Raw genomic sequence first — 144,115 nt, forward strand, 5'->3', positions numbered from 1 at the left:
CATCTTTGTTGGAAAATGCAGATGATTAACATTCAACCTGTTGTGACCTTCTTTTGGAGCTGCGTGTAACTTCAGACTTGTAAGTGCTTTTTCATGATGTTGTCACAGGCTGTCCCCTCTACAGCCACGATCCCGGCTCCGCTGGCCCTTTCATTGACATTTTCCATCTGTCCACCAGATGCCCTGAGGATTCCCCTCCTTTCTCCATCACTTGACTGCTCCATCCATCTACACACCCGGGGTATGTTCAATCTGACAAAAGGCGTGCAACATTTTTTGCTACAGTTTCCAGGTTGAGCGTCGTCTTTCCTTTAAAAGAAGAGTGTAAGACTGTGTGCAACACACTTTGAGAAATGTTTTCTCTTGTTTGGTGAGTGTGCGACGTGTTACCCAATCAGCAGCATGGTGTATATATACTCTGCCATGTTAAAAAGGCAGTGCAGTGCGATGGCGCATACAACAGGGTCTTCAGTGCTGAATTTAGAAAAGGAGGTTGTGCTTCAACAATGGAGTTCTCAATAGATCCAAAATCTAGTGAGTGTATTCCAAAAAAACTGAAAAGGTAGCACATCTCAAGTCTTCAAGTCAAGGAGGACAAAATACCCACATTTCACTTATATATTTGGCTGACATCACAATGAACAAATGCTTATGTATTTCAGCTCAAAGCCTTCATGAGAGCATTTCAGGCAAACAATGAAGAATAGGTTTAGGATGACCATGCCTGGGGTTACAATAACTACATTATATTATGTATGTCATGTGATGTCACGTCACTGATGCAACATGCAAAATGAAAGCCACATGACAACAATCACATGTCATTGAAGTGACTTGCAACACATTTCTTTCACACGATACAAACACTGGTCTCTGAGGTTAAAGTCCTGAGGTGTTTACATTGAAGCCATTTGAAAAACCCAGTGGGCCCCAAACAGGTACTGTCCACATCTGTATGAGTCGTCATAGGCCAGTGACAAATCGTCAGTATTTTAAGAATGAGAGTGGAATCCAATGAGTCGACTGTCCTTCTGTCTCTGCTTTGGTCTCCACCAGAAATATATATAGCTGCTAAATATTTCACTAATACAACCTTTCCACTAACTGGAGCTTAGTGCTGGTGCTGGGCTTCAACTAGCAAACCATCTAAGAACTAACTTAAAGCACTTCACACTCTGACACAGTGGGTGACAATAAGGCGTCATAACACTGGTTTTTACTGCTAGTAACTACTATTACCGCCTACTAAATGAATGATTCCGTCTGCCATTACCAGCAAATTGATCACACTAAGTGTACAAGACAAGACTGTATCATGACTGACCATGATCTAACTTGGGATTATTTGATTTATATTTCATAAGACATCAGATTATTTGGCCTGCAGTGATTGAAGATGCACTCACATCGGGCTACAACACAGTTTTATGGATCTATTTAACTTATGTAAATTGATTAAACCTATCAGATACTTTACTTAAGTAAATAATTTGAGAAAAAACTTTCCAAACAGACATTATTTGGATAAACTGATGATGTATCTGTACCATATCCCCACCACAATGGTGGACATTTCCTTTTGGTTGGTCATAACAATCCTGCCTCCAGGCCCAGATTCTTGCTCTTGGCTCACCATAGTCGGTACCCCTCTTTCACCAGTTTTCAGGGCTGAGAGCTGGTTTGTTGGCTGGCCAAATGCATAGAACTGATTGAAAATTAGGCTCCAGCTTCGAACCAGCCCTGGCATAAAAAGGGGTATATGTTCACCAGCTAGTTGCTCCCTCGTCTGTTTGCCATTTGGTACTGGGCAGGTAGTGCGCCATGGTTTTATCAGAGTTTTCTCAACAGAAACAGCTATCCATCAAGTAATGATTCTATTTGGGTTCAAAACTACAAGAAATCTCTTTCGCACTATAGTCATTTGATCTGTTGCAAATATAAAAGTATTAATTAATTAATTCAGCTTTTCTGTTTTGTATTTTCAATAGGAACCAGTGGGTTTGGGCCTGAGTTTCACAGACAGGATGGAGAAGTTGGAAGGCACTAACAAATGGGCCAATGCATCACTGGTTTTGGTCTTTTAATGAGATTTGTTGGCAATAAGAAACACATTGAATGACACCAGCTCTATCCTTTAATGCCTTTGACTGCATTATATTAGTGTCAGATAATGATTATTTCTGTGACAAATAATCCTATTTGGTGTGGGCACTGCTGATATGTGACTTCCCATAATGCTCCTTTGTTTGGGAAAACACAGCTATAGCTTTTGGAATTGCTCACTAAGGTCAGCTTGACCATCTGCTCCTCTATGTCCGAAATGTGTATATTTGCCAACTGAGCAGGGCTGACACTCTACCTCCTGGAGATATTCAAAAACCACCCCCGCCCTATCTACAGTCACTAGCCAGACATATTAACATCCTTATGCAAATACGTTCTCTCTGCCAAGGATATTACCTTGCCGATTCGGCACAGGTTGCAGAGAGCCATTAAACATTCTGCTAGAAACTGTGGTGTAGAAGATGAACAGCTACAGTATCATTAGGTTTGTATTTATAGTGTTACTTTCTTTTCGATGCTGTTTTGGATTGGTTAGCAGCGGTCATATTAGGGGTCACATTAAGATTCATTATGAATCTGTGCTTATCTTGTTTCTATAGCGCCCACATCAGCATTATCTACAACTTTGTAAAAGAAGATTATCTCAACAAAGATGAAAGAGGTGATGATGAAGAGAATATGACAGAGTCGTCTCTTTTCTCTTTCTGTCTCCTGATTTCTCTTAGCTGCAAGAGGAGAGGAACTATCTAACCTCCTTCAAACTCCAATCACCCTGCACATCTCTGCCTGTCTCCTTGATACATCCTCCTGGACTCTATCTTATCCACTTCTATACAACCCTCAGACTTCAGCCTCTTTTATCTCAGCTCTTCTCCCCTGACTCGATCTTTCCTGACTCCTCCAAGTTCAGCCCCCAAATGATAAAAAACAAACCCAACAACCTTGATGTCCTCTCTGCACTCTTCAGCTTGACCATGCTCTTTGTAGTTCACTGAAGGAAAATCGACAAAGTAAGATCAGACGGAGGCAAGGCCTTTGTGGTGTGACAACATTAATTTTGATGAATACCATTCCTGTAAATCCCTTTAAATTGAAATAAGAAGGCTCTGCTGTTGGTAGTTATTGTAAATTCAATGTGTAATTATGATTTATCCATTCACAACTAATGTTGCAACAAAATATTTTATGGCTGTTGAATCAAAGCAAAAGGATTTGCTTCAAGCATTCTGCTCTGAATAAACTGTGAAATTCTTTTTATCCCATCTATCAAGACGCCAAACCATAACCCAAACAGTATCAAGATAAAACCCACAGTTTTTTAAAATGAAAGCATGGGTGCTTTGAAGATTTCGAGTCAGGGTACTTGAGAAATACACTGCAGCGGTTCAACAGCAACAACAACCTTTAATAAAGACTTTATGAGGATGTAAAGTTGTAAAGCCTTTTCTATCATTGAGTAAACTGATGAAACCTATCTAAGTGACATATTTAATGGATATTTCATATATATATATATATATATTCAAGGCATAACAATAACTATAGAGAACAACTGATAAACTGCACAAGTAAAGGCTAATTAATGCTAATTTTTAGATACATGTATTGATACAGATGGAGCCTTCTTTCCATACATTGCGTTCATTTCTTCTGTATTTGTGCACATATTCTGTGTAAAGGAAAAAGCGAGTTTTTCTTCTAAATGGCTGCATAGACCACCTGACTTGAAAGGGACATTATTACAACCTCCACCAGCATCACCATGTTTGCTTTTTGTCGTAACGGTTTGACTGTAATGGCCTTATTTTAAATTTACATTCAAACTTAAAGGACCAGTGTTTAGAATGTTATGATATTTTGCAGATTGCGAACACCTCATCTCACCCTCCCCTTCCAAGCATGTAGGAAAACCTACAGTGGCCCTAACCCATGGAAGAGAACCCACACTTTTTGTTGCTATAAAGGGCTCAGTCTAAGGTAACAAAAAACAATGACTCTTATTTTCAGCCTATCATTATGAAATGAAAACATACTTATGAATAATATATTAAATTCCTGCCATATTCTGTCAATAGATCCCTATAAATCTATAGAGACCCCAATGCCGTTTGGTTTCTAAAGTTGAAGCTACTCATTTTTTGTAAGTAAAGTCACTAAAGTTGCTAAATCTGTTGCTAACACTGGTTGTACTATGCAGACACGCCTGCTTTTTTGCCCCCTAGTTGTTCACACATTTCTGTGATGATGGTGCACTGAAACCTGTCTCCTGTATATACCAGACATTTTCAACCACTGACTATCAGTGAGCACCATCTAATGGGCACCAAAGACAGTGGTAGACTCAGATGGTCAGATCAAAAATTTAAAAGATTTTTAGGGCATTTACAAAACTAGTTATTTTTCTATCCACATGTACCAAAGAATTCAAAGAAATAAAACACGTCCAGTAATTTCAGTAACCATTTAGGTTTTAATATCATCACGCCAGTCAGGACTCATCATCAGGAAGAGACAAGGTGGAGACAAGAATGTTAGCTAGCTATGACAGAAAATGGATCAGTTTTGGTCCTCAGAAGTTCTTTTACATCGGAAGTGGGCCTTAAGTTACAAATGGTTGAGAACCTCTGGTATCGATCATACTATTTGACGATATTAAATACTATAACAATTTGGCTAGACTAGCTGGTTCTCCTTGTTTCCAGTCTTCGCACTGCGCTAAGCTTACTGACGGCTGGCTTACACACTTTGCAGAGTGACAGTAGAGTGGTATCAATCTTGTTATCTTAACTCTCCACCTGAAAAGAAGCTGCTTTTTCCCAAAATCTGCTTTGACACTTGCAGCGTTGGTCAATAACAAAACCATGAAACATTCAAAAGATTGGAATGATGAACACAGCCAAAGCGTTGCTACACTCTGACTGTTCATTGCTAGAATTTTCTTTTTTTTTTTTTTAATTTTGAGTGCTGAATACTGAGCGCAGTGAGAACCACGAGCAGCAGCTTCCTGGGGAAACATTATGTCTGTTCACTCCTCTGGACAGAAAGACACCAATTATTCATTGATCTTTTTCCCTCTCTACATTTTGGGATAGGCAGTTTTGAAGAAATTTTAGAGGAGATGTCTGGCAGAAAAGTAAAACTTTTCAATGTGTTAAAATCCATTTGAGTCCTTCAAGTTTGAATCTGCCCTGAAATGTAGCCTGGTGATTGTGGCACATGGCAAGACTTGACAGATTTTTTTTTCTTTTGTTATGAAGGGAGAGTTGAAACTTTCAAATAAGATAAAGTAACTGTATGATTAAAGATAACAGATAATATCATTCAGACATGTAAATCATAGATAGATATATAGATAGATAGATAGATAGATAGATAGATAGATAGATAGATAGATAGATAGATAGATAGATAGATAGATAGACTTTATTGGGGAAAAGAAAATTTGTCAGAACAGAAACCACAGACCTTGTTGTGAGCAGTTTTATATAGACAACACTAGAGGTAGGAGGTAATTATGTATTTTTGATTTTGGGGTGAACTGGCTTTGTCAAGTTAACTGCTGTATCCAGATTTCCAGCTTCATGCTCTGCAGCAGTCGGTGTGTTGCTGATACTTCTCCACATCAAAGTGGCAGAGTTGGCAGAGTACATTTTATATTCTTTCCAATTCCATCCTTGTATTTGCAGACTTCTGTGGACTGAGAGATCCTGTGTGTCCATGAGACATGACAAATAATTCTGTTGAGATGCTGAGAATATTATTGTTGATGTAACTGTCTGCCTGTAAAAGTCCATGACTTTGGTTAAAGGTACACACTACAGGATATTCATAAAAGACAATGCACAGACTCATAAAAATAATGCCTTTCAGTCATTTCTTATGACTCACTGGAAGTGTTGGTGGTGTCTGTCTCAGCAGAGACTCTGCCCTCTGCCTTTATATTCCTTTTTTTGCTGTGGTCAGGACATTTCTGGGTGTTAAAGGGGTCAAAAATATGAATTTGTCAAAACCTGATATAGCATCTGAGTCAGACTGAAGCTTGTTGTTTTTTCAATCAGCCTAATTTACCCTTACAAAATGGGTAAAAACAATTTTACCCTCCCTTCAAAGCAAAAACTCGTTCGTCACACTACTGTAAGGTCAAAAGTTTAAGATCCAGCCAGCACCTCGTAGTGAAACAATCACCCTTCACTCACTTTCTAGCTCACTCGACCTCTGCTGCTCATGCACTCGCTCACTTGACCCAGAAGGATGCGTCAACTTTGAGTGGTGCGTTTCTAAACAGCACAGCCAATAAATCCTGTATATTATACCCTAGATCAGTGGTTCTCAACCTGAGAGTTGGGACCATAAAGGGATCGCGAGAAAATTTCTTTGGATCGCCAATTGTTTGTGGAGAACAAAATAAAAAGACAGTTAGCAGCAGCATGAAATGAGCCAGAAAGCGGTTCTTAGCAACATTAGCCCCTTAACGACATTCAACATAAGGGACAAGCATTAAAAAGAGGAAAGCTTAAAGTTGGGTAGGAAAAAAATAGAAAAACAAACAGTAGCGACTGCAGCAGGCTGCATGCTGCTCAGCAAGCATGATGGAAGATGACGGCCATAATTTAGACTGAGGAATGGTTTTTACATCACATCGCTTGTATCAGTGATATATTGGGTGTTGGGTAGCTTTCATCATCATTTTACAGTAATCCCTGAGCAGGGGGAAAGGTCACAAACATCAACCTGATTTTTCTGAGGGTTTGTGGCTTGAAAAGGTTGAAAGCCAGTGCCTTAGGTTAATGTGCTCCATGTATTATCCTCATGCACATGTGGCTCAAAGGTCTTTGTGCAATAACTTTGCTTTCAAAATTAAGTAAGCTGTCCGTTTGCTCAGTATTCAGTATTATTCACTTGAATTTATATTTATTTTTTATATGTGACAAATTTGTGTGTTGTTAGGTGGAATTGTAGTAATTTGCCTGATAAGTGTCTGGTGTCAGTTATGATTAAATACACTTCTTGATACCTCAGGTACACTGAGTGCACACGTCAAGATGTATGTCAACAATGTCACTGATTTTGACGGGGTTTGTTCATGCATTCATTACAAAGTTCATGCTGTAGTAGAAGCATGAATTGAGAAAAGTAGTAGGGCTATGAATAATGTTTCCATTTTTATTGTGACTTTGTGAGGAGCATCATTAGATTATCTCTGCATTTAGGAATTGGCAGACATGAGAGACACTGAAGCCTTCCAAGTGCCTTCTCGTCTACATAATTTGACCTTTTCAACGTGTCACCGACGGTCACACTTTGGCTTCTTCGGTTTGGCACCAAATGACAGTGGCGATAACCCTGTTTGCAAATTATTTAGCAGAGACATTTACTATAATGAGACAGTTTTTGTTGTTATCCCCAAAAGGTTTAAGCTAGGAGGTGGATCATGGAATTGCTTCTACATCTACATCTTGTTTGCAGCTAATTTCAAATACTACTTGACAGATCAGCCTAGTTTTTTAGTGTACATCCATGATTGTATGCTGAAAGACCTGTGGGATTCAGAATTCTTGAAATACCTTTAACAAAAACTTTTTTATGACTTTTATGCCTTTATGTTTTTATGGCTGGAGGCTTAATGTCTTCAGGTCATCCCATTCTTGAGAGCGCAATATCTCAAGAACACCTTGAGGGAAGTTCTTCAAACTTTCACTTAGACTCAAAGATGAACTGATTTAATTTTGGTGGTCAGCACTCAAAGGTCACGATTACCTCACTAAACATATTTTTGACCATAGCACAAAATTTAACACGCTAATTATGGCAAAATTAAACACATGTTGTCACCCATATTATATTAAAGGCCACTATCATTTCTTTCATATAAAGTATCAAATACAAAGCATTACAGATGTAAGATATAAGGTATGTGATTTGTCTTTAGCCCTGATGTATGTCTTGACATTACTGCAGCGAGTGTGTCGGCCTTCATCCTGTGATTGGCACTCGCTCCACTGATTCCTTGCCTGTTATTAAAGATAAAAAGATATTACTTTCTTCTTTGAAGCACAATGACCAGCAATCACCTCAGTGTATGTGTCATTAGCCCTCAAATGAATCAGGACATTGGCTGTGTGGAGCGAAAGTGGTGGCGATTTAGGTTCCAGAAGGAAATGCCCTGTCAAATCGATCTGCCTGCTGTGACATGTTAGTATTTAACCTTCCTGCAGTCTCTTTTAGATGGTGCCTGCACATCACATCATTTTGCACACGGTGCTGGCCTGGACATTAATTCCTCCCACTCCTGACCTTTCACCTGCACTGCTGCAAAAAAAAAAAAAAAAAGTGGGGCTTATGAAAACGTATGAATCTCCTCGGTGGATGTCTTGTGTGCATTTTACTGGTATACCATGTAGCTTATGGATTCAAATGAATGGCTTTCCATTAGCTTGCAAGTTCATGCAGAGGTACAAAAGTCACAACAGTTCAGAAGGAGAAGAAAAACCCAGATATGCAGAGAGGGTGACATCTGTTGGACAAATGAAGAACCTCATGCATGAAGTATTTTTAGAACAGAAATACAAAGGATGTTAAAAGGTAGAAAACATCAGCACTATGTATTGTCTGCTCACCTTTCTTTCTAAAAGAAAATAAAGTAGTTCCGGCATATTCTAAATTCTGGTAGATCCTACTGCAGAAAGGAATATCTTGAGTAACCGTATTCATTTTTGGAGAGAGGCAATAGGTTTAAATTTTTCAAATGTATTTTTCTGTTGCCTTGAGCATGACTGTCATTTGGTCCCATTATATTGGAGCAAAGCCAGTATTTCCAAAACAGGCCAGGCAACAATATATATTTTTGATTTTGGGGTGTTTTAAAGAAAATTTAGCTGTTACTACAATTATCAACCTCTGGATGAACATCTGCAGTAATATCTTGTCAGCATCCCATAATTCCAAACTGCAACTTATTCAAAACAAAATTCTGCATTAAGTGCAGCTCAACTGATATAAATCACACAAATGGATCAATGACACCTGCAGACACTGCACTGCACACACACAAAAAAATGTATTGACTGAAAACACAATCTCTTTTTAATCATCACTTATGCCCCTCTAGAAGTGTGTATGGTGGTGTCTGTGCCTCTGCCTCATTATTATTAAAATTATTACTATTTGACATCTATAAGGAATCCCGTCTAAGTTTTAAGTCTTTGGGTTTGAAGATAATAAAGTCTTCTGATTCCATCAATAATCAAACTAGAATCACTATAAATTAACAGCCAACCATATTTCTTTCCTTGTTGTTCCATCTTCATAAAACATGACAAAAGTAAAAAATTATATTTTCCTTTTGCTGGGATGCTACAACCCAATTAAGAATCCCTGTTGGTTCCCAAACCCCAGTTTGAAAAGACAGCCCTCAAACTCTGCCAGGACTCTCATACTACAACAGCTGACACTTCCAAATATCACGTACAAAGCTTCCCTCCTTTCTTATTCCTTCCTCAACACATTGATTAATATTAGTATTTATTAATATTATTTATTTATTTATGTTTTCTGACCATTTCATCTGCATGTCACACTGTTTGTTTGTTTGTCCTTGTGTATTTTGTCCCTTTTGTTTCAATCATTGCAGTATCTGTCAAGTCACTACTATTTTTTCATTTAAAAAAAAATGACATAAAATGAAATGGGGGAAAAAAAGAAAAGCAAATTAAATCAGCATATCTCAAAAAGTTTAACTTCTGTAAAGACATGTCTTCCATCTTCAAACACAGCAGATAGATTTCTGCACACAAAAATTCATTTCCAGACACCTGGGAGATCAAGTTGTGGACAAAAATCCTGTCAAGTTAAATGTAGATGTCAGGAGCTTGATTTGTCCTTGCCTGCTAAAAACAAAGTCACACAAAAGCTCTCACCCGTGTGCCAGCTCTTTTCCAGATCGACTTCCCGTCAGGATGATGACATTATTTAAATGCAGATTTCCTCCTGGTGTTGTGCTGTATTGTTTGACTTTCAGTATGAAGTGATTACCTGCATGGGGGCGCTGCTCCCCCTCCATTTAGATTAGGCTATTACCTTCACTTTAATTTGTCATCCATACCAGAGAGATCAAAATGTTGAAAACAAGACTTTAATAACGGACGTCCAAGGACCAAACATTCAAGGAATCAAGGTAATTTATTTATCATTATACAACACGCAGCAGGCTGCATTTTGCCCCGGTCTGATTTACACTGTGGCAAAATTCTTATTTTTTGTTTTCTGATCATTTATATGACCTTTTCATCTAAATGCACTTGTCCCATACTTTTGTATCCTCACCATGACACTGAACAAATTCCATAGCAAAAGCTTTTTTCAATACCAAACAAGCCTTGTTTCTATGGAAACAGAAATTAGGAGGTAAGCACATTACGAACAGGTGAGGTCCCTCACACTAGGTGACCCTCAAGATCAAGAAAACAAGCAAAGCTAATCTTTTCTTCTGGAGTATTTATCTTGCGTCCTTACCAAACAGCGTGTGTTCTGAACTACCTTTTAAAAGTAAATTTATATGACTGTTATGTCTGTGGAAGATGCTAGAACTCAAAGCTACCATGGCAGACTTTGCTATCTGCTATTTATCTGCAAAATTAGCAAAAAAAAATAAAAGGGTCCTTACTGCAACAGTTTTGGGTGTTGCAATAAAGACCTTTTGTTGTGGTAGAGACAATTTCACAGCAAACAAATAGCAACTTAAGTCATTTTTAGACCTGGAGCTTAATTTACTATGTTTTGGGTCTGAGTAACTAATGGGGACAGTAATTTTGGAAACTGGTCCAGTACTGAGCGAAACTGCAAAGTAATCCAGCTAATGTAAACAGTGCCTTACTGTTAAAGGTTATACTATTACCATTTACCATGAACATTGTGTCCTCAACAACACAACGTGTCTTCATTACTTTATTTTAGTTATAATATGATTTTTATTGGCACACATTATTTTAACACTTCAGTAGAGATGATTTACAGGTTAGAAATGAAATATGTCATAAAAAGCATATTGTCTTTTGGATGTATGAAGACAGTTGACATCTATCTAAGTTTTCCACTGAGTAGAGAAAATCATGAAATCCCCTGTTTTTATCATTTCAATATTTACAATGATGCACAAAGTTTGTTAAAAATAAATTGTTCCACATTATCTTCATGACAATGTTCAGTTTTTGGGGACCTTTTTACATTTATTACAGCCTTTGATTGTTGAAATGAAAATTCATAGAGGTTGATTTAAATATAAATACATAAGCTGCACATTAGGCAGGAGCAGTCTCAAGTCCATGTTAGATTAGCGTGGCTTCTATCCCGGCTCTCCTCTTGGGGTCGTCTAACAAACCTCGGTGGTTGAAAGTGCGTTCTTGATCCTATCACGGTCAGCTGCTCTTTAATCCAAACCTCACGCTTCATTTTCCAGTGCCTCTGACTACATTTCATGATTACATGATTCAGCAATAAAGCTGAAAAAATAACAGATTAAGACCAAAACGTAGCAAAGGTTGAAGGAGCAGCATCTTCATGTACTGCCGTTGCCATGGAGAAAATGTGGGCAATTGTGTTGTAGAACTCTTGACATCTGACAAGGACAAATTTGCAGCTTCACCAAAAGTATATTGACACCTGAACATTACACCCACATGTGAACGATGAATATGTCATTCTCAATCCATGGCCATTCACATTTCACAAGATTTTGGAACCTGGCCGATTAGCTCCCATTCAACCATAAGAGCACATATTTATGACTCAAGAGTTTGAATCTCTGCAGTGCTGCTTCAAACCACATTATAGTTCTGCTGCGTATAAATCTGACAGTTGCTGTTCTTGAGCATTGCAACACTTTGCAATATATTTCTCCTCGATGTGTATGTTTGTGGTCTGGGTTCTGGTCTGTCTGCCACCCACTGTCTCAGAGGGATAACGTCACTTGATATTCCACATGTACTGCAAGGACACGAGGCTCATAAACAACGAGTTTGCAGTAGTTGTGCAAAACTTTTCTCATCGCTGCACTGAATTGTCAATGCTTTGCAATGAAATTTGGCAGTGACTCACCATGGATTCATAAAGGTATTTTAGAAGGTTTTGTTCCCCCCTTTGTTTTCTCATAATTATACCACTATTATTTTCCTACAAAGACAAAACACAGGAACCCTCAAAGTCAAAAGAGTTGAGATGAGATTCTCACGTTTGTTTTACTAATTACAAAAATCACCATGCAGGGCATTTCTGTTCAGAGTTTGCATGTTCTCCTCAAGTCTGCATGGGTTCTTTCCAGCTTCTTCACACAGTCCAAAGACATGCAGAAAAATAGATTAATTGGTAACTCCAAATTGTCCATAGGTGTGAATGTGAGCATGATTAGTTGTCTGTCTCTATATGTCAGCCTTGTGATGAACTGCCAACTTGTCCAGTGTCTACCCCGCTTCTCGCCCAGTGTCAGCTGGGATAGGCTCCAGCCCAGTGCGACCCTTCGAGGATAAGCGGTTACGGTCAGTGAATGAATGAATGAACTGTGCCACATATATAGCATGGCAAAGTTTTGAAATAGGATGACCAAGTGTCCCACATATTGAGACAACGTCCAACATTTTGATTGATTGATTGATTGATTAGAATCTGGCTTTCATGAAGTCGCTGTGCAGAAAGCAGGGAGGGCTGCCATGATATTTGTCTGTTTGTCTGACACCTGACTTATATATATATTTCATATTACAGTCAATGCATAACCATAACAGTACAGAATAACTGGTAATCTGTACAATAGACCTTTTTTCACAGCAGTCATAAAATGAAGTAGCAGTGTCAACACAGGTGTTACCATTGATACTTATTGATTTCATTCCTCTCAGGTCAAACAGAGTCAAGGTGCTGCTATTGTGCATGTAGCTCACTAGAAAGGTTCTGCTACAATGGGAACCTTAATTCATATCATTGGTAACATAAGCTTATAGGCTGTGAATATTGCATCAGAAATTAGTTTTCCAAATTTTAAGGGACTTTTTATGCAAGTTTATCTGTTTTTGGACCATTGTGTAGGATTAGGTGGCATGGGATGAAGTTGCAGAGAGCAGACACCTTGCATGCGTTCCAATACTAAAAGTATGTCCTGATACATAGCTTGTCAAATGCAGTATGCCAACAATACCAACTGTATCCAGCTGAATTTTGCAGTATGCAAGCTTTTCTGGCTATTCTTACTCACAATCTTTTGTGATGGCTGAATGAGCAAGAAGGTCAAAGTTCAAGGAGCCACGTTATGAGGATGTAGTATGTCCCAATTGTATGAATACTGCATGTAACAGTATGTACTTTGACAGAGCAGCTGAGGTTCATACTAAAAGTAAAAAGAAAGTATGTGATTTGGAATGCAGGGCTTGTCTCACTCTCCCCTTGCAAGTGCATAGGAGAACCTACGGTGGTGAACGTCACCTCATCCATGCCTGTGAACAGCTACGCCTGTCGAAGATGTCCCTTTAATACCAAACATGATACTGTCACATTTCACACACTGGTGAATTCAGAGGTGGGGTAGGAGAGGACATTTGGTAGAAAAAACGCTGCAAAAGTACTCTCTTGGTCGCCCCTAAAGTAGATTAAATGTGATAATGTGCCCTTCAGATTCCCTTTGTGTTTTCATTACTAATGTGTAGTTGTTGCATTTTAAGTCATATAATAAAACAATTTTAATCTAACCCATATATTGGAATGGTTTCACCGTAAATGTGTCACTACTTTTGGCATGCTGGTGCCCCACCACATACAGCTGGCGCCCTCTCTATTTGTTTGACTGAGTCCGCCATTGATTTCACAACTCTCCCAGTCTTTTGTTGCCCGTCTCAACTTTTTACTGTAAGCATAAAATTCAGATTGAGTATTTAGACTTTCTTTTAGGAAGCGTCCCACGAGAAATCTGGCTGCCTTCTGTTTTTAATCGCCCTAAACTGCGGAACACCCTCTGTTTAGATCTTAGGATATCATACTCCTTTGGGACGTTTAAAAAGAAGTTAAAGACATATCTTTTTAACCCGGCTTTTAATTTGGGATAACCCTGCCATGTATCATCGCTACATTTTATTGCATTATGACTGTTTCTGGTTGTTTACTTCATCTGTTTGTCTTGTCTGTTTTCTATTACCTATTCATTACTGATATTTTTTTAAACTATGGTTATTGTTTTTATTATTTTTTATCTGATCTTTTGTGAAGAACTTTGGACTGCATCTTTGCATGAAATGTCCTACATTCTGTTTTTATTCATGTTTTACACAGTGTCTCAAATCTTTTGGAACTGGGGTTGTAATTTCTTGTAATTTGCAGGTACACTGCAGAGTTACCCAAAGGTGTTCTGTAATCTATCCAGCATCTATCTGCTGTCTGCCTGCTTGTCCTTTGCAGGCCCACAGGAGGCTGAAGCTTATCCCAGCACTCACTGGGTGAAAGCAGGCTGCACCCTGGGCAGGTCACCAGTCTATCACAGGGCAGACACACACAAGCAATTTTGATACCCCAATTCAGTGAACCACATTTCTTTGAACTGTGGGAGGAAAGCGACTTTTTTATGTGTGAAAGGAAAGGAAACATGTTAAGCCCACACAGAAAGACCCCAGCAGAGGCAACACTTCTACCTGCTGCACCACAATGCTGCTGCCTGCAGTGATTACAACAATGTCATGTTTCATAAGCTGACATATTGTGCGGAGTCTACTTTTATCTTTTTTTTTTCGTTCTTCACACACAATATTCTGTTAGCATGGCTGCCTCTAACCACTCTAGATTGAACTGCTTTTCACACCATGATTATTTTAAAGGCCAGTAGTTCACAGAGAATTTTTATGTGACATTTTCAAAAAAAGTGATTTTTTATTTATTTATTTTTTTTTTGTTACAGCCTTTTATTCCACCCTGTACTGACATTTGATAGTAATAAAATCCTAAGGCTCCAGAGGTGGTTTTGTTTTCTGCCTTTTTCTAGCTCTTAGTATTTTTACCAACTCTGTGTTTGGTTGTAGGTGAGATATGTGCATGTATGCTATGCTGTATGCTTCTTATTAAGGCTTACCTATTAAGTGTTTTTTTTTTTCCTTTTGAAATTTAACACCTTTACCAACTTCAAAATTTTCTGAACAGTGTAATGTTTTTTTTTTAGTTCAGACTAGCATTGTTCTTTTATTATGTCATGTCTGTCTTTTATGCTAATTGCAATCCAAGACCATTTTCTGGAAGGGGAAAAATAACCTTGTACCTTTTGGTATTTGTATGCGTCATGAGGGAAGCATTTATAATGAAAAGAAATAAAACTTTCATCTTGGTGTCATATTACTTGTTTCAGTTTAAAGCCAGGGTAGGCAGTTTATTTTTGCCATCACTGGGCAAAAGGTCCATAATAACTTTTAAGCATGATGTAATTCAAGTAGTCTGAGAGAAAAGGAGACTTCCTTTTGCTCTCTTTTCAGGCTTTAGTAAATCTAGCCCATGACAGCAAACTTTAGCCAATCACAGGTCAGTAAGATAGCCGATTGTTGAGTCTCACTCCCAAAACATCATGACATGACATTTGAGTACATACCTGGGAATGGAACTCAACAATCAACTATATTTCTCCAGAACTGATCTTTAAAACTATATTATGTAAATCACTACATTCTGTAATGAGGAAAAGGAAGAGGAAGAGCAGATGCATTTGTTTTTCAGTTGTCAATATATTGCAAGTTTCTGGACCGATAAATGTAGACCATCAAACATTATTATTGGGAGTTCTGGATAAAAACTAATTGTCTGTATTTTTATTTCATTTTATTTGTTCCTTTTCTTTTGAGTTAAGTTGTAATGTCTTCAAATTGTCATTGCTATGTATGTTATTTGCCCATACTAGGCCTGATTAAATTAAAAACATGTTACATATTTTATTGAGTTGTGCATTACATTATTCCTAATGTTTCCAACAATGTCTAAACCCAGAAATAATTCATTCATGTAATTCATTCAAGGCAACAGTGCATTTTCTAACTAGCCTCTAGTTGCAATAACTTCCAGAAAAACAGGAAATACATTGCAGAGTGAGAAAGGAATCTGGAAAATGTGACTAAACATGTGAATCAAACTTAAATATTGCGATCATGATTTCTGCTTGAGTCATGTAAGTTAGATTTTTATTGGCGGTTGTTAAAAAATTAAGACAACTCCCATGATCCCATGCTTCTTCATGACATCTTCTGTTATTGTTTTAATATGAGCCTTATTTTAATCCCACTAACTCCTGAGAAAAATCTGACTCTTAAGTTGCTAAATGCTTCACCAGCTAGCCACTAACTTCTTGAGCTAAAAGCAGCACAGAATAGACAAACTGAACATGGCTTTTGAGAGGGCCTTTTGTGTTCTGTGCGAGTTTTCCGTCCACTGTAGGTTCTCCCACATGCTTGGAAAGAGAAGAGGAAGACGAGGTATTTGCAATCTGCAAGCTCGCTGCTAGATGTCGCGTAATCCTACACATTTGTCCTTTAAATCACAGGCTGTAAAAGAGGCTAAAAGAGGCTAAATGATCTGTAGAGCTGTGTGGAACTGCAGTAGACAGTCATTTGACCCATCAATATTGATTCATGCAGCTTTGAAATGTATTTAGCACTGTTAAGCATGTTTCGTGTACAAAGTGTAGCTTTGATTATAAGCTGCTCTGCACCAAACTCAACCTGCTTGTGGTTGAGGTGGTTGAGCTTGAGGCACTTTTAGATCATTTTTACAGCCACACAAGAAGCTTAAAATGGATGGTAGTTTGTCACTATTTCCTTCACTGAGACGTTGGCGTCACACATGGCAGGACAGTCGCTTTCGAGGAACACTCCATCTTCCGTCAGCCTCACCTCTCTGTGCTCCAGCTCTGGCCAAAAGGAGGCAGCTGGAGTCAAAATCCTCCAGAGGCTTCCAGCACTAAGAGCTGTTCAACAAGTCTTTTCATCATCGCCCTTGCTATATCATGTGCAGACAGCTGTGGTGATGGCGGCTCATTCTCCGCACTCGGCCTATTTCCACTCTTTATGTAATGCAAGAGAGCAGCTCCTGACCGGTGGACAGAAGTCCTGGGATGCTGAGGGATTCAACATGAGGTTACTGTCCAGAACTGAAGAAGCCTCTTGGATGAAAGGCGAAACATTTTCAAGAACCCAGCCAAGTACAGTTGCCTATGATAACCCATCTATGAATGCCATGACCTAGATAACTGAGAATCTTTACAGAGATCTCTACAAAAAAGGTCAGTCGAGAATTTATTTTAGAATCAATCATGCAAACATTGGTATCATCACTCACATGAATGATTCTGCTTAGTGGGCAGGATCAGTCCGAGCCAAATGTATCTCAACTGTTGGGGCTTTTCCACTGGCATTTTTGATTTTGCTGAGTCAGACCAAAGCTGTGCTGATTTGCATTTCCACTCCTGCTTAAAATACATAAAGCTGTGCTAAGTCACGCCAAAGATGGACCATTGCCGGGGTCAAAGCATTTCCAATCCGTCTCCAAGCAGATTCCAGTGCCATCTTATCCACCATGGGCCAACCCATGATGACCCCCAGACAAGAGCAGAAAGAAGGAAGTGTCTGTTTGTTCAGCTCTCAGTGCTTTTGTAAGTTTCTGTTTATTTTAGTTTAGATCCTCCCCACAATATATTAAAATATCTGTTCTATTTCACTGTTTTGCATTCGCATTCAGCCAGATAGGAAGTTACCACACATGACAACCCAACATTTCCTGATTTTGCTGCTTCATAATAAAAGCTTTTAAATAGCAAAATAACAGGAGTCTTTTATTGTGAACAATTTATAGGAAATTAGGTGTTTGTTTGCTGTTCTACTGCTGCTTGACTTGAGCTCAACTTGTCTTCAGTCAAGCGGGTTAGGGTTAGGGGTCAGTTATTGTAATGGAGATGCAAACCTCTGCCATGCCGAGTCAAGCCGAGTCAAGCCAAGCCAACACGTGAAAACGGGGTATGTGACATTACCCACTGGTTTGCAGACTACCATTTTGACTGTGAGCTACACTGTGTTTGGTTTTGGCTCATCCATTCAGCAGGAAAAAATGGCAGCTTGCCTGGTCACACATTTGAGGTGAGAAATATGCAACCTCCAGCCCAGTTTAATCTGAGTTTTGATAGTCCTGATGTTTGTCAATGACACGGTAGCTGCCCCCTAAATCATATCCTCCTTTATAGTCTGTTTTACTCAAAATGGGACCATAATTTGCAAGAAGAACATTGTGCTGTATTGAAGACTTGAAATTCGCAATTGAGACAATCAAATCATTAGAAACTGTTTACTGAGGTCATACATTAACTGAAAAGTGGGCTCATTTTGTCATATGCTGACAAACAATCAGAGTTCTTTTGAAAACCGTGGAGTCACCCCATGCTGGCCATTAGAAAGAATGCAGGTGAAAGGCACATCAACCTGGAAGTTCTGTCCACTATTTATTATACAGTCAGTGTTCCAAGCTACCAACCCAAAACACTGGTATATGACGACCTCTGAATATTAACCAGTGTATTTAATTTTTCAATAACCATTTATGATTTCAAATTCTCATGCCATGTAAACGTATTTTCTGACATAATAAGCTTGTATAACTGTTCAGTTTATCACTAACAGTTTTTGGCTTTAATTGGCTTTTCATGTCTCGTCTAATTTAAATTGCTGTCTTTAAGCTTATCCTATAAGTACACATGTGGTATCATGCAGCTTTGTCTTTGTCAATATCAAACTTGCTATAATTTGGTGCAGCAGACAGGTACTAAACCATTTCTTACTCAAACCAGATTCAACATGGTGTGTGTGACTTTGGTGTTATAAAGGGTTTGGACTCTCCACAGAACTTCTCCAAACTGGGGCTGTGTCGACTGCCATCTGCTAGGCAGGTAATACGCTGACTATACAACCCAACTTGAAATTATCCAAACAATCCATTCAAAGTGTTGAGCCCTGGTTTGGAGGCCCCTAAATTAGATCTTCAAGCAAGGAAATAAAATGTATATAAAATATTGTTGAACAGAAGAAATTGATTAATGGTGTCTAGGAGAAGTCTGGACTGGCTGAGTAGCCTTTGAACAATTCTTTAAAAAGAAATTAAGTAATTTAAATTCCTCCAGATTTTCTCTATTGTATATACTGCAAAATAATAACATCTCAATTGTTGATGCTATTGAAGTGAGAAGTGAGGACCAGGACTCCAGTACTTAGAAACAAATTTGAGCCTTTATTGGAATGTTGCAAGGCATTAAATACACAAATCCCATTCTTTTAATAATTTGGTATTTAATAATAAAAAAAACTTCTAGTCTAACAATACTGGTCTGACAGTCGTTCTTATTCAGTTTCATCTTTATAACCTCAGTAAGTCCTCTCTCTTTTCTTTCACTGCATCACAGAGGTGGAATCATTTGTCTGAAGTGAAAGCAGAAGTGAATTAAATGTACTGTATAAAGAATTAAAGGGCAGACAGCGATGACACATGTGGGGGATAATAGGAGAGCACCTACTCAAACTCAAGAAAAATACTGCGTATCAAAGCTGCATTGTGGATTAAAACAGTCTCTTGCTCATACTGGTTATCGATGATTTCTTTTTTTTTTTTTTACCCCTGATTTCCCCAAGTTTTACATATAAAAAACTTTTGTATGAAATATAAACAAGCTCTTACCGTGATACACAGACATGTGCATTTGAAGTTGGAAAAAAATAATGCAGAAAATAAAAGGAGACAATAATATGTTCTAAACTTGTCAATGATCTTAAGAGTCATCAGATCTTGCCTGGACTCATGTTTTATAAACATAAATAATACTCTGGTGTCAGGATATTACTATCAATGCTTTTGTCATCATTCTACACTTCCACCAACACCATCTGTATAATCATCATCATAATCTTTATCATCATCATCGTCATCATCATCACTGCATGTTGCTCAACAGATCCAGAAATATTCTTAAAATTGTTTTGGCTTACAAACCATTTTCCCTCATTTTGAAAAGAAAATAACAGAAAGAAAGAAAAAAAAAGTAACATTCATGATAAATTTTCCAGCTGGTCTGTGTTTGGTCTGGTCTCTTTTCTTTATTTTTTTTTTTCTCCTTTTTATATTCTGGATCGCCTTCTCGTCCCACACATCCATAGCTGAACAAGTAATCAAAAAGCACAGAAGCGCCACCATACTCCACCTCCTGAGCCTGTCCTTTACACAACCTAACTTCACCGCCCCACCCCCCCCACTGCAGCCCCCACCCTCTGTTGTTAGACTCTGAGAGGTCCAAAGTTAAGACATGACTCCAAACACAGGGTTGTGGCGACAGATGCTTGGCCCGATCTCTTCGTAGTCCTTTTTGGTGTGGCAGACCTGGTAGAACTCAGGCTGGGGAAGCACAAATGAAGATGAAGGTGAGTACAGACATATAAAAAAAATATAGAAACAGGGAAAAAAAACACATTAACATTCAAAAAGTTGCATATATTTGCATATCTTTTTTCTGCAGGCGGTATTGTTTACTTTGTTCAGGTATGATGGGTATTTTATTTATTTTAAACAAACTGCTTAGGCTGCTGCAGGGAAAAGTAGCACTTTCTTTGCACCAAAGGACCTTTCTCAGACATGCCAGATGGTGGATGTTTTTGGAAGCTTTGAAGTCTAACTAAAATTCTGTCAATTTTATGTTTTTTCCACACTATCATATAGGTCTGCTTTAATTAACATGTTCTGTGCTCTTGTGAAAAGGACAGTACTAAAATGGGAGAAACATGTATAGAATTGTAACGCTGGTTCAAGACCCCCTCAATTCTGTATTGTCAGTAAATGTTTTCTTTGAATGATATAATCAATGTTACTTAACAGAGAAACACAGGACTCTCCTGAATAATGTCATAATCCTGTAGGTTTATGTTTTTACCAGTAGTTTTAATTGTTTCAACTTCAATTCTGAGAAATCGCATTTGTTGCAGCTCAAAAATACTACAGTTCCTTTGAGCCTCTGTCGCAGTTGCCATGGAGATGAAGCCAGGCTGAGGTGTGATTCAAAGCGTGAGTGAATTCAAAACATTTTGTTGGTGCTGTTGTGAACTGAACGCAGCACCATTAATTCATCCAAAAACGACCCCAGGTTTCTCAACGAAGTAATATTTAGTTTCTCTTGCTGTTTCCGTTGCATGTCAACAGAATTTTAAGCTCCCTGATCGAATGTTTCTTTCCAAAATGCACCTTGGGAGTCATAGTTAACTTCTACCTCAAAGCTTTTATGCACACAGGTTTGAACCTTAGAAAATATCTGGTTTTGTGATTTTGTTGTTCTTTAATGATTGAGTTCTTTGGTTATTTGATTCAAAATATTGTCACTAAGTTTTGTACACTTTCTTGATATTGGGTTCGATATTTGATATTGATCCAGACTGCTTTTACATAAATAGTACTTTTACCTCACAGGACAAGGGAGTCGCTGGTCTACCCCTCCCTCACTCTACTGCAAGTAACATTACTTTGGATCCGAACTATTGTGTTAAAACACCAAAGTCACATGATAACACAAACTGACCAATCAAGGTAGCAGTACTGCAGCAACTCTACAGAAACTTCACAAGTTTGCCACAGAAGTCTGGTGGCTTTGGCCAGAGCAATATTTGGCTTATCTAACAGCAGCTTCCCATTGGAGAGGGCTGTCTGATGGTAAGGTAAAACACTGACAGTATTCTAAATATAGCTTACAATTAAACTGATTGATTTTTTTAGATTACATTTGCTGACCCTGTCCACAGGAGTTACACTGGTACTGATTCTCCAAACTGGGGGCGTGTCGGCCATCATCTACTGTAGGTCATACACTGTGTGCCTCATAAAATCCCACTTCAAATAATCTGAACCATCCCTTTAAATTGGACATTAAATAATGGCCTGTTTTGTAACAAGTGATAATACAGAGTTGAAATTAATAATGCATGTTTATTTGTATGAAAATGTCAGACATGATTACTGCTGGTCTTTAACAATTTTGGCTGTTTTTATCAAATTAAACCTCTCATATGATGATGATGGTCTGGGTTTCTGTAAGAATACAGTTTGGGAGGCTGTTAATACAGAGCATTAATTCTTATTCTGCTAAAGTTGAGACTTACAAAAAAAAGAGCAATTATCGTTATCAGGGAACAATATTATTCAATTTTAACATCAATTAGCCTTTTGTGAAGCGACTGTCAGAGACCTTCACTCACACTCACATTTCCTGCTGGTAAAATTATCAGCCTGGCTCTCGCAAATAACTCATCAAGGGGGGAAAAAAGAATAATGAAATGTCACGACCACCCACAGCATTCACTATCACACAGTGGGACTAAAATAAATTACAAAACAAATAAAGATTGAACAAAAGTACTGTGTGCCCTTCAATGTCACACTGGATGAAGGCCATAAAGTTGTTGAGTCTAAAAGTATATATCATCCTCCTGTCACAATGCTAGTATGTGATGATGAAGAGGTGCAGTAATACTGTTTGAAATTACATATTACTTACAGTTGATGCTAACATTGATCCACCGAACCACACTGCATATCTCTGCATATGATGAGTGATAACCTGGACATCGATTGGTTTGGGCTGAGGAGGAAGGACAGAGAGAAAAAATAGGGATCAGTCACACATCAGGCACCTCAGGAACTACAGTATGGGCTGCAGTAGTAATGGTGTAGTGTAGTTATGTATGACATGACAAAATGAAGTAGATTTATTGGATGGAACATTTTGAATCTGAAAACTGCACAAGTTTCAAAGATACTGGCAACATACATTCTACGTATTGTCTGAGCAATACATCATTCACAATTACAGTATTTCAGTTTAAAGATGTTATGCAAGTACACGTGTCACTGTAACACAAAAAAATAAAACAGCATTTCATTTTAATTTTTAAGCAAATTGCTCTGTAAAAGCCAAGGTATGTTTGTGAAGTTTTTTTTATTTACTTTCCTAGAAAAACTAAATGAACTAAATGAATCAGAATTGCTGTTTTTGTTTTAATAGTGATGCATAAACTGCAGGTTACATGAACTTCAAGAGAAGCTGGTAATTTTAGGTTAGGTGCCTCTCTAGTTTGACAGACCCTGATCCATTTTCCCAGCAAGAGTGGTTCATTTGGGCTGGTGTGAAAGTGCCAATTAAACCCTGCTGAGTACCAAACTGAGACAGAGACCGCTTGAAGACCTGGGACTCAGTCTGCTTCCAAGTGGACTCTACTGCTGTTTATGTGTGATGTGAAAGCTAATGAATGAACCTCACGATTTTATGATAGCATATTTTAGCATAATTTAATAGCTAAACTGCTAATAAATCCATCTGCTGATCCTGATATCTGTTCAGGAAGCAATATGTATAAGCCATGTATATAGGCAGGGCCGACTAAAGGCATAGGCCATATAGGCAGTTGCCAAGGGCAACTTCTGGCGGGCAATTCATCCTAAAAGAAAAAAAAATGTGTAAACATGTCATTTCTAGTAGTTTGCTTGTTAAGAACCAATAAAGCTACATAGTAAAGCTGAACAATGATACTACACTTTTCCTGACAAATATCAGTGGCATTTTGTAATTTACTGCCTTAGAGGAACAGGAAGGCTGACTATTAACTTGTTAATCTGTTACTGAGATATACTGTAATTTATCTCTATGGTGCAACTGCTTTTATTTTAGTAATGCATAAATCACAACTTAATAACAATCCAGACTATAGAGGCTAAGTTTGAACTTATACTCAGCTGTTGCAACAGACTGTAGCAGTTGTTTGTCCTCTGCAACTACATGGTTTTGCTTGTAATAGGCTAATGTCTCCTCTTTACCTGTCTAGAGCCAGGAAATATTTACAGAAGCTGTCAGCTGCTGGAGAATGGACGTCTGATCTGAAAACACGTAGCTAGAGCTGGCCCTGTATATAGGCCTATTTATGCAAATGTTATAGAAACATGTCAGTGCAGGTGCATTTATAATCAGTTATTTCTTCATAAAGAACATAAATATCCACATCAGAAATATTAAAGTGCTGCATAAAAGTGCTGCAGTCACTGGAATTTGATGATGATTCAGGATGACAATCGCCAAAACTGTCAATCAATGAATCATCCATCAGTCTGTATAACTTCAGATTTACTTCTCTTTATTTTTTTGTTAAAAGTCAAGGTGAACAAGAATCAGACCAAAAGGACCAAACTGCAGGGGTGAAGCTACCATAAATTTTAAAATGTCTGTTTGTTGCAGTGTGAATTCACATGACTTATTTAAGTGCATAATGAGGGTCTGTACACATGCCTGAATCTCTGGAATTTGTGTTATCCATGTCCAGGGGACAGAAGCCACTTGCTGCAGACAAACCTGCTCAAATCACTTGTGAAATTCAGCTTTACAGTTTTGATTGATTTTCTGGACTGGGATTAGCTCTCTTCCATGCCTGAGGTGGATTTACAGGTGCCAGTCAGCTCAGCCTCAGGGTGCATGACATTTAACATCTCATCACAGGTACTGCCTTCACAGCTTGGAGGCAGGGTAGACTCACTACATATACACTTCTTCCCTGAAGGTGAAACATTTCAGTTGTAGATTTTAAGACCCCAATAGGTTTACATTTAATACATTTTCTATTGGAATAGACTGATCTACATTCAATACACATCTGCACCAACAATCACTGTAGTGGGAGAGGACATAAACTTTAAAGATATTTTCTCTCAGTTTACTCCTCACACAGTGATTGTGTTTTGTCGAGCTGTATCGATCTTTGCTGCGTGTAAATTAATGTGTGCTCTCACCTTGAGCTTGCCTCCACTCAGCTCCTCACTCATTTTCAGTCGGGCATCAACCGTCCTCTTTAAGTCCCTCTGCAGACGACGCCCAAAGTCCCTGAACATGGTGGAGCCACCTGACAGAACAATGTTCTGTAAAGGGAAAAGTGACGCAGATTACAAAGTTGTAGAATAAGACGTGCTTAACAGCTGTGACCTGCAGCTGGCTACTGGTCAGCCAGTCTGCGGAAAGAGTCCACTTGTGTTGGAAGTGCAAAGGAACAGCTCGGTGATGACAGTGATGAAAAATGTACAGCAAGCTCGGCATCAACACAAAAATAAATGAGTCAAGGCTCTGACACAAAGCCCCGACCCTACTAATTAATGATTTTGGAGGCTCCTGTGGACAAAAGCAGTAGTAGCAGTAGAATCATCTACAGAAAAATCTCCTCCTTCTTTGAAACTGGCTAATGAAATATTCACTGTGACTTTGGTTGGGAAAATGTAAAGACAGACTTGTTTCATCTGATTTCAAAGATAGTTAAACCAATCCAGTGGTGGGCGTTAAGAATTACTATATAGATATCGCCAATCTTCTCTCCAATCTTCTGGTCTTGTTTGCTTATGTAGGTCATATAGAGGTATCAGTATTAAATTGAGGCAGTTTCATAACCAGTTAAAAACTCCTTGTTGCTGCTTTAAGTACTGAGATAAAGCAATTATTCAAATTCGATTACAAGCTAAAATACATGATTTTCCATGGAAAATAATGAAGCAAAGTATTTTAAAAAAGAGCCCAATCTACTTGCTTCTGAATCATTCAACAGTTGTTCACACTGGTTCATCACAAGTAGAGATCCTGTCATCCTGTCAGCTTACCTTATAGAGAGGACGCCTGACATCAATGGGACAGTTCTGGATGACTTCGTCCACAACTTCTGAGATAGGCTGGGTGAAGTCAGGGTTGGCAAACTGGGATCATAAATAAACAGAGAAGACATGTTACACTGTGCAGTCTGTATACCACAGTAATTAATCACACACGTAAATGTGCCAGAGTGATGTAATGTGATGTGATATCCAGGACTATGTTTGGGTAGGGGTGTAATGATTAATCTATCTGTTCATTCTTTGCAGACTTCAATAATCTTGAGGTGTGTTCTGTTTTGACACACTGCACTAACTAACCTCAGGGTGGAAGAAGATCTCTGGCCCCAGGAAGCGCTCGTAGCCCACATCGATGGTGAACTCCTTCTTGCTGATGGCGTTGATTCCGGTGTACTGCTTGATCCACTTGGAGCCGTCCGTGTCGTACTTGTTGAACTCTTTGACTAGATCTGGGCACACGTAGCTGAACCGCTCCTGATGGGGAGAGCAAAAGTGATGTTATATAATCAGCTCCAGGACAGCTCAAAAAGTGCCTTACAATGGAACTTATAATTCCCTCTAAGTACAGCTCACTGTGTAGTAGTACTGCTTGTAAAAAGGTAGCAAGGTTACAGTGTCTCCTGCATTGTAATCCTTGTTTTCATCTCTGTGTGTAGACGTGTTGCCAGGCAATGCAATTGGGGGTAGAGAAAAATGGGAATATCAGAGAACTAATGAGAAGATCAACATATTGAGTTAATATGTGTCTTAAAAGGCACAGATCACAAAAATAACCTTCTCAAGAAAGAAACCTTTTTCTGCCTGTTTACACTGCAGTCTGAGTAAAAAAGCGTAAAAAAGTACATCTAAACAGCAGTTTCACTGGTTTCTAGCAAGGTTCTTTAACTCCAAAATGAACATGTCTATTTAAAAGCTTATGGCGTCTTCTTCCTTCCTGTTGCACACACATCTGTCATTGTTTGTTAAGTGGAAACCTGGCCAGTCAGTTTGAATAAACCAGTAAAAATTAACCTATTAACCCTTCTATTTGTGTCAACATTTGTCATCATGGTGATCCAAGACTGATAATGAGAGTAGGGACTCCTTCTTGTTTATCTTGCTGGTACTTTCTACTGCTATTCAGGGAGTATTAAAAATACATTCAATTTAAAAACTTGCAGGAGTTTGGAGTGTAATTGATTTTGCTTCGGTGAATATGAATAAGCAGCAGAACATTACAGTGTCCTGTATTCAGAGGAGATGTCATTAGTTTGATTTGCAGGGAATATGGTCCATACTGCGAGCCACACAGCAGTGGATTTAACATTTGCAGACATGATTGGCAACATGCACGACGCACATCCCTTCAATGCTAATGCTAATTATTTGAATTCACATCATTTCTTGTTTGCCTGTCTCAGGGTAATGAAGAATGGTCCTTGACATCGAGAACAAAGTCTTGAATAACAAGCTATTTAATAAACATGAAGGAATTGTGGAGAAATGAGGTGAATCAGTCAATTGTGGTCACTGACAAAGCAGCAACAATAAATTAAGTTGAATGACTTAAACATGAAGTCATGTCTATTTATGACCTGGAAAAATGAAAAATAATCCAAAAAAAAAAAAAAAAAATGTTTTCTGTGTTGTCATGTCCTGCAAAAGGAATCATCATCTATGGCTTGGGCTGAACTCAGCGTGGCGAACGGTGGTAATTATCAGAAACAAACAGAGCAAAACAAAAGCAGCAGGAGGACACCTTCTGCGTAAAACAGGCAGACCAATACTGCCACCTGGTGTCCTCATGAAAAAAAAAACAATGACATTCCAATTTTCCATCTAATTGAACTGAGGAAGAAGTCCATCACTGTCACTATGGTAAATGGAACTGGAGTATGAAGAAAAAGCAGCTCTGTGGGTATTATCTGACCAGGATAGTTCCTACCCTAATGATAGACTTGCAGAAACACTTGTCTCAATATTCAAATTTCACGCAGTTTGTAACAGTCACACGTGCTGACGGAAAGACCTGTGGCTGGATGTGCGAAGCTGGTGGAAACAAGACTGAAAAGGTAACTAGCTAATTAAAAATAATGAGCTATGCTGGTTGTCCCTCCACCAGCATGGGAGATACAGATGTCACAAACCTCATCGCAGTTAAACAGAACTTCATCAGTTCACCACTGTGATCCTCAGCCCCCAGACAAGCAACCTACACCTTCACATAAAACTGACACCAACTCCCTCATTTTAAAATTCAAGGAAAACTGTCTTCTACACCTTCCTATGGCTATTTTTAGCACACAGATGAGTTAATCATCCGTGCAAAGTGTGCAAAGAACTATATAACTTAAATTAGTTCATGATTATGCAAAATATATTTCATCAAGACAACAGGAGGTGTGTTATACTATTCAGCAGGACTGCATAAACCACATGCTAATCAACTTCTCATCATTCAAAGGTCGTGATACGATTTATTTATGGATTGAAGATGTATAAAAACAACAACGGCAAGTTGCAGTGTAAAGTTGCAGTGTAAAGACTGACTAAAGGGACAGTTCACCCCAAAATTAAAAATACAAGACAATCCACAGACCTTTCTGTGAGCAGTTTCAAGGAGGCACTAATTTCTTTCTACCAAACTACAATCACTAACTGTATCAATGTACTTGTTCAGTGGTGCTAACATAATAGTTCAGCGAGGAGGTCTCCATTAATGTTTACATCCCGTGCTGTAATGAGCATGAGCCTCTTGTCCATGAGTAGATGTCTGTCCCCTTCTGCACGGTGATATATTTGGCGGGTGTAGTTCAGTAGACAGAAAGTAGTTCCTACATGATCATCTTGAGGAACCGGAATATGATTGATGATGATTGCTATTGATGTTTTTCATTGTATTTTTTTCCATTAAATTGGACAAAAGCTCAGCATCACTACGGATATCCCAAAAGCTCAGCATCTCACACAAAAGCAATCTTGAACAAGTAAGAGAAAATATGTATTTTTGATTTATTTTATTTGATTTACTTTTGAACTGTCCCTTGTAGAGCTATGGATACGTCAGAGAGTGAGGAAGGAAGTCACTGAATGTGACTAAATGTCAACACATTAACTTGTCCATGAACATGATTCTTGCCTGAGTCATGTCAGATTTTCGTTGACAATGCTGGTTTTTTAACAATGAAGACAAATATCCCATGATCCCATGCTACATCATGACATCATCAAAAAATGTCTTTTGTTATTGTTTTGATGTGAGAAACACTCCTAGTGGCAGAATTTACATACTGTGCTTTACTCAATCCATGAGTAGTAAAAAATAAATAACATAACTATAATTTTCTCATAATATCTTTGTCAGGACTTCAGGGTTTCCCACAGCATATTACAAACCCAGTGGTCCACTGGGCCTTAGTATCAAGACATTTTATTTCCAGGGGATGTATTTTTAAGATGTTTTTTTAAAAACAAAAGTTACAGTGGGGCAACTCAGTTGGGAACAGATGTAATGATTGGAAAGTACATATGACACATATGATGTTTGTTGAATCAAAAGATGATTTTATACGTAAAGAAAGTCAGTTTAATTTCTTTTGTTGTTGCTTTCCAAGACTGCTGATTTTCTAAAATGTGGACAAAGGATTTATTTGTAGTAACAAATGAAAGAGTAATATTTTCAAATCTCAAGGGGGCTTTTAGCGCTGCCTTAAAGTAGGGCCCAAAATCTGTGTTATTGCTTTTTTAAAATTCTTAACTCCATAATTCCAGTCATGATTATGTTATCTTAAAAACTATAGGGCCTGGACCTGCCATCTATCTATTCTATCTATCGATCTATCTATCGATCTATCTATTCATCTATCTATATTAACTTGATCTCTCTCTGTTACCAGTATTGTATTTTGATACTTCATCCCATTTTGGTTCATCATATCTAACTTATGTTCTGTTGTAGCAACTCAACAGTTCATTACATTTTATCAGTATATTATAGGGATGATCAGCCTGTCCAGATAACAGGGACATCAATTTGCCAGATGTGTCAAATAGATTACCGTAAGCAGAATATTCAAAAATTTCCACCTAGCACAATGTTATCTGCCAGAGAGAACACATAATGCCACTGCTGTGAAACTAAAGGCCTATGTGTTGTATCCCACTGATGTCACATGGAAAAAACTAATGTGATTCCAGTCAGCACCAGTGGGGGTCACTATTCCCCTCTTTGCAGAAGACATGGGTGATGGAAATTGGAGCTGAGAACCCACCTTGACTGCCTTGGCTGTCTCCAGCGATTGCTCCGGTGGGATGCCCACCTCCCTCTCCCTTAGGAGCTGCTGGGTGAAGTAGGTGATGTCTCGTCCTGCGATGGGAATGTGCTTTATACAGCTGCCAATAACATAACCTTCAGCCTGAGAGAGACAGAGGGATAAAGAAAGACATGTCATATAACGTGAAACATAACTGAGAAGTACACGTGTGTAGATAATACTAAGCCTGCAATTATTACAGCTTGATGTTTTTCCATCAGATCAGTGTAAAGGGGCTTTTTCCATGTCCCCACAGTGTTGTGTTTGGCTGATTTTTTGCACATGTTCAGCAGTGGCTACAGACATGCTGATTCAGTCACCCGGCCTCTAAATATATTCTGCAAGCACATTTCCTAAATCTGAGTAATTCCTTCCAGCCTCTGAAACACTGTGGCCCACTTTTAAACGTCAACACATTATTCGGCAAATAGGCAGGTGGAAATATAGTTTTTAAAGGGAGGAAATTCATCATTCTTCTCCACACAGTGTATAAAACCTCAATAACACTTCTGTACACACTGCTGTCCCTAATCATGGCAAGATGTGAGTTGTTAGTGTTCATTAACAGTCAAAAATGAAGGGAACAAACCCAGTGCGCACGATTTGTGGCATCTTGTAATTTGCTAACACCTCACCTCACCCTCCCCTTCCAAGTGTGGCCACAAATCTTGTGAAAATGCAAAAATCTGTATCTAGAGCCAGTATCTGGTTTGTTTGTTCTGAGCTACTGTAGAAATAAGGCGGTGCAACAAAGAAGCCTCTGCAAAAGAGGACTTGTGCTCTCTGTAGATATAAAGACTCATTCTAAGGTAACAAAAGCATAATGATTCTTATTTTCAGATTATTATACACTTATGAAAACATACTTATGAATATTGTATTCTTTTTCTGACATATTAAGCCAGTAAATCCCCCTAAGCTTTACACATTGGACCTTTCAAATTGTGGTCTGAACAAAGCAAAATAAATGCTCATTTATCACCTAGAAATTCAAACAGAAAGGCCATCTGAGGAACAAGTATTTACAAAAAGTCCTACCTCTTTCTTGCGAATTTTTACTATTTATATCAAGCTTCTATGAAAATATATTAGATATGATAATAGTCCAATTCCTGAATGGCCCAGAGAACTAGGAAGTATGTGTTGATTCGAAAACTCACCACAGGGATGACATGGGTGACACCGTCTCCACTGTCGATGACGGTGCCCGTCAGCGTCCTCTCTCCCACCTGTCTGGACGTCCAGGAGGCAGCTAGGGCAAGCACAGCCTAGCATACACACACAGAAGTAAACACAGAGAGAAATGTCACACTGACTGCATGCTCACCTGTAAATAGGCTACAATTGTTCTGTGACATATCCCTACCATACCACTGCACACATGCCTAAATCTTTTAAGAAGAAGGAATCAAGTGCATTTTCTTGTCATACACAAGCTAGATGACTCAGCATATCTCACCTGCACAGCAATGTACAGCCCTGGTACATTGAAGGATTCAAACATGATCTCGGCAGTGTACTCTCGGTTTTCTGGTGTGTTCAATGGAGGCTCTGTCTGCAAACAGAGAATAAATGGAACACACACACAGGAACAGTACAATTATTCTGTCACAAATTCAGACGGAAATAAAAATAACAATAAACTTATATGGTGCTTTAAAAATTGAGTTAAAAAGTGCTTTACATGGTTGACAGAGAATTAAATGATTATTAAAAGTGGGGTAAGTAAAACCAGGCAATTAACACAATACAAAAATGAAGTCAAAATAGAATTTTAAAAAATGCAATAATAAAGATAATAGTAATAATAAAATAAACAATAATAAAACAGATATGCTGGCAATAAAACGGCAATAAAATGCTTTTATAAAAGGTAACTACTGAAAAGTAAAAGCAGTTACTGATTCAGCCTACTGAACTTAGCTCATCGGACAGGAAATTCAATAGCTGAAGGGCCTTGACTGCATTAGCTCAGTAACAGCCAGAAGAGCCCTGACTGAAGATCTGAGGCTGCACCCGAACACACGGGGGAGGAGCAATTCAGCAAGGTGTAAAAACCCTGCATAGTATGCGTGCATTTTCCGAAAAAACAATTTATAGATTCATATAAAAATAATCCCTCTCAATCATCACGTATGCCCCACTAAAGGTGTGTGACTGCAGAGATCATGCCCTATATTTTCTTATTTTCTCATTTTCTTATATAACCAACCCAAAGCATCAGTATTTGATAACCTATGAAGTAGCTGGTGTTTACAAACAGCATCTGACAAACCCTGTATATTCTACCTCTGAAAGATGTATAATTAATATCAGGTTTTGATTAACCAGTTCACATTTTGTATTTACTAGTCCTTGGCTGATGAACCAAAATGTTGATTACACACTAAGAGAAAAAAGCAGAACTTTGAAAATGTCCATCTAAAGCACTAATCAGTTCTGCACTGGCCACTTTTTTAAGCCTCTTACCAGGAGGAAGTAGTGGTCCTCAGGCTCAGCCCTCAGGTACTTGAAGATGATCTGCTCCATGAAGCGCTCCATTAGGTCCCAGTCCTCCACAATCCCATGACGGATTGGCCACTGTTGGCACAAGGGTTCAGCTAGTTAGAACAGCGGCAGCGGCAGGAGAAAGGCATGAATAAAAGGTCCAAAAACAGCTCATACATTGTGCAATGTGGGTGTTATAATGACGCTGCTATCAACATCACTTTGAATAAACAGTATATTGTCCTTCACTTCAGTTTCTCTTGCCTGAGAGGACTGCATAGTTGAGCTCTAAACCACTGAAGCTGAATATCTGTTCTGCAGTCCAACATACAAGTTTGTTCATGCTTATGTAACTGCAAAAATGTTGTTCATAAAGATGCCGTATAGGAGCAACAGCCCATTCTGGAAATTACCAAGCAAACGTTTTATTCTTCAATTCTACATTTGTGGTGGCAAACAGTACTTTCATAGTGAACTCTGACAACAGGTGCTTCAGCATAAAACAATTTCTTCTTTGTCTGCAGGTAAACGCTGCAACAACAATGTCTGATATGCACAGCATGCGAGTTATCTAATGACACCATGCAGGTTCAACTGACTGCCATCATCCACAACACTCGAGCCGTTTTCACATTTACACTCCAAACTACACCCTGAAAAGCAGGTCGAAAAATCATCCAAATGTGCCCTTTCACATATGCGTGAGGAGTCTGTCTTTGTCAGATGTGTTCACACATGTTGGAAATACTCCATATGGTTTAGGTGAGGGGTGGCACCTCCAGAGCATGCAGGAGGAGGAAGGCTGATCTGTAATAATGATTGGTTTTGCACCGATATTAATAGAAGCTGAGTCTCAAAACTAACAAACTCTGATAGAGGAGGAGAAGGGTGATTAACGCAGAGATCAGCTCACTCACACAGCTCGTTCACACCTAACTTCACATCTCTTTCTGTAATCTGGTGTTTTCACATCACAGATAATGAAGGAAGGCATTGCAACGTGAGCTCAAAAAACATCATGTAATATACAAGTGAGCAGCCACACAATGTGCAACCTAATCAACATGCCTCCTTGTGTGCTCCAGACACTGAGCTTTTCTGTTCACACATGAGACTCACCCAGACTTAGGACTAGGAAGCTGACACAATTAGGTCCAGGCCAAATAATACGGACATTTCTGTTCACACATACAGCTCCTCCGGGGAGAGTCTGGATAATTGCACAGTTGCAGTGCATGTGTGAAAGGGGTTTCAAAGATGGAAGGTAGTTTGGTGACAAGTTTGAAATGTCCAGAGCTTATTCATTACCACTCCCTCAAGACTGATACTTGCTTGAGAAAGTGTGGACCCATGTTGCTTTTCATTTCTTAAACTGACTTTTCTCACAGTGGACATTTGAATTTGTCAAATCAATCATTATGGCTTTAGTACCTTTAGGTGTTCCAGGGCCCAGTGTCAGACTGCATGCTGACTGTGTATAGTATGTACTAAATACTAATTTTTTATGGTCTTTCGCAGTTAATATTCAAGAAATGGTCATGGGCACTGAAAAGTTCCCCTCCAGACATGTCTTAAAACACACAAAAACACTTTGCTTTGATTAATATTTTGTTAAACATTGTTTGCCCACATGAGAAGTTTTAAAAGGAGCTTGAAGCAGATCTACTTTCTGGATGTGGCCTCTTGCCCTGCCTGCCACCACTGCTTCCAATAGGTTGAAAAAACAGTGCACACCAGCAGGGCTTGGAGATACCGAGCCATACATGTTTGAGTCACAGTCTGCTCTGCATTAGAGACTTCATGTTTCTTCAGTGGAACTTGCATATTAGACTTGACTTGATTTTTTTAGCTTGCCTGGAGTACATTTGAATCTCTTGATTTTAGGGAAGTGCACAGGTATCTCCCCCTGCAGTAAAGGAATATGAAAACACCTTCTAGTGACAAACTTTGCTCATACAAATCAGTATAGTAAATTTTCAGGGACATAAGGAAGGAAATAATAATAATTAGGCCACTGTGCATCAACCAAATTGTAACTTTCAAATAACACTGCAAATTAAACTTAACAAAAGGGACACCAAAATGTTTTTCCATCTTCTAACAATCAGATGTAATCTCCCCAGCTCTGATTAGCTCCCTATTCTCCTTTGTGTGTTGCTTTGTTGAAGAATAATGCACATTTGTATACCACTAACAAAAATGTTAAACAATGTCCCATATTGTTGGAAAAGTACAGGTTGTCATTCCACATGTACTAAATGTATGGCATGTTCACACAGCTGATTGCAGCACAGTGTTTAACCTCCTTTTCTCCTTGTTTGGGTAAATGAAAAAAAAACACTATGAACAAAAGCAAAATGCTGGCAAACTCTCTCCTTCAACCTTCTTGTTTATGAACTGCTAGATGCATCACATGTGATGAATGTATCAGTTCTCTAAAGAAACTGAAACATGTCAAACATGGTAATTGCTCTGCCAGCTGCTCCTGTGGGTGTGTTGAACTGTCAGGGTCACATACCTTAGTGGAATATGTGGGCTTGTCTACTGCTTCATCTCCAATGTAGAAATCCAAGTCATCCACCCCCTTCATCATCCTCCGTTGGGCCTGGTCTCCGACCTTGGCTGATTCTTTGATGGCGATACCTGACAAGAAAACACAGAATTCAATACAGAGTAACAGAGAAAATAAACTCTGTCTACAATTTATTAGTAAATAAGTTAATCACGAATTACACATTTGACAACTGTATTGCATAACATATATAGGGTCTGTACAGCTTTTTTACCTAAACCAAAAATTTCCAGACTCTCAAAGCCATCATCATCACATCTAAATTGTTACTATAAATGCAATGGCAAAAAATTAAGTTTAAGTAATTTTTTTATGCCCACAGCAATTAATATATATGGTCAATTTGATTCTTTATCAGTTGTTCATATTTGTTTTGATCTTGATTAATGTTTGCTAATTTCAACACGAGAGGACAAGCAACTATGACAACAGGATAATTTCCTTTCAAAATATGAAAAGATTTTTGGTTTATATGAGTGATTGTGCATACAAAACACCAGATTATTCATTGTAACGTTTTTCAAGGAGTATATTCAAATTCAAGCATATTCCTAACCCTGAAAACATAACGGTCAAAATTAAGCATTTTCCAAACGTTTAAGACTTTGTACAAACCTTTCATATAAAAGTTAAACCTTTAAAATTGGATATGAAAGAGACCCAGGAAATGTGCACAGTGACAATCTGAGGTCACAAGAAGAAGTCAAAGCTGACCAATGAATGAATGAGTCATTACAAGAAAGCCTTTTCCTCTTTTTAAAGATGCAACACCGTCACTGGCCTTCTTGGCTGGTGTGAAAGAAATTCAATGCACAGTGAAATACTCACATGATGGAACGATGAACTGTGGCTCTGTGTTCCCTGCATACCCCAGTTTGGTGTAACTGCAAGAGAAAAGCATCACGTTTCATTATATAGATGCTGCAGGTTCACCTGCTACACTGCTGGCACGATATTTGTATGCGTGAAAGTTTACTTAAGTAAAGATTATTTTTGGCTGCTGTCTCCTATGGTATCGTTTTGATCAATGCCATCACTGTCCTTTGGCAGTTTGGTTGGGTGCCAAAAGCAGCAGCAGCTCTGGAGTTTGCTAATGGGAAGCCATTAAAAGAGCTATTCATGTTGCATTGGGAAACTGAAGACTATTCATATTTGTCTCGGGGGGGAAAAAAAAGATCACTTCCGCATAAACTGAGCATCCTTAATATAAACTAGCTGTGACCTCAACACTGCTGCATTCTTTATTGTCTACTTCCCTATATAAGCAAAACCAAAGAGGGAAGTAGTATGAATAAAAAATGATGTAAACCTAAGCAACATTTAAATATCAGTGTTCATATATTCAGTTAAGACACCTTCAGCCTTAACATCAAAGACTTCAGACTTTACAGCCTTCTTCATGTCTCTGCTCTGTATAAAGGCTGTTGTGCAGGGCTGGGGCACATGCTAACCAGATGTAGTCCTGACTGGGGTAGGCCCAGACAGGACTCCCATACTTCCTGCACACAGGGCCCAAGGGACTGATAGAGATACTGCTGACGACTGCCAAAGCACTGTGGGCATAATAGGCCACATCCTGGTCAAAACAGTGGCTCCTTTGAATTTAACTTTGTAAAAAAAGAAAAAAAAAAAAGATGAATGGAAGTCCACATCAACAGTATTTAAATGACTAGGGAATGTTATGAGCAAAGTTTGGTCTCAAATATGCTAAAATTTGAGTTTTAGCTTACCCTCGTCACTGTCTGTCATCAGCATAATAATCTACAACTTTTTAGATTCAGCCTCTGGCAAGTTTGTTAACACTTTTACATTTTCTGTCATGAACACCAGTCAAAGGTTTCCTTTTCCTGGGTTACAGGAAAGGTTTAATTTCTGTGCAGGCAGCACAACACACATTTGTGTAGAATAAATACAGACAGGGAGCAGATATATAAGCACTCTACAATGAGTGTCTTTAATATTGCAGTATGGTGGACCGCTATCATTATAGGAAACGGTGTACGTAATGCAGCTGTGCCCAGTGAAGACAAGCTATAATACTTAGAATATCATACCTGAAAACTCAGCTAGTTACAAAACCGATACAGTATCGGAAATGCCTCAGGTACAGCTAAAAATGCTGGATTGCCTGTCTATGCACCGATCTGACATCATGTAATTTGTTATCCCTGAAAAGGGACCCTGCTACTTTCCAGCAGTGTCGCATTTGGCCATTTTTTTCCACACTGAGCCAGGTCATAAAACAGCGATAGCAATCATATCACATCAATACAGGGTTAGTGGTATACAGGTTTTAAATGATATTTATAATATATTCTTTTAATGCATCTATCATCTACTACCAACTTTTGAAAGTAAACCCTTATAATCCATGCAAAATATGAACCCCCTGGGCGCATAAGTGGAGCTACATTAAAAAAACAATAGGCCTAAAGCAAAAAAGATGGAATTTCAATGTCAAACATTTCAAAGAACACCATTGACACCAATGACAACAGGAATGGGTATTGAGAACCGGTACTAAACCAGTAGCAGTTCCTGACTGGTAAGTACCAAAGTATCAATAAGCCCCAGAACAAACTACACTGCTACTGATATTTATGTAAGATTACATAAACAGCTGACAGGGCAAAACATTCAAAAGTGTGGGCTCACTTTACTAAATCTCATGAAAATGGAGCTAAATGCAGTAAAACACTGCAGGAAACACTTTAACTTATTTCTGCAAAAAAGTAATAATAAAAAAGCTGCTGAATCTTCTCATGTCATGTCTTTATTTTATGCTAATTATGGTAAGTGGTATTAAGAAGTAGCGAACCATAAGCACTTCCACTATCAGTATCACTAAAACAGCCAGCCCTAGCCAGTCTAGATTACTATCTTGGCACCTACTGTATGTCTTCCTCATTCTGGCTTTGAAAGAGTGTGTGTGTGTGTGTGTGTGTGTGTGTGTGTGTGTGTGTGTGTGTGTGTGTGTGTGTGTGTGTGTGTGTCTGTGTGTGTGTGTGTGTGTGTGTGTGTGTGTGTGTGTGTGTTTAGCTGTTAGACAAAAAAGAAAGTCTGTTACCCAGCTGGATAGATACTCACAACCTAGATTTATGTCCTGCTTTCTTGTGTGAAATAGCAACACCCTCCTCTGACATGAGCTGACACTACCTGATGGCCGACGGCGAGCACATAGCCACTAGTACCTGCATTTTTCCGCCTCAACTGAGTGACTTTTGGCTTGCCAGGAGCTGAAAACACAGTGCGGACGTGTGAATTAAATTATATAATCTGTTCTGGCAACTTCACCTATCAGTCCAGCACACTGGAAAACCAACAGAACTGTCAGTGTTGTTTTTTTTTCTAAGGTAGAGCCAGGATAAAGGACACAATGGAAGCACACAATAGATCATGTTCAAATACAGTAGAAAATGGGGGGGAATAGTTGGCAGGACAACTATGTGCAGTATTACTAAAATACAGTAGCACAAATTTTCGATTTTTAAGGTCTAAGTTTACACTGCTTTGTAGAGAATTTCTCCCACTGGTACCTTACTGTGTCTTATGTAATGTTATTTCTCTGGGATTCATAGAGGCTTCTATGCAAGAGTTTGGTCACTGCTACTACTATTTAATACCAGCACCACTTTGACATACTATTTAAACAAAATACATGCAGTTTTATGATCCTTTAAATACACAATTTAATGTGTCAATGTGTTTTTAATTATTTTAAATTTATCACAAATCCAACATATTGAGCAAAACATGGATGACCTCATGACTTTTGTTTACATTTTTTATCTATAACACTGCACCAACTCTTTAGGTTTAGGTTGCAGGTAACTGTCAGCTGAGACTGAACAGGGAAGGTCACTTCAGATAAGAGCGTCAGATAAAAGCCCAAACTGCAAATAGTAACACAACGAACCAGTGGCAATATGGAGGTGCATTTTCGGGATATATGTGATGAAGACGGTATCTATGCGAGTGTGAGCATTAATCAAAAAACTGCACTATTCAAGATTTAAAATAAAGTACATGAATATGTTCTGGCCACACCTAATCTAATTTTTCCATTCTACTCTTGTCCACTAAAATAATATCCAGTTATCCATATGTATATGAATATACACATTTAGTTCAAGCTGTTTACATTTGATATCACCAAAATATTTTTTGATTGTAACTGATTAGACTGACAGACTGTGCAACTTAGGGATTTCTTTCAACAGAAAATGCTTGAATATGCTATTATTTTTATTACTGTCATAAATGTCATCATTATTGCATAGAGTTATGAATTGTGTGTCCTACAGTCTGACTGCTTTTATAGGTGAGGCCTTCCACTTTAATTAGTATATTTTGGACATCAGCATAAAAATGGCCACATCGTTTTCATCGTGTCAGTATATCAATGACCCCCCCCTTGTCATGAAAAAAAAAAAAAGCACAGATTGGCATTCAGTGACAACAACAGCTGCCTCATGACAGTAACAACAACGTGGGCTGACAGCAACAAAATGTAGCTGCAGCACTCTGAACACCTTCATACCACAGAACAGTCTCAGCTTGTCTTCCTCAACCTGCCTCGACAAGCACCACAAATACATGTCTGACTGTGGACATCACTGCACAGGACAGCTGGAGCTGAGCACAACCAGCCACTGCAGTACACCATTTTTGTCAAATAATTATGTTAGCATCGTTTTATGGTAATACTGACCTTCTTGAGCTCAATGAAGCATCTACGTTTTGGCAAATGGTAACACAGAGTCTGTCATCTATGTACCTCTACTTTGCCATGTCATTTATTTTAAACCCATGCTGACCGAGGTTCATGAATCATTGCAACCTTATGTTATGAAATTTCAACTGTTTGCTTAAGACAGATGAAGAATGACTCCACCCAACACTTTGGCTGCACTGGGCTGCAACACCTGAGATTGTTTTCTGCTGCGGAAGCCTTGATTTAACAGTTGACTATCTGGCAAGGCAATGCTAGTTTTGCACAAACAACAACCTAACTAAAACAACATCTCTATGGTTCTTTCATTGCAAAGTCAATTTGTCTTTTATAATAATAGCAGCCCTGCTGTTAAGAAGGTTGGTATGCAAAAGGAAGTGGAGTTGTCACTGTTTGGACATCATGAGCATGACTCAGAGACAGCTGTGGAACTCCCTCAGCACATCTGCAGATAGTTGGTACTTTCTTGCTAAGCTGCAAAGACATAGCATGTCAAAGTTTCCACTTTAAACAACTAATCAAGAGCCCAATTTCAAACTAAACTGTGACTTTTATGACCAAGCAATATTTCTGCAGATGAAAATAGTCTTGTAGTCATTGATATCGGAACATATGTGCTATGACTGTAAGGCTTGGCCAGAAACTAGAAGCCATCTGCTTGGTGAGTAGAAAGTAGCCCAGGCTAACCTAATTCTCAGCTGCACTTTCTTGTGCTGTCCCAGTGCAGATCAGAAGCAGCAGACTGGTTAACAAAGGAGGAGGGGAGGATGAGTGGGGAGGTATGCAATGTGAGGAGTGACGAGTTCAAGCCTCTACATGCAAGCAATGCAAACCACTTTTAGCCCCCAAAAGTAACTGAGCATACCTATCCTCCTGAGTACTGTTACTTGGGCAAATCAACATGCCTGCATTAGTTAAAAGACATTTATCTTCCTCAAAGTGAGAATCATAGTAGAACACATGTAATGACTGTGTGGGTTTGAGTGGATACAGCAAAAAGTTGTCAACTATAAGCCTAAATTAATCACCAACTACTTTCATAATTGATTAATGATTTGAGTATTTTTTAGAGAAAAATAAAAGTTAAAATTCTGTGATTCCAGCTTCTTAAATGTGACTATTTTCTGGTTTCTTAACTGATTATATTTGGGTTGTGGACAAAACAAGACATTTAAGGACATCATCTTGGGCAACACTGATCAAAATTGTTCACCACGTTATGACATTTTCTACACTAAATAACTAATCGAATAATCAATAGAATAACTGACAGATTAATCACCAATAAAAATAATCATGCATTCATTCATTTAAAAGTAAAATACAATCAGAGTTAGAGCTGCAATGATTAGATTATAGTTTTCCAACTATTTTGATAACTGATTAGCACAATAGTTTCTGTCATTTTTCAAGCAAAAACATTAAACATTTCCTGGTTCCAGCTTCTTAAATGTAAGGATTTGATGTTTTTCTTTGCCCTTTATGATAGTAAATTAAGAGTCTTTAGGTTTTAGACTGTTATTTCAACAAAGGAAGCAATCTGGACTCAGGGAACTTGTGATGAGCATTTTTCAGAATTCTTTGAGACTTCATAGATTAAACAATTGCTGTACTTAAAAAATAATCAGCACATAATCAGTACTTAAAATAGTTATCTGTTGCAGCCCCAATCAGAGGTGAAACTGAACCGAATAGCAAAAGCAGGAAAGGAGGTATTCACTCTAATCAATACAAACAATGCTACAGAAGCTAAGAGGATATCTATCCCTGATGTTATTTTGTCTGTTCTTTAAAAAATGCTGCTAAAGCCTGTTCTAAATAGGTCAAAACAAATGAGAAAAAATGGTTAAGAAATTAATCAAAAACATGACAAAGAAGATAAATTAGAGAAGTTTATCAAAAAAGCATGCAGGGATGCCGAGAGACGACCATATATGGACTAAAAAGCGTGAATGAGGAAGTGTAGGCTCAATAGGAAGTAGTACTGCGCCTGCTCACATCCAGTCTAACGAGCAAAAAGATTTATGAATTGCACTCTCTAAAGTCAGAGCTATCTTCACGGCCACATTTTAATATGATGGGAAAATCTGGTTAATTAACACGGAGAGTTAGACAATAGCGGCAATAACGGGCTGGCAGCTGCAAATGAATGGAAGCAGCTGTGAGGGAAGCCTTCCTCTGGCAGGTTTCGGTCTTGCAACAGCATAACGTTACACTGGCTGGCTTCTTGCAGCCAAATCCCTTCGACAGGAGGAAAACATTCTGTAGTGATGAAACCGTGCTAATGATGAAACTAGCCAACCAGCAGGAAAACGAACATGAAAATGAACGGTGACCGTGCACTTCAGAGCGGCTCAATGACCTCACCGGGTCTGTCTCGGAGAGAAACGTTAATAATATGTCACAGTTAGCTGTTCGTTAGCATATTAGCTCGCTGGCTAACTGTCTACATATACACAGGCACACACACCCAGTTGCTGTTGCTGCTGCTGCTGCTGACACTGACAGTCCCTGACCGTACTCAGCCTCTCGGTGACACCCGAGCCCTCCTGTCTGCACGGCCGGTGCTCCGGTTTGAACATCTTACCCTGTGCCGCAGTCGACAACACACGCCGGTAGCCGTCCAGCCATCTCTCCTCCCGGGTCTCTGCGGTTTAGAAACGGTTAAATTTGATAGACAACAGGCTGTGTCGGCTGGAGGATCTGGCGAGCCGTCCACAGGCGGAACCCTGAGCCCGCACAGTGCCGTTTCCACTTCCGCACTCGGCTTCTGGCAGCCAGGGAGAGGCAAGATGGCGGAGGCCGGGCAGAGCCAGAGCGACCAGAGCGACGCAGGCAGGGCTGTGCAGCTGTCAATCATCAAAGAGGACGGCATCAATTTACAGAAAATATACCATCAACTCAGTGTGCACAGTATTAATATAAACCCTTTCTTTTATTATATTTCCCGTACTATATTTATGATCTGGTACTAAAGTTAAGTTTATTTAAATTTTAGTTTCTTCCTGTGTTTACAAAAATAATACACTATAGGCTATATTATATATTTAATGTGTGTGAACATATAGTTTTTTTGTCCGTGGTGGAATGTAAGTTAGCACTTTTACTCAAATACTGTACTTAAAGGCAAATTTGAGGTACTTGTATTTCCATACGGAGATATTGTACTTTTTGCACCAATTGTTTAACAGCATTTGTTATTGTTTCTTTTAAGATTATAATTTCCATACCATTCCTGTTCAGTGAAACCCATCCTCAAATGTGTGAGTGATTCAAGTTTTGTTTTCATTGTCAGCTTTTGGTACATGACACTTGCAATTCAAAGGCATGATACAAGAAAATAAAGAGAAAGAAAAAAGCAAGACAAAAAAAGGGGGGGTCATAACTCATCCATGGTTATGAAAGGTTGTCTATCAAGTGTGATATGTATCCACAAATGGTCCCAGACTGGAGCTTCGGATTTATTTCTACCATCTATCCTAGTGAACATGTGCTCATATGAAGCTGTTTTTGTCATTAAATTTGCTCATTCTTTGAAATCTATGGGTTCAGATGTAAAAGGATTGTCCTGGCAGCTGATACCAACCATGATAACCAAAAACCTTTCATTTGAACAAAAATATGTTGATTTTGAATGTTTGTGTTAAACTACAGGATAAAGTGGTTTGTTATAAGTTTAGAAAAATGTTCCTACTTCTCAAGCTAAATAAACTATTTCACTATTCTTGGATCAGTTGGAAAGTGTATTGTCACACAACTGAAATCTGACACCATGAAGTGTTTTTGTTTTGTTTTTTGTTTTTTACTTTTTTTTTTTTTTACTTTTTAGAGACAAATGGTTCTCACCAGATGGCAACATTACAATATATAGAATAAGTTACATTACTGTAAATTAAACTGGATAACAGTATGTAAATAAATTAAATTAATGCAGCAGTGATTCCAAAAACATCAAATATAAAAGTAAAGTACTGCATGACCTGTCAGTTCACTGTTCAATGACTATTTTTGATACTTTAATTACATTATTGCTGATAATGCTGAAATACTTTTACTTAAGTAAGGTTTTGAATGCAGGATTTTACTCGTAAAAAACAGTTTTTGTTAATAATTAAAGATATAAGTGATGTAAAGATATGTATTATTTTCATCATATTCTAACACGAATATATATCGCAATATTTTGTACACATAGTTAGAACAACAATCATTGTGTATCATTATTGTTATTGACAATAATACCTATAACAGTGTTTAATAATCATTTATAATTAGATACTATTTAATAATACATATTATATAATTACAAAAATAATGCCTGGCTATGTAGCCACTATATAGCAGCAGGAGTATAATACAATACTAATAAAATAAATAAATAATAATTGTGATATAATTTGATATAATATTAAATTTAATAAAATAATACATAAATGTGGGGGAAAATATATCTTAATATCTGTGCACAAAATAAATCAATAAATTAATCATAAAAATAATCCAGAATACCCATATAAAGTGTAAAATCTCCACTGCTGACTCCACATCAGTTGGTGGCAGTAATGTTCCTGTTCACTGTTGTTCTATCCAGCTGCACCTGAACTAAAGAAGAAGCCAAACATAATCCGTGACAGGGACCAGCCGGTTTAAGGCGAATATATGCAGATATTATGGTAGATAACGGGAGCTCTCACCACACACTATGACACACTTTCGAGGTCAGATACGGGGGCCACACTGGGGTCCTACCATGGACAACATGCTGATAGATTTCTGGCGCAGACATGACTGCCTTTTTAATTCCTCGGTTGATTCTTACTACGACAAGGACTTGAAGACAAAGCTGTGGAGCGAGTTCGCTTTATCCATCGGGAAGTCTGGTAAGCCTGCTGGATGAAAAGTGAAATACAAAAAAAAAAAAAAAAAAAAAGAATGTGTTGTTATTTGTGTCGCATTAAAAAATCTGCAGCAGTACGCACGGAAAAAGTAAAGGTATGAACCTAATTTATTCAACTTCATATCAATTGAATAGGACTTTGTTAGTTGGCATATCCTAATGTTAATTTTCACTTACAGTGTGCACTGTGCAGCAGATAAAAAAATACTTTGTCTCGAACCAGAAATAGAATATTTACAAGTGACGCTTGAAACGTAGTTTAGACCCGACCGATACTGGATTTTTGGAGCCAATACTGATACTGCTTTTAGGGAGTAAAAAATACTGACATTGATATTTGCCAATATTGTTTATATAGAATATAATATAGAATATATACATACATACACAATGTTCCCTCATAAGTGGTTCCCACTTGTGGCAAAGATAATGTAATGGAAGCAGGATATTTTACAGTTTAAAGGGACAGTTCACCCCAAAATCAGAAATACACATTTCTCCCCTGGTCTTTGTAGTGCCACTTTTCCATTTAGATTTTGTGTGTGTGTGTGTGTGTCTGTGTGTGTGTGTGTGTGTGTGTGTGTGTGTGTGAGAGAGAGAGAGAGAGAGAGAGAGAGAGAGAGAGAGAGAGAGAGAGAGAGTTGCAGAGTTGTGGAGATATTGGTTGTAGAGAAGTCTGCCTTCTTTCCAATATAATGGGACTAAATGGCACTCTGCTTTGCACCAAAAAAATATATTTTTTTTTAAATTGAAAAATTCAAAACCAGTGTCTCCTTTCAAAAATCATGACTCAAGATAATCCATAATTTATTTTCTACTTGAAAGAAAGTAAATCCTACATGAAACTGCTCACAACAAGGTCTGTGGATTATCTTGAGTAACCAGGTCATGATTTCTGGAAAGAGACACAAGTGTTGAATATTTCCTTTTTTTTTTTTTTATTATTATTTGTTTTTGTCCAAGTGCCATTTAGTCCCATTATATTGAAAAGAAGGCAGACATCTGTATGGTGGATATCTCCAAAACTGTGCAACTCACACCAAAACAATCTATATGGATGAACAGCACTACAGACTAGGGGAAAATAATCTGTTTGTTTTTTTTATTTGGGGGTGAACAGTCCCATTGACAGTAAACTTTCCAGTCCAAAATTATATCTGGGCACTGAAATAGTAAACTTTTACAGATATTTTTACTATTTTTAAATAACTATAAATATAAAAACAAAATATATATTAAACCTGAAGTAAAAAAAAAAAAAAAGATAAAGTATACACAGAATCTGCTTTATGTTCTCATTTAAAAAAATCATATTGGTACAATCAGACAACATAGCTATATGCTGACACAGATATAGACTGATATTGGTGTGATAAGCCAATATCAGTCCAGTATATCAGTCAACTGGCACAGGTGTGTTTCTTGGATTTGGGGACGTGGTGAAAAAAAATCTTATATCCACTTTTTCCTCAGACTGACTGTGTGAGCTAGCTAGCGGTTGGTATAGTAACCCCATTGACTGAAGATTTGAGTGACCTGTAGTCTTGCCTCAGTTGCGTTTATTGAAGATACAAAATAACAACACTGCTGTCCTCGTTAAAGACAAACGGATCAATTAAAAGAGTCATTATAAAGGGGAGAAAATTATTTGGAGCTAAATAAAAAAATCCCCAGATGCCGAGGCCAGGCGGCACCTATTCTAAGTCATATTTTCACCTTTTCCATGCAGTATCCGATGTTGAGAGAAGATCAAGATCACTCCGGACTCAGTACGGGAGGGTGTTATGGCATCCGGAGAAGGTCAGCACTGTCCAGCAGAAGATGCTTCGGGAGAAACTGGATTTCTTGAGGCCTTATATCGTTCGCAGGCGAGGTGACTCATATCTGGTAAGTTTGAAACAAATACAGAAAAGCCGGCAGATGCTTCCCTGCACATCTTAACTGCAGACTTATATGTTTCTGCTTGTACTTTTTGCAGGAGGAAAAGTTTGACGATCGGGAAGAGGGCGATGAGGAGCTGGAGACTGAAGGAAGCGTTGACCAGGAGATGGGGAGCTCGTTTGGAAGTCCGCTGGATGCTGGCATGACTGGGCAAGATCTGGATGATGAGTTCCAGTCTGTGGCCTCCGTCCACAACCCTGCTCCCCCACACTGTCCAAACCCACAACCTCAAGTTACAGACGTCATGTCTTTGAGCTGTCCTCACCGCCACAATGATGACGGCTCTCCAGATCAGCCCGACCAAGTGGCAAATGCATCCGAACATGACTTACTAAACCAGTTTGCAGAGGTTATGCTGGCAGACATGCGTCACATCAAAGACCCGATGGTGCTCATGAGGCTTCGGCGAGATATCACTGACCTGGTGTTCAAAGCAGTGGAGGAGGACGTGCAGAGACGGTGCGTTCGAGCGCCGTCCACGCCCAGGCTGGTGACGGAGAGCGTGACGTTACAGAGCTGCTCCAGGCCCCAGCAGGCATGTTCACAGATGAACCACTCCTGGAGGCAGAGGTTTTTGAGGAGAAAGAACAAAGGGTGTGAGATTGGAAGGAGGATGCAGAGATGGGAGGAGATGAAGCACATGAGGAGGATGTCCAGGAGCCAGTTACTGCAGCCTGTCCATCAAGGCCAAGCGCTGGAGGGGATGAGTGAAAACAGCTCGCAGGCCTCGGAGATCAAACGAGAGACAGAGCAACACATGGTCAAGATCGAGGAGGAGACACTTCCACTTTCTTGATATTTTAGATACAGAGTTACCACTATTTCTTCTGATTACAGACACTTCAGTTAGTAAGTGTAGGTTAGAAGGCATCAAAGCAGTTATTCAGCAGTAAGTGGTAACAGTAGAAAACAGATACTAATAACAGTCATGCAAATTTACCTTTTTGCCATCCAGACGTCCTGACATTTGTTACATATTAGCACTGAGTAGCACTTTGTAGGGGATTTCCACAATTAACCATAGTAACGCTAGTAAAAGATAGGGAACTCTTAGGACAAAGAGGTATCGGACAACTTAAAGGGATAGTTTGGACTATTTGAAGTGGGGTTGTATGAGGAACTTATCCGTAGTCAGTGCATTAACTACAGTAGATTTTTTTTTCAGCTTCAAATGGGGCGGGCCAGAAGAAGTCTGGGAATCGCTGCTCTGAAGCAACCAGACCACTCTGACAGAAATTTTACATTGCAGAACAGGTCTACCGCTGCCTCCATCGGTTAGGTTTTTTGTGTTATCGTGTCACTTTGGTGAATCCAAATGAGTCCTCTGAAACACCAAAGTCACACAAAAACAAAAACAAAAACAAAAAACAGACTAAGGCAGCAGTAGACCAACAACCTGTGTGTTCCACAAGGTAAAATAACTGATTTTGTCAAAGGAGTCAGGTGGCTTTGCAGAGAGCAACATCTAGCTTTTATAACGGCAGTTTTCCATTGGAAAAGGCTGCCCGATACCAAGGTAAAGCAGTGAAAATTTTAAATGTATTATTTTCGGGTTGCCTGGGGAAAATCCCTACTCCACTGACTGACCTCCTCTAGTTTTTGTACAAGTCTGTTGCCTTTAAACTGATCTTTTTTAGGTGTCTAAAATATATTTTGCTGCTGACCCTGTCCACAACAGTACATTGCTTAGCTACCTACTCCAGACTGGAATTGTGTCAACCACCATCTATTGTACATAATACACTGACTATGGATAAGTGCCTCATACAACTCTTCAAATAATCTGAACTATCCCTTTAAGGACTTTTCAAACATAAGATACCTAGTCTCTAATGAATCTATGCCTTTCAGAAGCTAATTCAGACCGACTGGTTCTTCTGTTATTTAACTTTTTGATGTCTTCCAGCCAGAAAACTCACAGCCTTACAAGTAACAAAGTTATGGATCATTCTGAGCAGTCAGCATCAGTGGACGCTGTGTGACCCAACTCACATACATGAGGCTCAGTGTATGTTTTGATGTTCTGCTCATATTAAAGAGAAGAAAAAACTTGTTTTCCTCTTATTGACCTCTGTGTTCTTTGTATTTATTGAACAGGTACTTGTGCAAGCTGAGAGCTTATTCTGTGGTCAATGTGTTTCCTTCTTTGAATGCTGTAATCAGTGCTGAACTGTACAGACGGCACTAGGGAGGAAAATAGTGACAGTTGCAGCCATTGGCCAGCAGATGGTGGTGTAATCAGATTCTCTCAGAGCTTCTGTTGCATTAATATAGATTGTTTGGATTACTGATTATATTACAAGTTTGATTTAAGGATGGGCAATGGTGAATTAAGATACACATCAGACCTGGAATCAACACTTTTCTCTTACTCTTTCGTGTATATTATTCACCATTCGCCGCTCCGTACTGCATAATTTAATAGTTAATTGACTCTTTCTCTTTTCATGACTTTATACAGTATGTAAAACTGAGATGTACATATCACACATATCATTCATGCTAGAATTGGAAAATAACAATCACCTTCACATTAGCATGGTTAATTGTAATTTATGTTGAGTGTAAAAAAGGAGACCAGCACTGGTGGAAATACAGTGTAAGGACTGTATTGCCCAGATATTATGCAGGATACTATTTAGCGAATTTACAAAACAAATTGGCATAGTACAGTGTGGTACATAATTAATTAATGAATTAATTAATTAAAGTCATAGTAATAAGAAAATAAAGTTGTATAAAATAAATAACAAAAAAGGTCCATAAATAAATAAAAGAAATAAAAGAAATTCAGTAGGGAATAAGAGCATAGAGCTTGGGGTTCTCTGTAAGGTTAAGATCCTCTGCTAACTTGCAAAGTTTGATTGTATTCTTTTTCTCCATATATTTCAGTGAAGAAAAGTAATGACACATTTTCTTGTGAAAAACAGAAATATTATGCAGGATCTTGTTTGCAGGAAGCTGGCATGCTCTCCCCGCCTTTCCGGTATATGGCCCAGCATGCCCACCAGAAGATTCCTTCATTAAACACAGGACACACTCCCTACACATTGTTTGCTAAAAAGCATAGTAGAAAAGCTTAACGATCTACCGTCTGGACATACCTTTTTTTTATTGTGCAATCTTATATACAGACACAAACCAATACAAACTTACAAGCACACAATGGGTACTGTGCATAACAGACAGCAAAGCAACAACCAAAGGAAAAGGATTTTACAGATCACTTCCACAAAATTTCTCCATGATAGCGTATGTTTTGGCAGCTTTCTTATTTCTAATGTCCTTGATTGTGGCAGCATAGCAGAGCAGTTCTTTTCTAAAGAGCACAATGTTTGGTTTAGAATTGGCCCATTTGCTTTTATGGATGTAAAATCTCCCCAAACTCAAGATCAACTGACAGAAAAAACACAAGTCTTTGTCTACAGTCCAGTCATCAAAATAAATTAAAATATGTTTTTTCCTGGAAACTGATTGTTCTTCCTGTTTTTTCTTGTACAAAATGCTGGATATCTTTCCAAAAAGTTCTACTGTACGTGCATTGATAGAATAAGTGAGCGATAGTTTCATCCTCAAGTCCACAGAAATTGCACAAATATTCAATGTCTGGATGTACTGTAAAGATGGAGCGCTGAATAAGTAACAAGATACACGAAGAAGACCAACTTCTGGTTGGGACTTCCAGTATGGAGTAGAGCTATGGCGGTTCCCCTGTCCGCCATCTTCCCTGCAGACGGGTCCCTCTCTCAACTATGCAAATTGCAGGTCTGCAGCAGATACTCTTGAAATTATTAGTCATCTTTATCTTTATTCAAGTTAAATCAGTTTTAACTTTGTAATCCAAAAGAAGACATTTGTCCACATTTCAAGAAATTCAAAATGATATTTTACTTTATATCAAATACATGTCATCACATTCAAACACTGTAATTATCGCACCACCAGTTACATTATACGCCTGTACAACAAAATACAATCCAACAGCTCTGCCATGAATTCTACTTTCAAGAAATCTGTAGTTTTTCAGTTTTGTTAAAATTGTCAGACAGGTAATAATTCTACTGTATTACACAGCTATGTTAAATATATAATAATATATAGTATAACATATAAACATATAACATATAACACCGTTGTTATGAAGAACAGAGCGTTGCTATGGATTCAGTTCTGATCATAGACTCTAGAGGAACAATACAACCATTGTTAAATCACTGAAATCATTTTAAAATTAATATTTTGTGAATTTTTGTCAAATTATTGATCATTTTTACCTCCAGATTTCTTTGTCAAGGACGAGGTTGTAAAAAAACATGACTGAGGCGGTGAATGAGTTCAGTTCTTTGTTTTTCTGAATGTTGGACCGAACCTTGTGCAGCCTAATGAGATACAAGGAAGGGAGAAAAACAGAGGCAGGTAGAAGTGGAAATGGTGGAAAAAAGATTCTGCAGTCAGTGTTTATTGATGGGGCAGTAAAGAAGTGCAAGAATGAAACATCAGCAGATTGTGATGAAATTGATTTGACAACAGTTAAAAAAAACACTGACTGCAGACTCAAACTTCTGACTTATGTCTGCAATCTGTCCTTCCAATCTGGTGTTTTTCCAGAAAAGATGAAATAAACATAATTAAACTTTTCAAAAATGGTGACCAATAAATAAATAAATAAATTGATAAGTGAGAATGAGTATTGATTTAGAACAAATAGATCTACATCCTTCAGATTGACTGAATTAACAGAAGAGATTACAGCAGCTAGAGATAAAAGCAGATAAATGCACAGTAGGGGTATTTATTGATTTAAAAAAATCATTCTGTACGATAGATCTGCTTCTCTCCAAGTTACAGATTTATGGAATCAGCAGAGCTGTATTTAAGAGGTTATAAAGACTTTAAGATAATTAGCAGTTATTTGTGCAGTTTGCTGGTAATAATTCTGAGTTTATGAGTGTTAAATGTGGAGTCCCACAGGAGTCTGTTTTGGCGCCCAAAACTATTTATTTTATATATTAATGAGATCTGTGTAATGCCCAAAATTTTACAGTATCTTCTGTTCGCAGGTGACACAAATATTTTTATTCTGGGTCTGATTTAAAGAAAGTTACTGATAATTTAGTTTGTGAAAAGGTCAAACTTAAGAGCTGGTTTGATAAAAGTAAATTATCCTTGAAAGGGAATAAAACAAAATTTATGGTTTTCAGTAACTGAAAAAAGGAAGATAATATCACTCTAGTAACAGATGGAGATTATATTGAGCAAGTAACTGAACATTAAACTTACTTGGAAATCTCATAGAATATAAACGACAAAAGTTTGTATTAAATAGTAAATATTGGAATTTTATAAAAAGTAAAGGACACTTAAGATTTTGTATTGTTCACTTATGCAATATCTTGGATACTACACAGAGGTGTGGGGTAACATATACACAGAAATTAGCAAAATAAACGAAATAAAATATTTATGTTAATGTATTTTAGTTGTGTTCATGTCACAAGTTTAAAACCTGCCAAAACAAAGTAGCTCACAATCACAATCACAAATACTTTATTGATCCTCAGGGGAGAAATTGGTCACATTACAGCTGCTCCCATTCAACAATACAAACATAAAGAAGCATAGAAAATGATTATATAAAAAATATAAACATTCTTCAACAATATTTAACGAGATAATATGACAATAACAATATATATTCAACAGAAAGTATGTCAGGAAATATGGGCCTTATTCTACAACAGATACCAACAATATATTCATATAAAAACAGCAATAAATGGAAAATATGAGAAGAAACACAAAATGAAACCTGCTGATCATCATCATCATCATCATCAGTGGTTATAATAAGAATCCAGGGGTGCAGTAATGAGGGGAACAGTGGAACTAAGTACCAAGGACCCCAACATCTGGAGGAGGATCTCAGAGCAGGTCAGACTGCAGCACTGACAGTCGTCTCCACTGGTTGTGATTGGTCTGTCAGTCAGTGCTGGATGAAGCTCTCCTCTCCACTCCACCTCCCAGTAACACGGCCCAGTCAGAGCCTCTCCACACACAAGCTGCTGCTGCTTCAACCTCTGCGGATCATCAGGACACAGCTGATCCTCTCAACACAAACTCCTTCATCATCAACCACTCTGACTGAGATCACCATGACTTCCATCTGATGAGAGAAGCAGACAGACAGCAGGAGTCATAAATCAGTGTTTAAAGAGACTCTTCTTCATCACATCCAGTATAAAGAGCAGCAGGACTTCAGTCGTGTTCAGAGCACAAGTGAAGCAGAGCTGCTTCCTTTCAGCTCTCATGTTAACATGTTGGAGTCAACATGCTGAGCTGGAAGCTTACAGACCATCAGGTCTGTTGACTCTGCAGATCAAGTACACAGTGGAAATAAACTGCTGAGAGTCCCTAAACTATAGCTGCACCCATTCATCCATTATTAATTCATTATTTGAGTCATCCTGCACTTTGAGAAACACTGATCAACATTTTTCACCATTTTCTGACATTTTATAGACAAAACAACTATTAATCGATTGATCGAGAAAATAATCAACCAAATTAATCAACTATGAAAGTAATCTTTAGTTGCAGTCCAACCCTCAAGGCATCATCACTGCAGAATAAGGAGGCTCCAAACCACTTTTTCATGTCTGAACAACAAAACACAAGACACATGGACAGATATATATATATTTATGATGTTAAAGGTCCTACATGTTCATACAAAGACTGAAGACAAATCATCAGCTGTGGTTCCTGGACTTCAGCAGGTTCTGGTCTGTACAAAAACCACATGGTTACTAAATGTAACCATGGTTCTATGAAATAAGAGCCAGTGATTTGCAGGCTTCAGTCAGACTGATCTGAGATCTGTGACAAAGATGAACTGATCAGTTGTTTAGTGTTGAAACAAACACTTTGAGATCCTGAAGCCTGTCACTGCTCTCCTCTCACTGCTTCACTGAGGAAAACAGGAAATGCTGGGTCTTTACTTTGATGCAAACTTTGTTTACTTCAATACTGCTGAAACCAGCATGGACTGACTCCGCCTCTCTACTGACCTCACAGTCTCCACAAGATCACACAGCAGCTTCACATCTGAATTCTTCAGGTTGTTGAATCTCAGGTCCAGTTCTGTCAGATGGGAGGGGTTGGACTTCAGAGCTGAGGCCAGAAAAGCACAGCTGATCTCTGACAAACTGCAGAGCTTCAATCTGAATAAAGAATAAATTATGTAAGTTTAGAAGACAATGTTCCTGCTTGAAATCATTCAGTGTTTAATAATGTGTTCAGATCTGAAGAAGGTTTAGAAATTAGAAGTTTAGAAAATGTAAACTCTAACTGAAGGATCATCACTCAGTAAGGAAGTGAAGTGCAGCTGATACCCTGATGTAGTATAATATGACACTGACACAGTCAATGGCAGGACTCAAAATTCACTTTTGTCCTCAGTGTCCCACAACTGTCCTGAATTCTACTTTCAACTGTCCCACACTTTACAACCATCATCCCAAAGTCAAGTTCTGTTTTTCATTGTGAAATTGTTGCTCATTAAACATTTCCTTCAGACAACAGGTTGGACACAGTGACATCAGTTTTAACAGTGCAGTTATTTAGACTCTTTGATACACCACACATTAGATGACATGTAAGAACACATGTATTGATAATGACCAATATGGTGCAGCTCAGTCAGCACGTGTCACTTTTATGACACAGATATTATGACAAAGCAGCCCTGAATGACACTGCATATTGACATTTTTAGTGTTCAGTTTTCATGACCATTTATACACAGAGACAAATGTTACAGACCTCACTTTGCTTACCAAGAGAGCAACATGTGGACAAAATATTCATCTTTATCAACACATATCTGCATATGAAAGCAAAGTCTGTAGACATATGAGAAAGCATGGGATCTAGATGTGTTGTGAGTAGGGCTGTGTATTGGTAAGAGTCTGCTAATATGATATGTATCATGATACACAGGTTACCATTCGATATATTACCTTACATTGTCATCCTGTAAGGAAGGTGATATATGTTTTTTTTAATCTGTTTAATCTGATTTTAGGAGAACTGTCATAATATGAAGAACAGACCACTATACGCATTAAAATTTGAGTTGACAATACTAATAATATCCTGATACTCAATATTTTAGATATTGTCTGACACCACGACTTCTGAGACTGTGTCAATAGACTCAGCTGTGTGTGTGTGTGTGTGTGTGTGTGTGTGTGTGTGTGTGTGTGTGTGTGTGTGTGTGTGTGTGTGTGTGTGTGTGTGTGTGTGTGTGTGTGTGTGTGTCCTGACGTCAAGTTCCTGTATAAAAAGTCATTCCTGAATATTTATTAAACTTGTTAAACTTTTTAAAAAATGACTCACATGTAAGAAAAGAAAAAAGATTTAATTTGGCAGCACATTGAAGGATAAACCCTACAGTTTCCTTAATAATATGAATCCAACTTGAGTTCAGACTAAATTCACAGATAAACTGTTCACACTGACAAACTTAAAAAAAAAATAGCTGATGTGATTTGTGCTCAGACAAACCCAGAAAACAAAAGAACTGAAGAAAATTTAAAACTTCTCTTGTGGATTTAATTTTGGTAGATATACACTGTATAAGAGCAAAATACATGAACTGACCTCAGAGTCTTCAGTCTACAGTGTGGACTCTCCAGTCCAGCTGACAGAAGCTTCACTCCTGAATCCTTCAGGTCTCTGTTGAAGCTCAGGTCCAGTTCTGTCAGATGGGAGGGGTTGGACTTCAGAGCTGAGACCAGAGAAGCACAGCTGATCTCTGACAATCTGCAGTCCCACAATCTGAATAAAGAATAAATGATGAAGATAAAAATCCATTTATAATCCAATCAGATGTGTTGAGGTTTTAAATGTGCAGCTCAACAGTACTATGTCCAAATCAATGAACTTTTCTCTAAAATGAGCAGAGTGACTTTGTCATTGTGTTATTGTGGATCGTCATAATGTCAGCCTTCTGCACACGTCATCCAAATGTCAGCACAACATTTACACACAAGACTTTCATCCTCTTCTCTTTTTTTAATTCATAACAATCATGTATTTCTGACTTTGGAAATACTAGTACAGTGTCTGTTCAAAACCTGCCTGTTCTCAATGGGCTGATTGTTTGGCCTCTGCTGTTGGACACTGCGGCTTTCTGGACAACTGATCATTATTCAATTCATCTATCAGCTGATGTATTGTTAATTCCAGAGAGGATTTTTATTACTCAATTACTATAGAGTAACAATTAAAGTTACGGTAGATAGTAAGTCTAAAAACGGTCGATTGCTGAGTCTCATTTGAGTTAGGTTTCCTTTTTGTGCCCTGAGCCCCCCTACCAGACAAGCAGCACACACTTCATGCACATGAGCAACAGTTTATGGAGGAAATCATGAACGAGCACAGACCGACAGACATTAGCTGTGTGTAATAAAACAGACACCTGACAGTAAAAACACACAGACAGAGGAGAGAAACTGCATTTCAAAACATAAAGATTCAGTGAGGATACTTAAGTATTGAGAGCTGAACATAAGAGAGCTGTCTCTCTGCTCTCCTACACACATGAGCTCAGTATCACAGCACTCGCTTGTTGGAGGGGGACAGAGAGGAGGCTCGCCACGGTTTGGCCGTGGTCGGCACAATGTGACCTCAGCCCACTTGGAGACAAGTTAGGCTCGCTTTGTTGCCACTCCAGAGCCAATCCATGCCAGTTGCAGCTTGCTGCGATTAAGTGGTCATGACAATTCAACTCAGCGGCAACATGGTTTGACTTGGTGCAGCCAAAAATGCCAGTGCAAAAGCATGGTATCTATAATTGTGTATCAGCACTCACCTGAGAAGTTGATTCTTTCCTTTACATCCCTCCTCTCTATACTCTCATGACATGACTTTGAAATACATTTGTCCTCTGGTCAGCAGTCAACATGGACAGACAGACTAATTATATCTTACTGTAAATAGTGAAGTCAGCTCCTCCATGGTGCTGCTGCACACAGGGTTACAAGCAAACATGAAGATAAATCAACCTTTTAATCCCAGCAGTTTAAAAAGGGAACGCTGAGCTCTCATCTGGTTGGTCATTGCATCTGTAATTATTATGTGAATCTTGCTGCAAAGGGGCTGAGTGGCAGGAGTAAAAATAAATTCACTTCTTCATCTGAAAAATTTAAAAAACAAATGCTGAGCTATGATTTCTTCTTTGCCGCTGCTGCAGAGAGTTGAAATGCAGGAGTGAAAGTAAATCTTTTTAACTCCAAAAGTTTGAAACATATACTATGAGCTCTCCTCCTGCGAGTAAAGTAGCCAGCATCATAGTGACTCCAGTGTTTTTTTCCTCCAGAAGCTCTACTCTGCCACAATTCCTCCTCTGCTGAGCTCCCCAGGTGTGAGCAGTTGTCTGTTGGGTTTGTGTCTCATCTCCGCCCAGTCATCTGGGCACTCGGCAAAGCTCTGTGATACATGTGAATGAAGGTGAAGTCAAAAGTAACCGAGTGAGCTGCCAACTGCCGGGTTGCTCATTAGACTTTTTTCCCTTTTACTACAATCCCATTTAATAGAGATTTTTCCTGCAGTAGTTTCCCCTCACTAACTCAGGGTCTCACTGAAAGAATGCTCACGCACAGCTGCAAAAATGGAACAGCCAATAGGAGTCCCCCAGGTCTGAGAAGACCTGTGATTGGTTTAAGTCTACTGTCACAGGCCAGAGGAAGGGAGGTAGAGAGAGGGGGAATGACATGCAGCAAATGGGCCACAGGCGGAAATCGAACCTGCGACCGCTGCAGAGGATCAACAGCCTCAGTACATGGGACAAATGCTCTACCAACTGAGCTATGGGAGCAGCCCCAATCTGTCAATATTTTCTTCAGTCATCTAATCATTATCATTTCCACACCAGGTCAAATATTGGACCTCAGTTTCCAAGTGTTGCCTATTATTAATTTTTGTGTCTTTATTTGATAGACCTACAGTCTCTGTCATACATGGTCTTTAAATAAAGACAAACTAACTCATTATTTTGAGAAAGCGTCTCATCATAATGACTTACAGGGTTTTAATTTTTTTTCCATCATGAGCAGAAATGTGTTGAACTTATTTTTTTTTTTATGTCTCACATGTAAGAAAAAAGATAAATGTTGATTTAATTTGGCAGCACATTGAAGGATAAACCCTACAGTTTCCTTAATAACATGAATCCAACTTTAGTTCAGACTAAATTCACAGATAAACTGTTCACACTGACAAGCTTAAAAAAAAATAGCTGATGTGATTTGTGCTCAGACAAACCCAGAAAACAAAAGAACTGAAGGAAATTTAAAACTTCTCTTGTGGATTTAATTTTGGTAGATATACACTGTATAAGAGCAAAATACATGAACTGACCTCAGAGTCTTCAGTCTACAGTGTGGACTCTCCAGTCCAGCTGACAGAAGCTTCACTCCTGAATCCTTCAGGTCGTTTCCACTCAGGTCCAGTTCTGTCAGATGGGAGGGGTTGGACTTCAGAGCTGAGGCCAGAGAAGCACAGCTGATCTCTGACAATCTGCACTTCCACAATCTGAATAAAGAATAAATGATGAAGATAAAAATCCATTTATAATCCAATCAGATGTGTTGAGGTTTTAAATGTGCAGCTCAACAGTACTATGTCCAAATCAATGAACTTTTCTCTAAAATGAGCAGAGTGACTTTGTCATTGTGTTATTGTGGATCGTCATAATGTCAGCCTTATGCACACGTCATCCAAATGTCAGCACAACATTTACACAACATTTATATATATATATATATACATATATATATATATATATATATATATATATATATATATATATATATATATATATATATATATATATATATATATATATATACAAATATACATATTTTCTTCAGTCATCTAATCATTATCATTTCCACACCACGTCAAATATTGGACCTAAGTGGTGCTGTGACATATAGACTTATTTTGATTATTAATTTTTGTGCCATTATTTGATAAAGCTAAAGTGTAGCAACCTCGAAGAACAAAGAGTCGTTGAGAGGCAGAGGCCAGGCCTTCGACTTCGTTTGATGCGCTTAACAGAAAAAAATCACTGAAATACGAAATAATACGTTTAACTCTTTATTAACGAAAAAGAACAATCAGCTTATGATACTGTGCAGAAACTCATAATCAAAGTGATCACAGTGATCAAAGAAAATAGCAGTTAACAAAAATACAGCGACCCCGCACACCCTCTCTCTCTATCTATCTATCTCTCTCTCTCTCTCTCTCTCTCTCTAGACACACAAAAAAAAGGTGAGCAGGTGCATATATTAACCAAAATCCCTGCCCATATCCACATGACCTACATACTCCCTCATCAACAGGATCACACAAAGCCTAAACAATAACAAACACCAATATTTAAACCAACACACCTAGAAAATCCCTTCAAATTCATTCATGGCTCCTACATACAGTATCTCACAAAAGTGAGTACACCCCTCACGTTTCTGCAAATATTTAATTATATCTTTTCATGGGACAACACTGAAGAAACGACACTTTGATACAATGTAAAGTAGTCAGTGTACAGCTTGTATAACAGTGTAAATTTACTGTCCCCTCAAAATAACTCAACACACAGCCATTAATGTCTAAACCACTGGCAACAAAAGTGAGTACACCCCTAGGTGAAAATGTCCAAATTGGGCCCAATTAGCCATTTTCCCTCCCCAGTGTCATGTGACTTGTTAGTGTTACAAGGTCTCAGGTGTGAATGGGGAGCAGGTGTGTTAAATTTGGTGTTATCGCTCTCACACTCTCTCATACTGGTCACTGGAAGTTAAACATGGCACCTCATGGCATCTGAAAAAAAGAATTGTTGCTCTACATAAAGATGGCCTCGGGTATGAGAAGATTGCCAACACCCTGAAACTGAGCTGCATCACAGTGGCCAAGACCATACAGCGGTTTAACAGGGTAGGTTCCACTCAGAACAGGCCTCACCATGGTCAACCAAAGAAGCTGAGTGCATGTGCTCAGCGTCATATCCAGAGGTTGTCTTTGGAAAATAGACATATGAGTGCTGCCAGCATTGCTGCAGAGGTTGAAGGGGTGGGGGGTCAGTCTGTCAGTGCTCAGACCATACGCCACACACTGCATCATATTGGTCTGCATGGCTGTCGTCCCAGAAAGAAGCCTCTTCTAAAGATGATGCACATGAAAGCCCGCAAACAGTTTGCTAAAGACAAGCAGACTAAGGACATGGATTACTGGAACCATGTCCTGTGGTCTGATGAGACCAAGATAAACCTATTTGGTTCAGATGGTGTCAAGCGTGTGTGGCGGCAACCAGGTGAGGAGTACAAAGACAAGTGTGTCTTGCCTACAGTCAAGCATGGTGGTGGGAGTGTCATAGTGTGGGGCTGCATGAGTGCTGCCAGCACTGGGGAGCTACAGTTCATTGAGGGAACCAAGAATGCCAACATATACTGTGACATACTGAAACAGAGCATGATCCCCTCCCTTCGGAAACTGGGCCGCAGGCCAGTATTCCAACATGTTAACGACCCCAAACACACCTCAAAGACGACCACTGCCTTGCTAAAGAAGCTGAGGGTAAAGGTGATGGACTGACCAAGCATGTCTCCAGACCTAAACCCTATTGAGCATCTGTGGGGCATCTTCAAACAGAAGGTGGAGGAGGGCAAGGTCTCTAACATCCACCAGCCCTGTGATGTCATCATGGAGGAGTGGAAGAGGATTCCAGTGGCAACCTGTGAAGCTTCGGTGAACTCCACGTCCAAGAGGGTTAAGGAAGTGCTGGAAAATAATGGTGGCCACACAAAATATTGACACTTTGGGCCTAATTTGGACATTTTCACCTAGGGATGTACTCACTTTTGTTGCCAGTGGTTTAGACATTAATGGCTGTGTGTTGAGTTATTTTGAGGGGACAGTAAATTTACACTGTTATACAAGCTGTACACTGACTACTTTACATTGTATCAACGTGTCGTTTCTTCAGTGTTGTCCCATGAAAAGATATAAAAAGTAAGCAAGTACAAGCAAAGTACATGAACTGACCTCAGAGTCTTCAGTCTACAGTGTGGACTCTCCAATCCAGCTGACAGAAGCTTCACTCCTGAATCCTTCAGCTTGTTGTTGCTCAGGTCCAGTTCTGTCAGATGGGAGGGGTTGGACTTCAGAGCTGAGACCAGAGAAGCACAGCTGATCTCTGACAATCTGCAGTTCCTTAATCTGAATAAAGAATAAATGATGAAGATAAAAATCCATTTATAATCCAATCAGATGTGTTGAGGTTTTAAATGTGCAGCTCAACAGTACTATGTCCAAATCAATGAACTTTTCTCTAAAATGAGCAGAGTGACTTTGTCATTGTGTTATTGTGGATCGTCATAATGTCAGCCTTCTGCACACGTCATCCAAATGTCAGCACATTTACACACCTATTCATGTCAACACACATTAATAACATGCTGCTGATCTCAGACCAGTCTGGAATAATCAGCAAATTATACATGTTGGTACTTTGACTTTCATTCATTCATTCTCTTTCTTCTAATTCATAACAATCATGTATCATTTGATTCAAATACAAAGAGAAATGTATTCTGTAGGATTTTAAAATGCTCCACATGAAATAAGACTTTATTAAATAAATCATCATTGAATGAAATACAAAACTTGACAAAGGTCTTTAACAGCTGTCCCAGCATTTCTGTTGCTCTCATTTATCTCTCATTCATCACCACTATCATCTTCATCAACACACAGCTGACTGACTGTGAGCTTCATCCTCATCATCTTTAGAACTGAGCAGACTGACATGAATGTTGTTTTCACCTTAAATGGAAGCTGCTACCTTATTATTTATGCTCCTGTTTACTGGTCGACTCACAACACAAAGTGACATCATTTTCTGACAGGAAGCATCATCACATGTCGCCTGTCATTGGTCACACATCAGACACCATACTTCAAACACCTGACTTTGGAAATATGTTTCACACTCTGTCTCTGTGCTGTGAGGTTTACGCTGTATGATTTTTTTTGATGTCTCACATGTAAGAAAAAAGATAAATGTTGATTTAATTTGGCAGCACATTGAAGGATAAACCCTACAGTTTCCTTAATAACATGAATCCAACTTGAGTTCAGACTAAATTCACAGATAAACTGTTCACACTGACAAACTTAAAAAAATAGCTGATGTGATTTGTGCTCAGACAAACCCAGAAAACAAAAGAACTGAAGGAAATGTAAAACTTTTCTTGTGGATTTAATTTTGGTAGATATACACTGTATAAGAGCAAAATACATGAACTGACCTCAGAGTCTTCAGTCTACAGTGTGGACTCTCCAGTCCAGCTGACAGAAGCTTCACTCCTGAATCCTTCAGGTCGTTTCCTCTCAGGTCCAGTTCTGTCAGATGGGAGGGGTTGGACTTCAGAGCTGAGACCACGACTTCACAGTGAGTCTCTGAGAGTCCACAGGCATAAAATCTGTGATGACAGAGAATATGAAAGTTAAAGAATAATAAAATCTGACACTTTCTGATAAAAACAGACTGTTTGCATCACAAAGCACATGAACATGACCGTCTGTAGCTCAGCTGGTCAGGCACTGATCACAAGGTTTGTGGTTTGAAACTTGAGCTCCTTCTGTCACCATGTCAAAGTTTTCCTGAGCAACGTAATCGAACACAAACTGCTGTTTTTGACTAAATATGAATTAATTCATGAATCAGTGCAGTGTTTCTTCTAGCACTGCCTTGAGGAGCTGCTCAGACAGTCATGTTTCTCTCCTCTGTGTTTCACCGAGGGCAGAGCAGAGATGGAGAGGAGCAGAGAGACAGACAGGTGAAGTAAGCTCACAGACCTGCTGTGGTGCACACGCGTGTGCTGTCCAACCTACAGACAGCACTGCTGCCCATCTTTCTACATCAACTTTGCACAAGCTATAAATAGAAGAAAACAGTTGGAATTAGAAAGCAGAGACTTTTTTTCTCCCTCATTCAGAGACAGAGATGGAAGGAGGGAGAGAGACAAAGAGAAAAGAGAGAAAGAAAAAGAGAGAGTCACCTGATTTTTTTTTCATATTCTAGAGATATTGACATTCAAACTGTAGTGAAAGGTGTCATGTTGTTGCTATGACGTCCATATGAACATAAATTAAGGGTGTAACGATTCACTCATGCATTCGATTCAGACTTAAATGTGTAACATAAGAGTGCATCGGTTCAGACAGCCTGTATTGGTATAAAGCTGAACATGAATGGGGAAAAAAAATCAGTGCAGCACTAGCGTATAGAGCCACATCATTGGGACATGCATATGTTGCATTTTTGGCATTAAGTCACTGCCACTGAACCTTTCCTCCATTTTCTCTCTGCCCCCATCTCTGCCTGTACTGCTCTCACTGGATGCCTGCTGCCTTGCTCACACAAAACAAGCACTCCCTCTTCTGTGTCTCCTCTTTGTTTCCTCAAAACAGACTGCGCTTAAAAGAGCGACAGAAGTGACACTGTAATGCGCAAGTGTAGAATAAGCTTGTGTTTTATAAGAAAGATGAGAAACACTGCTGCAAATTATTTATGCGAAACATGTCTGACAGCTGAGTACAGAGTCACAAGTCTGATCCACAGAGAAGTCATGTCACTGTGAGAGCAGGTAACATGGAGCATCACTGTTCCTCCACACTAATCAAAACCACAACACTCTTCATATGAAACAGAGCAGCAGATCATCTTACTGGAAAAATACTAATATTTTAAACAGTTTTAAAGTTTGTTCACAGACTGTCAGGCTGCAGTATATCATTTACACATCAGACTCATAATAAGATGTTAACATCGCTGTAATGTCTCCTCTCTGTCTCTACTGTTTCTATATTTAGTAAAACTATCAGGATTTCTTTTAGTAGCTAACAGCACTCTACAAATGTAGCATTAATTGAATCAAAATGTAAAGATTCACTCATTGCATTATCTTGTATTGCATCGTATTTTATCGTGACAGAGCTGAATCGAATCAAAAGTTTTCTAAGATATATCGTATCATTGAACATGTATCCAGATATGAATTGAATCGTTCTCAGTCAGTGAGATACACACCCCTACCATCAACTGATAATTTTACTGTGTATTTTTGCTGAGAACTGTGAGCTTCACATAGAAAGACGTCTCTGCAGCTGTGTAGCGCACACACACACACACCCCAACACTTACACACTTACCGAGCCTTTCTGCAGTTCCTCACAGCTGGAATCAGTCTCCGTTGTCCCTCCAATGATGTGTTGTACTTCTCCAAGTCCAACTCATCCAGAACCTCCTCTGACATCTGAAGCATGTAGGCCAGAGCTGAGCAGTGGATCTCACAGAGTTTCTTCTCTGATCTGTTCTCTGACTTCAGGAACTCTTGGATCTCCTGATGTACTGAGTGGTTGTTCATCTCCGTCAGACAGTGGAAGATGTTGATGCTTCTGTCAGGAGAGATCTCATCAGTGTTCATCTCCTTCAGGTTGTTGATGGCTCTCTGGATGATTTCTGGACTGTTGTCTGTCCGACCCAGTAGGCCTCCTAAGAGTTTCTGGTTGGACTCCAGAGAGAGGCCATGAAGGAAGCGGACAAACAGGTCCAGGTGACCATTTTTACTGTCGAGGCATTTCTCCATGGCTCTCTCCAGAAAGTCATCCAGGGTTAAATCAACATGTTTTTCTCCCAGGAAGTGCTCCAGTACCTGTGTGTTCCTGTTGGTGTAACAATGGAACATGTAGACTGCAGCCAGAAACTCCTGAACACTCAGATGAACAAAGCAGTAGACTGTTTTCTGGAAGATCACACTCTCTCTTTTGAAGATCTCTGTACAAACTCCTGAGTACACCGAGGCCTCTGTAACATCCAGACCACATCGCTCCAGGTCTTCTTGGTAGAACATAATGTTTCCTTCCTCCAGATGTTCAAACGCCAGCCTCCCCAGCTTCAGAAGAACTTCCCTGTCAGCCTCCGTCAGCTCCTGTGGACTCGTCTCATGGCCCTCATCGTACTTCTTCTTCTTCCTCTTTGTCTGAACCAGCAGGAAGTGTGAGTACAGGTCAGTCAGGGTCTTGGGCAGCTCTCCTCTCTGCTCTGTAGTCAACATGTGCTCCAGAACTGTAGCAGTGATCCAGCAGAAGACTGGGATCAGACACATGATGTGGAGGCTCCTGGATGTCTTGATGTGTGAGATGATTCTGCTGGACAGATCTTCATCACTGGACCTCCTCGTGAAGTACTCCTCCTTCTGGGCATCAGTGAACCCTCGTACTTCTGTTACCCTGTCAACACATGAAGGAGGGATCTGATTGGCCGCTGCAGGTCTGGAAGTTATCCAGACCAGAGCCAAGGGAAGCAGATTCCCCCTGATGAGGTTTGTCAGCAGCACATTAACAGATGACTTCTGTGTGACATCAGACACAACCTCACTGTTGTTGAAATCCAGTGAAAGTCTGCTTTCATCCAGGCCGTCAAAGATGAACACAAGTTTACAGACAGCCAGCTTCTCTGCTGTGACCTTCTGTAATGTTGGATGGGAAACATGGAGCAGCCTGAGAAGACTGTACTGCTCATCTTTGATCAAGTTCAGCTCCCTGAACGAGAGCGGAATCAGCAGACTGACATCTTGGTTTTCCAAACCCTCTGCCCAGTCCAGAGTGAACTTCTGCACTGAGAAGGTTTTTCCAACGCCAGCGACGCCGTTGGTCAGAATGACTCTGATGCGTCTCTGTTGGTCAGGTAAGGCTTTAAAGATGTCCTGGCACTTGATTGGAGTCTCATGGAGGGTCTTCTTCTTGGACATTGTCTCCAGCTGTCTCACCTCATGTTGGGTATTAACCTCTTCACTCTGTCCCTCTGTGATGTAGAGCTCAGTGTAGATCCTGTTGAGGAGGGTTTCACTTCCTGTTTCATCACTTCCTTCAGTCACATGTTCACATCTACTCCTCAGACTGATCTTATGTTCATCTGAAACCTCCTGCAGACCACCATCCACTAAAAAAGACAAAAAGCTGTGAGACAAAACAAAGACAATCTGTTGGTATTTTCATTATCAATAAAAAAAACAATGTAAGAATATATAAAGAAGTAACGGTTATAAAGTTCAGTTTCAAGGAAACATCAGATATTCTCCCTTTTTCTCTGATTTCCTCTGACTGTGTGTTAAGTTAGGGATGAATGATATTGATGTTTTTTCAGCTGATACCAGGAGACTGATAATTTGCGATTCATGGCCAGTACTGATAAGATAATTGATGCTTTCATATTTTTGTATTTTAAAAAGAAGTTTATAACCTGTAGTTTGTCCACATCTGAAGATAAAAAAAGAGATTAAGGCTCAGATAAATACATCAATTTCACAAAACTTTTATATAGCATTTTGCCAAAGAACTCAAATTAAATGTTTAAACATCATCTGTTAAGTCAGATACTATTTTAACTGATATTTATCGGCTAATTAGGGATAGGCGATATTGGCAAAATTTTTTAGCCCAATAATTTCTGGCATTTAGCTGATAACGATAAATATGACAATAAAATAATGCTAATCGCACTTGCATGTTTCTGACTCTTAATCAGTTACCCTATTGCAATCTGTGAGGAGAGCACCACAAACATTGTTCTAAAATAATACTTACCAATCATCAGTCAAACATACATCGCAGGTATGGCTGTCTTGGAGAAACACTTTTGAGATGGTAAACTATATCTCAGGTCCAATTTGTTTATCATTCGTTTGAACCCCACCTTTTCCAGTGTGGAGTGGCAGCATATCTTTTGTGAGGTAATTAGGGATGCACGTGATTAGTCGACTACATGATTAAACCTCCCCATCCATGCTAGTCGACAGCAGCCCCTCTTGCCCAGCGTGTATGAACCGATCACCCTGGCAACTCCAGATGTTTATATCAGCAAAGTCGGACAGATAAATGTAGACTGTGAAAGAATAAGGTGATATATATTCACTCGACTGGAGAAACATCTGACCACATTAAGCACAGACACAGACATAAACCTGCAAGCAGAGCTGCTGCTGCTAACACTGCTAATGTTAGCCACACTGTGTGTCAGTCTGGCAGCTAACATTAGCTCTGGATCCTTTACCTGCAGACACTGTGACCCTCTTCAGTCTGAAAAGGTGAAGTGTTTATTGAGTTGTTGTCATGTTTTGTACATTCATGTGTAAGGCTTGTATTGCACAGCACAAAGTAGCGCGCATTTCAGCAGCATTTAGAGTACAATTTGGCGATTGTAGACTGTGATTAACGGCTTCAAATGGCTCTTAATACACAGCATTTTTTGGGATAGTGTTTAATATTAGAAATTAATAAATTCTGCTCAATTTTAACTGCTTTCTGAATGTTTTCTTAGGGCTAGACTAGTCGACTAGTCTAAATTAAATTTTGCGTTTAATCAAGTTTGGTAAAGTTGGAAAGATATTCACAGATTCGGACTTCCGGCATCAATTACTCATTAGTGATACGTTGTCAAAACATAAACGAGGCCTCTTTCCCATCGTTGTAAGGTAGACAATGTGCTACAAGCCCAGTTTTATCAAAAGTAGCTGTCTTTCAAGCTGCAGAAATAACACTGGTGTCTATGAGCAACCGGCTGTGAGATGAGTGGATAGGGACCGTCTGTAAATTGCAAAACCGCTACAGCAGTGAAGAGAGCTCGCACTTTCAATTTTCGAGCGTCAAATGAGGACCAGTGCTTTTTTTCTGCAGCTGCAGCTGGTGTCTGGGGAGAATTAAATGGAATAAAAAAGGCATGGATGTGAGGACCGAGTGCTGATGGAGCTTTAGCTCCACCTGAAACCAGGTAAAAGAAAAAAGAAAAAAAAAGACATCTTTTGATGAGCGTCAAATGAAGCCTGCAGTGCGTTTTGGCCTTGACTGTGAGCTTTGGACTGAAAAGTTGAGGATACACAATGTGATGAGTCGCACTCTAGGAAATCAGTGTTTTTGCTGCCGAATTGTGTTTCTAGTGGTGCGTCTCTGTGTGATCGGCCCCTTAAGGACAGAGGATATCGTTTGCTGTATACACTGTGAAGCTTTTTTGATTGATGTTGTAGGGATGAATAAATAAAACCAATTGGATTTGACTTTGTTAAACTTTGTTGTTCTTGTTCTGCTGTATGTCTGTTAGTGTGTAAGTTCACTGAGAGAAAGAGTCAAATTTCTTGTATGTGTTGACGATTGGCCAATAAATCTGATTCTGATACACAAAGCTGTCGCTATGACAACAGAGGATGCATCAAATATGGATGCTGCTGCAAAGAAGCAACAAATTCTAAAACGTGGATGCTTCACACAGGTCTTCAACCCAGCTGCAGCACAGAAGATCTCTACAATCAGACCCGCTGGGGTCAGACACAGATGGCCATATGGATGAATCTGTAACCATTTGAAGATTATTCTTTCAGATTTTGAATCTTTACAGTAACTTCACCATTAGAGCAAAGATATATGAATAATTTATTCAAGCTTAAATTATGAAATGGAGGTTCTCAGGTGTTTTGTTAAAGAAATAAAATATGATCCATCTTAGTTTGTCTGCACTAATAGTTCTGCATCATGAATATAAATCTTTTAGCATTTTATCTGATCATTAATGAATCATCTTCTATCACGTCAGTTTACAGTAAAAACAGTCTCTTACTTTGAGTCTGAGGGTCCAGGTTCATTACTGAAGTCTGGAGGATGACCTTTGGACCAGTCACTCTTCAGAGACAGACAGCTGGACACCGGAGACTCTGCTCTCTGTCTGTTGGACGGAACTCTGCAAACACCAACATGTTTTTATTCACATCACATGAATCCTTGATGAATCCTCTGATCAACGTCATTTATGAAGCTCTGAATACGCAAACTGCTGCTGCTGTTGATAATCAGGAGTTTTAACAGTTTGCATTAGTCCTCTTAGATTAGATTACAACTTTTCTAGCTGATTGACAGCTGTCACAGATACTAAGAAGAAGACGACACAAATTATTTCTATTTGTGTCACAGATTTGACTACTAGGTACATTTAGAAACTTTGTTATTAAATACAGATTCAAAAGTAATTTCCATCATATTTTAAAGACATGTAGTCCTGAAAAAAATGCAGACATGCCCACAGCATGGGCACAGGAAGTAAGTGTGTTCAGGGGTTTTATAATATGCGTGCATAGTTAGGTCATCTAAGTTCTTGCCTATATCCTGAGACCAAACAGATCTTAAACAGTGGTTGTGGAGGACTGCAGCTCAAACAGGTTCCTGTACAATGTTGAAATATTACCTTTGAGACATGGGTCGGACTCTAATAAAGAGTCTATAGGAGATGCAGGCAGCATGGGTAGGAAACCGGGGTAACACCTTCATATAAAGTCCCTGACCTGAAGGCGTCTCAAATGGTGAGCTCTAGGGATGCCAAATCTGTTGATAAGTTGCTCAAAAGAGGCAAATATGTTTTCTATCTACAGGTCTTTAACAGAAGCATTGCCCTGATTTAGCCACAATTGGAACGCATTGTCCTGCAAGGATGGTGGAAAAAGTGGATTAGCATGGAGGGGGGTCGTAAGGGGAAGTTGCTGGAGGCCATAGTGGCAGATAAGTTGCTTCCAAATTTTAATACTGTTAGACACAACAATGTTCTTGTTCTGTGTGGGGATTCTATCTGTGAATGACAAGCATAACAAGGCAGCTAAGGAAGATGGAGCAGAGGAAACAGATTCTATATGAAGCCAAGCAGGAGCTGGGTCTAGAGATTTTGATTTAACCCAGTACAAAATTGAGTGGATGCTGGTGAGCTAATAGTAGAGGGGAGTGCCATACCACCCAGACACTTAGGTTTTTGCAAAATCTCTTGGCTTCTTCTTATCCGAGATGAACTGAGACATGCTGCTGTCTAGTTTCCAAAAAAAATATTAGGCATAAAAATAGGGACGGATTGAAAAAGGTAAAGAAATCTGGGGAGAAGGTTCACCTTGATGCAATTTATATGACCAGCCAATGAGAGAGGAAGGAGGGCCCAGTGTTGGAAATCTCGATTCATTCTGCTAAGCAAGGGAGGAAAATTGTTCTTAGATTACTTTTTCTGTCACATAAACACCCAGATTAGTAAATCTGTTCTGTGCAAACTTAAAGGGTACCTGCTCTAGGGGGAAGTTCTTAGTTGAGGTGTTGACTGGCATGAGTTCACTTTTGTTAAGGTTTTGCCTGTAGTCCAGCCTTATCTGGATCTGATATATAAAGTAAACTTTTGTTCAACGCCTCCCCTCATGATGCCTGCTACTTCCTTATTTGACCTTAGTGCAATGGCAAAAGGTTCAATGGCAGCTGTAAATAGCAGTGGACAGAGAGACAGGACATCCCTGCTTCGTCCCTCTACTGAGTGGAAAATAATCGGAGTAGTTATTGTTGGTTCTTACAGATGTCACAGGAGCTGCATACAATATCTTAATCCTACTTACTTACTGTACTTACTTTGTGTCTGAGGGTCCAGGTTCATTACTGAAGTTTAGAGAAAAATGTTTGGACCGGTCACTCTTCAGAGACAGACAGCTGGACTCTGGAGACTCTGTTCTGTCCTCCTCTTCCTCCACGTGAACACTCATTTTCTGATCTGAATTCAGTTCTGAGAGGAGAAACGGGAACACTAACTGAAGGAACAGGAAAAATAAGTTTGTTCAAGAGTCACACACACACACGTACATACAATGTACAGTATAATAAAACAGTTCAGTTTTCTTTAAATCTGTGTTTGTTACAGCAGGTTTAATGTGAATTTTTTGAACTGTTGACTTCATTCTAACATTTCTTTCCTCTACAGTCCACAGGAAGAAAACTGACTCACACACTTTAACAATAAAATCATTAAAATGTTGTATTAACACTCACCCTGCCTTCAGTTCTCCTCCTCCTGCTCTGATCTATCCACACAAAATGGAGGCTGAACATTCTGACTGAACACTTTCACTTTCAGGTTCCCTCCCTGTTCTCAGGCAGACTACCTGAATCACCTGGTTAGTGTTGCTCCTCCCCTCCTGTGTGTGTGTGTGTCTGTGTGTGATATCAAGGTTACAAGGTTCTCAGACTACAGACTACAGACAGACTAAATGCAGACATTACTGCCATGTCACCAGCTACAGTTTGAAGTGTTCACACGGAGGAAAGTAGAAAAAAAAACTCCATGTAGATCATCGACCCTTGAAAGCAACACCACTCATTAAAATGAGTAACCTTAAAGTGCTTTTTATCCAAACAAGCTGAAGCAGTCAGTGGGGTGTCTATGTGTGTATGACTTTGGAGAAATACTTCCTTACTAATCAATATTGTCTCTTTTTCAACCTACATCTGAACAAATAGTTCAGTGAACAAATTTGTTCAGATGTAGGCTGATGTTGTAACAGCATTTTATCAGGTTAAAATGACTTTTTTTTTATCTCATAATTTCGACTTTTTTTTATCTCATTATTATGACTTTTTATCTCATTATTTCGACTTTTTATCTCATAATTTTGACTTTTTAATCTCAGAATTATGACTCTTTATCTCATTATTAAGACTTTATATCTCATAATTTCAACTTTTTTATCTCATAATTATGACTTACCTTGGGGATATTTTTTTATTTCAGTGGCAGAAATAAGATGATGAATGATTTATGAAATATGAAAAAAAGATCCAAAATGACACTAAGATCTTTCTGTGCAAAGAGTCACTCTACTCAACTGCTCAGATTATGAAAAAATAATTAATAATTAGGGATAAATACAATTAATATCTTTTTTTTTAAGCTAGAAATATCTGGTGGACCAAATCATACATCATGGTGGGCCAGTTTTGGTCCAAGTGCTCCACTTTGGGCAGCCCTGATCTAAATAAAGACCAACAGTCAGTACAGAGGCCAGATGAGTCTGTTTTTTATTTTTTCTACTTTCAATAAATTAATGGTTTGACACAATTTGTTTAGATCCATTTTTCATTCTCACTTGTTTTTGGAACAAATTCTTTCTGCCTCTGTTGTTGTTTTAAAGATTCACTCCAGTCCTGGTGTTTTCTAATCCAGTCTTTGTTTTTGTGAGCACCATACTGACCTGACTCCCACGCCAGTGTTGCCATGTATCACCACCTTTGCCTGTAGCTGTTACTTTGTTGACCACAACTTTGTTGTGTTAGGTGACAGAAATACTCATCTGGCGTACACCCTCACTACCCAGAGGTGGAGACTAGAAATCCAGGCTGAAATAGCCTGTGGTTCTTCATTAACACCAACTACATCACTGTAACAACACTGGATGCAAGAATAACAACATATTTTATTTCTGTTATCTATTATTTATCTCTATTTCCCCATGAACTTTGTATGCCTGTGTATAACTTGTGCAGAGCTGCGAGGTCCTTAGCATTTTCACTCAGGCAGCGCAGACTGATACCCCGAAGGGTCTTGAACACGACTCACATACACACGTGTGCTGTACACTGTTACCATGGCGGACCTACAGATGAAGCTTCTCCGGAAGAAAATTCAGAAAAGAAGTGAAAAGAATAAAGAGCGAAAACTCCTTCAGAAACGGACGGAGGACGAGGAGACCGGTATGTGCTTAAACAACGAAGTATCTGCTCGTTGTTGTTCGTTTTCCGTGTTTGTGAAGCGGTGACAAACTTCACTTGCTAACGAAGCTAGCTGCGTTAGCTCCTCACGGCATGATTTCTAATCGAGAGGTATAAAATGTTAAATGTGTGATTTCACTGACAGACATAACGCTGTATGTTTAACCTCCATGTCTATAATCAGGCAAGTTTTTTTTGTATGTCACCGCAATGTGTCACAGATTACTGTAATTTTCAAGCCTCTTGCTAACATTTAGCTAGCTACAGCTATAACTTTCAGATGTCCACAGTTCTTTTTCAAGACAGGTAGGTCGGTAAACAATGAATAGTTACCCAATACAATGAAAAAAAATCTAAGAAATGTACTAACACTTTGTGAGAACTGGTGCATGGATCTAAAATAAAATATGAAATGTGTAGTGTGTAAAATGTAAGCAGTGTCCACATACCACAAGTATAATGTGTGTGTAGGATGTATAAAACAATGCATAAAAAGTGTCGAGGTAGTTTAAAGGCATTCAATGTGAAATGTATGAAACATAAAACATCTGCGTGATGTTTTTTAATACTGTAAAACACAAAGGTATCAACGTTATATTGACTCTCATAAATATGAACATTTCAAAATTCCTTGTGGAGCTGCTGTGGTTAATCGAAAAATCGATAAGTGATCAAGAGAATTTTATTTTCCAGCTATTTTGATCATTGATTGGTCATTTGTCATTTTTTAAATTTAAATGTCAACCTTTGCTGGTTCCAGCTTCTTAAATGTGATCATTTGCAGCTTTCTTGTGTTATATATTACAGTAAATGAAGAGTGTTTGAGATTTGGATTGTTGGTTGGACAATTTGAAGACGTCACTTTGGGCTCTGGGATATTGTGATTAGCATTTTTCACAGTTTTTTTTTTGCCTTTTTATAGACTAAAAAATTAATTGTGAAAATAATTGGGAGATTAGTCGATAAATGAAAATAAAAGGTGGTTGCAGTCCAAACTTTCTTGATGGATAATCATGAAGAACATAATGATGTACAGTTTTACTCACATTTTCTGGCTGATGAGTTAAATGTCTTCTTTTGCTGTGTTTGACAGTAAACTCAAATGGACTGGAAGAGGAGTGTTCTGAGGAGCCAGCAGCAGCTTGTAAGACAGATGGCAAGCTCAAGAAAAAACAGAACAAGCAGACCACGGTACCAATGGAGGAGACCACAGTAGAGGAAACTCCTCCTGTGAAGAAGAAGACAAAGAAGAAAAGGAAACTTGCCGATGCTGCTGAATCACCAGGTACAGTGACAGATTGAGGAGTTCCCCAAACTGAAATTGACACATTACAGTTTTTTGGTGTAAGCTAACTAACATGGTAAAATGTTCATTCCAGCTGAGAAGAAGACCAAATCAGTGGAAGAAGAAGAGGAGGAAGAAGAGGAGGAAAAGGTAGCAGCAGATAAAGATGGAGAACAGGCTACTGACAAACCAGAGGAGGAGTCAGGTGAAGAAGAAGAGGAGGGAGATGAAGATGATGAGGAGGAGGAGGACGAGGAGGGAGATGAAGAGGACAAAACCAAGGTGGGAGATGATGATGAAGAAGAAGACCAACCTGAATTACCTTCTGGATTAACAGGTATGGGGACAAGTGTGAACCTGGTGGGATCTTGAGCAGTGATGACTAACATTTTCTCAACCACAGTATTTCTGTATTACTACGCTTAAGAGCTTCTGCTTCTGCTGTGCACTGTATCATGCTGCAGATCAGCTGTTTGGGCCAGAAACTTGTGAGATCAGGTTGAAATCAAACTGAGCTTTATTCAGTATTTCATCATATAAAGTAGACACAATCTATGAAACTATCCTTATCTAATCATTATCAATAAAATGAAGTGAGACCCAAAAACTTACTTTGAAGAAAAATCGTCATCAGGCCCCATTTGGGACAGTTTTTTTTTTTCAAATTTATCTTTGAAAATTGAAGACTGCGCAGGATATCATCATTCATTGTGACAGGGAGTTTTAGGTGGTTGGAGCTGCAGACTGTATGTGAGGCGCTGTCTGTGGGCAGGAGCTGACAGTTGTGCACCAGGAGGTAGTTTGTGCTCTTTATTGTCCCCCAGGTTGGCCTCTAGTTTCCACAGAAGTTTCCCTTCTCTGTCTGTTGGCCTCAGCAAATGTCACGTCATCGTGATATCTTTTCAGTAAAAATGAAATTGCAATGTAAAAATGATCATTTCCACTAAGCGTATCGCAATTTCAGTCAAAATAATTGCAGTATGACCTTGTTTACCACATCACACAGCCCTACTCTGGTTCATAAAGGTTTCCCTCTTGTCTCTACAGTGGACAGCTGTTGCTGTTAAAGTCACTTGTCTTATTTTCTTGTATTTGGTGTCTCTTGAATACACCACTTTAACAGCTGATACAGTGCAGCACCAGCAGACTATACATAGGAATATGGAAGTACTACGGTGGAGAAACATTTGTGCCAAAAAAAAAAGGGCTGCTGGTCTCACTGGACAAAATTTTAGCTATGTTGCCTTTATGTGTTGCCCGTTCAGTGTTTCCATCATGCAACGGGTGTCGAATGAGGCATACATAAATTCTTGCGGTTGTCTTTGGGAGGAGCCTCCAGTGCTTCTTCTGACAAGTGTAACTGCAGGGACAATGCTGCTGTAGTACTAGAAAAATAAGCTTTTTTGTCCTTGCATTCTGTTTCTCATGCTTCATCTTAGCCTTTCCTTAAATGGAATCTGCTTATGCGAAAGTCTGGCACTAATCATTACCTGTTACCTGATGTTTCAGGAGCATTTGAGGACACATCGTTTGCTTCCCTCGCTGGGCTTGTGAGTGAGAATACGCTGAAAGGAGTGAAGGAAATGGGCTTTGAACACATGACTGAGATCCAGCACAAAAGCATTCGCCCCCTGCTGGAGGGGAGGTAAGTCTCACACCCTACTGGGTTGGTTGTAACTGTGAAACTGATGAACCATCATGTCCAACTGGGTTTCAAGTCTTTTTGTGACCCTTCAAGCTACTCAGTAATGTTGTTAAAACTTCAGAGTAGAATCATGTAGTTTATAGATAGTTAAGCCTCTTTCTGCTTGCTGTGTTTCTCTGCAGGGATGTTCTGGCTGCTGCTAAGACAGGCAGTGGTAAAACTCTGGCCTTCCTCATCCCATCTATAGAACTCATCTACAAACTCAGGTTCATGCCCAGGAACGGTAATGCTCCTCTTCATGTCTCCTTTCTCCTCCACCTCCTGGTTTCAGCCCTGCTGAGGCACAGGGCAACTTATAGCTTTAACCTAATGCATCAAACTGCACTCTTAAAAATGTAGTGGAAAAATGTTCAATAAGGAATCCCGGGGTTCTGTCCCCTGAATCAAAAAACATTTTACCACAAAAAGGCTTCTCTTATTTAGACAGGTCTCTTGCACTTTTAATGAGCTCTGTTTCATCAGCTTCAGCGTTTTTACATATGATACAAGCATGAATCAAATTCTGTAACATGTCAGACATCAGTTAAATGTCAGTTAGGCTACCAGTTAGCTTGAAAAGTAGTTAAACTTACTAGCATCAACCTTGAACTTAAATGAATGAGGCTGGTCACCAAACATTAGTTGGTAATTTTGGAAATGAAAAAATGGCTCCAAGTGTATGATTTTTTACAGTTTAGAAAAAAATTTATATATTTAAATTAAAAAGTAGGGTAGCTTGGGAAACGTTAATGTTAGCTAATACATCTCTTAACTAGTGAAGATGGATGCCATGTGGGTTGTCCCCTGATAGCTAATATTAGCCTTACTGGTGAGCGGCTGTGGCTCAGTGCCCTAACTGGAAGATCACAGGTTGGATTCACTGATTCTGCACATCAAAGTATCCTTGGGCAGGATAGAGAGCCTCAGATTTCCCCAGACAGCATAACAATCACTCACATGTGTGAGTGCATGTTAATGTTTTGTAGCAGAGGCATCTTACAGCATGAATATGTGAGAAAGGGTGATGTGAAGTGGTTTGAGTGGTCGTAGGACTAGAAGAGCACCATATAAATACAGTCCATTTACCATTTAAGTTAGCAAAGCCGATGCTCTTGGGCTTTTTGCTCAGGTTACCAACTTTTTTCCCCCAACGTTAGCTGGATGTGTAATGTTACTCAAAGTTATCATGCTAACACTGTTTAAACATACAAAATGCAACTTAATATAGGTCTAGCATATTGGTTATAGCAAATGTTGTGTAGAAAAGGATCTAGCTATTAGAGACTGAGAAACATTGGAGAAGCTGGAAAAATTATTTGCAACCATCAATCAATTACCAAAATAGTTTTGTGTGTGTACCAAAAGGTTCTATATAGCACCATTTATTTAAGAGTGTGTGTGATATAAGTAGAGTTAAAGTTCTTAGCTAAGTTCCTCCACCTCTTCCCAGGCACCGGTGTAGTGATTCTTTCCCCCACACGTGAGTTGGCGATGCAGACCTACGGTGTGCTGAAGGAGCTGATGACGCACCATGTGCACACATATGGTCTGATCATGGGGGGCAGCAACCGCTCAGCCGAGGCCCAAAAACTGGCCAACGGCGTCAACATCCTGGTGGCCACACCCGGCCGTCTGCTGGACCACCTCCAGGTGAGCAGTGATCTGTTTGCGCTATAAACACTTGGTGTTTTTTTCCAGCTCCTGCTTGTTTTTAATTCTTGAATAAGAGTATTAAAAATACTTGTGTGTCTTCAGAATACCCCTGGATTCATGTTCAAGAACCTGCAGTGTCTGATTATTGATGAGGCCGACCGTATCTTAGAAGTGGGCTTCGAGGAGGAGCTGAAGCAGATCATTAAACTGCTGCCAAGTACGTATCTGCTGACACTGAACTCTCCTGCCCTGTGGCTAGATTGTTTTTGTGTAGTTTTGTTTAAGGAGTTTAGTTTTGTACTTTCATATAGATAGGGGATTTGTAAGAGAGACTTCCTTTTTACATGATGTTCAGATTGATGCTGCTGGTCCTTGTAATACCCCACTAACACGAGATCTTTCCCATAATGCAACTTTGTTTACATCTTTTATTAGAACTCAGACTTTCTGTTCCAAACGTCCCCAAACCCAAGTTGGTACACTATGAACAAAATCAAATATCAGAATATTTTTTATCAAAAATCTTTAGCAATATTGTGATAGTATTTTAGGGCTGGCTTTTGGTACTTAAACAGAATATTAAGAGTTTTGATAAATAATCATCAGTAATGTGGATATAATGCATAAGTGGGTAAAGGCAAATGATACAACAGCTGGAACAGCTGTCATTTCACTGTAATGCAGCCTTTAAAACCAGGAAAAGACAACACTTATGCCATATTACTATATAATGATATCCACAATCTAAGATGTTTAGTCATATGATGATATCCATATATTGCCCAGCTCCACTAAAACCAAGAAAATATAGGTTATGTCTCATACCTGACCTACAAAAAACACAATCCAGCTGGACAAGCTCTCAAGCCTCCTGACCCATCCTATTTTCTGACTCTGCGTCACTGTTGAATGTGTGTGTGCCTGTGTTTTCTCCAGAGAAGAGACAGACTATGCTGTTCTCGGCCACTCAGACCCGTAAGGTGGAGGACTTGGCTCGTATCTCCCTGAAGAAAGAGCCCCTGTATGTCGGCGTTGATGACAACAAGGACACCGCCACCGTTGACGGCTTGGAGCAGGTACTGTCCACCGCATTTCTGTTGAATCTGTTGTCATCTGTTCTTTTTTCATATGTGAATTACCACCACCTCAGTCAGGATTTTTTTTCTCATTCCTCTTTAGACATGGAAAAAAAAATGAAGTTTGTGTTTTTTTGAAAATGCATTTTTCAAGGACATTTTTTTAACACATCGACTCGAGTGGACAACGTGCATCTTATTTGTACAAAATATTGTCTTTGTTACAAAAACTGCAAACTAATTTAGTGCAGAGAATGAACTGAGCAGTCTCTCATGCTGCGGGATGAAGCTGCTCTTCAGTCTGGTGGTACAGCAGCACTTACTTGACTCGCCTGATGGCAGCTGGGTGAACAGGTTGTGGTTGGGATGGGTGTTGCCTGTATACCGTAGAATGATTGCTAAGATATTCTTGAGCTGCTCTCAGTTTCTTACCTTCAGTCAGGCATCTTAGTTTTGAGAAATTTGTGTTGCACTTACAACAGTTGGCCAGTAGGTGTCAGTATGTGGGAAGATGCACTTGTGTCCACTGTGGTGGCTCATAAACTGTTCATCAAAACAAGGGCTGCATGATTTTGGAAAACAAAAAACATACTGCAATTAATTTGACTGAAATTGCTATATGAGATATGATAACTGGGAATGATCATTTTTGGATTATTATTTTCATTTTTTCTGATTAAAAAATCTAAATATAATTGTGTTGACATTTGTTGAGGTCTGTACCAAACAAACTTACTTTCATGTGGAGAACAAGATTTTTGTTTTGTCATACGCTTTTCCTTTTGTAAAAAACTGTGATTTGGTTCTGTAATTTGGATTTTGCACTTGGCCATATTGCCATTTAGATTATATTGCAATTAATTGTGCAGCCCTAATCCAGACGCATGCATATAGAAGAAAACAGCTGTCCACTGTAATGACCACTACACATGAAAGGGATTCATTCATCGCTGTAATGTGATGTGTGTTGTGTTTCAGGGTTATGTGGTGTGCCCATCAGAGAAGCGCTTCCTGTTGCTCTTCACCTTCCTGAAGAAGAACCGCAAGAAGAAGCTCATGGTCTTCTTTTCCTCCTGTATGTCTGTCAAATTCCACTATGAGCTGCTCAACTACATCGACCTGCCTGTCATGGCCATCCATGTAAGACACCGTGTCACTTAACCTCCCAGCATCATCAAGTCATACGTGGCATTCAGAGGTCTCTTCAACAAAGCCAGCTGTCGGGGTAAAAAAGTTTCTTCTTCTGTTTCTCAGGGCAAGCAGAAGCAGACCAAACGTACCACCACCTTCTTCCAGTTCTGCAACGCAGACTCAGGCATCCTGCTGTGTACAGATGTGGCAGCTCGAGGACTGGACATCCCTGAGGTGGACTGGATAGTTCAGTACGACCCCCCAGATGATCCCAAGGTATCAAAACAACTACAACATTGATTTAAAAAAAGAAAGAAAGAAAGAAAGATCAGTCATTGACTCAACTCATGGGGACTTGAGTATCGGTGTCACTTGATACCACATGAAGGTCACATGTTGGGTTGAGGTCCAGTCACAGATTTCAAACATTAATCTTTCCTCTCTGTCTACAGGAGTACATCCACAGGGTGGGCAGGACAGCCAGAGGCATCAACGGGAGAGGCCACGCGCTCCTCATCCTCCGACCAGAGGAGCTTGGCTTCCTCCGCTTCCTGAAACAGGCTAAGGTAACCATCTCAGACTCTGTTTTTAATTTTCTTCCATAGTTTGTTACAGATTTCCTTCTGTTTCACATCATCACAAAATTACATAATTCCACAATTTTACAGTTAATTTAGATACATTTTTGTTTCTGCTAATATCTTCAAATTGGATTTGCCTCTGTTTACATGGTTTCTGTTGTCCAGGTCCCATTGAGCGAGTTTGATTTTTCTTGGAGTAAAATCTCTGACATCCAGTCCCAGGTAAGAACTCTTCAGCTTCAACATACAGAATTAAGTTGTTAATTATCTGTGGTTGTGTAAATGCAACTGATCACTCGAGCCTCATTTCTCATGGCCTCTGGTTGTTTAGCTGGAGAAGCTGATTGAGAAGAACTACTATCTCCACAAGTCAGCCCAGGAGGCCTACAAGTCCTACGTGAGGGCTTACGACTCCCACTCGCTCAAACAGATCTACAGCGTCAACACCCTGAACCTCCCCATGGTGGCGCTGTCTTTTGGCTTCAAAGTGCCTCCATATGTTGATCTGAGTATCCTTTGCTGTGATTCTTACTCACTGTTGTATTTCAAACTGAAAATTGTGTTTATGGTGTTTAAGACTGTCTTCTGTTACATAAAATATTATTTGTATTCCTCATTATGGCAGCATATTAGGGTCACTTTAAAGGTGCAATATGCACTTGGAAAAATGATTCCTGCAGTCCAGAAAGCCAGTTAGAGCTGTAGATGTGATATTAAATATGTTGAAACTCTATTTAATATAAAGTCTATAAAGTCCACTCCTCCCCAGACTCGGGGAAGCTCAGGCAGGCTGCAGGAGCACAAGACAAGCACAGCATTGTAATTTGACAATAACAAGCAAGGATGAGTCGTATACAGCAAGTTAATCAAGGGTTTATAACTGTCAGTTGTCTGTCAATGTTAAGTTAAGCTTGTTATCCTGAAAACAAAAAGCCACTGACTGCCTTCCAGACTCCATGAACATATTGCTCAATTTAATAATTATAAACATCTACTTCTTAAACAGACACTCATTCAGTGGACATTATGACATCAACTTGAACTCTGATTAATGTGAAACAGGCAATTTAAAATGGTCATTCCGGCTCAGAATAGAAAGGACACTGGCTGTAGTGTTGTCAGAGAAACCAGTATTTCAACAAACATGTTTCCTTAATCTCTGACACTTTGTATGTCTTGTTTTATGAATTACAGTAAATATATAAGATATTTCTTTCAAAGGAATAAAAGAGAGGGAAATTTTTTTTTTTAAAATTGCATGTCAGTAATAAAATTTAATGATTAAATATAGTACTACTAAGTATTGTTGCCAGGCAAGAAAAATAATTAAGAGGAAGTTTGTTTTTGTTTTGTTGCATTTAGAAAAAAGAGTCTAAATAGTATTTCAAATTTATTCTCAATAGTTTTACTTCTCAATCCCTCTCATTTTTCCTCTTGTGTCTGACACGAATACTCTTCCACACAGTGAATAGAAGTGCAAAAAAAATGTTTTCTTTAACTCAGCTTCTCTTCAGACGTCAACAGCAGTAAAGGTGTAAAGCTGCAGAAGCGAGGTGGTGGAGGCGGCTTTGGATACCAGAAGTCCAACAAAGTGCAAAAATCCAAATTCTTTAAGCACGTCAACAAAGGAAAAGGGGACAGGAGGCAGTTCTCCCGCTGAACCCTTCAAGCCAATGAAATCCTGGACTGATTCTTCTTCTTCTGTGTATTTTGAAGAACTGCTCATTTTTATGACATGAACTTCCTGCTTTGAACCGGATGCCATGTAGTGGGCACACATCAGACATTATGTGGGCCAGTTTCCCTCCTGTGAGCTGTGTAAAAGTATTTTGTATATGTAAACAAACATTGTGGATGTCCTGTTCAACAGAAATGCTCACTTTTCTAACCTTCATTTCACCTGATTGGATTATTAAATCTCTATTGACTTAGATGTTTGCTTCATTCCTATTATGTAGACTTTTCTAATTATAATGAAGACACCTGATATAAACCATGTGTGGTGCTGATGCACTCTTTATTGTACAAGTTCATTGTTTATTGCAGCATCTATACATTCCTCTAGAACTAAAGGACTCTTGCTGTACATCTTGCCAAACAAATTACACAAAAAAAAAAAACTGGCAGGCAAGCAGATAGGATCTGGGATGATTTGGTTCACACTTACAAAGATGGACAAAGTTTTTTTTAAGTACATCACATCTACAAGCCCTGTGAGGCAAGTGAGGAAAAAAGTTGGTGATCTCTTTTGTTTGACATTTGCCTTGAACATTTGCCTTGAGAACAATGAAGTGTTTTGTTGTTGTAATACTCATTTCAGCCACAAGAGGCTGAGATGCACCACTGTGCTAATACAACAATATGAAATTGAAACTCAGCATTAATACTTTTACTTGTAGATAGAACATGAGGTAGTGGTACACTTTAACCCCTTGCAGCCAAAATTTTTATCATCACAAGCGACACTTTAAAAAAATATTCTAACTAAAAATTTTCCACTTTGCAAAACTTAAAACAAAGATCAGACTTGAATGCATCACCAGAATCTTTTCTTCACTTGCCTCTGAAGGAGTCCATATAAATCCAGTCACCAGAAATTAGCAACATAACCAAATGTTCCCTTTAAATGAAGACGAATCTGAATAAAAATAACTTTCATTCATTCTGAATTAAAGTCAGCTTTAAAATTGTCATTAGTGGATGTGTAAGAAGGCTCGGATTTAAAAAATGTCATGTTTACGTTTCACAAACATGAAATTCTATATGAACAGAATCAAAATGTTGCTTTGACTCATCTTAATGTTTTTTTTATGTGTGGACAGATGTATTCCTCATAGTCAGAGCACTGATTTCAGTAATGATGAACTTAACTTTCTAAAAATAATTGGGTTAAAACACGTTTCTTTCAACAACCTGCACGGCTCCCACAATCTTCCTCTTCATACACAGGATAAATTATAAAGTGCTGATGAGAGCCTGAAAAGCATCACTTTGACATCAGTTCTGAATAGAAAACTTTAAAAAACATTTTAGTGTTATTTCCCCCTTGTTCCAAAACAGTTTAAGCCCATTATAAAAAAATCCAGTACATTATTTTTTTGACCCAAATGTCACATGAAAACAAATAGTTTTGGATTTTTGATGTAAGGCTGTATGAGGTATTTATTCATAGTCAGTATAGTAGATGCAATCAACACACCTCCAGTTTGGAGAAGCAGCAGGAGTACCAGCGTAGGAAGCTGTGGACAGAGTCAGCATCAACACTTCAAAATAACAGTTTAAGCGTGCATGATATTTAGAGTATTTTCACTGAAATCAATAATTTTACCTGTCAGAAAATGGGAGCTGCTGGTCTACCGCTGAGTCGGTCTGTTTGTTTGTGTTCTTGTGTGACTTCTGTCTTTTAAAAGGTTAGTCCAGATCCACCAAAGAACCACCCAACAGCACAAACTAATTGATCACCACTTCGGTAGACCTGCAACTCCCATGTTCTGCGATGTAAAATAACAGATTTTTTTCCAAAGAAGTTTGGTTCGTTCGGAGAGAGTGATATTTGGCTTCCCATCAGAAAAGGCTGACAGCAAAGTAAAGTGGTCAAAATATTGTGTACACTTAAAATTATTTTTTAAGTGTTTAATTTCTTACACCAATACCCATTCTGCTTCTCCAAACTCAGGGTGTGCCAGCCACCGTCTATCATATAACACACTGACTATGGTAAGTAAGGACCTCATACAACCCTATTTCAGATAATCTGAACTATCCCTGACAAACATGTCAACTTCCATTTTAGTTCCTCTAAAGAACAACCCTCACTTTAACAGGACAGAAGCTGAGCAGCAACCACGTTCAAGAATTGCATTAGTCCCAGTCAACATCTGTTCACATCAGTTCATGTGTGGATCCCCCACATTCCAAAGATTAGGAAAAAAAGAGTACAAACACCAGCACTATGTACAGAACAGGCAGTTAAAAAACAGTACAGTATTCATTTTGTGACAGTGGTGAGGTACAATAGTGCAGCTCTTTACTTCAGACGAGGAGCACCCGATTTTCCCTAAGCTTTGCTTCACTGCTCAAGAAGAGGGCAACTTCATAGTTCTAAAGGATGGTGTAAGAACACTTTCCCTTTTTCAGAAAAGGAAGACAAACGAAGTTCCATCAGAACGGGTTCCACACTCGCTCCGCAGGTTGTGTCACTCCTCATTCCAGCAGGCAGCTGAGGTTGATAATAAACTGGTGTCACTCATATCATAGTCTTGGGATACTACTGCAAGCAGGCTACGCATCATCACCCGAAACGACTGAATATTACATCATGCCGCCGTCAAGTCCTTAATACACTGTGAGCACATTTTCCTCTTTCAGTCTTGCTCCATAATTCCATGTTCCCATCATTTACTGCTGGTGATCTGTGAGGGGAAAAAAAGATTATTATGTTGTGTTATTAAAATACTCTTATTCTCAGAAAGACCACAGAACAGACAGATCAACAGCCAAACAGTTTTCTTTGGTTGAAGTTTAGAGGCAGAGCAGTTAGTTCAGTTTGAAACTCAACGCGTGTAAACCACGGGGGCCGTTGTTCTGTCATGTAACTTCTGCTACTGTAACCGTTCTGTGGGTCAGAGTGGGTTCAGCTCAACTTCAATTTTACTAACTGGCAGTGTGGAAATGTAGCACAAATCCAGTGTTTCTGGCTCACATTATGGACTAAAAGTCTATATCTCTGCCTTTGCTGCATGATTTAGACCATCATGACTACAGACATGAAACTTTTCTTTTAGCAGTGATTTATGCAAATATTTATGGGTGGAAGTAACTAATTACAAATATTGATATTACTGTAATTAAGTAGTATTTTCAGGTACTTGTACTATCATGAGTATATTTTCAAATCTGTACTTAATTTTAAAAGTAGATTACATAGAGTAATGCATGAGTATAATTTGAATTAATATCCAGACCTTTCATCTGCATTTTTGTAGCCATAAGGCTATCTTGCAAACGGGCCAGTGGAAAAACAGCATTTGGATTGAAAAAAACAGAAATTTGACTTAAGATTTTATCACTAGTATATAATGAAGATAGGAACTGTTGTGTTTTATCTTAGAACAAGCTGTTATATCTCCAAAGGCTGCAACAGCTTAGAAAGGGTAAACAAAATACTGGCTCTAGATACGGGTGGGAGGGTGAGACAAGGTATCTGCAATCAAGACACTGCACAGAGGACCTTCAAAACTGAACGGAGTAAGCGATTCTGGAGAAACAGAGTTGGTGGTTGAGTCTCATTCCCAGGGGATCAAATACCAACGTTTTAGGCTGGAAGCTCTGTCTCAGTGACCTGCGACAGAGACTCCTCCAAGCTCTGATTGGTTGATTTCATTTATACATGGTGGATTCTTGCAATTACCACTAGGAGCACTAGGAGGAGCCAGAGGAAACTGATTTTTCACATACTATCGGTCTCTTATATTTACTCTCAGGATATAGTGACAGTTACAGTAAATCTGACTTTTTTAAAAGTTACCTTCTGAACCTTTAAAATTTAATCTGCAACCAAGCTAATGACAGAGCAACGGCCCCTTTTAGTCAGCTGGGGAAACGTGTGAAAAAGTAATAAATAGAGAAACATGCAGACCGGAACAACATAAACACAAGGGCTGCACCAATACAGAGAGGGTTCATTTCACTATGTCATCCACAACAGATTTGATGGAGATTCTGGCAAGTATAACTAACTTAAAATCTGAAGTTATTCAATTAGTGTTTTATGTGAAGTAGTTCTTTAAAGTCATAATTATTCCTCATTCAGCAGGTAAGCAAAAGCTGGTAAAAAAAAATTAAAGAAAACGTCTGTCTTGGAAATGAAAACATCTGTATTGGAGCCAACCCTTCAACACACAGTGTTAGTGATGAGACCATGCCACAGTCCTGCCCAGTCACAATATAAACAAGTTAGTGTTTTGTCACACATGGCATGCAGCACCAACAAACGCCGGACCTTAGGGGTCTGCTCTGGTGGGGGGAGGGGTGGGAGGGACCCCCCAGGGGGTGCCGTTCATCTTCTTTCCTAAACCTGTTGTCAGCGGAAAAGAAAGAGAGCATCCCATATGGACCACAGTCAGACTCCTGCACTCATTTACTGTTCAGGAAACATTACTAGAATTACAACTGTGCAAATTAATATGGTGGTTTGTGCAATGGTGTAAATTCAGCTCTTGAGTCTGTTTATTTATATTGTATATACTGTTCCAATCTTGTCTATTTCCTCTTGTTTATATTGCTTATACAATGGTTACTTATTTATTATTATTTTTATTGTTGCTTCTATTTGCTGGCCCCTTCTGACACAGAGCAAATTTGCCTGTTGCATGACTAATAGATTAGGAGGATTATGTTATCTTACTAAAAACAACTCCTGCATGTCACAGATTTATACAGCTACTGGAGTCTTAATAAGACAAACATGTACCGTTGGCATTGCAGCAAGGCTCTGTGGTCTCCCAGTTCATGGCTCTCTGGACAGCTTTCTTCCACCGGGCAAAGCGGAACTCGCTCTCTGTTAGTGCGGGGACAGACAGACCAGTCAAGTGAGGTGATACACCGTAAGAATCAAGCAGAACTGGTTCATGTAGTTAAAAAGTGCCTAACACATTTCAACAGGGCGTTTCCTCACCGTCAGAGTTGATCTGAGGTTCATATTTCTCTGACGTGATGTGCGGTAGGTGACCGGGGCTCAGGTCCCACACCCCCACCCCCTCCGCTGCCCCCGCCGCCATGGCCGCACCCAGAGCCGTCGTCTCCGACATGGTGGGTCGCACTGGACCAACATGAGACGGACGCACAGGTAGAAACACAAAGAGCAAAACATTAAGATCAATCCATCTGATCAACTGAGTCCCTATCCTCAAAATTAAAAAATGTTAAACTGAGCAACTGAATCACTCAAATAAACAATGTTTTACAGGACAGATAATTAGGGAGGGACATGTTGAGGTTAATGTGCTTTTACGTGAACCCTCCATCAACAACTAGGGATGTTAAATATTATCAACTGTTTATTCACCATTAAGAATTTAAGCAATTAAAAAAATATTAAATGACAGTTAATATAGTCTAGAAATGGTAGTAATTGTGCCTCATTTGACATTGTTTTGTCTGACGGGGAGATTTGTTTGAATAAGGAAACTTTAAATGAGGGGGGAAATGAGGGAGAAAAAAAAGTGAAAATGAGGGAAAATATGTGTGCTTGTTTGGTTAATGTTGATGGTTGATCAATTGTTAACACTTGTTTAAACTACTGGTTAAGAAAAATGCACAAAATTTGCACTAATACTCTGAATAATAATCACACTCATTACATGCTTTGCTACAATATAGCACATAATGCAGTCTTGCACAGAACATCCCATATGCTGCTACTTTACAATAATACTGACTTTGTCTTTCTATATATTTTTATGCCACATTTAATTTTTTATACTGCACACTGCTCAAGAGCTGGTACATGGATTTTCATAGTTCTCTGAGCACAATGACAATAAAGATCTATTCTATTCTTTTGTATTTTACTGTGCAGGTGACACAATATTTGTAACAGCAGTGCTGAAATACTCATCCAGGGTTGGATAAGTATTGACAGCTGCAGATGTTTCCTGGTATCCGCAAATACGGATGAAATTTGACTAATGATGTAACATACAAAACACGGTTATGTACACACCAGTTGATTTGTGCTCTTACCTCACTTTTGTCCATCAATGTCCAAGTTCATGTGTGTTTTTAAAATGGGACAAAAGTCATGAACCAGAGAGGGTATAAAGTCCAGGTTCAGATTTGTGTCAATGGTTACTCATATTGACAAAACAGATTTCTAAACTTCAGAGCTGTTTGTGTTGCTAGAATGTTTAATTCAAAAGGTCTAGTGTGTAAGATTTATGGGGATCTATTGACAGAGTATGACAGAGATGGAATATAATATTCATAGGAATCTTTTCATTAGTGTCAAATCATCTAAAAATAAGAATTGTGTTTTCGGTAGAGGGAGCAGGTCCTCTTTCGTGGTGACAGCCATGTTTCATCGCCATGTTTCACACACGTGTGCGTTATGAGAGTCTTCTTACCTACGGAGATGCAGAGGATGTCGGCCTGCAGCTGCATCAGTAACCTGTTGGACGTCATGCCTCCATCCACTTGCAGCTGCATCAGAGGGACGCCGCTGTCCTGGTTCATTGCATCAAGGATCTGAATGAGACACACAACGTACCACGTAAACACAAACCATCATCAGCCCACAGTGTTCACGCTGAACCTCAACCTTTTATACCCAACATAACAATTGCATTACTGAAATTAAGTTGGTGACTTGGTCTTTTCAATGTTTTACGTACTGTTAAGGAGGGGTGTAACAATTTCAATATTAAATAGAAAATCAATCAAAATAAGCTTTCAGTTTCAGGTATTGAATTGAAAGGCAGAACTGGCGATTCTCCCAGTATTTTTCTTCTCTCCAGCAAAAAAGAGACAACAATTCCAAGATGACAGTGTAGATTATCACCCGTTGATTATCACACTTGGAAACAATGCTACTGCAGGCATCCACAAATGTATTCTATTTCAGAAATGCAATTGTAGATACCATCATAGAAAACAGTGTGGTTTGATTAAAAGGTACAACGGCAATATGCCTTTGCTGTGCATTGCTGTTGTCGTTGTTGTTGTATGTAATTTTCTCAGGAGGAATAAAAAGGATAAAATGGTGTGAAGAAGCAGAGAGGAGACTCTGCTCACCTCTCTGGTCTGAAAGCAGACAGCCTCAAGGGCTGCAAAAGCCAAGTGGTTCCTGTTGGTGAACTGAGTGAGCCCACAGATGATGCTGGAAAACAACCAGGAAACAGATTCAAAACACTTTACAATTACTATTAGGTCAGCTGATTCACTTTTTCATGCTTTCACTTTGTTGACATGTCTTGGACAAACAAACTAGAATCTATACAAGAAAAAAATGTTCCAGAATCAAACTAGTGTCACATTGTTATTAACACATTTTTTCTTTTGTCCTCATTTCAGGGTCAGGTGACACTTGATGGTTCAGACGTGTGTTTTAACAGCTGACTGTCTCACCCTCTTGCACTGGGCTCCCAGTAGGGGGCATAGAGTCCAGAGAAAGCCGGCACAAAATAACAGCCATAAGATGAGCCAGCTGCTGCTGCTAGTGTCTCTGAAATGAGATGGTGAGAAGAAACAAGAGGAAGAGTTGTTTTTGTGTTTTAACAGACAGACAGATATGAAAGATGTTCACTTGGGAGCTGTGATAGTATTTTGTATAAGAATGTATCATGAATTTCAGATAAGATTAGCTAAAATGATGCAGTGTAAGTACCAATCTCTTTGGAGGATTGCACAATGCCCATGTTGTCCTTCAGCCACCGTACCACCGCCCCTGCGATGGCCACTGAACCCTGGGAGGAGAAAAGAACATCGGTCCCAAATCACATCAGAGCAGCAGGCAGGTTTAAATAACAAACTAGGGCACACCGTGGAGAACATTACTGCAATGTGTAGGTGAGGTTAGACGTTCAAAATGAGAAGTACAAATGAAAGCTTCCACACACCTCAAGTGCATAGCAGGGAGCCGTGTCTTTTCCCATTTTGTAGGCCACTGTGGTCAGCAGGCCGTGGTCTGACATCACAGGCTGACAGTGTCAGAGGAAAAACAGCGTATGAAGCAACAACAGAACAGAGAACATGAACAGAATTTAAAATATTTGTCCCATGGATTATTTCCTGGGGCCCAATCTTACCTTGGTCCCTGTATTTCTGAGCAGGAAGCAACCGGTCCCATACCTTTAAACAACAACAATGGAAGACAGATTAGTGTTAGTGACTAGTCATTCAATTATTGATCACATTCTTCAAAGCTCAAAGAAGAAATAGCAGAATTCACTTATAATTTACCTTATGTCTGAATGATGGAGGTCTTCACAATTCTACATTCTTTTTTGTTTATGCCTACTATGCTTTCAAAGTTGATTAAAATGTACAGAAGGAAACACAAAACAGAATATATTTAACAGCTCCAATTTTCTACAAGATAAAAACTTTGTTATCTTAAATCTGCACAACTTGCCTTACTATCTGTACCTTGGGGGTTTAGTCATCTTTTTCACCAGATTTGCTGACTTTAAGATCTCTTCAGTGACAAATCTTTCAACTTTAAACCTAAACTCCTCTCACTTGAACAGAGTGATTAATATTTCTCAGTGAGTGTGCTCACATTGTCACTGCAGCTTTTTGGATTGACTCAGTACGTGGAGGAGAGAAGCAGTGGAGGAGCAGAAAGGGAGAATTCTGCACTTTGCAGCAAAATATGTTGTTCTTCCTGCATCCAGTCATGTCACAGTGATGTCACTGGTGTTGAGGAAGAACTACAGGCTATTTCCGCTTGGATTTTTATTTTTCACCTCTACGTAACCTGTGGGCGTGAGAGGTGGGTATTTTGGTTGCCTAATGCTATGTTTTTGTCAATAATGGAATCAATTGCTTCAGTTGTTTACCAGCAACACTGACAGGACGTCCACATTAAAAGTGCTGATTTTTTTTCCTCTCAGTTGACCAATCAGAAACCAGAGAGAAGAGTGAATGATATTTCCAACAGTCCATTGTACTGCCTGGATCTTCACTATGGCACTTGGAACTAAAAAAAAGCTGTACAGACTGTCTGTATGAAACAGACATGTTAAACAGACAATTTCTAATTTTCAGCTTTTGTCTGTAGCTGGGCTTTTACAGATACAGACTGATGGGATGATAGCAGCTTCAATGATAAATCTACTTTAAGTCAACTCAACTTAATTCCTTTAAATTTCTGAAAATCTTGCGTATGCATGTAAATGAAGAGCTGGTGCTGGATTACATCATGCTACTTTGCATGTCTATCATAACAACCCAGCTGCAGAGTGCTGAAGAAAACAACGGATGCCTTACGTGTTTTTGGCCTGGCCTTCCTTGAAGCACATCTGACCAACCAGAGCAGCTGACTGGTCGCCAAGACACTGGTGGAGACAAGGAGCACAGTTATGGGGCCATGATGGTCCATTGATGCATTTATTAACACCACAATGTCTCTCGCTCACAAACCAACAAAACCAAGCTCTATCCTGAAACTAGAACCTGATTAATACAACCTTCTTGAGACTGATTTCAATATTTTAAAATCAACTGAAAGTACTTTTTAAAATGAAACGTTTTTGGTAAAGATTCCATAAATGAGGTTATTAAAGAATTGTGATTAAGATATGTAATGAATAGGACATTTTAGTGTTGAAAAATAAAGGAAAAAAATTAACATAAACAGCAGAGAATTGTAATTATAAATGGCAATTACATTAAGTGAATTATAATAAGCTTCACTAAACTAAGCAGCAGTGTGATGTGCAGTAAACTAATTTGACATTTGAAGGCTATAAATGCCTAAAGATCAGTTTCATATCTGACACATGCATGACACATAATACTGTATCTGTGAAAGGCTAATATTGGCCTGGATAAAGTGTCATAGGGCTCTAGTGGAATCTGTAAGTCAAACGTGTAGAGGAAAGCCACATGTAACACAAACCATGTCACAGACAAAACATCAACTCTGAGAAAAGACAGATGTCATGGTTTAATCAAGTTATGTAACATGTAAAAGAGTCCTTACCCCGGAGATTGGAACTCCTGAAAGAGAGCCGAATTTCTGGTTGGAAGACAGAAAAACATTTTTAGTGTTTGGACAAATGACGATACTGACTGTTGTGAGCGCTCACCTCAAGTCTTTACAAAACATTCCACAGTAAGTGTGACTACATTGAAAAAAAAGAAGACTCTCACAGTTTGGTAATGATAGGCCTCGACAGGACAGGGTGCTACTGTAGGGAATCAAACATGTGACTGTTATCTTACAAGCTAATACTTAGTGGTAGCTAAAAATACAATAATAAGTTAATAATAACTGGATACTTGATGTCACAGTGATCTCCGTGAAAGATTTCTTTTTCTTTAATGACTTAACTGATAGTCTTTTGTTTGTTTGTCTCTTTTTTTGTTTGATACATCTTACCTTGCTAAATATGATGTGCTGTTCTAAGGGTTGTAATGTTTTTGACTGCTCTAAGTATCTGTCATTTTTTAAGATGCTATTTATCGATATGAATTTTCAGATTTATATATAATGAACTTATTTCTGTTTGCAGACCAAAATAAATTCTAAAGAAAAAAATAAACTGTAGCAATCCCTGCCAAATTAAGTGATTCAGTACATTATCAGTGCAAATTTCTATCGTCCTGTAATAAATTCTCATCAGCAGTCAAGGAGGGGTGTAACAATTTCAATATTAAGTCAGGGCAGAGTGTTTTTATTGCCTAATGGGGAATTTATTACTATTTAAGTTATCACTTTTACAGCTGAAACATCATATCCTGTTGCCAGTTAAAGACCAGCACTGCAGAAAGTTTGTTTACATGTGTGTCTCTGGTTGACAGAATTTGACAATATCAAGATAAGATAAGACCTTTTCCACTAAAATGTGCTACTGCAAGCATCAGAACACTGTACAGTAAAGCCAGAGAGTACATCTGTTCTAGTTATTCATTCAACTGAAACTTTGCTGCAGAATGAAAAATGTGACTTCCCAAAATGACATGGTAGTTTTGAAGGATATGGGGTAGAGGCTTCCCAGTGGTAAATAACCGCTACAATCTGAGGTAAAAGGAAAAAAAATCTGACCCATAAAAAGGGAAAAAACAAAAAGAGCTGCCATGCTGGACTGCAGGGCAAGGTGCATGTCGCATAAAACAGTTTAACACGAAAGGCCATGTTGTGGTCAAGAGATAAGATACAAGCATAGACAAACAGAGACAGACGATAACAGAACCAGTATATTTGAGAGCCGAGTCCCCTCAACACATACACAGGAGAGGCACCGTTACTGCACTTTAAATAACAGACCATCAGTACAGTTTTAAAATCGATACAATTGAGTATAATTCAACTCATCTGCCAATACAGCCTTTGTGTCTACACAAATTACAACCTATCTTATCAGGCTCTATAGCCATTACAGCGATTAAATGGTTTCATGATTGAATTCACCAGAATATTTTATGATCACAGTATGACTCGGTTTACAGCTCTGGAGTTACCTGGAATTACCTGGAAAAAACATTTAGGTCATGTCTTATCAGGACTATCTCAAAATCCAAACAGGATCACTAAAACCACAGGACAGACAGTGAAGGTTAGCTGAGCTCACCATCCAGCCGTAGATTTCAGAGGAGCTTCTGACTGTGGGGAGGATTTCCATTGGGACATCAAAGTACCTGCAAGCAGCACAACGGCAACCAGTAATTACAATGCAGGTTTATGATGCACCAAACATGATGCAACTTGTTACTCCACTGTGATCGCATGTATAAAATGTAGCAGTTAACAAGATACATGGGAAAAGGTGGTGCGTTTTAATTGAGCAGATGCAGTACACACTGAAAAGTACAGACTGTACTGTATTGTACTGATAGTGATTTGAGCTGGATTGGACTGGGAAAGAAAACATGACCGAGTCCTGACTTTTTAAGAGACTTTGAGCGGATAGTTCTGATTATTTGATAGTTAACAGTCAGTGTATTACCTACGGTAGATGGCAGTCGACATGCCTCCAGCTGCTTGGAGAAGCAACAGGAGTGTCAGTGTAGGAAACTAAGCACTGTACTGCTGTGGACAGTGTCAGCAGAAAAATGTATTTTAGACCATTTAAGTGTGTGCTACGTTTAGAATATTTTCACCATTTTAACTTGCTGTTAGACAGTCTTTTCCATTATACAAGCCAAACGATGCTTGCTCTCACTCACTCAGCCAGACTACAACGGCAAAAGCAGCCATTTTACCTCAAAGAACACAGGTGTTGCTGGACTACCACTGCCTCAGTTGGGTAGTTTGTTTGTGTTATTGTGCAACTTATGTGAATCCAAACTAGCACTCTCAAATTCCAGTCACACACAAAAAACTAACCAATCGTGGGAAGCAGTAGACCTGCAACTCCTGTGTTCTGCAAGGCAAAATGATTGATTTCGCCTATGGATTTTCTGTCAGAAAAGGCCGTCTGGCAGAAAGGTAAAGCATTGAAAATATTCTAAACATAATGTACCTTAACACCGATATTGATTTTTTTTAGGTGGCTAAAATACATTTTGCTACTGACCCTGTACATTGCTTAGCTTCCTACACTGGTACTCCTGCTGCTTCTGCAAACTATGGGTGTGCTGACCAGGGATTTTCTTACAGACATTCACTATTGTTTACCGGCAGAGTTCAGGATCCCAGTCCATGGTGTGAATGTTGAAGAGCATAGTGCGACTGGCGTTTGACACATCTGTACAGTGGACTCCTCCGTTCCTGCCCCCCGTCAGACACTGAGGAAAAATAACACTGAACTTAGAGAGCATCAAATGTTGTGAAATGGAAAGTTGATCAAGTTGTTTTCTATCACTTGATTTTGAAACAGCTCCCATGTCAAGAAAAAAAAAGTTTCTTCCTTGCTTTGATTAACACAAGACACCAAATTTTCATTAATTTTTCTTTCAAATGTATTTGTTTTCTTAACTTTCAGTCTCAGCTCCCTCTGACACAGGTCCTGTTGTAGCAGCTCTTACCCAGATGATCCAGGAATCCACTGTACCAAACATGGCACGCTCGCTCTGCACTGCCTGTCGAACTTCATCCACATTGTCCAGCAGCCAGCGTAGCTTCACTGCACTGAAGTAGGTACTGATGGGAAGGCCTGTCTTGTGCTGGAGAGAGACCAGCAGAAACAAAGATTAGAGATTAAGATAGAGGTTAGAGATCTGTTTGGAATAAAGGAGCAAGAAAACCTCAACCTGACAACACTCCAAAAATCAGAAAATCAAAGGGAAAAGACATCCAACCAAACACAGAGAGTCACCCAGACTTTTATTCTGAAGTAAAACACTGCTGAGTGACCACCATATATGAAAGACATTAAGTAATTCAGAATCAAAGAGTCCATTTCATTCATTTTTTGATGTTCTGCTTATTCTATTCATCTCTCTGGAGAAGCTGCAGCATGAATCTAAAATCTAAAAGCTAGAAAGAAATGAAGGATGTCTTATCCATGTCTCTCACCTTGAGGTGATTCTTGTTTTGGCCCGGAGTTTTGCTAATGAGTCTCTCCACTGTTGACTGCGTGCGCAGGTCAAGCCAAACTACAGACAAAGCACAGGAGAACGGCTTACACTCTGGAACCTAAAGCATCTCCATCAAACAGAAATGTCTACAATACTTTAACTTTTAGTATGGATACTGACATTTAAGGCTTTATTATGACACCCTCAACACCATGTCAGCACTGTTTCTTGTAACATTCAGTTTTCTGACTTAGTAGATTTATTATCAAGGCCTAAGTTAAAATTCTGCTCGGATAACTTCATAAAGCAATTTTAATCATTTCTGTTTTTGAGTCATGAATCAAATGAAAAGAAATGATTATTCAGGGCTTGAGTCAACAGGAAAGACTGCCGATTGCCCAGAGCAAGTAAAATGCTATGTTAGGCTACTAAATCTAGCAACAAGAATTAAATTGTTATTATTATTATTATTATTATTATTATCATCATTGTTATTATTATTATTATTATCATTATCATTATCATTATTATTATTATTGAAATGACAATGGAAGTAGCTAAGGAGTGAGCCATCCCACTTCCTTGTCATCTCTGTTGAGAGGTATACGTGTGCAGTACCGATCAGGCACCCTCACGAAAATGGCAGTGGATAAAGATCAAGTTTATGAGCTGAAGAGCAAACTAGCATTTCAATCCTGGAAACAGGATTTTGAGTTTAGTTGGGTGGCATTAGAGGGTGTGGGCAAAGCTCCAACGATTTATTGTGCAGTTTACAGCAAGTTTGATGACAAGGCGGATAAAATATTATGGCTTCTCAAAGGCCTGTCAAGTGAGGGAGTGCCCTAGTAAGAGCCGTCATCGTCGCTTGCACGACAGCTATGGCAGCTAGCAACAAGCCCTCCTCTGAGGCCTTGCCGGTTCTTGTACAGAGTATGAATTCTGAGGCAAGTCAGGTAAAAGTAAAACTGATTGCCACAGCACATCATGTTTCAAAAAACGTCAGTTACTAGTTCCACTAGTTACTTTGTTGTTATTTTATAACTGATTATAAATAAAACTATTTGATTATGACCAAGTAAAACTTTTCTGATTGAAGTTATTCATCAAACAAACCATAGCTTGCATCATTGTGGCTTTAAGAAACCAGTAACGCTGGTTTATATGAAGCTAAAAAAAATGATATTTTTGCCTAACAGCGACAACATCCTGTAAACTAGAGGGACACCGAGAATGAGTCGTTGAAAGAAATACACATATTGCACCAATTTTCTCAACTTATTACAAACAAAAACTTATGCCATTAGAATCATTTGAAAGATTTCATTGCTCACAACATTTATAGTCACCTCTGACACATCATTTACGCTCCATCTACAGAACAACCAACAGGCAGCTTGCAGATGAACTAGCCTTTCAAACTGAACTTAAAGGTCTGTGGAAGAATGAAAGCTTCCCTTTTACTGGTAATGTTAGCACACAGGCCTGGAGTGGGCGGTGACAGCATGTGCTCAGCTCCTACACTGAATCATTATCACATGGGATGGTGGGTGGAGGGCAGGGACTCGACGTGACATCGGACACTGCAGTCTGACGCAACACAGTCATCCACTGTGCTGTTTCCAACATGACATAATCTTCTCACTTGCTCAATTTAAGAAGAAGATTACAGTAAAGAAGTTCACAAGTTTGTAACCACAGAGGTTATAGCAAAGGGATCTTTACAAAAACTCTTAAAATCCCTGGCTTTTTCAACCTGGAACAATTACTGGACCAGTTTTAAAAAATGTTGTCTCCGTTTAACACACACAAACAAGTGAAAACAGGGTCCAGATTAAAAAATCCTGACATCACCCTTTAAATATTAAATAATATGTGTAGAGCTGCAACAATTAATGAATTATTAAATTAACTGCCAGCTATTTTGATAATGGATTAATCGTCTTGAGTCATTTTTTCATAAAAATGTCCAAATTCTCTGATTTCAGCTTCTCAGGTGTGAATATTTTCTGGTCTCTTTAGTCCTCTAAGGCAATAAACTGCAAATCTTTACGTTTTTGACAAAACAAGATATTTACATATGTCAACTTGGGCTTTGGAAAACAGTGATCAAAATTTTTCACCATTATCCAACATTTAACAGATCAAACCAGTTAATAATCGATTAGCTGAGAAAAAAAATCATCAGATTAATCAATGATGAAAATTATCATTAGCAGCCCTATACAAGTGAATAAGAATATTTGGCAGTGATACTTGTCCACTCAGACATATAATGTACCCACCAATAGCGTTGTAGAGTGGCTCTCCAGTCTCTTTGTCCCAAACCAAGGTGGTTTCTCTCTGATTGGTCACACCCACCGCTGACAGAAAAGCAACAACATAAATGTCAATCAAAACTCCACCATCCACCCATTCTTGTCTGTAAGGCGTGGTTAACAGTCAGTTTTTGTTCTACAGGTGGAGGGGTGGTTAACAGATCTCCTCTCCACCCCTCCCTGCGCCCCCCTACCTTTTATGTTGGAGACGTCAACGTTGAGCTGGCAGAGTTTCTCACAAGTCCTCTCAATGCACTCGTAGACAGACTGCATGATCTCTTTGGGGTCCTCCTCCACCCAGCTGATTGAAACCCATATATAAGCATGTCAACATAAAAAAAACCCACATGATGTGTGCACAGACACAAACATGTCATGTTTTGTACTTGTAGAGATACAAATATACAATATCATCACTATACAGTGTTGTAATTAAAGTGTGTTGCTGCTGCTGCTGCTACAGTCGCTACCTGTTACCTATCACATAGCTACACTGTGTCAGTGGGTTTGAGGTTACAGGGTGAAAAGTCTTTTGCATACACCAAATAAGTTCAAGGTCTTTCTGAGAAGACAGAAGGAAATAGCTGCTGCCCTGGCTGAGGTAACTTGACCTCAGTTAAACCCTGGTAGCTTCAGGATATGTGCACTGAGGGAAGAACATACAGGATTTACACTTGAAGATCAGAATCTGATAAATATACAAGCCTAATATATGAGCAATATCTGTTATTTACACAGCCTCAAATGTTTCTGACTTTGACTAAAGCAGGTGGTACCTATTATATGGCCTCTGGTATTTGGTACAGGGTGTTCATCAACCAGACTTCAAGAGATCTGAACCTTAGACTCAATTATGTTTTGCACGTCAAATAAAGTAAGTGAATAATCTGAAATGCAGTTAAACTGTAACCTTAGTAACCCAGTAATCATTCAAAGGAAAAAGGAAGCTACAGTTGTCATAATCTGACATATTTTTTCCATGTACAATGCATTATGTAACATCTTTTAGATCTGTTTTTATGTAAAGTTAGTTATCCGTTATTCTGAAAGATTTCTGTATAAAAAGCTATAATACTGAACCGTGAATGAAGTACAATTTAATCAGCAACTATTCTGATAATCAAATAACTGTTAAACATTTAAACATTTGCTGTTTCCAACCTCTCAAATGTGAGGATTTGATGCTTTTCTTTGTCATACATCAATAGCAAACTGAATGTCTTTGAAAATGTCACCCTGGTCACTGGAAAACGATAACAGGCACTGTCAACATTTTCCGGTATTTTACAGACAAAAGATTAATTTGAAGTAAACTGAATCTAAAATGAAAACTGCTAGTCAGTTGAAGCTGTATTATGAAGCTTCAAGGAACTCACCCCTCCTTGGGGAAGCTCTGGTTGATCTCTACTTGGTGGTGACTCAACAGTTCGGCTGTTTTTGCATTGAACACCTGTGGAGAAATTAAATAACCATAAGAGACCACAAATTAAAAATAAAACAACACATATAGGGAAGGGCTTGTGAAAAAGGCAAAAAAGGTTCATGTAAGGCTGCATGACAGATAATGACAGATATTTTAACAAATATTGTGATTGTGATCTGATTCACGAGTTGTGGGTATGATCATTTTTTGCGTCCAATTTTCATTTTCATTTGTACCACACAAATATGATTTCTTACATCGGAATTTAATTTGAAGATTTGTACACTAGAGTGTTGCTGCGGTACTACAGTTTTTTTTAAATAATGCTGCTTTGCTCCTTTATAAAAAAAAAAAATTGCAGCTTCTGTGATTTGGATATCACACTCAGTGGCCATATTGCAATTTTGATAATATTTTGATTAATTATTCAGTCTTGATTAAAGTTATCTTTGTAAGAAAACAAATAATTTGGTACAACACAGGACTGCTCCCTGGTACAGAGGGGGGAAAGATTTAACATGAGCCAGCATATAATAGCTGTAACCTACAGAGTCAGACAGAAGTCAGCATTTCTTCTAATAAGGTAAGAGTATAAGCCTCTGTGTAGCATTACTGTCCTGTGAGCAGCAGCAGAGGCTTACAACCTCAAGGCTACCAGGCTATATGAATTCAACACAGGAGTATACCACACTCACTGGGAAACATTAATCTTGAGGAACATGAGACCCACAAGTAGCTCCCAGCCACAGACAGTGCAACCTCGAACTCATTAAACTTAATGATCGCCTCGCAGACTGGGCAAACGGACAGATTCAAGTGGGCTACAGGCTGACCCCTCTGACACGAAATGGAAAGAGGTAACATTCAGTTGAAGGCACCCAGCTGGACAGCAACTGAGGACACAGTCACTGCGTCACAGGATACTGACTGTGTGACTGGGCCAGTTAAAGTAGTACCTCTGATGTAACTAACAGGATTTGACTTGAAATCTGACAACAGTGTATTCAGAGAATACGTATGTGAATAAGTTCAATTTACTCCATTTTATTCCTGGACCCCCAAAAATTGCCCCAAGTCATGTGTCCTCATAGCCAGAGTGTTATCAATCCATCCGCAATGTTTCCATATGATCATTTACAAACCATCTGTCTATTTTGGCACAGACGGCAGATCATCTCCAAACCTCAGCAAATGACTCTGAAACCGTCTGACTGGACAGGGTGCACAGAGGGTAGGCAAAAGTTATTTTGATGTTAGGACAACTGTCACTTTAAAGTCTCAGGCCTGACACAGCAATTTCTCTACTCATGAACACTGACAAATCAGAAAGACCACAAATTACAGACACCAATTTACAGGATCCTTCACAAAGTTTTCAAAATTCAAACGTTTACCTCTGCTTCTACAAGACGTAAAATATAGGCAAGCAAAACTAGGTAAATCAAGTTGTAATCCAATAAAAAATTACTGCATTAAAACCAAAGTCAACATAATCTTTATAACACTATTACATTTGTATAAGTCATATAAGATATGCCAATATTTTCCAACTCCAATTCTACATTTTTCACAAATTCATCTGGATGGCGGCTCTTAAGGAGGACAATTAAATTTTAAATGTTGTGGGAATGTGATTTGGCTCAGCAACGTAAATATCCATTTCAGACAATTCAAAACCCTCCAAACCGCAGACATACTTGAGTCACTTGCATGTATTTAAAGGGTCATCTTATAAGCCTGTCAATCAGTCGAAATGTTGCATTTCAGGCTGATGCAATATTTCATTTTAACTCCTGTACTGGCCGATGATATTATTGTGCATCTCTAATTTGAAGTAATCTGCAAAAAGTTGGAGGATGTAGAGGTCTAAGCTCAGCTATGTTGAGGATTTTTCAAAAGCTTAATCATTATCATCATCATCTATGACTTGTGACGCGGTTACTCATGTTTGGGTCTTGCGATAAACCTCAAAAACAACCCTCTAGGTTAAAGTTTAACATCTGGTTAAAATGACCTGTTGTGAGCTTGACCCAAGTGTCATCAGATCAGCATTCTGCCAGGGACCTCAGAAAGGGGTCAAAGAAGAGGGAAAGAACTGGTCGCTAAACATCCAGATGTTGTAATGTTATGGTTTGCTGTGGACATCCATAATTTCTTCCCACATCCATGTGAGATATCTTCCCTAACAGGATGAAAGAGGTTGGGTTATAAATGTAACATCCCCCCAAAGTACTGCCCTGGAGTTCTGAATTAGTCTGTGTTTTCAGATTTCACAGAACTGTTTACCAGATCTACTCAGGCATCAAAAATCCTGTCTGTCTGTTCGTCTGACAGCAAGTTGAATTTTTATGTTTACAGAGCTCCAAACGGCTGTAATCAGTGCCAAGCCTGGATCTTCCAGCTGACCTACTTGAGGAAGCCCAGTTTCATTCACTAAACAGGTTCCGTTTTGTTCAACAGTGAAAACAAAGCAACAACAAAATCTGGTGGTGAAATTTCAATTTCTAATGAAACAGTGCAGAACTTCACAAAACAGGATGACTAAGTGAGTTCCCTTTAAAAGAGGTCATGAATCGTATCAGGCTATCATCCCAGATTTCTTTGTGTGTAAACTAAAACACTTGATTGGATTTCAATCAATCATTTATCAAGTGTGATAACAATGAATTGTGGTTTAACTAATGCTTCTACATTGACCTCACTTTACAGTATTTAAGAACTGATTTGGCTCAAGTTTCACAACAGAATTTCAATGTATTGCATGTATGAATTTCAACAGAATGGTAAATTCCTAATGCAGATAGTCAGACTGACTCAAGTAATAATAGTCTATCTTTAAACATGCATTACTGTACTTTAAACATAATGCAAAACACTAAATCACACGATCAGCAGTTAGGCTACAACCAGTGTATATTTACAGTTATTTATTATGTAAAGTGAAGTCAAAAAAATCTTACACTTTATCTTAACTACCTTAACCTGTGTTGCTCTTTTTTCTCATTGCCATTTGTATAACCTAACCTTTGAGGTAGTGAGGGTAGCAGACTAGTTGCCACTTGACAGCATCACCTGATAATAACATCTCACAACAAAAATAGATTTTATCATGAACATAAATAATGTTGCAGTGCTCTTAGTTTTTTCAATCTATCAAAACTGAAGACACACTGTCAAAACTCTTTACCCAGTCAGCCAAACAGAAATCTATGTCAACCAATTCCAAACCGTGAATCATTTTTCATTGCTTTCCACACAAAATGCATTCAACGACCACTTTTTCCAAAATCATCAAATCTTTTCTCATTCATACTTCACCACTTGCAAAACAGTTATGTGCAGTTTTTTTTCCAAATGCAGATACTGTCTTCTACACTGTTAAAAAAAACATTCAAAACAAAAATTATGGGCATTTATGCATTAACCATACTGAAATACAATGATCAGCTCGTCATCAAGCCTCTGCAGAAGCCTGATAACAACGTGATCATTTGAATCAGGTGTGTCGGAGCAGGGAAACATCTAAAACATGCAGGGCAGCCTGCCCTGAGGACCAGGGTTGGGAAACACTGATGTAGTGAAAGGAAACAAGAGTTTGTTGATGCTAACCTTTATTCCATTATAAGTACAACTTGGATCTTTTTTATTAGTTGCTTCCTCTGTCATTGTCAATAACTGATTAAAAAAAAATAGGGTGATAACTATTATTTTCGTTACTTGATTAATCTGTCAGATAGTTTCTTGATTAATTGATTAGTGGTTTGGTCCATAAAATGCCAGCAAATGTAGATCGCTGTTTTCCAAAGTGTGTTTTTTTTGTTTGTTTTTTTTTTGTCAGACACATACATTCAGTTTACTGTCATAAGGGGAGTAAGGAAACCACAAAATATTCACATTCAAATATTCACATAGATAATAATATCAGTTAGATTAATTCAATAATAGATATAATCGATTGATCGTTGCAGCCCTTCTAGATACTTCTAGATCTTTGTGCTAAGTTTTGCACACTGAAACCGTGAAGAGTCACTATCGTAATTTACTGTATTGGACTGCACTCATTCGACAGTGGGGTCACACGGTGTTCATAATAACAATATACTTCGCTCAGAAGATGGCTTTTATTCGTTGTTTAAGTGAGTAACAACACATGCTGCTAACTTAAACAGAACTACAATATAGTATACACATGTATGGGGTTCCCCTCGCGGTGTGCAGTATGCAGGGGCTACCTCCTCTCTACCGTAATTTCTTATTCAAAGTTCATTTCAGCTTCCAACAACATACTTTTCAGTCCAGTGCTTCGTTATTTGTTATCAGTTACGTTCTCGTATAAACACACAAATGCCAAATGATGGTAAAACGCAGGCGTTTTCTCACTAAAGTATCAGTCCGTGTGACATGTATCCACAAATTCCACCGACTCCTCCACGTCACTCACCAAAAACCTCGTTGAGCTCGTGCCCTGGTCGATCGCAGCAACCAGCGGCTCCATCTTGGTGGGTTTCCCTCGTGTACCCTAAAACACCGAAAATACGACGTTGAACACGACCAGCTGCTTTCTGTGAAACTAGCTGCCCCCTGCACGACTGTGTGTATGTGTGTGTGTGTGTGTGTGTGTGTGTGTGTGCGTGTGTGTGTTTTTTTTTTTAATCGCAGGCACTACTCCTCGTGACGAGAAGGTCGGCGGGGCGGGCAGAGCTTCTTGTACAGAGGAGGATGTACCGGAACCGGCCACAGCTGACGCAACGATTGGCTGCGCGTAAGAAGGCGTCGGCCACACGTTGTCCAATCAGATTCGGGGGCACGTTCCTGAGTGTTCTGTGTTTTGCTCCATAGGTTGCAGTGAATGAGGAAATCAACTGTTGATTTTATGGATTATTAAAGTTTGATATTCGATCAGATTATAAAGCGGGGTGTGTGAGGGGCAAAAATAAAAATGCATAGGAAAAACATGTGTACAGGCACCAGAATACTGAAAGTCCTCATGCATTTATGGTGAAATAGTTCATACAGGAACTATTGAAGGTTCTGTGTGTACAATTTACAGGAGTTTATTGGCAAAATATAGCAGAAATGGACTACAATACTTATACGTTTGTTAGTGTATAATCACATGAAACCAAGGGCTACATGTTTTTCTTTACCTTAGAATGAGCCCTTCATATCTGCAGAGACAGCAGGTCCTCTTCTGTAGAGGCAGCCATTTTGTGCCGCCATGTTGCTACAGTTGCCCAGAACAGACAAAACAAACACTGGCTCGAGATACACAAGCCTTTCGTGTTTTGCATGAGTTTCGCACCCACCTTAAGTTCACACACTGGTCCTTTAATACTTCTGAATTATAAGTAATTTTAGGCTCCCTTCCAGTGGAGAAAATGAGATGCAGTGCCTTACATGCCACAAAATGCGTTGGGCTCTACAAAATGTTTCAACAGACAAGTGTGTAGGATTTAGTGGCATCTAGTGGTGAGCTTGCAATTTGCCTCACCCTCCCCTTCCAAGAGTGTAGGAGAACATACAGTGGCTGCAAAATGTAAGAGGCCATATATAGAACTAGTGTTTCGTTTCTCCATTCTGGGCTGCTGTGGAAACATGGAAGAGCAACATGGCAGAGCAACATGGCAGCCTCCATGGAAGAAGACCTGTGCCCTAAATGACTCATTCTACAGTAATGAAAACTCAGTAATTCTTATTTTCGGGTAATTACACACAAATAAAAACATTGATAGGAATCCATTTCTGCCATATTCAGCCTATATACCCCTGGTAAATCTTATACACTGAACCTTTAACAGTTCCCTGCATGTTTTAATTACAGAGGTAGTAGGTCTAGCTGTAAGCTATTTTAAATTAGTCACGTATTAAAACAATTTTATCAGGGTTTGGAAATGTTTCACAGGCCGCATACACATAGCTGCACTGGACTGTTGCTGCAGCTCAGCAGAGTGACAGCAGTCAAATGATTCTGTCACAGTTCAAGAGTCTTCAGGTTTAGACCCAAATGCAGAAAATACAGACAGAGGGGAGCAATTAAGAGATATTTAATAAACAAAACAGAACCAACAAAAACATACACCAATGTAACACAGGAAGAGTCCTCAATCCAGGCAGGAAAACCCAAAAAATCAAAATGAATCCATAAAGGGGAAAACAAAATCATGAGCAACACGATTTCATTGGAAAACACTAAGGTAAAAACAAACCAATGAGTATGAACCAGTAACTAAGGAGGAAAAGACACAGAATTAAATATACTAGGGAGAGGGAGGATAACAAGACACAGGTGAGGACAGTCAAAGACAGGTGAAAATAATCAGTGATCAAAAAGAGCAAGAAAACAGACAAAGACAGGAAGTAAAAACAACAAAGACACACAAGGGAGGACCAGGACTACAAAATAAAACAGGAAACAACCAACAGAAATCCAAAAACCATGACAGGTTCCCCGCTTCTGGTGATAATAATGGCCTAAAAATAGCACAAACTGTCCTGTGCACACTGTGCTATAGAGGGAAATTGATGATTCACTCTCTGAAACTTATGATGGGCTGCTACCAGACTGCTAATGGCTAATTATCATGGTTGCAAGTCCGCAGGTTATTGGTTCATTGATAAACTGCTCAGCTGTGACATTTTACTTTTTTACAAGAAGTAATGGCACCTTCAAGGCTAGTGTGAAGAACATAAACCAAGCTCACCCTGAGAAAAAACAACAACCTTTCCAAGCTACTGTAACTCTTTCTTTCTGTCCATTTTCATGTCTTCCCGGATATTCCTTTTTTTTTTTTTTTTGCGGACAGTTTTCCCATTGAAAATTAATTACGGAATCTTCAAAAAGTCAGAAAATTTCACCTTTTTTCAAACTTTCAGCTAGAAACTCCATTCAAACTGGAAAATGTTCAACATTTTCCTGACTTTTTACATTTGATTCAACTTTTTAATCCCATTCAAACTTTAAAAAATATTCACTGATTTCTGAAACTTGGTTATAATGAAAGTCAATGAGAAAATCCTTCAAACACCCTCAACTTCACCCTGTCGCCATGAATTCATACAATCACGTAGAAACTCCATTCCAACTCTCAAACGCTTACAATGCCGTGGACTTTCAGTCACTAATTCAAAATTTCAATATCTCTTTTAGTTTTTCGACACTGGCAGTAAATTTGAATGTTCTGTAACACACAGGCGATTGGTCAGTTTCACCAGCCTGAGTTCTTAGCAGTTAAAACCTCATACAGTGACAATTACACCTGAAGCAGCTCAAGGAAATTAACAGTTTAAAATGTCTCTCTCTGTTGCTCTGCCTGTCTGTGTCTCTCTGTCTGCCTGTGTCTTTCTGTGTCCACCTTGGACATTTTAGACTGCAGTCTTTTTTAACTGTTAAGAAATTCAAAGTTTGAGCTGTTTCATGTAAAATTGTGTCCTTTTTTCCAGATTTATTTCTTTCAGCTTTCTAACAAACATTCAAATACTCAGCAAAATTCAAATATTGTATTTTCAAAGCACCTACTCAGTGTGACATCAGCTTTCTAACAAAAATTCAAATATTCTACCTAATTCAACCGCCTTTGTTTGTTTCATTTTGGTTCATCAAGTGAACCAAAGGCGTTGCCGTCCGCGTAGCTATTTGGTTCATGTCAACCATTTTATAAGGACAAACTGAAGTCCACTTGATGTCCTCTCAGACAGTACCATCCTGTCCCAAGTACCGGCTGCCACGTGAGGAGATCCTGAATCTGTTTGCACTTGTGTCCCCGCACATTTCTAGAGCTACAAAGTACAACTTCGCTCTCATCACAGCAGCTTCTGGCTGCTTTGCGTTTTTACGCAGTGGGTGGTTTTTTTGGAGGTGGTGGGAGACGGATTCGGGCTGAGCAAGGTTTCATGGAGTGTGGAGGCGGTGACCAATGTCGTTGTGCGTCATGCACAAGAGTACATCAAGAAGCCTGCGAGGAGAGAGGACATTGGAGAGGCACATCAGGACACGTCGAGCACGTCTTTCTCCGGAGGAGAATGAAGGAGAGGACGACGACGACGACGACGATGCTGTCAACCCCCCGCCTGAACATCGTGCAGCACTGTACAACGCCGGTTTTCAAACAAGACAAAACATCAACATTTTTGCCTGAAGTTCCTGATTTTTTTTCTCCTACATTTCCTGTGCAAACGGTCCATGTCCCACAGTCACCAAAGCATCACAATTGCCCTTTATTTCTCCCCACAATAAGCGCACTATCATAAAGTGTGGCACCCAAATCCATTTTTAAAAACAATTATCCAAGAAAATGTAGGGTGGCCAAGAGAGGCAAAACTTGTAGTCGACATGGAGACAGATGACATGTTGTTTAAGGGGATATGTCTGTTTTAATAGCTGCTTTTAACACCTGTTGTGATGGACTTCTCCTTATATGGACACCTTACCTTATATGGAATAAGTGAATCTCTTGGCGTCCTTCTATGGCTCAGTTTCCTTCGGAGACAAGCTAAGCCACAGAAGCGCGCTCAATGGACTCACCCTTTTGTTCCCTATTCTCTAAAGTTAAGTTTTAAATAAATGAAGTTGCAAAGATGTAATCACAAAGTGTTGCCCTTCATTTTAACAATGAAAAGCGGCATGGTTTTACTGCAACTTCAAGAGTTTGACCCCGACTGTGAAGTCTTGCTACTTTTCCCGGGCCACAGTCCACTGTCTGGGTGGGCCAGTGCTGGAAGCAGCCATTTTTTTTTTTGGCAATGTTGGCCCAAGCAGCAGCCTTTGCTTTGTTAGAATGCGTGTTGCGAAAGCATCCAAACAAAATACTCCTGTCGCGTGCCACCTCATCCAGCATCACCTCCAGTTCTTCTTTCCTGAAGAACTGGAGGTGATGCTGGATGAATATTTTAACTCGAGCCAGGCCATACAACAATTGCAATCATATCACATCCACACTGGGTTATAGTGTAAAGCTGTCAAAAAAGTACATTGTAAAAAACTCACAGGAATCTAGTGGAATCAACATTTTTTTTCTCATTAACTTACTATAATATAAACATACGTGTTTTATTTATTCAAGTTAGTTAAACTTAAACCCTCTTTTATTTTCAGAGCACTTCAGAACTTAAAACATGAATTTGTCTACCTTCAAATCTTTTGAATGATGAGTTCAATATAAAAAAAAATTCTAATTTGATTGCGATGTTCTTTAGTGTGACTGAAGAGTTGTTGGTTCAACTTAAGCTTAAAATTAAGCTCATTGAAAAAGTTTTTTTTTTTTTTTTAACTACTCAACAGAAGTGTTATGGCAATATTAAGCTATTCTGTGTCAATATTTTACATATTTACATTTTCCAGTAGGTTTAAGTGTAATTTATTCTTGATATACAAAACTCTCTACTCTTAATTCTGTTATTTATGATAATGCAAGTAATCGGGTCAGGAGTTTGCTGCTACACATAAAAATCAATTATACATGTGTCAGATATTACAGTGTTCCTAGTAAGATGTTATCATTCACTGAGCCTGACTGTTGGACACTGCGTTATGAGAGTGAGTGAGTGACAGTACTGATCGTAGCATCTGTCCACTCTCACAGGAGCTGTGGTGACACCTGCTGTCCACTAGTGTATTCTGCACCTGTTGACATTCAAACTGTTAATAATCAGGCTGGACATGTTTGTATCTGTCATTAATATCAATTATTAAATTAGATGATTAGGATTCACCTTTTTCTAGTGTAGAAAGAAAATAGTTCCTATGAATTGAGCATCAATTGACAGATCTATTCAAGTCATTTTACATGTTAAAACATGGATCATTGGGAAGTTGTCACACATCATTTTCTGCACTGAATACCGTTACTTTTAATACTTTTAGTACATTTTCCTGGTTATTTTTACATGCTTCTACTTAAAAGGACAGTTCACCCCCAAATCAAAACTACATATTTTTCTTCTTACTTCTTTTGATATTTACCCATCAAGATTGTTTGGGTAGGAGTTGCTGAGTTCTGGAGATATTAGTTTGTGCTACCACAGTCAAAGATACACTGGTTGATCAAATTTCCCCAGAGGCATCTACTTTTTGATCACACTCCAAAAACAAAACAAACACTGGAGACCATCCTATGATGGGATCACGCCAGCTGTGAAGCCTGTCAGCATGTTGACATTCTCACCCATGACTAATTTTTTACACGTGTACTCCAGTCAGGCCTAACAGCTGTGATAGGTGGTCTTGTTTTCACCTTGTGAGTCTGTCTGTCAAAACACAACAAGATGCAGTCATAAAAGTTCAGTTGTGTAGTTAAGATCAAAATGAAGGCCATGTTTGAAGATGGGTGTCGTCAGATCCATGACTACTGAGTACTCCTGTGGCAATGAAGGACTGACTACTGAGTACTCCTGTGACAATGAAGGACTGACTACTGAGTACTCATGGGTTGGAACATGTTCACAGGGTTATTTAAAAATGATTCCCTATACAGTTACTAATAACCTATTAAAAATGTAATCAGTAATGTAATCCAAGTATCACAGTGTTGAAGTAATGTAACTTTATGTTACTTTTGAATTACTTGAACAGGAAATACAGTGAAATTGTTTAGCCTATGTTTTGGGGCTGCAACTAACGATTATTTTCATCATTGATTAACCCGTCAATTTAAAAAAAAAACAAAAAACAAATCAGTCATGTGGTCCAAAAATATCAGAAAATGGTGAAAAATGTTCATCAAAGTCCCAGATGATGTCATCAAATGTCTTGTTTTGTGGACTACTCATAGATATCCAGTTTACTGTGAGAGAGGAGTGGAAAAAAAAAATAGAAAACATTCTCATTTAAGAAGGTTAAGAAGTCACACCAAAAAACTCTAGATGGATTAATAGCACTACAGGCCGGGAGAAAAAATATGTCTTTTTGATTTTAGGGTGAACTATCCCATTAAAATATTTTACTGTTTACAACGTAACGTAAAAGTCCCATTTCATCATATTACATTTAATACTGCAGGCACAAAAGCTACAACAAAAGCTGCTTGCTTGTGCTTATCCCAGGAAATAAACAAGTCAAAGTACAGATTTTGATGGTTCAAATACATTTAAATCAATACAAAGTTAGACAATGACAGTTCAGTTCTTAAATGTGCTGCTCTGGTCCACCACGGTTCAGTGAGTGTCTGGTTTTGAGGCTTCAGGTCCAGTGCCTGTGTGGCTGTCAGCCGTCTCCTTTATCTTGACTGGATTCTCACTCTGAGCCCGGTTCTGTTTCTCCCTGTCCAGTGCTTTCTCCATCTCTGTGTAGTAATCGAGAGCCTTCCGCACTGGGTCGATAATGTGTTGCTGAGCAATGAATGAAGCATGAATCAAATTCTACCCAAAGAGAGCAAACTCTCCATATATTTTCCAGAATAACAGATCAGAACCTAAAAGGCATACTACTTATTGTTAGTACATTTGTTGGATATTTGTGAAACTTTTAAAATAAATTACCTCCAGACAGGGGAAAAGGTTGGCCAGCTCGATGAACAGAGGCAAGAGGACGAATCTGATGAAGCCTGTTTGAGATGAAGGTTTGGTTACTTTGTCCCGGTCCATGAAGGGAGTGACTGGAAGACCCTCTAACTTCTCCACATCACTCTGTAAACAGGTCAACAACACAGTTGGAATTAATGGTTATTAAAGAAGAAGCTCCATGTTGTTGCTGAATTAGTAGAATTTAGAACATTTAATTTGAGATTTAATAACAAGAAGGTCAGACCATGTGCGGAAAACTGGAAAAGATAGTCGGTAGTTCTGAAATTCCTCTAAGGAATTTATTGCTTGAATTGACTACATTTACCATGAACACTTACTGGACATCCAGATGAAAAGTGGTGAATTTTCCCTTTAAATGTCATTACAGACCAAAGCACTTGGGTACCTGGTTGTAGAATTCCTGCAGAAGGCAGTCCAACCAGGGCTCAGCCACCTCCATGGGCCGCGCTTCATTGGATATGTCGCTCACTTTGATCAGAATCATCATCAGCTGCACACACAGCAGGAAAAAAATCAGACAGAAGACGCTACGTGATAACAACATTTCATCATAAAAAATCCTTTAAGTGATTCCATTCCAGCTGCTCAAGTCCAGGACCAGAAAGAGAAAACCTCTTTTAAAGTCGACTGTATTGATTTTTAAATTATTCGGCTCATTTTTAAAGGACTGCATGCTCTTGCAGCTGTGTATTAGTGAGACTCGCTTGCATTTGCTTGAAATAAGTGGAATAGCCCCTCAGGTCAGTTTAAGTTTTACCTTCTCATCAGTTATACAAAAGTTGGACATTTTAAGCACCAAACAGTCTACATGAGAACAGCTCAAAGTGTAGAACTTGAAACTTTTAGCCTGCCTTTAAATTAGGATATTTTATGGCCAATATGTGTTTTTTTTAACTTATCTATTAAATAGAATCTATTGTTTAATTTTTTTTTCTCTTATCTTACATTTCTTGTGTATATTAGTCTCAAAGGCATTTTGAATTGCACTAACCCATATGAATGGTGCCATACAAATATAGTTTGATTCAATTTGAATGTTTAACATATGGATTGGAGGTCAGCATAATTGGAATAGAGTTTAAAAAAAAAATCCCACACAGCGTCTCATTGATTGTTCACATCATTTAACTTTTGTTTAAGTATGACTTATTCAACAGTGAATGATGTAAGGAATAAGTCAGTGGTTTTCAAAGCTCCAGAGAACCCCAGGGGCCCTCGAGGGGATTCCAGGGGTTCAAATCAAATAAAAACTCAATAAGCTGTCAGTTCAGTATAGCTTTAATGATACTAATTAACATTCTGTTCCATTCAGGTCAAATAGAGTCAGGGTGCCTTAAAAAGGCTCTGCTACACAAAATGTAACATATCAATATGGCTGCCATGAAAAAAGTTATATTCAACAAAAAACTTTGGGTTACATCATTTTGTTCCAGAATTGATACACTCACTTTAATCATGAATTTAATCAACCAGAATTGGACACACCTGTGTGAATGTGTATGGCCTTCAATGTTTGCACTGGTCCTGGCTGAAAACAGACTTTGTTCACAGCAGCCATATGGTTATGAAATTACATTAATTACATTACATTTACATTCGCACTCCTCTTACCACATCTCTGTGGTCCTTGTTGGTGAAGTCAAAAGCCGGCAGGATGGACTTGAACTTGTTGAGAATCTCGTTGTGTCTTGTCATGTCAGTGGCCAGAATGCATCTGAAATTAGCACAGAATAAAATATGCTGCTATCATGACTAAAAAATGTGAGAAAAGGGTGAATGCTAAGAGAATCAGAGAGATGATCTCACTTGATGATCCCTTCCCTTATCCGTTTGTATTGATCCATGGACAAATTTCTGAAGATGTTGCTCTCTGTCTACAAAACAGGAAATCATCAGTTCATTGTCAAGGACTGTATAGATTAAAGGCTCTGTGGTGGCAATAGAAGGAGATGGGACTGAGTCATTGCAAGTCACAAGTAGGTCTCAAGTCAAGACTCATAATGCAACAGTGAGTTTCAAGCCTCATTGATTTACAAAGTGTTAAGTTAATGTTAGCTAAGCATTAGCTTGATAACTGTTAATATTAGGGATGTCACAATTCTCCAAATCCACAATTTAACATGACTTTTAATTTTAAGGTCATGATATGATAGCGTTCACATTAGCTGATTCAGCAAATGAAGGGAAATTAATTGATTCATGGATTCACACTTTTTTAACAGACTGTTTTTTTAAAGGTTTCTAAAATGATTCTCATTCCTCGGTCAGCAAATATCAAAACTTTGGGTTGGTGCCTCAGACTGTGCCACTCAGCAAAACAATGGGACTCAACAATCATTGTTGTCCAGAACTGGTTACTCCACCTTTAATTTTGGACTTGGGTGAAGGTATCAAGGTTTTCTTTTTTTTTTTCATTTTGTCAAGTCGAGTCAAAAGGCATCAATTGTGGCTCTGGTCTGTCTCAAGTCCAGGTGTCAAACCCCTGTTATTGCCCAGGTTTAGTTCAACCCCATAAAACTATAATGTATGTTTCGTGGCAGCTTGGACAGAAAGTTTAGAAACAAACATCATCTTTACCTTCTCCAGTATCTCAAAAGCTACAGCACAGTGGTGGTTCTCCAGTGGCGAGATGTCATTGTAACGGAGAGCAAGTTCAGTCCGAGCATTTATCTGAAAGATGGTGATGGTCAGACATTACTTTCAAGGAGTGATTAGCGTCAAATAAATTTTGATGTTAAAGCAGTTCTATATGCACTAGTGCTTATCCTCATAAATATCCTCAAAAGACAACAAGAAAAAACTACCAAAGAGCACAGTTTTTTTTATATTAAGGTAATACTCATATACAATAGAACTGGTTGCTGTAACTCCTTGCCTTATTCATACCGGCTGCCAAAGTGACACTTTTATTAGTATTAAATTCCCACTTTGTGGCTCAGCAAGAAAACACTGACTGTGGAGGCACAAAAGAAGGGATTTCATTTACCTGATAAGCATTGTTATATCCTGTGTGGTCGAGGTCGTGGCAGACTGCAGAGGTCAGCATGATCAGCAGGTCTATACTGTCCATCTTACTCCTCAGGTCCGTCAGCCAGATCAAACCATACATCTGCTCACAGGTAGAAACAACAGTGACGTACAGAACAGGAAACTGCAGATGTTCTCTTGTACATAGTTTTAAGGAAAAGATGACTGACATCTACTCTTATGTAAAATACTGAAGCTGCATAATTTTTTGTCAACTTGGGGGTAGTGGAACAAGGCATAAACACAACAATGGCATATTATCACCCTATAAAGTTGATATGGCAACAACCTGTGTGAATGTAAGTCCAATATTCGCTCAATCTATCTCTTTAGCTGCTTAATGCTTTCAAATACTCTCCAGTTAAGTGCTAATTTGCTGCCAACAGCTGCCTGCTGACGCTAGCAGCAAGGTTGATGAGAGGGCTGATTGAATCAATCAGTGAGTTTGAGCTCCTAAAAACTAAAAAAAAAGCTAAAATGGTCGAGCTAAGAGAACTACTGAGCTTTAAGAAGAAGATTATTATTAAAGGATAGTTGCCTATAAATCATCATGTTGCTTCACGTGATTTTAGACAGATATACAGCCGGCACCACTGATTTATACAGTCAACATGATAACAAACAACTGCTTACTCAGCCAACCTTTTTACATTGCGCAGTCGACTGATTTGATGATATTAAACGTTGATTAACGCAGGTTTCAATCTGCATCGGCCATTTTTAAAGAAAGGTTGAAGGTGAGAATTCAAGCCAAATCAAGTGGCCTCCATGAGAAAACTGCCTGATCTGCAGACTTGAGCTGTCCAGTGATTTGAGTCGCCCCTCAACCGTTAGGCCTACATGTCCTTCACCAGTTAGCCATTGAGGTGATGGTATAATTGCACGATTTCATGATTACGGACACAATTGGGCTCTCCATGATTTGCCCTGATGAAACACCACTCTGAGACACACACACACACACACACACACACACACACACACACACACACACACACACACACGCACACAAACATCCTCACCATCTGGGTAACACAGAAGCAGTGCTTGAAGTTGTGGAAAGGGATGTTGTTGTATCTTCGATAGACTTCAAACAGGAACTGTTGCAGGACCTCAGGCTCAATGTTGAAGGTCGCTATGAAATCTAAATCTGTGTACATGACCTGCAGGAGCACCATGATCTCTGCGTCCTCCCACTGCCTGCACAGACACACACAAATACACAACACATATGAATCACTTTGTTTTGAATCTCTTGCCTTACAGAAGGCAACTGGAGAAGTTTAGAGCTAAGTGGTATAAACAGGGAAAAGACATCAGACGGTGTTGACAGACAAACATATTGTTCATTTTGGTCTTTTCATGGGATTTGTTGACAGTAACAAGATTTTAGAATAATGGCAGCTTTATCTGTTAAAATACCCCTCACCACACAGAAAAGGAAGCAAAGAAAAGCAATTTTTTTATGTGTTTCAAAGGAATCCTGTAATTTACTGTGATTATGTGACACCCCAAGCTTCCGATTTTCATTCTGTGGCCTGTGGCATAACTGCATATCTGTCCACCGCCATCATTGTGGGTTTGCTTCAAAAGCTTTTGAACAAATGAAATGATGACCAGGCTTTAGTAAATGTAGCATGCGCTTCCTCCTTATAAAGCCCACTTCAAATATTGTCTGTTGATTAAGCCTTTTCATGAAGACCTTCTTTTGATTTGGGAGCCCTCTACAGGCCTATTTATATTGAAATGAGTGTGTCTATGAGAAGAAAAGGGTGAAGGCTCCCAACCTATTCAGAAATGCATCAGAGGTGCTTGTTAGTCACTATTAGCTGACTGTCTGAGGAAACAGGTGCACTGAGTGGTTATTTGTGATCACACAGGTGCTGAGGCACCCTGCACATCATGGTGATAAACACTGATGCTGCGAGTGACAGAAACACCTCCGGATTCATACGAGCCAAGTCAGAACTCACCAGTTATCAAAGGTCGGGGTCTTTAGGTACTGCCTCACTTCGTCTGATACCTCCAGGGAGCTGCAGGGGTGACAACATAAGCATCGGTCGATTATTTTCTCAATTAACTGATTGGTTGTTTTGTCTATAAAATGTCAGAAAATTGTGAAAAATGTTGATCGAAGCTCAAGATGACATCCTCAAATCTCTTGTTTGGTCCACAACTCAAACAATATTCAGTTTACTGTCAGAGAGGAGTAAAGAAATCAGAAAATATTCATATTTAAGAAGCTGAAATCAGTGAATTTGGATTTTTTTTTTTTTATTAAAAATGATTACTCAGTTAATCAAACCTGCCACAATCATGTGGAGCACATGGAATATTTTTCATGTTTTTCCTGTAAGGATTACTTTCATTATTGACTCATCTGTCTGTCATTTTCTCCATTAATTGATTAGTTCTCTAGTCCATAAAATGTCAGAATATGGTGAGAAATGTCGATCAGTGTTTCCCAAAGTCTAAGACAACGTCCTAAAATCGGCTTGTTTCTCCAAAACTCAAAAATATTAATTTTGTTGTCTGAGCATAGTAAAGAAACGAGAATGATTATATCTTTTTTTTTATCTGTAACTGTAATGGAATACAGTGACCAGTTTTTGTATTCAGATTACATAATCCTGTTATATCCAGTGTGTTTCTCCCTAAACCTGCACAGAATAGGTAGAGAGCAGTGAGTGAGTGAGTTTTGCACATGAACATGCCTCATTTGAAGAAACTTTTCCCGCACATGCTCACACTCCTTCCTGGTTTTGTGCAGGGTTCTCTTGTGGTAGAACGGGGAGGGTTTGTGTGTTCCCTCTGACAGGTCTTTAAACAGGCCCAGCCAGCTCAGGTGCTCCACACTCTGAAGAAGAACAGATCCAGTCAGCTGAGGCTGGAGGTTAGAGAAGCACATCAAATCCCCAGAGCGACCCTTCAAAATGAGCCAGGTATTACAAATTATCTATCATTAACATTTCACAAGCAGCTTTACAGCCTTTAAGTAGTGTCTGTACCTCCAGTTTCTCCCGGAATGAATCTACCTGCTTCTTCATCTCATATACAACTGCAGGAGTTTCACCGGCCTCAATAAGGATTTTCTTCTCCAGGCCCTGCAGTCTGAGATCACACAGTGGAATTTCAAACTGACTTTTTAAGGGGATAGTTTGATTTTTTTAAGTGTGGCTGTATCAAGTAATTATCTATGGTCAGTGTATTATCTACAGTAGATGGTGGTCGCCTCGCCACCAGTTTGGAGAAGCAGCAGCAGTACCAATGTAGGAAGTTAAGCAATGTACTGCTGTGCACAGGGTCAGCAACAAAACATATTTTAACCACCTATGTCCAATATATTTAAGTGTACACTGTATTTAGAGTATTTTCAATGCTTTACCTTGCCGTCAGACTGCCTTTTCCAACAAGAAATGAGCTATCCCTCTCTCCAAACCGACCAGACTCCATTGACAAAATTAATAATTTCAACTCACAAAACACAAGAGTTGTTGGTCTACTGTTGTCTTGGTTGTTTAGTTTGTTTGTGACATTGTGTGTCCTCATTGAATCCAAACTAACCTTTTGAAGCACCAAAGTCACACAATTACACAAACAAAGCAACAGACTGAGGCAGCTGTACACAGATAAGTCCCATGTTCTGCAAGATAAAATTATTGTTTTTGTCAGTGGAGTCTTGTTGGTTTGGAGAGAATGATATTTGGCTTATATAATGGCAGTTTCCTATCAGAAAGCTGTCTGATGGGAAAGTAAAGAGTTAAAAATATTCTAAATATAGTGTGCATTTTAACTGATGTTGATTTTAAGTGTCTAAAGTATATTTTGCTGCTGACCCTTTCCACAGCTGTACATTGCTTAGTTTCTTACACTGGACATCCTGCTGCTTCTCCAAACTGGGTGCATGCCAACTGGCATCTGCAGTAGGTAATACATTATAGATAAGCACCTCTTACATCTCCACTTTAAATAATCCAACCTATCTATTTAAGTCATTACACATTCATCTATCCCTTATGGACTGTGTTGTACCAAGTGTCAAAATCTTGGTCTTGTGCTGTCTTCTATCTGGCCTCCATGTTCAGTATACAATAAGCCCAAATACCAGATCTGACTCTTCACAAAAACACATTTTTTTGTTACTGTTTTTCCTCACATCACATTAAATATAAATCATATTTTTCCTCATGAATATCATTTAAAAAAGATTCCATCTCTCTTATATCCCACCTTGCCTACCTTTTCTCCATGGATGAGAGGTCAAATCCTAGTGCACCAGCAAGCTCCGCACCTGACATCATAAGAAAAGAGGGAGACTGTCACTGCTTTTGACAAAAACCCAAGCACTGCGACTGCCATGTTGCAAAGTTAAAGATACCTAACGGCTCACTGTTGCAGTCAGCGGCCACCACCTCCAGCTTGTAGCAGGAGTTTGGGCTGTTGGGCTCCAGACTCGGGGAGATGTTGATGATGTTGCCTTTGGGGTTGTACAGTTTCAGGATGTCGTGGGGTCCTGCCTCGGCTGCAGAGCGGAAGAGATCTGGAAAGAACGGCTCACTGTTCAAATTATTTTACAGTTTTATAGAGCAAACCTCATCTACTGAGGAAGGTCATGGGGTGCAGCTGAAACCCCTTGAAGAAGGTAATGAATGGTTCTTGAGTTATGACTTTTTTCATTTAACTTTTAGGAAACACTTTTTAATAAGGTACTTTTCATGAAGTATTTATAATTTCTTTATTAATTTTTATTAAATCATAAATCTGTATAGATCAGTTTTAAAACTAATATAATTAGAGCTGCAATGATTAATCAGTCAATTGATTAGTTGTCAACTATTGAATTAACTGTCAACTCATTTGATAATTGATTAATTGGTTTTGAGTTAAGCCAGACAGATAAAGGTGGTCAGCCGCACAGATATAAAAAAATATAGATAGTACAGACTGATATATCAATACTGAAATTATTTTCCTTGCTAATATTTTATCAGCGTCGCCCCCACAAATTCCAGCCTCTTAAATGTGACTGTTTTTTGGTTTGTTTACTCCCTTTTTTTTTTTTTAAGGTTATTTTTTGGGCATTTTTGCCTTTATTGACAGTGACAGCTGAAGGTATGACAGGAAAGGGGGGTGAAGAGACAGGGGATGACATGCAGCAAATGAGCCGCAGGCGGGATTCGAACCAGCGGCCGCTGCAGAGGACTAACAGCCTCAATACATGGTGTGCACGCCCTACCGACTGAGCTATAGGGGCACCCTGTTTACTCTTTTTGACAGTAAATGGAATATCTTTTATTGGTGCACAAAACAAGATATTTGAGGACGTCACTTCGGGCTTTAGGAAACACTGATGGATATATTGATAAATTTAAAAATATTTTTTTTAACAAATTATTAAACATTTAATGAATTTAATTTAATATTTATACCCACATAATCACCAAACATGAAGGATGAACATAGATCAAAGTGATTTTCTATAACCAAAAATTTGCTTATTAATGGCTTATAAGTGATTTATATGATAAGATAAACTTTATTGATCTGTCCTTGTTATAACAGCTCAAAGACTGTAAATACATGTAGGCAAACGGAGAGTGAAATATCAAAATAAAAAACTATATACACTAGATACACCTTTCACTTATACAGATATACTGATGTTTGCACACATGTTGTAACGCACACAAACACACACACATAGTACACATATATACACATGTATACATATATATTTATGTAATATGTATTTATAGCACCTAACATTAACCTGAGGTAAAGCAGTAAAATAAGCATCTGAAAATGACTTATCAACATTAATGAAAGCATCAGGCTGCAATTTATGAACCCTTTATAAATGTGCCTTATTAGAAAGTGACATACAGACTCTACAGTCAGATTAACAATACCCTGATCGATACACATTAACTCCAAATAGCAAAAAGCTGTTGGTTGAAAATCTGTGCTCCTTGACATTATTAGAACTTAAATTAGGTGCTTTTTGCCTTCCTCACAAGTGACAAGTGAGGAGCTGTCAGTGGCAGCTGTATCACTGCCTGTGGCTCAAACAACCTCCATTATAGTTACACAATTCTTTCATCTGGTTGTGCAATGACTGATCTGCACATTTGATCCACACACTTAACAAAAAAAACAGTTTTTCTTTTATTGAACTGTCCTCTGTTAATGCATATTTAGACTCTACGGTAACAGATGAGATATTTACACTATATTTACCACCTTTCACTAAGTCTAAAATTGTGAAAAATATGGGAGAGGTTTGCCAAATGCATACGATGATTTAAAAAAAGCAGATACTGAATCATAAACACTGTAACTGCACATGTAAATGTTAAAATACTTTTCAAATACAAATAAGTGAACTTTAAATAGGAACATCATTTTGAGCTCCTACCTTTGACATCCTGAGCAGGACAGTCCAGGGGGAACTCAGCCTGCTCTGGTCTCCCATTCACCGTGAAGTAGATGATTTTTGTTGCCATGTCATGAATTCAGAGCCACTGATGCTGCCGTGTGCCCTGCTGATCTGGATCTAACGTCCGTCTCCCCTCATTATTTTACTGAGAAACACTCCACCCCCTTGTTTATATCCTCTCCACCTCCCTCTCCTCCTGCTCCTCCCCTTCTTTCCAGAAAACACCTTTTTTTGGCTATGTGTGTGTGTATTTATTGGATCTGATTATTGGATCAGATTATTCTTCCTTTTCTTGTACTTTAAAAGTAAATTTTACAGTTTATGGTCTCAATCCTTTTTGAAGTTGTTCCCAAATTTAAGCACGCCATGGCCCAATTTGTAATTTGAAAATCTTCTGCTGCCCATCCAAACCTTTAATCACAACTCTGATCAACACACAAGACAAACCAGTGAGGAAATAGATACATTCTGATATTAATTTGACAGGTTGCCAAATAACTTTTAGCACCTGTCAAACTCTGCCAGATAAATGAAGACTAACACATTTATTAACTCTTATGACTTTTTAAAATGAATGATAAATATTTTGGAAAATTGTAGGGCTGCAACAAGATTATTTTCATAGTTGCTTAAATGGTGGATTACATTCTCAATTAATCAATTAATAGTTGTTTGCCTTTATAATGTCAGAAAATGGTGAAAAATGTTAATCAATGTTTCCCAAAGCCAAAGAATCGAAGATGTTTGACATTTTTTTTAATAAAAAGTGAGATCAAATCATACTGATTAATCAGTTATCAAAATAGTTGGCAACTAATTTAATAATTGATTATTAATCAATTAATTGTTGCACTTAAAAATGTTTTATTTGTTTATTTTTCATGACTTCTTAAGGCCCACCTGCAGGGCCACACTTTGGGAATCCCTGCCCACATGATTTGTCCATTTGTACTGCACTTAAAGTACATTTTGATACTTACACTTTTTGCTGAACATTTGGACTCTATGATATTGTTACTTTTACCTAAGTGAAAGATTTCATTTCTTCCTCCATCACTGCTCTTACTCACTGTGGTTAAATTGCTGCTGTTAGAATAAGCGTTCACACTCCGGGCCTGTAGGTGGCGCTGTGCAGAGCGCACAGCACCAGATCACACTGCGGAAACCTTCCCTCCGCACTCTTCTTTGTCACCACATGGGCAACCGGATCAAGAGACCAACGTGGTTCGCAGACGGTTGTGTGACGGAGTTGTTTTCATGTTATAGTTTATGTCTCTTGTGGTTCTTTAATCGAAATGACTGAAAGTAAAGCAGAAGCGGCTCCTCAGCCGGCCAAAGAGCTGCTGGCGCTGAACCCCAAACAAGAGTCCGAGTTCAAGAAGAAGGTGCAGGAGGCGAAGAAGAACAAGTCCAGCAAGGTGGGTCGACATGGACGTGTGGCCCGACTTTTTCCCCAACAGATGGTTCCTTAAGTAACTGTACTTAGAACAGTAGAACAGTCAATGAAATTCATCTTCAATAATACCATGATTACAGAGAGCGAACATACGCTGCTCTTCAGGAATACCATCATATCTGCGTAGTCATTTCCCAGAGGTAGTTCTTACCTGGACACAAAGGACCTCTGCCCTCTATTTAAATTATCATGTTCTTTAAAATAGTTTTCTTTGATATGAACATAGTTTATGAGCTTTGACTTAGACAAAATCTCTTACTATCGTTATGGCGCATTGATAGTTTTTTGTGACTATTTGTATTTCATTGCAAATTGTTCCTGAGAATAAAATGTAAATCAGTTTGAGTTAAAATATTACAGAAGCATCTCCTGAGCAAGGATGACTGTGCTCTACCCCAGTTCAATGTCTTTTACAATTATATCTGTTTATATTTAGTTGAGAAGTGCAGTCATAAAATACATGCATAACTAATTCTTGCTTGTCTTACACAATGTGCACATTTTTAAGATCAATGTAGCTTTGTATTCTTATTCTTATTTTAATTTTTTTCTCTTCACAGGAGAGCCGGTTGACACCTGGAGTGATTTATGTTGGTCACCTGCCAGTCGGCCTGTTTGAGCCTCAGCTCAGATCTTACTTTGGACAGTTTGGGAAAGTCCTGAGGCTGCGGCTGTCCAGGAGTAAAAAGGTAGCACAAAGACACAAACATATCTGACATATCTAACTGCACAAAGCCTGATTCAGTTGGTTTCCGCCTGAGAGTGAGGTCCTCTCACAAGATTAACAAAAACATCTTTGGTTTAAAAAAAAGAGAGAACTTTATTTGGACATTTTCCCTCCTAAGTTTGGCTCAGACTGAAAATGATCTCAGATGTGACAGTGGTTTGAGGTCAGATAACTGAGCCTAAATTATCCTGGTGCGTTAAGCTTATCACCTGCTCACCTATTGGCAGAGCGATAAAACCCATGTTCCAACAAAATCTAAAAGAATTCATCTGCAGTATAAAATCTGCAAATGGAAAGAAGTTTAAAATGAAATATTAATCAAATGCAGATGTGTGTCAAGGAACAATTAAGATGTGTGAAATTCATCTTTTCTGTCTTTTGTCGTCTTAATTCTTTGACTTGCAGACAGGTGGAAGCAAAGGCTATGCATTTATCGAGTTTGACTGTGATGAAGTTGCCAAAATTGTTGCAGAGACCATGAACAATTACCTCATGGGAGAGAGACTCATCAAATGTGAGTATTGGTCATTTACATGTCTGTTAGTTACCAGTATGGTTCATCTGTTCCCACCTAATGATTATTTTAATTGATTATTCTATAGATTTTTTTAAAATTACTTGATTAATATAACAGTGAATTTACCCAAAATACATATCATTTAATTCAATCATTATCCCGAAAAACAGACACATAAAGCACATCAGAATAATTATAATAGTGGCATATTTTAAAATTAGTCAGTTTTCAACCCTGTTTAATAGAATCTATTTGTCAGATGTCTAATCAGAAAAATACTGGACATCAGATTCAAATGGTTTGCCGTGACACACATTAATTTAATGACTTATCAATAAGTAGGTTACTTAAAGCCATTTTCTTGCTCATACACAGTTGAAAAGGAAACAGAAAATATAAAATGCCTGTGGAGCTTAAAGAGAAGCATACTGTTGCGTCTTGCATTGTCCATTAAGCAAATAGTCGTTTTTAAGTAATCAGCCCTACCTGTGATGCACATGCATTAAATCATATTTTATATGGTAAAATGTGACTTGGCTTGTCTTACATATTTTTTATTAACTGGATTTTTTTGGATTTGTTTACAGAAATAATCACAAGTGAAGATAATATTTCCTGCCCAGTTTTCACACATTCATTGAACAATGATTTATATTGATTTACTCGGTGTAAAAGTGCTCGAAGATCACCAGCCTAACGTTGCCCCTCGCTGTTTCCCAGGTCACGTGATTCCACCAGAGAAGGTACACGAGAAGCTGTTTGTTGGCTCCCAAAGGGAATTTAAAAAACCCATTAATCCCGCCGTGTCTCGCTACAACAAGAAACGCACAGCAGAGCAGATCACCAAGCTACAAGACAGACTCCTGCGGAAAGAATCGAAGCTCCGCAAGAGACTTGCAGCACACGGCATCGAATACGACTTCCCTGGATTCGTAAGTCAAGTCAATTTTAGTTATGAAAGACGATATCACAAATTTGGCTCAAGGGGTGCGGGCGATTGAGGGCATAAAACTTTAGGTAAACATGACGATGAATACTCAAGGATTTATACTGTGTTTTGATGGTATTATGTTAATATTTAGTGCTTTTTCTGTTTTTCCAGGCTGCCCAGGTGCCTCAGAAGAAAAAATCCTCTGATTCCATGGATGCGTCCACATGTAGTGATGTAAGACCAACACTAATGATGTCACATTTAGCTTTGGCACAGACTGAAAATGACCTCAGGTGTATCAGTGATCTGGAGTCAGATAACTGTGCCTACAGTACTGTGGTGCGTTAAGCTTATTGCGTGCGTCTTTATGTGGCTGCGTGATAAAACCCATGTACCAACATACCGTATCAGCAAATCAACATCCTCTCTATACCAGGGTGACATGCATGTGATTAATGAGCTCCCCTCTTGTCCCTCAGGACACCACACCAGTCTGCACCCCGTCTCTCCTAGAGAGGAGGAAGTCCATGGTTGTCGACGACGATGCAGATGACGAAATTGTCGTTAAGATGCCAGCTGTGGAGAAGGATGAAGATTGCTCCTCAGAGGATGAGGGTGATGACTCGGAGAGCGAGGAACCCTCTGAAGAGGGCGCAGAGGCCGAGTGAACGTCTTTGTTGTTTTATTGTGGACTTGGTACCGTGGCTGTCGGGGCACAGACACATACATAATGATCATGTATGGTCTTTGATTTGCTTTGAGAGTCAAAGGACGATGTTGAACTGTGTTCAGAAATCACAGCGTGTCTGTCAGTATGTGGAAATCACATTTCATTTGAAAAAGAAGCTCTTATGGAAAGACCCCACCATAATTGTGGATATCACGTGCTCGCAAGATCACCACAATGAGCCTGATTTGTGGGCGTGGACTTCTTTTACATATGGCAAATGTGCATTTTAGTCCTGGAGCAGGCTCTTTGCCATAAAAGCTTTAACGTTGATGTGAAACAGACTGGCCTCCTCTTTTGTTTTGTAATCACACTTACCTAAAACTGTGGTTAAATCTATACTATGTAAAGTATGATCTATAAAAATAAATAATTTGAGAATGTACTTGTTTTCTTTTTTAAGAACTAGCAACCAGAAACACTTGCATACACAGAGCGCTGTCAGTGCAACAATTTTTTGACATGTGACTGTAGGAACAAGTGTAGACAGTCAGGTTGTGTGCATGCTGTCTTACTGGGACTTTGATAAAACACAGCCATCATTAATGTTATTAGAAAGAGCTGCGCCTTTGTATGACAATTCAGCATATCTGCTGTGAAAAATATCCTTGAGTGACACAATATGATATTCTAATTTATAACAAATTTGCTTTGACCTACATTGAGTCATATTGATATATTGAGCCATATATATATACACTTAAATAGAACTGAACTGTCATTAATGTTATTAGCAGGATTTGGAGAGATACTTTTTAAAAAAAAACTACTTTGATATAATTACTAATTACTAGTTCAAAAATGTAGTCAGTAACATAATCCAAGTATCGCAACATTAAAGTAATGCAACTTGATTACTTTTTGTTATTTTTGGATTACCCCAACATAAAATATGGTGAAATATGGCAATCAAGACACAGAGTACTGTGTCCAGATACACGGATACACAGCATAATTCTGTCACAGAATTAAATGTTTAGAAATGTTTTCTTTTTGAATTTGTGGAAATGACATTTAATATTTTGGGGGCTGCAACTAACAATTATTTTCTGTATAAATTAATCGGTTCATTATTCCCTCAACAAACTGATAAGTTGTTTGGTACAGAAAAAGGCGGAAAATGGTTAAACATGTTGACCAAAGCTCAAGATGATCTCAAATGTCTTGTATTGTCCACAACTCAAAAATATTCCAGAGGAGTAATGAAACTAGAAAATATTTATAATTCAGAAGCTGGGATCAGAGTTTTGAAGTTTTTTTTATTTAAAAATTGCCTAAAAACAATTAATTGATTAATTAATCCTGTTACAGTATTCAAGTTGAAAAATAGGTTCAAACCTGGAGCACACTGACACCTATTTTGTCAAGTCATTCCTGTAATGATTATTTTCTTTATCAACTAGTGAAAATTGAATTGGTGAAATTTCCACATAAAAGGAAAGATGTTTCAACAGCTTGAACCGCTGATCCAGCATCCAACCCACTGGGCTCAGAGATGTGCATATCTTTCTTATGTTGCTTTTGGTGAAATTTCCACCTACTGAAGCATTTTTTCACTAGATGCCATGATAATGAATTGGTAACTGTGTGAACACTGTGCATGGTAGTGTGTTATTTTTTGTATTGTAAAATTGGAATCCTACTAATAATCCCCATTTTTACTAAATGTATCTGTAACATTGATGGAATACAGTTACCTTTTTTGTGTATTTAGATTACATAATCCCGTTATATGAAATCTGATACTTCCCAAGCCTGGTTATTAGTAACACACGCTTTTCTGAAAATGTCAAGTCAGTATGTCCGCTGTGAAAAAAAGGTCCATCACTGACACAATGTGAAATTCTACTATTACAACACTGACATTTTGTAAGTTTCAACAAGTTGCACATTAATAAGTAATACAAATCCATACCTCCAAAGGCTGCAAAAATGGTGACTCACATATTATTAACTAACTTAAATAATGTTTGACCATCAGGTCAGGTTAGTAGAGACTAAAACATTAATAGACTTTTTTCACAGCAGTTATTTTGACATGAATTAAGAGGGTAAACACAGGTGTTACCAGGTGTACTAATTAAGGTGCATGTTGGCTCACTGGAAAGGCTCTGCTACAGTAATGACCTTAATTAGTATCCTTGGAAACGTGCGTACCCTACTATTTCAATACGGCTGTCATAAAAATGTCAGTAAGAAATTCTACAATTCTGAAAATTAAATTTTGCAAGTTTCTGTGACCAAAGGTATTATAACCCCTACTGTACATATACTGTACATTAATGCTTTGTATTGATATGTAATATTTATTATTATCACCAGAGGCTGGTGGCAGCCATATTGATATGAAATAGCAGGGTAAACACAGGTGTTACCACTGATACTAATTAAGGTCTGGTTCCATTTATCGTGGCAGAACCTTTCCTGCCAGCCAACATGTAGCAGCACCCTGTTCGACCTGAATGGAAAAAGACCTATCAGTGGTAACACTTGTGTTTAAGATATGACAAGACAAGACATTCCTTTATTAGTCCCACAGTGGGGAAACTTCCAGTATTACAGCAGCACAGTGGATAGCAAAAATAGAGTATAATCAATAAAAAGACAATAAATAGCCAACAAGCAATATAAACACACTACTATTTTAACTGCGGTCAAGCCAGCCGTCTCTCCTTTTTGCAAAGTCAAGCCAGCCGCTCCAACATTTCAAGTGCTCCCGTATTGCAGACTTTATGGCAAATTCACGGTGGCGGTTGAGAAAGCTAGCGCTAGGATGCTACGGCGTGGAACAACTTCCGGTTTTCAAAATAAAATGTTGGTTATTGAGAAGCAATAAAAAGAGACGTGTCAGTGTGATCCTGCACAGATTTTGAATCATTGCATCACATGACCTAGGGGCTATAGTACTATGACCCTGCACTGATTTGGAGCTATTTGGTTACATGTCCTGGAAGCTATTGAGCTAAAATGCTAATATTTACATTTAAAAAATATTAAAAATAAGACAAATGTTAAAATGAAATAAAAAGAGGTGTATCTCAACCAGCCAGTATAGTACTATGGTCCTGCACTGATTTTGGGCCTTTAGGTCACATGACCTTGAAGCTATTGAGCTGAAATGCTAATATTTACAGTAAAAAATGTATAAAAAAAAAAAAAAAGAAAAAGAAAAGAAGGACCATAGTACTACACTGGCTGGTTGAATTATTGGTAAATTATATACTTAAATCTTTCACTAAAGCTTTATAAGAGTTTCTATAATCTCAAATGTAGATAATTCTGCGAAAGTAAAAGGCAGATGGGAATCTGACTTTGGTAAAATAGAGCCTGAGGACTGGGATGCTCTGTGCAGCCAGCCTTCCAAGGTCCTGGTGTCTAACTCTGCCATGGAGAGGCAATTCAAGATTTTGCAGCGGCTTCACTCCTGAAGCCAGATACAGAATGAATCCAACTCTGTCGGAACTTTGTACTAAATGTTAATCTGCTGTCGGATCATTTATTCATTGTTTATGGAGCTGTCCTCATGTCCAGCAGTTCTGGGTTATAATTGTTCAACATTTTAACCCTCCTATTATCCTATTAACACCTCCAGAAAATTATTTACAGAAAATTGCTGACCAAGTTTTTGTGTCAGGCACTTTGTTTATTTGTTGAATACATAAATAATCCCTTGATAATGAAACCTTGACCTGTCCTCTAGCGCCACCATCAGGCCAAACTTTTAAATTAGAATTAATTTCTCCAGACAACGTTTGGCCGATGTATCAAAGCTGCACAGCGCAGCCTCTCTACAGCTTCTATGACCTTTATTTATTCAGGTCGAATCATTCTATCAGCAAATATCTCATATCTCATAATATCTATCATAATATCTCATCTTACATGTGATAGGAATATGGTAATATGACAATAAAAAACAATATGCTTGACCATCAAAATAGCTTCCTAATTTAGTGTGTTAATAAAATAAAGAGACACGAACGATTCAAGTTAATGATCATACATTTATTTCGGACTGCATAGTCAAAACAACTCCAGCACAGAAAAGATAACCAAGACAGAACATATAAAAACATACAGGTGGCCGGTCGGGAGACGCACACGGACAGCACGGTTTGGACTGCTGGCAGACTTATGAGCCTGCAAAAGGGAGAAAAAGACAAAACACATGAGCCCATGTTGTTCAGTTAACTTATACTATACATTATTATACCCATACTTCACAAATAAACACGTACAAATAGACACACCAAGGAAGGAACACATAGCTGTGCCTTTTTTCCCGGCCGCTGTCTGACCTTAGATAGCCACCGTAGTTGATAAGAGACCTGGAGCTAATAGTATTAGCCCTATGCTCTTTAGCTATTAAACGTGTTAAAAAGCACCACAATAAGACCTCCAAATAACCCATGATTCATACAGTGTCACAGGCAACACTGTATGAAGCACCAGCAGAAAGCATGACTTGAAAATATGAACCACTAAAAGTTCGGGTGTATTATTTTGCGGGGCGGTCTGACAGCCCTGGCTTGACTGCGGAAAAAAAAAAAATACAGCATAATTCATGTATATATATACTGCCTCTGAGGACAGAAAGAAATCTCAGTTATTTAACAGACTTGGAGAACTCCTCACAGTTATCTTCAATCTAATTTTATGATGTGATTTTAATACAGTTACATCAGAAAATGACAATAACTGTCCCTTTTGGTTTTGATTGTATTTCTATGCTAATTTTTTTATAGGTGTTTCTATAAGCTTTGTGTAGCAGAGTGGTTCTACAAGCAGGTCAGTGCATCATCAGATGGTTTCAGAGAGTTACAAGCTTCTGTAAATGCATCATGACAACAATACAGCATGTATTGATGTTAGAAATTGTACTTTTTAATTTGTACTTCTGAATACTTAAGTATTTTTTGAACCAAGTACTCTAGTACTTTAACTTAAGTAAAATTTTGACTGAGCAACCATTTTCACTTGTAGTTGAGTAATATTTGACCAGGTGTATCTATACTTTGACTAAAGTACTGGGGTTGAGTACTTTGTTCACCACTGGACCTGCTGCACCAACACTGTTGCCTTCCTCTATCTTAGACCAGGCGTGAATCCTACACCCAGTCAGAGACGGTCATACAGGCCGCTTTTATTTATTTATTTATTTTCTATTTATTTATTTATTTATTTATTTATTTATTTATTGCAGGGTGCCTAATACAGAACAAGGTGCCCAACCACATAAAAGGGTTGGCCTGTTTTATTACCTCACTGGTGATGTTACTGTTCGGTTATGTGACGTCACAGATGACATCACAGTGATGTCACAGGTGCAGAAGTTAGTATATATAGGTGGAGCAGATGATTATACACTAAGTTCAAGCAAGCGCTTGCCCTCTCTCTCTCTCTCTCTCTCTCTCTCTCTCTCTCTCTCTCTCTCTCTCTCTCTCTCCCTCCCTCTCTCTCCCTCTCCCTCCCTTCCTCTCTATCTCTCTCTGCTGTGGACCAGCCTTATTGTCTCCATCAGCACTCACTCATCTCCCTCCTCATATACTTGTGTTTCTTTGCACTGAGTCAGTTGCCTGAACAGACATGTAATCTATTACTCCTCAAGTCAAGAAGATCTGAGCTCCTAAATGCGACAGTTTTCTTATCGAATGTATTTAATCTGACAAAGGCCTTAGAATTTGTGTTTCACCAGCAGTCAGATTAGAGGGGTGGTTGTTTTGACCCAGCAGGAGGACGGGGCAGGACGCAGGAGCAAAGTAGCCAGGTGTCTTGTTGTCATACATAGCAGGATGTGTCTGTGTGGAGCCAGACCTCTCTGTAGCTCTGTGGACAGACGTCCGTCTCTGTGACACTATTTGTCTTATTTTGTTTCTGTTTTAGCTTTTTTATTTATATCTTTCACTCTGAGCCGTATTGTTCCAACAGAGTTGGATTCATTCTGTATCTGGCTTCAGGAGTGAAGCCGCTGCAAAATCTTGAATTGCCTCTCCATGGCAGAGTTAGACACCAGGACCTTGGAAGGCTGGCTGCACAGAGCATCCCAGTCCTCAGGATCTATTTTACTAAAGTCAGATTCCCATCTGCCTTTTACTTTCGCAGAATTATCTACATTTGAGATTATAGAAACTCTTATAAAGCTTTAGTGAAAGATTTAAGTATATAATTTACCAATAATTCAACCAGCCAGTGTAGTACTATGGTCCTTTTTTTTAAATAATTTTTTTACTGTAAATATTAGCATTTCAGCTCAATAGCTTCCAGGTCATGTGACCAAATGACTCAAAATCAGTGCAGGGTCATAGTACTATACTGGCTGGTTGAGATACACCTCTTTTTATTTCATTTTAACATTTGTCTTATTTTTAATATTTTTTAAATGTAAATATTAGCATTTTAGCTCAATAGCTTCCAGGACATGTGTACAAATGGCTCCAAATCAGTGCAGGGTCATAGTACTATAGCCCCTAGGTCATGTGACACAATGATTCAAAATCTGTGCAGGATCACACTGACACGTCTCTTTTTATTGCCTTTCAATAACCAACATTTTATTTTGAAAAGCAGAAGTTGTTCCACGCCGTAGCATCCTAGCGCTAGCTTTCTCAACCGCCACCGTGAATTTGCCATAAAGTCTGCAATACGGGAGCACTTGAAATGTTGGAGCGGCTGGCTTGACTTTGCAAAAAGGAGAGACGGCTGGCTTGACCGCAGTTGCTGAGAACAGGTATATTAGCAGATGCTTATCTATATCTGTTAGATACCTGTAGAATGAACCTGTGGCGTCTTCCCTAATTTCCACCTGAACCGCCATTTTGAGACAGACACTGACCCCTCAGATCCTCACTTTTATTTCTGCGCGCAACAGTTGAGTAAAAACATAAACGCTGTCCTCTGGTTGAGTGGAAACCACCAATCACAGACCGCATGTGTCCACTAGATGTCGCCAGACGTCGACTTATAGACATGCATGATACACACCGACGGGGCTTTTTTTTTTTGGATTGCCATGCGACAGTTTTCCAAGTGCCAACATCATCCCTGAACCGACTGCGCCTGCGCACGACGATCCCATTCTTGTCCTGCAGGCAGAATTCCGGGTGGAGAGTGTGAGAGAAAGAGAAAGACAGAAGAGATTTGAGGCCGCAGACTGTATATTTACAGCGAGAAATACAAGCTGTATGTCCACACTAGGAGCGGCGTCTCAGCAGGATATGGTGAGTACAAAGATGAAAGATGTTGGTAGACCTGCTCGCCTCCTTGTCACATTTTCTTCTCTTTGTGCTGCTTGTCTGCCTGTGAACTGACGTTTCATTGAAAGGGAGGGCTTCGCTAGGGGCTAGCTTTAGCTTTCATAGCCTACACACCTACCTGCTCCGTCTGTGTACTACAGTGGAAAGGTAAGCTGGCCGGTGTAGAGAGAAACAAAGGGAATTAATGTATCATAGTAACAGGAGTGAAATTGAGGAGAGGCTTCTGCTTCACGTTAGCAGTAACTAGAAGCTGCCAGGCGCTCCTTCGTTTGGTATTGCTAGCAGTGATGGTCAGGCTCTGTGGGCTAGCTGCAGTTCAGTTAACGTTGTGTGTGCGTGTGTGCGCGCGAGCGCGCGCGCGTTTGGCATAATAGAGACCAAGCAAATCTATGTGACAAGGATGAGTGGCTTGTCAAAAGTGTTGGTAACTTGAACAGAGCTTATGTTAAATTATAAGCAGTGTTGAGGGTACTATAACCATAGAACAATGATCCAACAAATTGAAATGTTATTGACATGTATTGAATTAGCATGGCTTAGACTTCACAGTCCAAAGAGCCTCATAACAATAATAATAATAATAATAATAATAATAATAATAATAATAGATATAATAATAACATATTATTTTGATAATGGAATAAACTCAAACCCTACACACACACTCTCACACTTAAAGGGGAAACTTTGGCTCTTTTCATGTGGATGTCTAGTCAGTGTTAATGGTAAATATAGTTAATTAAGGCAATAAACTCCTGAGTGTGTCCTGTATTTACTGAGAAATCTCATTCTCCTCCTGCAAAGTCTGTTGTTTTTCCTGCATCCAGTGATGTCATTGAAGTTAAGGAAGGACTGTAAGTTATTTCCGCTTGGATTTCAAGTCCCTGCCTTTGGGTAGACAGGGGGTTTGCATAGGCCCCATGATCGAAACGATGACGCGAAGTGCAGGGGTGGGGGAGGGGACTCTTGATTGACACTTGAATGAATAACAAAATTTTGGGTCGCTGGAAAAATCACTAAAGTTTGACACTAAAATGTCTTTTCAAAGCTTTCGATATCCAGTATGCATTATTCAAATTCAGAACATTTGTTCACAAATGTGAATTCAGAAAAAATATTGTTTTGGTGTTCCTTTTATATTGCCATTGAATACCTATTGTTTTCTGGTAAGCCCCTCTTCCATGGGCAGTGCTGCTGCAAATGGTCCACAATCCAAATGTGTAGTTTAGAAAACCTAATGTTACTCTGCTGTACAATCTGAAAAACAAATCATGGTGACAACCAGTTAAAAATACAGACTCAACTCTCTGTATTGCGTATTGAATCTGTTTAAAACTTCAGCATAACACTAGGTTGGGATTGGGGAGCCCCTGATTACCATCGGGTCTTTCCACATGGTGGTGACACACGGCAACATGGGATTGGGCGTCAGAAGCTCACCCACAATGCATCCTGGGGCATGTAGGCACTGCTGTACGGCTTTGTGAACTGAGAACTCACTGAGCAATTTATTGCTTCATTTGACTACATTTACCATCAACAATGACTGGACATCCACATGAAAAGAGCCAAAGCCTCACTTAAAATATCAGTGCATACAGAGTAGGGTTGGGACATATGGACAAAATAGAATATCACAATAATATTGCCTAGAGGTATGGACTTGAGTGACATGTCTTGGACTGGAGTCACAATGATGATGACTTTAGACTCTACTTGACGAAATCAAAAAAGACTTGTAACTCGACTTGGATTTTAACAGAAATGCCTCATGACTTCACTTGAGCCTTTTGACTTTAGCCCAAGATGAAAAATGTATTCAAATCTCATATTACAGTATCAGTTTCTTATCTATATAATGCCAGCTCTAATACACAGTCATATACAATACATACACATGCAGACAGTCTGTTTATTTTCATTCCTTATCTGTTGTATTCACTCGTTTGATTAGCTGTTTTAACTGGAATTTAAAAGCTTATCCAGGAATGAGGGTTGTAGTTTTCAGCTACATGCACTGTGTACATACATCTGATGCATTGCTTCTCCTTACGTAGCATTCTTTATCTGTATTTTCCCTGCTATATGAACTAATAAAAAGATAAAGTTAGCACCTATTACCAAAGTCACCTAGTACAAAAGTAATCTTGTCACATTATTTATTGTTTCAACAGCATGATTGCACTATTAAAGAGATTATGGCACCAAGGAGGCCATAGTCCAGTGAATCTGGCCTATATCTAGCTGCTTCAAGATTTGCAGGTTTGATTTTCACCTCCCAGAACAAAGACCCGCATCGGATAGAGGTTGTTTAAGCATTCCTTTCTGGTAGATAATCTTGTCACACAAGAAGCCTGGGGTTATTTGAAGGGAAGAAGGCCAGTCAGCATATAATGGAGCAGTTTGGAACTGGTGTAAATAAATGCCTCGCTGACGTCCTTGTGTCTGGTTCATTTGAAGCTGCTACAGAAGCTCAAGCCCACAGCCCCTGTGTTTTCATAAAAGTAGTGGCTTGTCAGGCTGAGCTTTCAAGGTTGTCAGAGAGGGGAGTGTGTGTTTGGGTGGAGGAATTAATTTAGAGCCTTGATTCAACAGTCTTATCATTTTGTTTGTAATGTTGATTTCCCTACTATTGTTGATTTCTGTTTGATAGTTTTTGTTTAAGCAGTACTGGCCATGACTCAAATCACTGACTGCGTGTATGTGGCTTGGCAACACTCAGTTGGAAAGCACCCTGAAGTGCAGGACTTACTTACATTAAGGCCAAAAATATTTGGACACCCAAACACTAGAGCCATATGTTAATATTGCAAATCTCATTCCAAGTTTTAATCTGCTGCTGTAACAGCCCCAGCTCCTTTGGTACAACATTTCACAAGATGTTGGAACCTGTTTGCAAAGATTTGTTCTCAATCAGCTACAAGAGCATTACTGAGGTCCAACACTGATGTGGGGTGATAAGGCCTGGCTCGCTGTTGGCGTTCCAGTTCAGCCCAAAGATTCTGGATGGGGTTGAGGTCAGGGCTCTGTGCAGGCCAGTCAAGTCCTTCTACTCCATACTGGAGATCATTTGGATCATTTCTTTAATGGAGCTGGCTTTGAGCATGGGGGTATTATCATGTTGAAACAAGACATGGACAAACAAACTGTGGGCACAATGATTCAACTTCATTAATTCATTAGTAGGTCACACTAGGGATGAAAAAATATCAGCTAAAAAATTTATAGCGTGATTATAGTGACCAAAATTATGACAGTTATCAGTGTTATCATGATATTGTTGAAATGTGCTGAATATACTCAAAAAGTATCCAACTGATAGACCGAAAACATTTCACCAAGATTTATATTGGAAAGCTCTCTCTGATTTGCAATGTCATCATGACCTTTGCAATGTCAGTGTTTTTACTGATACTGTTGCATGCTGTGGCTGTATCTTGGAGACTGTTGCTAACTTTCGGGGCTGGACAGTATTTTGGGGTGCCATAAACAAAAAAAATTGAAATTTGAGACAGTAATACTAAGGAATTTTATCATGGTTCATTGTTAAACTGAACCACTGTTAAACTTCAATCAAAAAATGCCAAAAAATATCTTGTTTCGGCTCCCCAAATGTGAGCATTTGCTGCTTTTCTTTGATTTATGTCATAGTAAACTTAATATCTTTGGAGTTTGAAATTTTGGCTGGAAAAAAAACAAGCAATTTGAAGACATCACCATGTGAACTGTGTAAAACTGAAGGGCACATGTCACTATTTTCTGACAATATTTTTTTGCAGAAATTATGAGCAGAATAGGGCTGAAACTAACAATTGTTTTCATTAGTGAGTCATCTGCAGATAAAATAATTTAGTCTGTGATATATCAGAAAAAGTCAGCCCCTGTCCCCCCAATGTGACATCTTTAAATGTCTTGTTTTGTCACTCCAAAACCCAAAGATAGTCAGTTTGCTGTGATATAAACCAGGGAAAATGAGTTATTCTACATATTTGACAGGCTGAAAACTGAATTTTCTGCCATTTTTGCATGGAAAATTACTGAAACGATTAGGCCTAATTGATTATCAGAGTAGTTAGTGATTATTTTTTGTCAGTTAACTAATCGTTAAGTTGACTAATTGTTGCAGCTCTACAGACAGCCTGACAGTTAAAGTATGATTATGTGCATAGCATTATGATTTCCTTTGTGGACAGCGGTTGTCCACATACTTTTGGCCATATAGTGTATACTACAGGGTAAGCTTTTTTTTATTAGATAAACCACTCTCATTTTACTCTAAGCTCAAAAATCTGACATGTACCAGGAAGAATCAACATTAATTTAATTAAAAGAAGATATTTGCTAATGAATTGACTCTATTCTATTGTACTTTTTTCTCCTTTAGGGCTCTCCAGGGCAGATCCCGGGACAAAACATGGAGCTCTAAGCTAGCCCTCTCCATCCCTCTCCATTTGCTGCCTTGCACGCTGCACGCCAAAACCACCTCTTCTACCCCTGCTATAGCGGTTTGGCTCAGACTCCTCTAAGAGAAGAAGAAGGGGAAAAAAAAACCAAGTGGGCGGGAGTAGTAAACTTTCCCCAGCTGCTGTCCAGACACACACATGCTGCATTACTGCCATTCCCCAAGCCCTGCTCCATCCATCCCTAGGGCACGGCCACTAGCTTGCTAGCAAGCTAGCACTTCACACAAAGGCAAGGCCTGTCCTCGGGGATAAAAATACAAACAGACTGTGTACACTTGCATCTTTTTTTCCCTCCCTTTTCCGGGTCACTCAGCCACACGCTCATTAACTGGGGCTCCTTTTGTTTAGTTGTCCTTCCCACTGCTTTGAGCAGTGGAGGATTGCTTTGCTAGTAGCCAGCCAGTTAGTCATTCAGCCAGGCAGACTGAGGAAGCCAGAGCACTTGGTTACCAGCGGCCAGGATGATGGATCCAACCATGGAGACCTGCCTGGTCCAAGTCCTGCAGAAGGACGTGGGCCGACGGCTACAGGTGGGGCAAGAGATCATTGATTACATATTGGACAAGGAGAAGTCCCACGATCTAGAGCAGGATCAGACGGCACTGGACAAGATGATCGACGGCATCGCAAGCTCCTGGGTAAACTCCAGCAACTTCAAGGTAAAATCCACTGACGAGGCACTATACAGTAGGAATTATAGGGCAGTATTGTTGTGACCAGTTTTCCCCACATGCACCCACACTGGTTTGAGCCTTTATGATAAATAAATAGCTTAATGAGCCTGTTCATAACTGCTATTAACATGCATCTTGGGTGATCCCATCACTAAGTACATGAGTTCACACCTGACAGTAGAATTCATTTCCACATGTGTCTTGAGTTCCCACTTGTGGTTGGAGCTTACTTTCCCACACAATATGCAAATAACCACTAGTAGTGTTTCTCTTAGACATTGTGCTACATGAGCATGAACACATTGTCTGTGACTATGGCTCTGCAACAAAGGCAGAATGTGTACTTTCAAAATTCAGAAAGTCTCTGAACCAAAACATCTGAATGTGAAGAATTCACAACATGAAACAAATGTTTCTTTCAAGGGGGGCAGGGGCCACCCAAAACACTGATTGCTGTTCAGTGAGAAGATTCAGCTACTCCTTACTTTATTTTGTTCAGTGCCATACTAAACCTTTACATCATAGCCTATATGAGCTTCATGTCTTACCTGCTGCAGGAGAGGTGGTCGGTGGTGTACTGGGATTTTATAACTTAACTGTGAGCATGGCGGACACTTCTGCTTTTGACTCTATGGAAACTTGACGTTCCAGACATCAAAAAGAAAGAGAAAAGTAAAAGTATGTGTCCCAGTCCAGCGCAGAGCCACTCTCCTTTTTTACAAAGGAAGAAGACAACTTGTATGTATTCTCAAGAGCTGTTCGAAGGCAACTAGACTTAGTTGATGTTCTTGAAGATATTTTAACTCTCATCCAAAAGACTTTTTCAGTTTGGATGAAGGGTGAAAATTCTTCAAGAACATCAATCAAGTCCAGTTGCCTCGGACAGCTCCTAGAGAATACTATGACTGAGAATTTTGAAAAGACAAATTAATGTACTGCATTTAAAGCCAAATTTATAAAGAGACCAAAATGATTACAAATATGCTCCTCAATATCATTTCACAAAGTTTTATTAAGTTTCTCCTCACACAACTTTTAACGTTTCTTGGGGCATTGCATTTACTAGTGTGTTGACATTTGTTGCAGGTAAGAGAGCCCAAACACATAATTTGCATTACAGTGAACCAAATGTTGAGCTTACAGGATGTCAGTTGACTAGGCTGTCCTTCAGTGTGCTTCAGGACACATTGCTTACACTGCTGACAGATTGTAGTCACCTTCGGCCCAGACCACCTCTGAATGTGGTCCAATCACAGTTTGATGCGTCACATACTTCACACCTTAGAGCTATTCACTTGTGATTGGATCACCCAAGATGCATGTTAATATCATGTGTAAACAGACACTATGATTCCTCAATTTGCATTCTGCTTAAGACAAACAGACATTACTGTACTTGGGCATCTCGGTGCACTTTTTATTCTCAATTAACAGCTAATTTTGAACCCACTGAATTTTTCTGTCTGTTGTGGACTGACTCTCTTCTAAGAAATGGTGTGTTGTTTCACAGCATGCAGCTTGAAGTGTTGTTTTGCCTTCAGTTTTCTACTAAACGTCTGCTACAGCTTAATCAATGTGAATTGTGCTCATGTTTGAGATAAACTGTGTAGAGCCACTTAATTGTTATCTCTGATTTAAATGACTGTGAGTCATTTAGATATGGTCTGTTTTCAGTGGCAGTTTGCCTTACACATATAATAGATACTACTGGCCTTTGAGTCAAGTAAAACAACTGTGAAAAACCCTGTGCTACAGTGTAAGTTTGTTGCAGAATTCTGTTAGACGGAACTTCCATCTCATTGTGCAGCCACATAATTGTCTTTTTCTGATTTGTTTATGGAAGAATTTCCAGTTTTTCTGACTGTTTGCTGTACAGCAAAGAAAATGTCCTCAGGCAGGCAAAGGCACATAACATTTATTGTTTCTCTTCCCCATAAAGCAGTCTTACATTCTTCCTCTTCTGTGATTGATTGTGCTTCAGTTCAATTTAGGGCACATTTTATCTGACCCTGTATTGTGATTACATCACTGGCTCTTGCAGTGCCCAACCACAGGTTGCTTTCTCTGCCATGACTGTGAGAACACATTGTTTACTAAAGCTCTGATTTCAGGATATGCTGCTCTTGTTCTGTGTGGGCCTAAAAAGTCAGAGATATCTGCCTGAACAAAGCCAAGCCTGCCCCTGATGCCCTACATACTGTAGCTCAGCAAGGTCAGGGAGGGTTTTTAGTGGTGTTTTTTTTCCTTGTGTCTCTGCAGTCTCAGTGCTGTGATGCTACGTTGTGCCAGAATGGTAGTTTTTGTGTGCTGCAAATTACCATGTGTGAGTTGCACTGCTGTGTTTTTGCTCCAAGAGGTCTATCACTTGCCTGAGAGAAGTGGTGCTATGTGGCCAGAGAGCGTTTGAAATGTGGCTTTATGACACAGAGGAAGAGAGGCCTAATTGGATCTGGCCTGGTTGTAGCTCAAGGCACTGGAAGGCCCAAGCTGGCAGACTTGGGGATCCACAAAGAGAAGTCAATACTTTTGGTTGAAGATAATTTTTAACTTCAGTACAATACCTGGAACATTAGATTAGCAGTATGCCATATTGCATTGTTCATCATAAATGGTTATATTTATTTAATAACAGAAAAATCATATCTTGATAATGACAATATTATGACTTGTTGACATCACAATGTTACACAGTAACAACAAGCATGACTGAACTCTGCAGTAACACTGCTACAAGCTTCAAGGTGGAGGAGTAAGTTCTATAAAGGGAAGCGACTTCAGTTGTGTGGAAGTGGTTTGGTCACAAAAGATCAGATGTACAACAAACCAAGATAATATGTAAGAAATGCAACAGGATTATAACAGCAAAAGGGGGCAATACAACAAATTAGTTTCACCATCTCAAGTGGAAGCACCCAGTTGAGTACAAAGTGAGCCAAATGTCCTGAAAGGAGAGCTCAACAGCCAATGTGAGTTCTTAACCACAAATAAGGATATCATTATCACAGAATACCCTGAAATGTAGGTGATATTGTTTTAGCCTGTTTCGCTTTTAAGGGCATAAAATTTTAGATTTTTATTAAAAGGTAAATAGATTAGATTAGGACTTGAACCAAATCATCTAAGTAACTAATCTTAGAAATTAAGTCAAGTGAAGAGTGTCAACTTGCTGTCTGAGAGAAGAGAGAATGAGATGTGCAGCTGGAACCCATGAATTGATACTACCAAGAACTAAAACCATTTAAAATATTCAGTATTGATATGTGATGGATAATGTACGGTGAACAGATAATTATTGTGGAATCAACCCCTTCATGACGATTAAGGATGATTCAAGGTCCTGCATCACTGTGTCTGGTTTATTATGTTAATTTCACAATAATGACCTGCTCACTGTACATTATCCCACTTATTACGACAACTTACCAAAAAAAAATTACACAAAGTATTGATTTTAAAATTATTTTGTTTTATTTAAAAAGGATTTAATTTTTCCTTCAGAGTCAGTGATTAGAACTGCATCCATGGTGATGGTCTGCTCTTCATAGCACAGTATACTGTACAAAAATAATAGACTTTAGAATTCTAGTGTATAATTGTCCAATCAGAATCAAGTATTTAAGTATATATTTTTGACAGCACTACTCCCTACATTGTGAAAACATATGACCTTGTTGAATCCATATTATAGAATTCTTTCCTCCTTAGAATTTTAAATTCTCTCAAAAATGCATTTTATCATTTGTCCTGTTGTAAGCACTGCTTTAAAGATGCAAGGTAAGAAGAAAACACAACAGTGTTCTCTTTGTGTTTCTGATGTGTTTTCTGAGTGCTAAAAAGCTCTTGCAGGCTTAGGTGAGTCACTCGGTCAACCTGTCAAATGCAGGTGATGACATTTCCTCTTTTTAAGCTCTCGTAGTGCTGATAGAAACACACATCACTACTTTTTCAGTGGCACTGCTTTGTGTTGTTAGCCCAGCCGAGGCCATGTCCTCAGCACAGGCCTAGCTGATCACTTGGCAACTAATGTGGAAACTATTTAGTTTGAGAGAAAGAGAGAGAGAGAGGGTGATGGATTCATTCTCCATAAATGGAGCTTTGGGCGGATGCCTCCAATACCAAGCAACTGTTTAAAGAAAGAGCTTTACAGTGTTTTACACTCTCTTAAGTTAAACTGATCAGTCAGTCGGTCTGTTTTCTTTGCTGTACATACCCCCTGTGTTTAGATAACAAACATCAGACTGTTGCACTGCCATACTGGTGAACTGATAAGTCATGTGTAGGTGAAAACTCTTTCTGCAGAGGAAAAGAATCACTCAGTATATTCTTCATTGACTATCACTGACTGGAAGAAGTGTAGAGGGACAGTCTTCCCCCAGAATCAAAACTAAATATTTTTCCTCTTAGATGTCTGCCCTTTATTGAATATAAAGGAACTAACTAAATAGTATTGGGCTTGTGGTGCTCAGTGCCCCAAAAACCCCAAACAAAATGGCAGTCTTTTTCCAGAAATTATGACCCAGTTACTTAAGAAATTTCACAGACTTTGTTGTGAGCAATTTCATGCAGGAACTATTTTCTTTCAAAGCTAGAATCTTCTGGAACTACTTTCTCTCTGCAGTAGAGATGTTGCTGTTGACTTTTCCAAAATTATTTTTTGGTCCTTTGAGCACCACAAGCTGAGTGCCATTTAGTCCCATTATAATGGGGAGAAGGCAGACATCTCTATGGCTGATGTCTCAAAATTCTATAACTCACACCAAAACTGTCCACATGGATAAGTAGCACCACAGGCCAGAGGAAATATATGCATTTCTGATTTGTGGGTAAACTGTCCCTTTAACATTATGTCAATCTAGCAATACAGTTTAGTTTGGGTTCACAATTCAAGGTAGATTGAAAAGCATTTTATTTTTCTTGAACAAAGTTCAGTTATTTTTGCAGCAACACCAGTATTATGTCTCAATCTCACCAAGGTTCCTGACGGAGAAAAACACTATTTCAGTCCCTCTTTCACAATTATGAGTGCACAGGGTAGACAATTTGCATTTTTGTTTGTTACTGTATATGAATATTTTAGGAGGTTATTGTAGTTTTGTAATTTCTGTTGAGGTTCAGCTTGCTTCACATGATTACTCAATTACACATAAGCAGTATGTTTGCATATCTTAACTCACAGAACACTTTAAACATCGTTTGTTTGGCTAGTCTCAGGTGTGCAATCTGTCACTGTTCCTGTTACAACTAAGCTGTCATGGTGCAATTTGGTATACAGGATACTAGTATAGGATTTCATTCTTCGTGTGGCAGACTTGGTAACCCCCAATAACCTGCTGCTAAGCAAATTCTGCATACACAAAAGGCTGCCATGCATTTCAGGAAATAAAAAACAAAAAAACCTGTTTCACATCGGTAAGGTACTGTAATTGTTATGTTATTGCATACTACAATAGATTTGCTCACCCTGGAAAAATGAAATCTTGCAGGAATTTTTGAATCAAAGGAAAAATTCCTTGAGTAGCTTGATTGATAGTTCACAGAAATGACAGTATTGACATCCTCCAAAGCCAGGGTACCCACAGGGTCTTAATAGTAATAAAAAGCATCGAATTGAATATTTTCAGCAAAAGCCCTTAAAGGGAGTGAATTTTGTTCACAGAAGCCTTTTTTCCTTGTCCTTTTGTAGGATTGAATAAATACCATAAAATCATAAATAACCTTCAAATATATAAAATGTTTGTGTGTGTAAGGTTACACTTTACTCTGTTTGGTGTGACTTTGGTGATTTTTATGACAGTACGGTTGCTATTTACGTATGAGTATTGCTTTATGTTCTTGAACATAGAGTGTGTGAGAGGTATGGCACAAATCACTCAAATGTCAGGAAAGAAGACAAAATGAGATTATTTGTCTCAGAATGGGCAAAGGTCAGTTTAACCCTATGTAACAGCAGCACCTCTGTTACTTCCAACAATACTGAAGAAATCGCATGTGAGCATTACAATAAATTGTTTTATTAAATTCAAGTACTTGGTAAATAAGTCTTTATTTGAGCTTAAAATCAGTTATCATTTTGCATTAAATCCGTAATACTTTAGCCAGTAACTATGAAGTTGGCATGAAATTTCTTTCAAAGTGGTATTAAAAAGGTCTTAAAAAGTCTTAAATTCAATTCGGAGATCCCTGCAGTTATCCAGAAAAGTCTGAAATTGCCTTGTAATAATTGTCCAGCCTGAATATATAATGTGTTACTTCATCACCTCTTCCCTAAAGGCCCCCAATACATAGAAATGACTTTAATCTGTGATGAGACACTGACATTGAGCACACTTGTATTTGTGTGTGATGTGATCAGCAGTGTCAAGCATGAACATCTCTGTTGCTGTTGCCAGGCTATTCTGACTGTTTCTAAATAGAGCGATTAATGATTCATGCGCATGCAATTTCAGATGAAAAGAGTCATGTGTGCTGTAAATGGCCACCTCTTGATGCAGTTGTCACTTTCCAGAGCAATCTCCTTCTGCATGTCCCATCTATCCAAGGGTGTGTCGAGTCAGTAGCCACATCCCTACTGTGGTTTCAGCTGCTGAATCAACTCGAAACAAGTTCACACACACCTAATGATTGGCTCAACGCAGAGGTGTGGTGCTGTTAAAGAAGCAAGAGTGAGTGAGGGACTGCATGTTTGTCAGAATAACTCAGAATTCACTCTGGATTTGTAGATAATTTGCAGTCTGTATACAAAGTTACATGTAGTCTGCTAGATGTGTAAGTGTGTTTCTGGGCGTTTCGGCTCATGCTGTGTGCACAACCCTGCTTGACATGTTAGGTGTTCCCTGTCTCCTTCATAATTGGTGGTTCATTCTGTACTTTGCCATGCAGAGGCCACACCCACCTCAAGATTTTGCCTTCTGAGAACTTACATGATTACAATCAGTACACTTCTGAATCACATGCCTTTTGTTTATTTCAGCTACATTTCATCACATTTTATGCTCTTAGCTGACCCAAATACAGAAGCACAACACCAAAGCATCAGTGAGCATACCAAAAGCATTGACTGACTGCAGTGGTTCAAGATGATAGATTTAATGTCATGACTCCAGAATAGTGATCATGCAAATAATTCTCATACTCTCAATTTACCATTCAATAATGGCAAATTCTAATAAAAAACAGTATTACTTATACTTAAATTAAAGGACCAGTGTGAAGGACTTGGTGGCATCTAGCAGTGAGCTTGCAGGTTGCAAACACCTTGTGTCACTCTCTCTTTTCAAGGTAGGGATGGGTACTGAAACCTGGAGCTGAAATATTAAAGATTGTAGTATTGATAAGCTCCAACGTTATTGGTTCTTTTATTGGTAGTTTTATCAGTGCTTTTTAACGTTTTTGTGCAATTTACTAGCAGAGCAGAGACGCTGCTATGCAGACCGTGAAATGAAACAGCTGTTGTCAATTCAAGCATTCCTCGAGTTACGTCACCTATGCTAATTACTGTAAGTAAGTGCAATAATAGCTTGTGAGGAAAAACCTCATACTTTATCAATGCACCTGTTTAACAATCAGAAACATGTACACATGTGCAAAGCAGTATTTCAATGTGTTTTGTCTGCTGTCTCATCATCTACTATGTTTTACACAAGCACAGTGTGCTGGCTCAGCTCATAGCCAGTTGTTCA

The 144,115-nt window shown here is 38.9% G+C and overlaps 6 protein-coding genes, 2 non-coding genes and 1 pseudogene across 10 annotated transcripts; 5 read left to right on the top strand and 4 right to left on the bottom strand.

Annotated features, from left to right (window-relative positions):
- Positions 1–19,321: 19,321 nt before the first annotated feature.
- On the bottom strand, positions 19,322–42,663 carry LOC146322512 (actin-related protein 3-like). Its single transcript, XM_084724521.1, has 12 exons — positions 42,450–42,663; positions 35,959–36,014; positions 35,077–35,201; positions 32,541–32,651; positions 31,531–31,626; positions 31,232–31,339; positions 30,030–30,173; positions 26,080–26,253; positions 25,771–25,863; positions 24,919–25,044; positions 22,640–22,723; positions 19,322–20,496 (listed from the first exon to the last, which is right to left on the bottom strand). The coding sequence occupies exons 1-12, from the start codon at positions 42,491–42,493 to the stop codon at positions 20,401–20,403; spliced, it is 1,257 nt and encodes a 418-aa protein (XP_084580647.1). The 5' UTR covers positions 42,494–42,663; the 3' UTR covers positions 19,322–20,400.
- On the top strand, positions 36,402–81,620 carry ddx18 (DEAD (Asp-Glu-Ala-Asp) box polypeptide 18). Of its 2 annotated transcripts, XM_084724518.1 has the most exons (14): positions 72,205–72,362; positions 73,474–73,665; positions 73,760–74,002; positions 75,175–75,310; positions 75,493–75,593; positions 76,800–76,999; positions 77,105–77,219; positions 77,939–78,078; positions 79,057–79,218; positions 79,333–79,485; positions 79,662–79,775; positions 79,956–80,012; positions 80,122–80,299; positions 81,305–81,620. In XM_084724518.1, exons 1-14 carry the CDS (start codon positions 72,257–72,259, stop codon positions 81,448–81,450), a joined length of 2,043 nt encoding a protein of 680 aa, XP_084580644.1. In that variant the 5' UTR covers positions 72,205–72,256; the 3' UTR covers positions 81,451–81,620. The 2 variants fall into 2 exon arrangements, with proteins under 2 accessions (XP_084580646.1, XP_084580644.1); XM_084724520.1 differs by lacking the exons at positions 72,205–72,362; positions 73,474–73,665 and adding an exon at positions 36,402–36,411 and having other exon boundaries at positions 73,957–74,002.
- LOC146322514 (uncharacterized) lies at positions 44,450–47,738 on the top strand. The gene is made up of 3 exons (XM_084723981.1): positions 44,450–44,742; positions 46,489–46,646; positions 46,738–47,738. The coding sequence occupies exons 1-3, from the start codon at positions 44,565–44,567 to the stop codon at positions 47,494–47,496; spliced, it is 1,095 nt and encodes a 364-aa protein (XP_084580107.1). The 5' UTR covers positions 44,450–44,564; the 3' UTR covers positions 47,497–47,738.
- On the bottom strand, positions 53,786–65,846 carry LOC146322515 (protein NLRC3-like; annotated as a pseudogene). Its single transcript, XR_014771299.1, has 6 exons — positions 63,984–65,846; positions 62,078–62,251; positions 60,813–60,986; positions 58,122–58,295; positions 55,362–55,538; positions 53,786–53,920 (listed from the first exon to the last, which is right to left on the bottom strand). The product of XR_014771299.1 is annotated as a protein NLRC3-like (transcript).
- A 168-nt stretch (positions 81,621–81,788) lies between the features above and the next one.
- On the bottom strand, positions 81,789–103,318 carry LOC146322516 (glycerol kinase-like). Its single transcript, XM_084724523.1, has 20 exons — positions 103,150–103,318; positions 98,662–98,735; positions 97,480–97,586; positions 97,253–97,330; positions 94,969–95,048; positions 94,479–94,616; positions 94,129–94,238; positions 93,083–93,149; positions 91,492–91,527; positions 90,777–90,844; positions 89,594–89,636; positions 89,405–89,485; positions 89,173–89,251; positions 88,914–89,010; positions 88,581–88,665; positions 87,914–88,034; positions 86,467–86,610; positions 86,263–86,349; positions 85,792–85,866; positions 81,789–84,202 (listed from the first exon to the last, which is right to left on the bottom strand). Exons 1-19 carry the CDS (start codon positions 103,201–103,203, stop codon positions 85,793–85,795), a joined length of 1,623 nt encoding a protein of 540 aa, XP_084580649.1. The 5' UTR covers positions 103,204–103,318; the 3' UTR covers positions 81,789–84,202; position 85,792.
- Positions 103,319–109,603: 6,285 nt separating this feature from the next.
- On the bottom strand, positions 109,604–119,758 carry LOC146322517 (high affinity cGMP-specific 3',5'-cyclic phosphodiesterase 9A). The gene is made up of 14 exons (XM_084724524.1): positions 119,668–119,758; positions 117,643–117,792; positions 117,492–117,543; positions 116,261–116,363; positions 115,967–116,109; positions 115,226–115,285; positions 114,275–114,452; positions 113,212–113,334; positions 112,803–112,895; positions 112,032–112,099; positions 111,837–111,939; positions 110,611–110,715; positions 110,181–110,327; positions 109,604–110,030 (listed from the first exon to the last, which is right to left on the bottom strand). The coding sequence occupies exons 1-14, from the start codon at positions 119,753–119,755 to the stop codon at positions 109,857–109,859; spliced, it is 1,587 nt and encodes a 528-aa protein (XP_084580650.1). The 5' UTR covers positions 119,756–119,758; the 3' UTR covers positions 109,604–109,856.
- Positions 119,759–120,875: 1,117 nt separating this feature from the next.
- nifk (nucleolar protein interacting with the FHA domain of MKI67) lies at positions 120,876–124,431 on the top strand. The gene is made up of 6 exons (XM_084724522.1): positions 120,876–121,106; positions 121,705–121,833; positions 122,277–122,385; positions 123,109–123,320; positions 123,491–123,553; positions 123,799–124,431. Exons 1-6 carry the CDS (start codon positions 120,984–120,986, stop codon positions 123,985–123,987), a joined length of 825 nt encoding a protein of 274 aa, XP_084580648.1. The 5' UTR covers positions 120,876–120,983; the 3' UTR covers positions 123,988–124,431.
- On the top strand, positions 121,996–122,125 carry LOC146322519 (small nucleolar RNA ACA64). Its single transcript, XR_014771343.1, has one exon. It is a non-coding gene; the product is annotated as a small nucleolar RNA ACA64 (small nucleolar RNA).
- LOC146322520 (small nucleolar RNA ACA64) lies at positions 123,592–123,722 on the top strand. Its single transcript, XR_014771344.1, has one exon. It is a non-coding gene; the product is annotated as a small nucleolar RNA ACA64 (small nucleolar RNA).
- Positions 124,432–144,115: the final 19,684 nt, after the last annotated feature.

This window comes from Lutjanus erythropterus, chromosome 8 (assembly GCF_056507025.1).
Source record: "Lutjanus erythropterus isolate fLutEry1 chromosome 8, fLutEry1.hap2, whole genome shotgun sequence".
Taxonomy (NCBI): domain Eukaryota; kingdom Metazoa; phylum Chordata; class Actinopteri; order Lutjaniformes; family Lutjanidae; genus Lutjanus; species Lutjanus erythropterus.

What these genes read in the sequence shown, in the direction of transcription:
- LOC146322517 (XM_084724524.1), bottom strand. Translation starts at nt 119,755, where the DNA reads ATGGCAACAAAAATCATCTACTTCACGGTGAATGGGAGACCAGAGCAG. An exon ending in GAAAAGTTTCTTCAAATGAG is followed by an intron (nt 115,286 to 115,966) that starts GCATGTTCATGT and finishes TCACCCCTGCAG; the next exon opens with CTCCCTGGAGGTATCAGACG. An exon ending in GCTTCTGTGTTACCCAGATG is followed by an intron (nt 113,335 to 114,274) that starts GTGAGGATGTTT and finishes ACCTGTGAGCAG; the next exon opens with ATGTATGGTTTGATCTGGCT.
- LOC146322514 (XM_084723981.1), top strand. Translation starts at nt 44,565, where the DNA reads ATGACACACTTTCGAGGTCAGATACGGGGGCCACACTGGGGTCCTACC. An exon ending in TTTATCCATCGGGAAGTCTG is followed by an intron (nt 44,743 to 46,488) that starts GTAAGCCTGCTG and finishes TTTTCCATGCAG; the next exon opens with TATCCGATGTTGAGAGAAGA. An exon ending in GGCGAGGTGACTCATATCTG is followed by an intron (nt 46,647 to 46,737) that starts GTAAGTTTGAAA and finishes TACTTTTTGCAG; the next exon opens with GAGGAAAAGTTTGACGATCG.
- LOC146322512 (XM_084724521.1), bottom strand. Translation starts at nt 42,493, where the DNA reads ATGGCTGGACGGCTACCGGCGTGTGTTGTCGACTGCGGCACAGG. An exon ending in ACAGTTCATCGTTCCATCAT is followed by an intron (nt 35,202 to 35,958) that starts GTGAGTATTTCA and finishes TTTTCTTGTCAG; the next exon opens with GTATCGCCATCAAAGAATCA. An exon ending in AGCCCACATATTCCACTAAG is followed by an intron (nt 32,652 to 35,076) that starts GTATGTGACCCT and finishes TTGTGCCAACAG; the next exon opens with TGGCCAATCCGTCATGGGAT.
- nifk (XM_084724522.1), top strand. Translation starts at nt 120,984, where the DNA reads ATGACTGAAAGTAAAGCAGAAGCGGCTCCTCAGCCGGCCAAAGAGCTG. An exon ending in AGAAGAACAAGTCCAGCAAG is followed by an intron (nt 121,107 to 121,704) that starts GTGGGTCGACAT and finishes TTCTCTTCACAG; the next exon opens with GAGAGCCGGTTGACACCTGG. An exon ending in GGCTGTCCAGGAGTAAAAAG is followed by an intron (nt 121,834 to 122,276) that starts GTAGCACAAAGA and finishes TTTGACTTGCAG; the next exon opens with ACAGGTGGAAGCAAAGGCTA.
- LOC146322516 (XM_084724523.1), bottom strand. Translation starts at nt 103,203, where the DNA reads ATGGAGCCGCTGGTTGCTGCGATCGACCAGGGCACGAGCTCAACGAGG. An exon ending in TGGATTCCTGGATCATCTGG is followed by an intron (nt 94,239 to 94,478) that starts GTAAGAGCTGCT and finishes ATTTTTCCTCAG; the next exon opens with TGTCTGACGGGGGGCAGGAA. An exon ending in ACCTCAGATCAACTCTGACG is followed by an intron (nt 86,350 to 86,466) that starts GTGAGGAAACGC and finishes CCGCACTAACAG; the next exon opens with AGAGCGAGTTCCGCTTTGCC.
- ddx18 (XM_084724518.1), top strand. Translation starts at nt 72,257, where the DNA reads ATGGCGGACCTACAGATGAAGCTTCTCCGGAAGAAAATTCAGAAAAGA. An exon ending in ATTACCTTCTGGATTAACAG is followed by an intron (nt 74,003 to 75,174) that starts GTATGGGGACAA and finishes CTGATGTTTCAG; the next exon opens with GAGCATTTGAGGACACATCG. An exon ending in ACCCCCCAGATGATCCCAAG is followed by an intron (nt 79,486 to 79,661) that starts GTATCAAAACAA and finishes CTCTGTCTACAG; the next exon opens with GAGTACATCCACAGGGTGGG.